The following is a 142,934-nucleotide window of genomic DNA, read 5'->3' as shown; positions in this document are numbered from 1 at the left end:
AAAATAAACATATTTACATTCTCAGATCCAGGAGGGGGGGGGGGAGAGTCTGATTTTTTACAAAGTCTTTAAGGTGTGACCTGTCTCTTGTTTGCGCCTTCTATGCAGCATTTAGCTGCACCTTTGGAATCTGGTTTCAGCCACGTCACGTCAAACGGGAGAAGTCCGGGCCTGGTTGAGGAAGTCAGGAAAAACCTTTGCTGGCAAGAGTTTGCAGTTCAGGAAAAGGGCATCCTATTTATTTACTTCCTCATTTCGACCCACGGGGATGGGTGAGGATGCCTGCAGAGGGGGAAGGAGCTCTCTCTGCACCCCAGTTCCTGTCTTAAAAGCGGCCGACGTGCGATTCGGACATTTTAGGTTGAAACCTGAGGGCATGACGGGATTTGATGGGGGCCTCTCAGTTGTTGAAATGTCTAATATGGAGGTAAACCCCCCCAAAAAAGAAAGAAGATAATTTGATCCGTGATTTCCATGGGGGAGGGTTGTTTTGGAGTGATAAGAGGCATGCTAGGACATTCACGTAACCACATAGTCAAGGCAGAGCTGAGCCGATCCACGACTTTTTTCCAAAACAGGGTGTCTATGGGATGCGGGGGCATAATTTGCTTGCGGTTCTCCGATCAGTCTGTACAGGACAGTCGCTTGCATGCACCACCAGTCTCCCTCCCCATATTTTCAGATTCCGAACCTCCCCAAAAGGTTACAAGCAAAAGGATCGTCTGCGTGAAGGCCCATGTTCTGATCATAATATCAGCTGGAGCTAATATTGTCAAGATGTTATGTGTTTGTCTGTGTGTGTGGGGGGAGAGTTCTATGTATTAAGGAAAATCTGCATGGGAATGTTTTAGTACAGCTCAATATTTAGGGAGGCTTGTTACCAAATTAAAAAAAAAATTCTTATGCTGCACCTGCTAAAAAGGAAACTGACCCTGGATCACTGTGGGGAGTGAGACAATGTGCACAGCCGGCACACACCATGGCAGCCCTTCAGTGCCTAAAGTTTGTGTGCAATGCCATTTGATGAGAGGCAGAGGGCTGTAATTTTGGGGTCCGGAGTCTTAGTAGCCATAATTCCTGATACAAAGCTGTGTTAGCATGGAAGAAGCAGGTTAAGACGGGTCCAGGGGCATGTGAAGGACGGCCAAAATATATCCCCATTTGAGAGTTACAAAATCAGATGGCAAAAACAGGGTGAACTACCTCTAAACTGTAGGAAGTCTGTTTCGAGGGAGGTTCACGCAAAAAGGGGAAATTAAAGTTTGCTTCTATGATTTTGATGACAGAAGCCCAAAGTGGCAGATTAATCGGTGTGGCATACAAGAGTGAGAGCTTGCGTATTCCAAACAAAAAGTATGTGAGATGAGGTTTGTCTTCGGGGAACAGCAATCTATTTGGGAGAGCTGGATTTTAAGGTCACAGCGTTTTAGTGGCAAGGCACTACGGTGGGTCATGCTGGAATGCATTTAGAATGATCTATCAGCCGGAATTTTAAAGACCCAGGCTTAACGTTATCCTTTTTGCTGGTTTCGAGTATCCAAAACGGTGCAGAGTTTTGAATTCTCATATCACTGACAGGCTCAGATGTTTGCCGTGCATGCATCCACGCCGAGCTTTTACATGCGTAGGTGTCAGTGGTGGCTATGTGGGCAGAGTATTATTGTGCGCACATAGCAAATGCACACTGTACTTCCACATCGGGGCCTGCCCAGGATGAGTAACACGCAGAGTTGGTTGACGCCATTTTGTCGAGGCAGAAAACATTTCTTCCATCTCTCCGGACGATACGCAAGCCGGCATGGCACTGAGGCACAGTACCTGGGACACCACTTGGTCTAAATAGGTCCTGCAGCCATGTTGCCCCACATCACACCCAGGTCACTCCCAGATGAACATGGGAACATTTCCACTACAGAGTAAAGTAATTTCCCCGTAGGGTGGTGGGGGCGAAGACTGTACTTTTAAGATGCTGATTGGAAGTTTGATGCGTGCACACTCTGATTGAGGCACTATAATTTCATGTAAAGCTGTTCATAAAATAATTTCACATCTCTGTGCTGGAACGTGCTGTGGGTCCGTCTGTTTTGTGAGTCAGCAGCACTGTGGTGACTGCTGACCCGTTTTCTGGCATCCTCCCAGTGTTTCAAGAAAGAGGGTGGGTCCAGGTGGGGGTTTTGCTCTGCAAGGCTCCTGATGGGTCTCTGGAGATGCGATGGGTTGAACAGGTGTTTAGGAACATTGCTTCAGCAGTAGACCCACCCAGCCCGAATGTGAACTTCGGCTCCGACTCCTCCAGCCTCCATTTTCCAGCCACCGTTTTATGCCTGCGGATGCAAAAAAGTTGGGAATTCTTGGGCTGCAACTTATGAAAGATCTGTTGGGGGATCTGATTTTGGAGAGTAATGAATGTTATCTTTGGCCTCCTATGGCCATGTGAGGGTCACGGAGTCCGTAGTTAGGTTAGGAGGTGGTTTGTGGAAGATGAGTGGTACTTTTGAGAGCAAGGCCCCATACTTGTTGGGATATCGTGCATAAGTCCATCAGGGTATCGGTTATAATCAGGACTCTTCAGGTGGGTCGCTACGTTGGTCTGAAGCAACAGAACCAATTTTGAGTTCAGTGGCACCTTTAAGACCAACAAAACTTAATTATGGGTATAAGCATTTGTGCATTGGATCAGTGCAAGGTATCTGAATAAGTGTGTGTGCACATGAAAGCTTATGCCCAGAATTAAGCTTCATGGGACTTAAAGGTACCCCTGGACTAACAAATAAATAAATAAATAAAATAAACATTGTTCCATCAGAAATCTTGTGAGACCTGGAAGATTAGCCAGTGTTGATTTCCAGAAGAAACCCATCGCAGACCAGAGGCTGCTGGGTCTACCAAAACTTATGCTGGACTACGATTTGTTGGCGTTTTAAATGTTAATGAAGAATCCAGTGGAATATCTGTCAGTTGCCACAAAAAAATAAAAATAAAAAGGAGATTTGTGGCCTCCAGAAGACTGCTGCATGGATTGCAGCATCCTCTTGGAAGGTTATCGGAGGGATAAATGCATGCCTCTCCACAGGCACCAAAGCTTATGATACCTCCCATGTGTAAAGATTTGCAGGTGCCACTAGATCTTGAAAAAATATATAATATATATATTATAAGGGGAAGATGGAATAGGGCAGGGGTAGTCAAACTGCGGCCCTCCAGATGTCCATGGACTCCAATTCCCATGAGCCCCTGCCAGCGAATGCTGGCAGGGGCTCCTGGGAATTGTAGTCCATGGACATCTGGAGGGCCGCAGTTTGACTACCCCTGGAATAGGGGATAGCATTGGTCTGACAACCCGCAAGGTTGTGTGGGGGGAAGTCCTTGGTTGGGGTGAGGGCTGCGCATCTTGCCAGTTTGTGAGCCACTTTACATGGTTTTTAAGGGAACGTCCGGGATCGTAACGTTTGAATGCGACAGACACGTGTCTGGAATGGCGCGTGCGCGGTCACGGCCTGCAGGGGGGCGGTTGACTCTGAGGGGAGGTCGCCTCCGAGTTTGGCGGCCTGTCACCGATAATATGTATAAAGAATATTGGCGGGAAAGTGGCCGTGCTTCGTGCAAGGTCGTGAGCGGGTGTGGTAAGGAACGCGCGTGTCGGCGGCCGTAACGTGCGTGCGCGGCGACCGGTGTCGGAGGCGTTTGTTTTGACAGCCGGGCTTTCCGCCCGCCCTCCCCCTCGCGCGCCAAGCCCCGCCCCCTGGGCCGACGCACACGCCAAACAGCAGCTTCCGCCTCAGCCGGCCGGCGCCACCTCACACTGCAGCAGCGCCAGCGGGCAGCGAGCCCGCCCACACAGCCCAGAGACAGCTCGGCTCCCGCCCTCCTGCGACGCCGGCCAATCGCCGCCCAGCGCCCCCGAAGCCTCCGGAACGCCCCGGCCGCTCCGCGCGCCATCTGATTGGCCGGCGCCCTCCTCGTCGCTTCTCCCGCTCCCCTCCTCCCCTTCCAGTGTTTGTTATGGTCCGGCCTCGTGCCGCCGGCTCAGCTTGTCACGCGGCAGTGCCTCGCGCCGCCCTGTCCCGCCTCTTCTTTTTCTCTTTCTCTCCCCCCCCCCGCCCGGCCGTTTCTCCTCTCGTCACGCTCCGCCCCGCCCCTTGGCGTTGGGGCTTCTGATTGGCTGGAGGGAAGGGGTAAACAGGGAAGCGGCGTGGGCAGGAGGGTGCTCTCTTGCACGCGCCTCCGACATCCGGGTCCCTCTGGGTGGCTCCTGGCCTGTGGCACCACTTGGCTCCCCCAATAAAGGAATTTTTTTTTGCCACCACCAGTGGCTGAAAGCATTTGACCCAGAGCAGTTCCCTTCTCCCCAGCAATGGGTGGCTCTCCTCCAAGGAGACCCTTCTGATTCTTCCCCTTTTTTGTTCTTGCGACTCACCTGCGAGGTAGGCTTGGCTGAGCATGAGTAGAACCTGGGTCTTAGGACAGCATGCCAACCGCTTAGGTTCTCTGCAATCGGTAGGTTTGCCTACTCTGGGTGGGAAAACTCCAGGAAATGGGGGATTGGGCCTGGGGCAACAGGAGGTTGAGAAGCCTAGTTCTGGGTGCAAGATTGACTCTCGCACCCAGAACCAGGCTTACCAGCATCTAATGCCATAGATTTGACCTTCCATGGCATCAATTCTCTCTCTGGGAACTGAGCTCTGTAGTCTGGGGGTGAGCTGTCATTCTGGGGGATCCTCAGGCCCAACGTGAAGGCTGCCATCCTTATAACCCATATATAACATGCAGTTGGTCAGAATTACTATGCATGAGTTAGTTAACACACGCTTCCTGCTGCATTCTTTAGACTAGACTAGAATAAGCTTTTGTCTTTTCTCCCCCTCCCATGGCTTCTGGTAAAAATCTAGCAGGCCTCTGAATCCATGCCAAGAACTGCTGCATGGGTTGGATTTTTGCTTGCTGCAGGGTTGTTCAAAGCCTGGGGGTTCAGCTTGAAATGCAGATGTGGGACTCTCGATGGTGTGGTCCAAGCAGAGAACGGAGTACACCAGGCCTGGATTTGCCCTACTTCTTGTAGGAGCGGAGGTAATTATTGCAACTGGCTGCTTTCACACATGCAGAAGAATAAACTTTTCCCATCAAAACAGCTTTGATGAAATCGTTCAGTTAAAGCCTGGGTTAAAAAAAAAGACTCTGGCCTGGGGCTTAAGTGACATTAAGGAAATGCCAAGAGAGTATCAAGGGAAAGGGGATTTTGAAGGCGGGGGTGCCACCTCTGAGAAGGTCTGTTTTCAGTTTCTGTTGGTCTCATTTCTGCAGTCGGGCCACTCTGAGAACAGCTTTATGTGAAATAAAATAAAGGGAAATGTGCTTCTGAACATATGTGAAGTGCTTCTTAACTGGCAAGCTGGACTGTATGGGAGAAGGCAGTGTTTTGCCACTGTAGACTTTTTTGCATTAGGCCAGGCTTTCTCAGCCCGGGTTTTTGTGAAACCCTGGGTTTTCTTGATGGCCCTGGAAGGGTTTTCCGAATGGGAGGGAGTTAGTTAATTTTTAATATATTTTTAAATTTGTTGAAACATTTATCGGGTGCTATTGACCATATATGGTCATATCAACCCGTTTCCCATCTCCAAAAATGGCCAATGATGGTACCCATGGAGGGGGCGGATGGGGAGGGTCCCCTTGTGGGCATGTCCACAGCTGTGCTTCCGCACCACATTCCATATGATTCCTCCACTTCTGGGGCTTCTCCAAGGCTGAGGAATGTTTCATAGATTTCTCAATGGTTAAAAAAAAAAGTTGAGAAAGGCTGCATTAGACAGTCTTCAAAAATACCCGTTTGTTGTCTTTGGCTGTCCCGATTGTATGCGTCGAAGGAATTTGGTGCTTTGACTTGGATACAGTTCTCGGTGCCCTTCACACACAGCTGGGCAGGAGGTGTTTTCCACCTCCCACATGGGTAGGAATGAGGCAGCTCTGTGGGCATGGGGGATCGTGGGAGTCTTTCCCATGTATTCTTTCGGATACCTCCGCTGCCCTGGCGCCCAGGGAGGCCGAGCCCAGTTCTAAACGGACTTGTATAGATTAAATAAAAAACAGGTTTTTCAGGGAGGCCTGAAATTTCCCTGGAGGCCTGTAACTGCCCGCAGAAGCTTGGTTAGGCAGGTGCTTTCGAAAATCTACTCCCTGCAGCTGATCGGTCCAACGTGTCCTTCGGGAGCAAGCTGGCCCGTGTCCCGAGTGCTGCTCGGAACAGATGGGACTAACCAGGGCTCCTGAGAGCATCTAGGAAGAATCTTGAAGGGTCTGAGACTCTCTTGAGACGAGCGTGGGAACCTTGTTGCCATAGTCCAAGAGGGGGGAGAGGTAAAATGCGGACAAATCCGACGCTGTGGCTGCAGGGGTCCGCAGGTGCAAAAATCGACAGGCATAGCAACAACAAATACTGAGCATTCCCCGTTGACCAAACAAACAACCCACAGCAGATTAGAAGAGGATAGCTGTAGCTACGTATGCAGCAGAATGTGTGTGTGAGAGAGATAGATGGATTGGGCTGGCAGATTTTGTTGCTTCCTCATCCTAAAACAGCCACGTAAGTAGAAAAGTAGCACAGCAGAGAAAGACTCCAGGTTTGGAAATGCCTGAAGATTCAGAGGTGCAGGATAGGTCTGGAAAGGGGGCTTGGTGCTCAGCAATAGCAGCGTCAGCTTGGCCTGCAGATGGCCCCAGGTTCAATCCCCGACATGTGCAGTTAAACAAAAACCCGGCAGTAGGTGCTGCGGAAGACCTCGGCCCCATATCCCATGGAGCTGCTGCCAGTCTGAGAAGACGGTAATTGCCCCGATGCTGTGATTCAGTATGAAACAGCTCCACGTGTCCGTGTATCATGCCGCAGAATCCTCCTTGCAAGGCAGCTGTTTTCGGCAGAAGACCTGATCTCTGTTGATGGGGATCAGTGGTAATTTCGGGAGATAGCCAGACCCCAAATGGCGGGGGGCAGCCCAGAAGGATGCACAAGATCCCCCCCGCCCCATGACCTTGGTCCATTCTTCCTTTAAAGTGCAAGCAGGTTTTATATCGACAGAACCTCCCAAAGAGATATTTGAGTTGTGGGCCGGCCTGTCCTTCTGCGGTAAGAACCTCGCAGTCTCCTTTAGCAGCTGCTTTCGATCCGGCCTTAGCTGGCTTCAGGCGCGGCATGCGGGTTGCAGGTTGGCAGTGTGCTGGATGCCGTTATGGGAACGACGGGGCGTGAAACGGATCTGCCTGTGATCTGCTGTCGGATGAGCCAGCCCAATAACCTGTTGCTTTATTTTATGTTTTATTTGCTCCCGGATAAGAACTGCTCCTCGCCTTCCCGGAATCACCCGAGAGTCAGCCAACCGAGGAGGGAGTTCAGCGTCGCCTCTGATAAGGACTCCCCTGCCCTCTGGGTGGCGGTTTCCCTGGTACCGGTTGCACAGGAGCTGGATTAGTTTGCGGTAGCAACCTAAAACAAAAGCCCAGCAGCACCTTAAGGACAGGCCACATTTAATTCCATAGACACTTTTGAGAGACGGAGCCTCCTTTGGCTCTGCAAACGGTTCATCCCCTCATGTCTTGGAGCTTCGGCCGATCGAACCATGTTGACGGCTCAGAATCAACCCCTTGCGTTTTAGTAACCCTCCTTCCTGACCCAAGAGCCTCAAACCCTAACTACAGTCCCCCACTGGCTTGAGGGCCACAAAGCTGTACACATCTGCTGGATCAGAACATCGGTACTCCATCCAGGTTGTTATTGTCTGCTCTGACTGGCATTGCATCTCCAGGGTCTTAGGCCGGAGGTCTTTCCCATCCCCTGCTGCTTGGTCCTTTTTAACTGGAGATGCTGGGGATTGAACCCGGAGACCTTCTGCATGCCAAGCAGAGCCTCCTCCACAGCCCCTTTCCTTGGCTCTCCAGGGTCTCAGGTAGAGGTCTTTCATATCACCTGCTGCCTCACCCGGGAGAACCTGGGGCCTTCTACATGCAAAATCAAGGCTAGTGTACTGAGCCAGGTTCTCAGACTGAGGTCTTTCTCATCACTTGTTGCCTGGTCCTTTTAACTGGAGATTCCGGGGATTGAACCTGGGACCTTCTGCATGTAAAGCAGGGGCTCTGCCACTGAGGCATGGCCCTCTCAATGAAGCTGCCTTAGATCAGACCATTGGCTTCTCTCAGTTAGCATTACCTTCCCCAGAGTTCCCCAATGGGTGGTCCTGGGCTCCACAGTGCCTGCCAACCCCTTTCTTGATGTATTTAGAAAGTAGGCAGGTCTTTTGCTCATCGAGGCTTCTGATTGGCCTTTGGCGAATTGATTGGCTGTGCAGTTGTTTGTTTCTTTTTAAGGTTGCCTTGGTGACAACTGCTGCCACATCACAAGGGGAGCTCCCCTCTGTGGCCGAAAGCCAGCTGCGGAAGCTGTCTGTGGCTGGACCCCCCCTGCTGCATTCTCAAGATGCCCCTAGGGCAGGGGTAGTCAAACTGCGGCCCTCCAGATGTCCATGGACTACAATTCCCATGAACCCCTGCCAGCATTTGCTGGCAGGGGCTCATAAGAATTGTAGTCCATGGACATCTGGAGGGCCGCAGTTTGACTACCCCTGCCCTAGGCTGAAAAAGCTGGGGGAACCCTGTTCTACTCTGACTAGCAGCCACTCTCCAGGGTCTCATGCACAGGTCTTTCCCGTCAACCCCGACCCAGTCCGTTTAACTGGAAATGCTGGGGATTGAACCTGGGACCTTCTGCAGGCCAAGCTGCAGCCCCACCCCCCGTTTTCGGGTGTGCAATCGCTTGCCAGCCTTTGTGGGTGCAAAAGACCTCAGCAGGTAACCACAACACGTTATACAAATGAGGTCGTGCAGCTAGGCGAGATGGTCCCGATGGTTTTCATCGTGCGGCTCTCTTCCACGCGCATGCCTGCGCACCAAAATAACCACCGATGACTCACGAAGGGAGGGGGGGGAGAAGCACCCGTTTGGAACAAAGTTTGAGCAGAGCAAAACAATGTGTTAGATAAAGTGACCGACCCAAAAGAGGCACACCCAGGACTTCTGCACCTTTCAAGATCGGTACAGAAAAGGAAATGGCGGGGGGGGGGGGGGGCTGTCATGCGAGGCTGAAAAAAATCACCCAGCACAATCTGCCCCCCCCCCTTTTGTAGCTGTGGAAGCTTTCACATCTCTTTCTGTAATCGGTCTGAGTCAGTTCGGCGTTTGAATGAGCCCAGCGCTCTTACAGTGCTCAGAGGCAGGTGTGGCATCTCTGTATGGGATTTCTCACCTTCTCTTCCCCTTGCTTGAGAGCAGTCCCTAATCTGGAGAACTGGGTTTGATTCCCCACTTCTCCTTGGCCTGTCACAGTTCTCCTAGAGCTCTCTCTGCCCAACCTGCCTCTAGGGTGCCTGTTACCGGGAGAGGATGGGTAGGAGATTGTAAGCCCCTTTGGGACACATGAGTCCTGCTGGGTGACCTTGGGCCAGGCACAGTTCTCTCAGAGCTCTCTCAACCCCATCTATTTCACAAGTTCTCTGTTGCGAGGAGAGGAAGTGAAGTAAGCCACTTTGAATCTCCTTTGGATAGTAAGCGGGGTACAAAAACCTAGCTCTTCTTCTGTTCCAGGATATGGGCTAATGGAGTCCTGCTTGCCATGGAAGGGGGCAGAATACTAGACTGGGTAGTGGACAGGGACAAGACAGGTAAGCTGGTTGGAGGAGGAGGCACTTAGATAAAGACCCGACTTCAAATTAGGGTTGGGCGCTTCGGTGACCGAAGCAGCTGGTGTCTCCCGGCGCGTTGACATCCGTGCCTCCCCTCCCGCTCCCCTTCCCTGCGGTGCTTGCTGCACCAAGAGAGACCGGCCGCTTCAGGCACCAAAGCGCTCAACCCTACTTCAAACTGATCTGAATTCAGTAGGATCCACAACGGAATAAACAAAGTAAGTGCAGAATCTGCTCATATCTTCCATGCTGCTATTTATGGGTGATTGGGTTGGTCGTAGCAGTACTGAAAGCACCAAGAAACGGCCGTCTTCTTCCAGGTTTCCTAAAATATATTTGTTATGATTTTTTTTTTTTACTTTTGGAGTGTCCTTTTAGCCGCTTTTGCCTGCTTTGAAGTTTTTGACTTGGAGAAGACAAACAAACAGTGAAACCCACATGCTTTTTTAAAAGACAAATTTGAAGTCAGAAACTTTGGTCACCTTTCCAAATAAAGAGAGAGGATTTCCTGTTCACTGTCCCGGAGCACAGATCAGACCGTACTCTCTTTTTATGGGGCAGTTCGGATGATCAGAGGCACGGAGGATATTTAAAAGGCTCTCACAAATCCCATATGTAAATAATATCCATTAATCTGCTTACGCAAGAAGGGCCCGAGAACTAACAGCTTGCCAACTTCTCTCCAGCGTCAAAAAAACAAAACGCAAAAGAAACCTTTCTCGTGCAGAAAAGAGAAAAAAAAGAAACCAAGCGAGTTCAAAAAAGTGGTTTTAAAAGGAAATGGGCAGCACTCCATTAATCCAGCGATATAAACTGAACTGGGCTTTACTGGAGCATTAGCAATTTTATTTTTTAGCCCAGTTTGGTGCGAACGTGGGTACTCCAATACCGGACAGCAGCTGAAATTAACTGAAGAAGTGAACTATTTTGACGTGACGTCGTGCTAAGGCTTCTGACTGAACATAAGAAAACCCAACCTGGGCTATTGTTGGGATTTTGGTGGCCACTTGAGGTGTGCAGTTTCCCAGTTCTTTAGTGTTGCAGTGGGAGACCAGGGCTGATTCTGTACATACTTTGTTTATTCCATTGTGGATCCTGCTGAATTCAGATCGACTTGAACTCGGGTCTTCCTCGATTCCCCCTCCCCAAAATTGAAACAAAAAGTGTTCTGCACTCGATTGGGGAAACTCAGAGCATGGACGGGAGCCAATTAAGCAGGAGTCTCTTTTCCTGAAGGTGGTGGGGAGACAGCAAAGGAGAGGAAAATAAATCCAAGAGGAAAATGCCCGCCAAGAGAAGTCTGGGCTTCTGGAGCGCAGTCACTTTAAGACAAGACTTGCAACTGGGAACCAGGAAGCCTTTGAACTGACGTCCTGGCCAATCAGGGAAGACTGCCCTGCTACAGTGTTGGAGGCACAGGCAGCAAGTTAATTCACAAAGAGTATCTTATCCAGCAGTTATTGAGGGCATGGCTACAGCAGTCCTCTTAAATTGCTACCTTCTGGGCAATTTTGCAAGAAGAAGCTAAAATGGGGGTGGATGTTCCTAGGCAGATTTCTGCGGGAAATTATGTACAAGATCTGGGAGGATCTGAGAATAGTCGTATACCATGAAAGTTGTACAACATTGGTCCATTTTAGTCCAGGGTTGACCAAACTGTGACTCTCCAGATGTCTGGGATCTACAATTACCACAAGCCCCTACTTGCCCCCTTGCTAAAGGGCATTATTGGCTAAAAGCTACAGGTATTCTATTATTTTGGGAAATTATAACCTCCTGACGTCCCTTTTTAAACAAGGTTTCCATTTCTCTTCGAACATGGGACTTCTTCAGGATTGCGGAGAAATAACCCATATCCCTCCCTCACTAAATTCTGCTGATCTACCAACCCACAGTTTATGATCATCAGGAATGGGCTGTATGATGCGGCTTCTAAACATGGCCCTTGGTGCTAACGGCCATTGGTGAGTACAGCTGCTGGAATTCCAAGTCCTCACTTTTCAGATAGATTGTTCTAGCTGCTTGATGTTCCACCATCTGAACGCCAAAATATAAGGGACTGTTTCTGTCCTAACTGACTGATAGTGGTTGGCTACAACACGAAAAAACAGGTGGTTCGAAGAAGAAGAAGAAGAGTTGGTTCTTATATGCCGCTTTTCCCTACCCAAAGGAGGCTCAAAGTGGCTTACAGTCGCCTTCCCTTTCCTCTCCCCACAACAGACACCCTGTGAGGGAGGGGAGGCTGAGAGAGCCCTGATATTACTGAAGAAGAAGAAGAGTTGGTTCTTATATGCCGCTTTCCCCTACCCGAAGGAGGCTCAAAGCGGCTTACAGTCGCCTTCCCATTCCTCTCCCCACAACAGATACCCTGTGGGGTGGGTGAGGCTGAGAGAGCTCTGATATTCCTGCTCGGTCAGAACAGTTTTATCAGTGCCGTGGCGAGCCCAAGGTCACCCAGCTGGCTGCATGTGGGGGAGCGCAGATTCGAACCTGGCATGCCAGATTAGAAGTCCACACTCCTAACCACTACACCAAACTGGCTAAATATCCTAACAGAAAAAGAGAGAACCTGTCCCAGGCTACCAAAATCAGCTAACAATATATTTATACAATCTCTATTTTAATGATAAATGAAACAACCAGAACAGACTGTAAATTTTGTTCTGTTTTCAAACAAGACCTTTCATCGGTGGTTGTTTCCTCCTGTGGTTTTGAAACTTATCTTAGAAGTTTTCAATTTTTCAACCAACTCCAAGATGTAATCAGAATTCTATGCATATAATACCAGCCTTCAGCTCGCAGGTATGGGAGAGCTTTGTCCAGATACCACTGCATCCAGGTTTGCTGCATGGACATTTTATGTTATAACAGCTGGAAGGCAACAGACAAGTTCAGCTTCACCGTCCCACTCCATGCAGGTTTAAGCTCTACCTGTGGATTTCTGCCTGCTGTGTGGCTTGTTACTGGTCCAGCGTTCTGTCGCAGTGTTTATTGCCTTGCTCTTTCACCGAGGGAAAGGGAGGCCGGAGGAGACACGGAGGCCTCTTGTGGGAGAGCTGAGAGCCCTGCCCGTGACATCACGAAGGGGAGAGTTTATCTACCAGGAACGAAAAGTTCTGTACGATTTCCTGTGCCATGTACGTGTGGCGGAGGGAAGGGGCAGGGTGCAGGCGCTCCCTTGCCAGAGAGCAGCCGTCCGTTTTCTCTGATGTGCATCCCTGGTTGTGGACGGGGACTTCAATTTATTGCATATCAAAGCCCCCTCATTCCGGCTGTGAACGGTCCACGGATCACAGGAAGCCAAACAAAGGCAGCATAGAATATGAAGCCGTCTTTTGGTTTTAGACAATTAAATAACGTTTTGTGTTAAGAGTAGCTTAGAGGTACCAGATGTCCTCTTTGTAGAGAACGTGTCCTCTTGGTTTGTTTGTTTTCTACCACGGCACTCCCATTGACCGGTTCATGGCGGGTAAAAGAATTACAGCTCACAATAACAAAAAAAAAAATCCCCTTCACACCTAAAATCCTAATTTGTGTGTGTTTCTGTCTTCTTTAGGATTCTTTAAAAAAAAAAAACAACTGATGAATAAGTCCTCTGTTCAGGTTGGATGAGAATGTCCTGTGTTCAGGTGCTTGTTGTGGGGAGAGGAAGGGAAGGCGATTGTAAGCCGCTTTGAGACTCCTTCAGGTAGTGGAAAATGGAGTATAAAAAACAGCACTTATTATGAGCAATAGGGTTGTGAGTGTCCTGCATAGTGCAGAGGGTTGGACTAGATGACTCAGGAGGTCCCTTCCAACTCTATGATTCTAAATTCCATATAAATATCCGGAAGAAGTTCCTGACAGTTAGAGCGGTTCCTCAGTGGAACAGGCTTCCTCGGGAGGTGGTGGGTTCTCCGTCTTTGGAGGTTTTTAAACAGAGGCTGGGTAGCCATCTGACAGAGAGGCTGATTCTGTGAAGGTTCAAGGGGGTGGCAGGTGACAGTGGGTGAGCGATTGGGATGTGACTGTGCTGCATAGTGCAAGGGGTTGGACTAGATGACCCAGGGATGCCTTTTAACTCTATAATTCTATTATTTCATTTCCAACATTTTTGACGCCTTTCCACCCACCTGGGGTTCATGAGGCAGCGACTATAGAAAACATCAAAACATTTCAACTGTTAAAAAATATGAAATTCAATTAAACCACCTAGCACTTGAAAAAGGGATTGTAGGGAATATTTCCGGATGCCTCCCCTACCGTCTCTCTCAGTATATTCCTTTACCGAGAGCGAGGGTGGTGTGGTGGTTAAGAGCTGCAGCCTCTAATTGGGAGATCCAGGTCTGTTCCCCCACTCCTCCTCCACGTAACTCCCGATAAAGTTATTCTCCCCAAATTCCCAGATGTCAGCTACTTAGGTGCGATTGTAGAAGTTTGCTTTCTTTTGCATTGGCCAATGCCAGTGATTTGTAGATCTTACTGTTCCTGGACTATATTACTTGGTATTTCGTGCGGGTGGTGGGTGGGGAAGACACATGAATACACATGAAACTGTCTTCTATGGAATCAGGCTATTGGTCCAGCAAGGCCAGTCATGTCTATTCAGACCAACAACAGCTCTTCAGAGTCTCCCACAAAGGTCTTCCACTCCACTTCCTGCCTGGTCCTCTTAAAGTGGAGATGCTGGGGATTGAACCCGGGAACTCCCGCAGAGGCCCTGCCACTGACCCGCATCTCATCCTGACATTGCTACAGGGTTCCACCAAACAATCCTGTGCCCGTGCAGCGCAGGAATCCGAGACTAGGAATTGGGGGGACCAGGGTTTGAATCCCTACTCACATCACGCAGGTTGGCTGGGTAATTTTGGACCCGTCACCTGCTCTCAGCCTAACCTACCTCACAGGGTTGTTGTGAAGACAACATGAAGGAGAAGAGAATAATGTTCGCTACCCTGAGTCCCCACTGGGGGAGGAAGGTGGGGGCATGAATGAAGCAAAAAAATAATATCAGACAGAAAAGCTGCCGGTGTACTAGGACGATTTCTTAGGGTTGGGGTCAGTTGGGTAACCTCCCCCTCACCTTGCCCGCCCAAGCAAACCAACATAGTAGATTCCAGGAACCGGTTTTATCCCTTGTTGATCTGCTGTTTTGTGAAGGCAGCTCTGCTCTGCTGCTTCTGACATTCAAAGCTCATCTCTACAAGCCCAAGGACTTCTCTGTTTGTGTTTAACAGGAACGGAAACACTCTGCCCTGATATAGCTTCCCCCCCTCCCTGTTTTTGTGAAAAAGAATAGAAACCGGAGTTCTCATAACACTCTCTGTGCCTGGTGCTTGTTGACCTGACCTTCCTCCAAGTGACTCAGGGGAGCATAGAGGGGACTCCACAATTTATCCTCACAATTCTCCATGAGCTTCAAGGCAGACAGTGGGATCGGAACCCAGGCCTAGACGCACGTGTGGAGCTGCCTTCTCCTGAATGAGAGCCCTGGTCCTTCGAGGTCAGTCCTGCCTACTCAGACTGGCTGGCAGTGATCTTTCACATCCCCTCCTGCCTGGTCCTTTCAACGGGAGAGGCTGGGGGTTGAACCCGGGACCTTCTGCATGCCAAGCAGGGGTCCTGCCACGGAGCCACGGCCCCTCACAAGTCTGGCACTGGGTGCTCTGCTTGGTGAATAAGCCCATTGTCTAGGACGGGTGAAAAAGATCTTTACAATTCTTTTAAAAAGAGAAATAGCTGGCACAAATAAAGGGAAACTTTCCTGGAATAGCCGTAATTGAGCACTAGAAGATCCCCAGGAAATAACCATCCGTGTGCTTCGCAGGACAGATGACCCTCCGGCGCCACGTTCAGACAGGAAGGTGACCTTGATGGTGGATTCAGTTGTGACCCTGGACTTTTAGAGGGTCCCTTCCCAGTTCTGTTCCCACAATTACCCAGCAAGAAATTCTGTTTCTAAAACCATCCAGTGAGAAATTTCAAAATAATTCACAAATGAACCATCAGACAAACCAATGTAGTGCAGTGGGCAAGTGTGTTCAATTAGTGTGTTGGAGACCTGTGTTCGAATTCTCACGCTGTGAAAACTCAGTGGGTGACTTTGGGCTGGTTGCAGTGTTTCATTCTAACCTACCTTACAGGGTCGTTGATAGCAGGGAAGAGAGGAGAGCGCTGGGGAGAAAGAAGAGGTATAAATGAACTTAATTATTAAAAGAACTCCACATTAGTAAAGGGAATGGATGTTGAGCCCCGGGTTTGCACCTTTGCTCCCGTTTGAAATTGAGGGCTTGTCAGAAAGAACCCTGGTTGAACCTAATGAAAAAAAGTGCAAATCTTGATCAGCAATTCAGATTTTAGGGAAGGAAGGAAGCTTGGTTGGTGCAGCCTGGGGAAATAAGCAGCCTTAGCAAACTCACAAAAGGTCAGCGGGGTTTCTTTATCTACAATTCTGTGTAGACGACTAAAAGATAATTTTAGCATACACTGTCTTGCCAGATTGGGAAACATCCTACACTTCTCTCTTCTCGGCTAAAATTACCCGAACTGCGTCCTCCCATGAATCCAGTTTCAGAATCCTTCTTGATTGTAATTGCCAGTTTCGGCCTCAATTGAGACATCGGTTTCCTTTCACCATAAAAGGCCAAAGCGTCCCGTTGAGGTGCGGCGGACATCTGGTGATCTCAGGCAGTTCCACCTCTGGGGATTTTCCATGCAAGAGATGACCGGAGGTGATTTGCCACGGGGTTGTCATAAGTCAGTTGGAACTTGACGTCACTTCCTGCCAGCATTTCTAGATGGCAGCTTGACCCTCGAACCCAGGCTGTTCCAACTTTTTTACCATTGGGAAATCCCTGAAACAATCATCAGGCTTTGAGAAACCCCAGAAATGGCGCGACTGTGCAGAGTATGGTCGGGCAACATAGCTGTGGACATGCCCACCCAGGGCCCATCCCTTCCCAACCCCTCCAGGACCAACATTGGCCAATTTGGGAGGGGAGGGCGGGTTGACATGAGTATATATGGTCATATCACACAATAAATGTTGAACAAATATATAACAAATATATATATGGAGGTATATATATACCTCTTGTGGCACAGAGTGGTAAGGCAGCAGACATGCAGTCTGAAGCTGTCTGCCCATGAGGCTGGGAGTTCAATCCCAGCAGCCGGCTCAAGGTCGACTCAGCCTTCCATCCTTCCGAGGTCGGCAAAATGAGTACCCAGCTTGCTGGGGGGTAAACGGTAATGACTGGGGAAGGCCCTGGCAAACCACCCCGTATTGAGTCTGCCATGAAAACGCTGGAGGGCGTCACCCCAAGGGTCAGACATGACTCGGGGCTTGCACAGGGGATACCTTTACCTTTATATATATACCTATATATATATACCTATACATACATACATACTTACATCTCCATTCAGGAAGCCCTTCCAGGGCTTTCAAAACCCCCCAGAGTTTTAGCAAAACAGGCAGCAGCAGACCTCCTCTGTTCATCTCTTGCATTGAACTGGATGGCCCAGGTTAGCCTGGTCTTGTTAAATTTCGGGAAGCTAAGCAGGGTCGGCTTGGGTGAGGACTTGGATGGGAGACCGGCAAGGAGGTCCTGAGTTGATGTGCAGAGGCAAGAGAAGGCAGGAGAAAGCAATTCACTTCTGCTCGTCTCTTGCCTCAAAAACCCTCCGGGGTTGCCGTAATTCAGCTGTGACCTGACCCTTCCTACTCCCGTGCCTTTCACAAACAGGCATTAGACTAACTTCACAAGTTTAGGAAAAGCGTGTTTATCGCTTACAGTGGTCCCTTTGCTTAAATCCTGCCCTTTGAATTCTACTGAGGAACCTCACTTGTTTTCCAATGACTCTTGACCCCCTGCTGTTTACATTTTGGGGAGTGACGTCACCAAAGAAAATTCTTTTGCTTCTGGGGCTGATGACATTAAACAGGCGGCGGTAATGGTTTAATAACATGCAGTTGGCCAGGGCCGAGGAGGCCTGACTGTTTTCCAAACACCATGTGAATGAAGCAGACCTATTTGCCCGGACGAGAACAAGCACCCCCTTAATGCGAACCAGCTAGGGTTAGAATGGGAGAGCGGGATGAGTCTCTGGAGGAAGGCGGGGAAGGGAGCCCAGTCGAAACATTTCCCCACTCGGGAGCTGAGAGGGTGCCAGGATGCACCAGTTTATGGCCGAACTGGTGGAATGAGCTCTCGGGTGAGCTGCGGGCCCTGCAAGAGCTTTCCGCGCTCCACAGGGCCTGCAAAACGGAGCTCTTCCGCCAGGTCTTTGGCTGAGGCCGGGGCAGTGAGGAAGATCATCCGGGCTGGTGTTAGCCCGGATGGGTTGTAGCCAACTAGGCTCCTCTCCCTCCCCAATAGTGGGAAAAACCACAGCAAACAAGGCGATAAATAACTCTCTCCCCGTGCCCAAAAGACTTGAGTTCTTTATCGCCTTGTTTACAGTGGTTTTTCTGTATAGTATAATGGTATGTCCTTTTAATGGGGGTTTTAATGTTTTTTTTAAATGAGGACTCTGTGTATGGGAGTGGCGGGAAATAAATCAACTCAATCAATAAATACAGGGAAGAGATTGAACAAACCTAAGATCGCTGCAGGTTGTGAAAAGCCAACAGACCCGGGTTGCCATCTAATGGCAACACAATCCGTCACCAGATAGAAAAACGCAGTCCTTCCCGGAAGGTCCAGGTAATTTAGGGCTGCTTGATCATGCATTCTGGGGCGGGGGTGGTGGCGGGATGTGTGTGTGGGAGGGGAACGAGAAGAGTCCGGTTATGATGCGCTAAAATGGAAGAGGGGGCCTAGGCCACAAGAAGCCAGCCAGGCACGTTTGACTCTTTGGCAGTCGCCTGGATTGGCCGGCTAAGCCCCAGCTTGTGAGAGCAGAGAACATAAGACGTGGCTGGTGCATGGATGGGAAGCCCTGGAGCAAGACTGGGGAGGGTTGTGCAGAGGCAGGCAAGGGCCAGCCACCTCTGCTCGTCTGTCCCCTTGAATAGCCCTGGAGAGGCGGCCCTCTTTCAGTTGCAACTCAGTGACATTTAAGTCCTGGATTTCTTATTTAGCAGGCCGAACAGCCCTGATGGGTCCAGATGGTCTTGGTAGAGTCAGCCCAGGTTAGTACTTGGACAGGGTTGCTACGCAGAGGCAGGCGGTCGTGTCTGCAGTTCTGCCGAGGACCCAGCCCCCATTGCAATTGTCCAGTGCGGCGCGAGATCCCGTCTGCTGGATCCAGTCAGCTTAGTGAAACGGACCAATAGCATGTGCTGGATCTGTCGTGGGGCTTGGGTATCTAAGTTGGGGTTGGTGGTGGGCTTCTTCGGTTCGGTTTTAGAATCATAGAATCATAGAGTTGGAAGGGACCTCCTGGGTCATCTAGTCCAACCCCCTGAACTTTGCAGGACGTTCACATCCCCATTGCTCATCTATTGTAACCTGCCACCCACTGTAATCTGGTTCTTGTGCGATCATGTTGGGGTCACAATAAGGAGCTGAAACTCCCAGTGTCCTGGGCTAGGTTGAATTACAGGATGGTTGGTTGGCAGAGGAAGCCAAGCCCCAACTCTGCGTGTTTCATGGGGAGAAGGTAAAAATTCTGTCATTCGAAGGGGGGCAAAGCACAGCTCTTGAACTGGGAAATCCTAGTTTAGTTTTTCAACATGGTTTCACCAGGCAGCCTCAATCATTGGATTATTTTTCTGTCCTCGTTCCCTGTACATCCTGTTGCACTGGGCCTACCTTATAGGGCTGTTGTAGAACTGCACACCTTAGTGGTGTGACTAACAAATGGCTTGAGAAGCTTACAGTTTAGGTGAGCTTTGACTACTACCTTTATGAATGAGGCTTTTAAAATCCAAGTTGCTCACAATGCTGGGCATAGTTCCCTCATTTTAGCTGTACAACAGCCCTGTGAGGAAGGTTAAGCAGAGATAAAATGACTTGCCCAAGGGTGTCCTGTGAACTTTGTGGCAGAAGAAGGATTTGAACACAGCTCTCCTAAACTTTACATTACACAGGGCTTTTGCGTTGCAGCTGATTTTTACAGCTCCCAGTCTTACCCTGCAAACACGTCATTCTTCCACGGGTATCCTTTGCCCTATGGCAAATATTTAGTCACTTAAAAGATCTAAAATCTCCAGCTCTCAGCCCCTGACTCTAGAGGCCGTTTACGATAGCAAACAGCAACGCAAGCAAATCTGGAAAGAGAGGAAGTCCCAGGAGACAAGGCAGAGGCACTAAAAACTGAAGTCGCTGAAGGGCTGATGCAGCCGTCAGGCCCCGGCGTTGAACCAGTATGTGAAAGTGGGCAGAGGTGTCAGAAAGCTCACAGCAAAGTGTGAAGATCGGAGACAATCGGAGCTGAAGGGAACCTGTGTGGGCCAAAGACTGATACAAGAACACTCTCCTCCTCTCAAAGGGAGAACTGACACCCTGGGAGGCAGGTGGGGCCGAGAGAGCCCTGTTGTTAGTGCTCCGTGAGAACAGCACTATCAGGGCTGTGATGAGCCCAAGGTCGCCCAGCTGGCTGCGCGTGGAAGAGCGGGGATCAAACCCGGCTCTCCAGGTTAGAAGATGCTGTTCTTTACCACCATGCTGGCTGTTGGCGACTCTCCGTTCAACGAATGGCCCCCGGCTTGGTTTTGAGATTTTCGTGATACCTGCTTCACCCCCTTGCTGCCTTGCATCTGTTCCCAAACGGGCCTCTTACAGAAATCTATCCCGAGGCCTTTATTTTGATGGTCTCTGCATCCTCTATGAGGCGCTGATTCCCACTCAAGTGTTTGTTGCCCGAGGGCTGGCTTGCAAAGCGAAAGAAAATAACACCTGAGGCAGAATTTCCTTCCTGCGGTTGGCACGCATCTTTGCTCAGTTCACACACGCTGCCCGACACCCGGAGGCTGAGCAGGATTATCCCAAAGGAGGCGCTGCGGATTACCGCGAGGTGCGCTGCCTCATGACAGCGCTTGGAGCTCACAACGCATCATACGTGTAGGCACACTCGATCTCGGCCCTCCTCGCCCACGTCCAGGCGTTGCTTTTAGAGCAGGGGTAGTCCACCTGTGGTCCTCCAGATGTTCATGGACGACAATTCCCATGAGCCCCCTGCCAGCCTTTGCTGGCAGGGGCTCATGGGAATTGTCGTCCATGAACATCTGGAGGACCACAGGTGGACTACCCCTGTTTTAGAGCATTTTGACTTCACCTCCGATGGCTTGTGAGGCCGGGAAACCGGAAAGGGGCCGAGCAGTGAATGCAAATGCAGGATCTTGCGTCTGGAATAGAGAAATATCACGAACGGCAAAAGGTCACCGGTTTCAGCCCTGAGCCGGTTTCCTGCACACCACTTGAGAATCTAAAAAGAATTTCTTAGAAGTACTCTGTCCTTTCCGCCCCCCCCTTCTCCTGACTTTAGCAAGCTTGTGGTTCTTTGCAAGATTTTCTGTCCACACGTAGAATCTTTCAAAGCCTGCCTTGCTATACTCTCGGCCTGCAACTTCCCCATCGTTTCTCCTCCTTTCAAACTCAAAGGAGTTTGGTTTTGGTTTTACGAAGGACAGGAGGAAGAACGGCGCATGATTCAGGGAGGATCCTGGCTCAGCGGTTAGAAGCTGCTGGATCAGGGCAAGGAGGCTTGTAAGTGTTGGAAGCATAGAATCACAGAATCACAGAATTGGAAGGGGCCATACAGGCCATCTAGTCCAACCCCCTGATCAACGCAGGATCAGCCCAAAGCATCCTAAAGCATCCAAGAAAAGTGTGTATCCAACCTTTGCTTGAAGACCGCCAGTGAGGGGGAGCTCACCACCTCCTTAGGCAGCCTGTTCCACTGCTGAACTACTCTGACTGTGAAACATTTCCCCCCTGATATCTAGCCTATCTAGCACTTTCATCCAGTAACTCTGACAGGGAATTTCTGGCAAGATCCACCAGATCTGCTCACGGCGAGTCTGCTCAATGCATCTCTGCATGATGCTGTTTGCCTGTTTCGGCTGCTATTCATCTTTCATTCTGGAGTCAGTGGTGTAGTCCTGGGCCCCAGAGCAGCCGCCAGCACCTCCCCTGGCACCTGCCAAGTAGGACCAGGTGGCAGTTCTCACGCAGTCGGGCTTTTGAATTGGTCACTGGAGATCTTCTTGGGGGTGCAGATTACAAGAACTTGGTTTTGGCTGACGCGGCCACCCCAGTTTTGGTTGGGATCTCTCCCTTATGCTCCCCTCACCCTATATATAATAAAGTATCTCCTCCTACCTCCATGACACTGCCTCCCGCAGTGGCTGTTTGCGATGGCATCCACCGCCCCGGGTCAGAATTCGATAGCTGCCCCCAGGCTGGAAAAAGATTTGGGTCCCCGGTGAATTCAGTCAATCCGAAGCAGCGTAATAGCCAGTTCTGTGACTCTGCATGAGTTGTGGCTCCGGGATTGCCTTCTTCCTATCAGCTTCTGCCTGTGGTTGGAGCACAGACTCGCACTGAGATGCAGACAGCGGAAGATGGGAAAGACGTTTGCCTGAGACCCTGGAGACCGGGTCCCGTGCAGAATAGACAATACTGTTCTTGACAGGCCAAAGGTCTGATCCAGTGTGAGGCAGCTTCATGCGTTCTAAGTCAGGGGAGGCTGCTTGCCGCATCTCTGCGTGAGTCATTGTTCTGGCCACAGCCCTTTCCAGTCTTGAACAGGCATGCAGAGAAGTAATCAGTTTTGGGGTGCAAAAGCAAACCGCGCCATCCGTTTTCGTTCGGGAAGAGGGCGCGCTGTCAGAAATTGGGGCAACAAATCTCTGACCCCGGAAAACCAGCTGTTTTTCTCGGCTCCGTCTGGCTTCTGGGAATTCAATCCAAACGCTGTATGTTTTCACATTCAGAAAATTGTCCTGGGGGGGATAGAGTTCTCTGCCTCTGCCTGCTGCTGAGGATCCCGGCCTCATGTTTGACCTGTTTATTTGGGCTGGCCTTTGGTGTCCGGGGAGTCGGGATGTGCCGTTCAAGATGCATATTTCTCGCTGCTTGCAATCTGTATTGGATTCGAATGCCTGTTTAAGGCATTCGAATCCAATGCAGAATGCAGAAGATTCTTGGTTTGATGCTCATGGTCTCTGGTGAAAGGATTCAGATAGCAGGAGGTACCTTTTTTCTGCCCGGAGTCCTCGCCGCTCAGAAGAGAATACAATGAGATGAATAGGCTGGCGAGGTATAAGTTGTCTGTTGTATGAACTGAGGAAGGCTTCTAGTAGAATAAGCACTATAAGAACACTGGACTAAAACTAATAAAACACTAGAATAAAAAAAACATGAGTCTCTAAAAACACCTCACAGTTCATTAGAAAAGACAGGCAAGACTTTGACTAATGGACTTTCTAATGAACTCGACCCAGACATAGGAAAAGCACTTCCTAGTTCCAGCCCACCTCCTGGGAAATTACCAGATAGTACAGGAATGTGATGCACTACCCCCCTCCCAAGTAAATAAAATTCCCTGCAACCATTTATACACATCACACTTTTCACAGAGATTCCCGTCTTGCTACAGCCTACCTCTGAAGATGCCAGCCGCAGTTACTGGTGAAACACCAGGAACTAAAACTACCCAATAACAGCCACACGGTCCGGAATACCCACAACCATCTCAATCGATATTTGTCCCTCCAAGGATCTCAGCAAAAAAGTTTTTTTCAGATAATTATACCCCATTATTCTCCCCACCGGGAAGGAAAAGCCACTTGCAACACTTTTGGCCCCTCTGCTTTTATCCTTGCAACAACCCTGTGAGGTTGGCTAGGCCAAGAGAAAGAACATCTCACTTCGGGCGAGCTTCCTCGCTGACTGAAGATCTGAACCCAAGTCTTCCAGAGTCCCCCAGTGCGTCTCGTTTCCAGAAGAAGCTTTACCAGTTGAACTTTATATTTTTCACTTGCCTGTGAAATAGACGTACTTCCAGAAAGCCCTACTAAATCTTAGCCCGTTAATGAGCTGAAATATTTTTGGGTACCCTTTTCTTCTTAGCTGTAAAGCAAATAAATAGTCTAATTTTTCATGCTCAGATTTGTCTTCGTTTGGTTGCATCTTCCCTCGCCTTGGCCAGTGTGTCAAATCATTAGGCCGTCTAGACAGGCCAGGCTGCTCCTAGGACAGGGAGAGGCCTGTTGTTTGCACTGAAGCTGAGTCACAGCATCAGTCTGGGACACAAATGTCTCTTTCTAATTTTGGTCTCCCACCCATGCAAGAGATGGAACTGTGGGTGTACCGGAGGACATGAGAGTAACCTTGAACCAGAGAGTAACTCTGAACCTCCGAGTAACCTTGCCGATTATCTAGAGCAGGGGTAGTCAAATCGTGGCCCTCCAGATGTCCATGGACTACAATTCCCAGTTTGCTGGCAGTGGCTCATGGGAATTGTAGTCCATGGACATCTGGAGGGCCGCAGTTTGACTACCCCTGTTCTAGAGGGTGAGAAATCTCCTGGGGACAAGACCCTGAGCGGGGCCCAGGAGCTAAGGGACAGAGAAAGGTAAAATAGCGTGGGAGCTTGTGGGAGGGGTGGGGCCTGATGGGATAAGGCGGAGTCATGATGCTACCATCCCGGTCCTGTATTCTAGTGGCTCCCGAAATGTCAAGTATGGTGACCCAGACGTCCAAATATACCTCTGAAAGACACCTCTGTCTTTCACATTCTTCTCGCTGTGTTCCATCACCAGTTGGCCATGCTGGCAGGGGCTCATGGGAACTGTAGTCCAGGAACATCCGGGGAGCCACAGTTTGGCCACCCCTGGTCAGTACCAATCCCCTGCCAGACAGACCCAGTGGATCACCTAAAGCCTACCTTGGGTTGTGGGGTTCACATCAATGGGACTCCCGTCTAGCATGTAAACCCAGAGGACAGAAAAACAGATAGCGGTCCTCCACTCAGGACCAGAGGATATTTCATAAACCTGGGCACTGGAATAAAACTTTTAAGGATTCAGCCCCAACGTTTTAAAGTGCAGCGGCTAAGTTTGAGTCCATGAGCAATGCAGAGACCAACAAGGTTTTCAGGATGAGAGGTTCTGAGAAGCAGAGCTCCCTCTGAAACGATTTTAAAACCCAGTCTTAATCCAGAATTTCTGAGTGGGCGGCATCACAGCTCATGAACGTGTATCATGTCTTCTAGACCAGGGGTAGTCAAACTGCGGCCCTCCAGATGTCCATGGACTACAATTCCCAGGAGCCTGGGAATTGTAGTCCATGGACATCTGGAGGGCCGCAGCGAATGCTGTCAGGGGGCTCCTGGGAATTGTAGTCCATGGACATCTGGAGGGCCGCAGTTTGACTACCCCTGTTCTAGACACTGGGAAGAGAAGATGCCCTGATCTGGGCGGCCAATCCAGCCCCATCTCATCAGATCTAGAAAGTTAAGCATGGCAGGGAAGAGTTAGAAGTTGGATGGGAGACCACCAAGAGTTGCTATGCAGAGGCAGCCAATGGCCAACTACCTCTCAACATCTCGGTGGCCCAGGCTAGCCCCACAGAGGCTGGTTAGCCATCTAACGGAGAGGCTGATTCTGTGAAGGCTCAAGGGGTGGTGGGTCACAGTGGAGGAGCAAGAGGGTTGTGAGTGTCCTGCACAGTGCAGGGGGTTGGACTAGATGACCCCTCCCAACTCTAGGATTCTATGACCTCATCAGATCTCAGATGCGAGCCCCGGTTAGTAGCTAAATCGGAGACCACCAAGGGTGTCCAGGGTTGCTATGCAGAGGCGGGCAAAGCCAAGCCACCTCAGTTTGTCCCCTGCCTTTGAAAACCCTCTGAGGTCACTGAGAGTCGGCTGTGACTTGACACCGCCCCCCCCCCCCCAATCGGGCATTGGAACAACTTTTAAGGTGTTTTTTTTCCATTCCAGAATCCAGAGTTCCGAGAAGGGCGGAACGACTGTTTAAATGCAGACTCTGTGGATCTAACATGTGACATGAATCCACCATCGTGGCTTCAAAGGACAATCTGCAGCTTTCGAATTGGGAATTAAAATGTCATTAAACATAGCACAGGCTGCAGTGTCAAGGAACGATCACTAGGTGGACACAAAGACCACGCCATGAACTGGTTCAGCAGTCTTCTCTCTCTCTCTCTCCTCTCTTGTATATTGGGAGTCTGGTCTTCTTATTGCATAGCCAACCTTTGCGAATGGCCAAGTTGGTTGCGTTTGCAAAGGCAGAATAAAGTTGCCGCAGTTATGTACATTCAGTAGGGAATCGGGTGGAGTTTAAGGTTTGCAGGCGTTTTAATGGACCCGCTTGTGGAATGCGATCTGTTTACACATGCAGAGGACTGACTTTCTTTTTAATCGAAATAAGTTGTTTTGAAGACCTGTCTTGAAATGCTCGCATCTTTCCGGGACCTGGTGTGGCTTAGGATTTTGGGAGACCTCGGTCCCAGCTTCAGTGTCTCTGTGAAACTAACTGCATGCCCCTGGGCCGGACACTTTGGCTGATCTCTACCTCACAAGATTGTTGTGGAGGATAAACGGAGAGGGGAGAACCAGGCACGCTGTCCTGAACTTGGAGAAAGGGGTGAAGCATCATCCTAAAGACTTTTACGTGTGTGTTATGTGCCATCAAGGCATTTCCAGCTTCCGGCAGCTCTGTAAATTAATTGCCTTCAAAATGTTCTCTCGCTCACCGTCTTGCTCAAGTACAATGGCAAGGTGGACGGCCGCTGGCACAATTTCATGCTGCCCTTTTTTTAAGGAAGACAAGGTTGTGCAGTATTCGGAACACCATTCTAGTGGTGATATGATAACTATATGATATGATATGAAGAGCCTCTTGTGGCGCAGAGTGGTAAGGCAGCCGTCTGAAAGCTTTGCCCATGAGGCTGGGAGTTCAATCCCAGCAGCCGGCTCAAGGTTGACTCAGCCTTCCCTCCTTCCGAGGTTGGTCAAATGAGTACCCGGCTTGCTGGGGGGTAAACGGTAATGACTGGGGAAGGCACTGGCAAACCACCCCGTATTGAGTCTGCCATGAAAACGCTGGAGGGCATCACCCCAAGGGTCAGACATGACTCGGTGCTTGCACAGGGGATACCTTTACCTTTACCTTTATGATAACTACGTCAAAGGTAGATCGGTAGAAGAGGGGGCCAGCTGGTGTACCGCGGCTTGAGAGACAAGGACGAGGAGCGGTGGGTTCAAATTACGGGGAAAGGAGGCTCCACTTAAATATTAGAAGGCATTTTCTGACGGTGAGGGCTGTTGGTAGGTGGGATCTGCTGCCTCGGAAGGTGGTGGAGTCTCTGTGGGAAGTTTTTAGGAGGAGATTGGACTAGCACCTGTCAGGAATGTGTGTGTTTTTAAGTCCCCCAAGAAGGGGGGGGATGGACTGGATGGCCCTCGGTGGTCTCTTCCAGCTCTGTGTGAGTCTCATTCATACCTCCCCCCTCCCCCCCGAGAACCAGTTTGGTGTAGTGGTTAGGAGCGTGGACTTCCAATCTAGCGAGTTGGGTTTGATTCTGCAGCCAGCTGGATGACCTTTGGGTCGCCATAGCACTGAGAAAGCTGTTCTGACCGAGCAGGAATATCAGGGCTCTCTCAGCCTCACCCACCCCACAGGGCGTCTGTTGTGGGGAGAGGAAAGGGAAGGCGACTGTAAGCCGCTTTGAGCCTCCTTTGGGTAGAGAAAGTGGCATATAAGAACCAACTCTTCTTCTTCTTCAGTAATCTCAGGGCTCTCTCAGCCTCACCCACCCCACAGGGCGTCTGTTGTGGGGAGAGGAAAGGGAAGGCGACTGTAAGCCCCTTTTAGCCTCCTTTGGGTAGAGAAAGTGGCATATAAGAACCAACTCTTCTTCTTCTTCAGTAATCTCAGGGCTCTCTCAGCCTCACCCACCCCACAGGGCGTCTGTTGTGGGGAGAGGAAAGGGAAGGCGACTGTAAGCCGCTTTGAGCCTCCTTTGGGTAGAGAAAGTGGCATATAAGAACCAACTCTTCTTCTTCTTCAGTAATCTCAGGGCTCTCTCAGCCTCACCCACCCCACAGGGCGTCTGTTGTGGGGAGAGGAAAGGGAAGGCGACTGTAAGCCCCTTTTAGCCTCCTTTGGGTAGAGAAAGTGGCATATAAGAACCAACTCTTCTTCTTCTTCAGTAATCTCAGGGCTCTCTCAGCCTCACCCACCCCACAGGGCGTCTGTTGTGGGGAGAGGAAAGGGAAGGCGACTGTAAGCCCCTTTTAGCCTCCTTTGGGTAGAGAAAGTGGCATATAAGAACCAACTCTTCTTCTTCTTCAGTAATCTCAGGGCTCTCTCAGCCTCACCCACCCCACAGGGCGTCTGTTGTGGGGAGAGGAAAGGGAAGGCGACTGTAAGCCGCTTTGAGCCTCCTTTGGGTAGAGAAAGTGGCATATAAGAACCAACTCTTCTCCTTCTTCAGGAATATCAGGGCTCTCTCAGCCTCACCTCCCTCACAGGGTGTCTGTTGTGGGGAGAGGAAAGGGAAGGTGAATGTAAGCCGCTTTGAGACTCCTTCGGGTAGAGAAAAGCGGCATATAAGAATTAACTCTCCTCCTCCTCTTGGCCTTATGTTGCTTCTGGACTCAGAACTCTTTTTCAGCTCTTCCTCATTGGAAGCAAAGGCCTTTTCATTTGCTTTCTCATACCAGAACCAAAAGAGGCTGAAAACTAAGTACCGGCCAACTGTCATTTCCCCCTCACATATCAAAATGAGTTACTACTGATTCATCCCTTGAGGTTTCAGTCGACTAATCGGTGCTATGAGCCGTAATGAATCCGAAAGTCTGGAGGTCGACTCTCGCTTTGACCTCAGGATTTCTGGGCTCCCGTTCTCTCGGCCTCCTTCGCCACATAGGGAGAATTTGTGGCCTGTGATTCAACAAACTTTGACAAATCTCGCTCAGCTTTTGCAAACTTAGGAGTGAGAGTTAGCTGTTTTTTATACTCTGCTTTTTGCTACCTGATGGAGTCTCAAAGCCTTCTCCTTCCTCTCCCTGAAACAGGCACCCTGTGAGGCAGGTGGGGCTTAGAGAGCTCTTATAGAACTGCTCGGTGAGAACAGATCAAACAGGACCGTGGCTAGACTGAGGTCCCCCAGCTGGCTGCTTTAGGATGCTTAGGGCTGATCCTGCGTTGAGCAGGGGGTTGGACTAGATGGCCTGCATGGCCCCTTCCAACTCTATCTGTGATTCTATGACAAGGAGTGGGGAATCAACCCAGCTCTCCAGATTACAGGCCTCTGTTTTTAACTATCACAGCCACAAGCCCAAGTGGCCTCCTCTCCTCCATTTCATCCTCACAACAACCCTGTGAGGTAGGTCAGGCTGAGCGTGCATGACTGGCCCAAGGTCACTTGGCACGAATGAGGATTTGAACTTGGGTCCCCCAGAGACTAGTCCGGCACCCTTGTAGCAAAGAAATCTGGGCTGTCACCGCAGGGGTGTTTTGACACAAGAGTCTTTTCCGAGACAGGTTTTAATTGTGTTTGTTCGCCCTTCAGGTTCGAGACCTGCTCTGTCGACCTTTTCCCTCGACGGTGCCAATTCCGACGCGCTGTGTCATCTCGAGGAGACATTATCAGCTGGCCGGGGACGCAAGGAAGTCCTCCAGGTGCAGGAAGAGCTCCAGAGGGGTCTCCTAGGCAACCACCTGTGGAATCATTAAAAAGACAGAAGGCTCTTGTGCGAGGCGCACCGGTTGCCCAGGCCTCCTGCCCTCCCGGTGCTCCTCCGGAACGGCCCCATCTTGAGAGCTGATGAAGTTTCCAAGTACCTGGTCAGGCCTCCGAGGTCAACAACTGAGTCTTGGAGCCGTGGAGGTGGAGAGTTGGAGGGAATTAGGCGGGACGTCCCAAGAAACGGTCATTGATTTCGACGAAACAAAATTCTCCACACTTCATTTCTGGCAATCGTTGTCCGGAGAGGATCTTTGCCGCGTCCGTCTCACAGCCCCAAGCTTCGTTGCACCATTCTTGCCGAATATTCAGGCTTGTCTCTTTGGAAGATCCGACAACCACAGCTGTCTAGCACACCCCTGCCTTCCAACAGAGAGGAACGTGGTTTACGCAGCCTCTGTTTTGTCCTCACAGCCACCCACCCCTGCGAGGCCTTTTTGCGGATGGAGACTGACAGGTCTGAGGTCACGCAGTGGACGTCATGGCGGGGCGGAGATTTGAACCCAGATCCGCCCTCCTGATTCAACCCGCAGGCCACCAAAGCCCAATCCTGACTTTCGCTTAGGGAAGAGCTTTCCAGTGTCCTGCTACCCTGCGTTTGTAAGAACGTAAGAGAAGCCATGCTGAATCCGACCAGAGGCTCATGTAGTTTGAAACCTGTTCCTTATGTTCGAACTGAATATTTTGGGGCAAGGTTTGGGATTATAGGCGAGGAGGACAGCGGACCCCCGTTCTTCGTCACGTGTTTGGTGACTGGTCGTGTCTGCTCCCTTTGCCTCTGCAAACGTTCCGCACTATGTCACAGTAGCCACATGCTGTAGCTATGACCTGTTGCTATGGTGCCAGGACACCATTGTGACCAAACGCTCAGCTGCAACTTGCTCGAGAGGTGGATACTGAATAAGCGGGATTCAGCCCCATGTCTACGGCTGAGGACCATAATTTCCCGTCATCGGGCCAACAGACTGAAGGTAAGATGACCCCCTCCATCCCCCCTATATGTATTTTTCTAAAAGTTGTTAAAGACAAACAGATGGCCTTTTTGGCCAGCGAATATTGAACCTGAGTCATAAAGCCAGAAGTAGCCAGCTTCTGGGTAATATATGATATTATAAGATATTTTAAGTGTTTAAGGGAAATTGAATTAAATCGCGGTCTGTTTGGGTCCCCAGAAGTGAGGATTTTCCTTGGTTTTAATTCTGACTGAACTAGTTGGAAGCAAGCGTCGAAGGACCTAGATTGATTCTGCTCTCTGGTTTTCTCTGATGGGGACAAAAAACTGGCAAAGGGCTCTTTAACCTTTTCTTCCCCACTGCGATCCATGCCCCTTGCTTATACAGAGCCCTTTCCCCTCCGGGCGTTTTCACGCACTCTGAATAATGCACTTTCGGTTAAAGTTTCGAGGCACTTTAGCGAGCATTTGCCAGCCGAGTCTCCCATCGCATGCAGTAAAATCCAGTTGTGGAGTGCTTCAAGAGAGGGTTGAAAACGTCTTATGTGGCACATGTAAAAGCAGTCAAGTGCAGCAGCTGGGACTTCAGGATGCACTGAGAAGGGCTCTCCTACTCCCTCTCCCCGTGTGGACAGGTGGTCTTCCTTATCTCCCTTCCTGGTCCTGTTCATCTGAAGTGCAGAAGAAGGGATCCCGGACAGAATCGCCGTTGCTGTTTGCATTGGAGTTGGCGGTGTTCATAGACCCCTTGGCCTGCGTCTCCACTTAGAGGGGAGAAAAATAAGAGGGAACTTTTGTGATCTGAGACGGAGTCGGATGCCTCTCGTGGCCTGAGCAGCCAGGGAGGGCCTCCGGTTGCCACTTGTTCTTCAGTTGTGCTCTGACTTGTCTGAAGAAGGCACAGGTCTGAGAGGGACTGGTACCTAGGGAGACTGCAGAATGCTCCCACGAGGGAGAGAGGCTTGGGTTTTTCTCCCCACAATCCTTTGAGGCAGGAAATTGATGGCCGTTTCTATCTCTGGGGGGGGGGGAGAGAGGAGCCCACCCTGAGGCTTTCCCCTGCCTCTGCCTGAGGGTGCAGTAGATTTGGAGAGCTCCCTTAAAGGAGATCCTTTGGTTGCATTTTGTTTTTCTCTTTCTCCCTGAGTGCCTAATTCTCCTGCCATAATGGGCAGCCTGCAGGCGCTCTGCCTTCTGCTGCTGCTTAATTCTTGCCTCTGTTTCTGTTTCCTTTGTTTGAGAGACTCTCTGAACTCCTGTGTCTCTCTGTCCCTCCCAAGGACTCTTTCCCAGTCCCTGGCTGTTCCCCACCATTTGGCCCTGTGACTGCAAGTCAGCTGGTCTGCCTACCTCTGCTCTTCTTTGTTGCCCTCTACCTCTTTCTCAGATGCTACAGGTGGGCTCATGGCAGCCGTGGATCGGCTGCCAGCCTGCGTCTCAAAGGAATCCGTATCTTGGCGACCTGCTTATAAGGTCACCTTCACGAGAACAGGTAGTGCCTCTCCAGTCTCAGCTTCCTAATCAGCCTCCGGAAACAACTAACACCTGGCCTGAGTCACTCATTTGGGGCCAGCGATAGATTCAGTCCCGGGAAAAGGGTTTCTTCCACTACTAGGTAGAAAAAAACATTCAGAGCGTGAAACAGGTTTGCTCGGTGAAATCTTTGGAGATTTTTAAGCAGAGGCTGGACCGCCACCTGATTCTGTGAAGGCTCAAAGGGGTGGCAGGTGACAGTGGGTGAGCGATAGGGTTGTGAGTGTCCTGCACAGTGCAGGGGGTTGGGCTAGATGACCTAGGAGGTCCCTGCCTTCACAGAATCAGCCTCTCCGTCAGATGGCTATCCAGCCTCTGTTTAAAAACCTCCGAAGATGGAGAACCCACCACCTCCTGAGGAAGCCTGTTCCAGTGTCAGGAACTTCTTCCGGAGGTTTAGACTTTAGAATGATAGAATGAGCTCCAGTAAGAACTGAGGGCCCTGCTGGAGTTGCCAGTTTTCTGCAGAGCCTTCAAGACGGAGCTCTTCCGCCAGTTGACTGCATCTCCTTGGCACATGAATCTCAGGGCCTTCAAGTCCCAGAGGGGACCACACCTCTTCCACCAAGACATGTTCTTCTCCGTCAGTACCATTCGACACCAGGTCATGTGCTGCAGACATCTGCAAAGGCCTTGGGATCAACGTTTATCAGGCACGACAGGATGGTCTCTGTCACCATGGCAGCTGCGGCATTTCAGTGGAGAGTCCTATAGCAAGTAACCTCTATGCTTGGTGGCGGGTTTCCACTCCCTGGATCAGTTGAGTTTTCTAACATCCCAAATGTATCAGAATGTCCTCCTCTTCAAGAGTGAACTGAATGTTGGTCTTACCGTGAAGTTTCCTTCTTCTCAAAGAGAAGGAGGATACTCTAGACCCACCCTAGTTGGAGGGTCTCTGTGCGGCCTGTTACCTTCTCTAAAGGTTGACTGCCATTCTTTGTTCTTTCGCCCATCTTAGGTTCAGTAAGGCTTGTTGTCTTACTGTTTCATAGAATCATAGAGTTGGAAGGGACCTCCTGGGACATCTAGTCCAACCCTCGGCACTGTGCAGGACACTCACAACCCTCTCGCTCATCCACTGTCACCTGCCACCCCCTTGAACCTTCACAGAATCAGCCTCTCCATCAGATGGCTATCCAGCCTCTGCTTAAAAATCTCCAAAGATGGAGAACCCACCACCTTCCGAGGAAGCCTGTTCCACTGAGGAACCGCTCTGTCAGGAACTTCTTCCGGATGTTTCGACGGAATTTAGAATCATAGAATCATAGAGTTGGAAGGGACCTCATGGGTCATCTAGTCCAACCCCCTGCACTGTACAGGACCTCTGTTTCAAAATCTGCAAAGATGGAGAACCCACCACCTCCCGAGGAAGCCTGTTCCACTGAGAAACCACAATGGCACACATTGTGGACTGTTATGGCTAGACCATATTAAGGCTATACTCTCCCCCCCCCACACACACACACCACCACCATCAGAGATGGAAAGTACAATCAGTGTCCTGCCACCATGGGTTATGGGAAGAAGAACACAAGCGCCTTGGCGTGTCCTCCACACCCTCGAGAACACGGAACCTTCACCGTAAGTCCCAACGTTCCGTTCTCTCGTGTGGGTGTCGTTAACGGATTGTCGTGTCTGGGACTGGGAAAGGTACCTTTGTTTTATGCTTGCAGGTCAGCTGCTTGGCGCGTTAGCATTTATTTACGGCTCAGCCCAAAACTCAATATTTTTGGAATGCCATCTGGGCTTCTCTGGTAACGTAATAGATCTCGGCTCACCAGATATGTGTGTGATTCTGCAGGGCTGCATGGGTTGGGAGATTGTCGAGGTGATGTGCATTGTCACCCATGTGCCAGACTGTGATGCCAGTACAGAGGCTGATACAGGAGTGGGAAAAAGGGGGGGGATTTGGCAATATTATCTCAGTTTCCGCTTAATGCTCATGTTTCTTGCCTGTGGTTTGGGTGGAAAGCTTGCAGATATATGGGAGGGAACAGCAGCTGAACTGGATTAACAGTCAACTCTGTGGGGGGTGTGTGTGTGATATGTTGTGTCCTGTGCAGACAAGCTCTGTAGCATGTGTGTGTTAAGAGCCTTCAAGTAACTTCTGACTTACAGTAAACCGATGAATTAATATGGGTAGCTGTGATTCAAATGGGTAGCCGGGTTGGTCTGAAGTAGCACAATAAAATCAGAGTCCAGTAGCACCTTTAAGAAAGCTCATGCCCTGAATAAATCTTTGTTGGTCTTAAAGGTGCTACTGGACTCTGATTTTATATGGGTAGCTGTGTTAAGTCTGTGTGTAGCAGGAGGAAAAGAGCAAGAGGGCTGTAGAATCTTACAGACTAACACGATGAGAGCACTGACTCAGGAGAGCTCGTTTCCGGCCACAATTTTTGAAGAACAACAACAAGAGTTGGTTTTTATACCCCGCTTTTTGCTACCCAAAGGAGTCTCAAAGTGGTTTCCAATCGCCTTCCCTTCCTCTCCTCACAACAGACACCTTGTGAGGAGGGCGAGGCTGAGTGACCTCTGGGAGACATTCCTCTGTGAGAACAGCTCCAACAGGACCGTGACTAACCCCCAGCTGGCTGCATGTAGAGGAATGAGGAATCAAACCCGGCTCTCCAGCTTAGGGGCAGTGCATAGGGGAAGAAGTGGTCTCCCTGATATGAAGGTCCAAGGGTGGAAGGGCTTTGCATGTAATAAAGGTAAAGGTAAAGGTAAAAAGTATCCCCTGTGCAAACACCGGGTCATGTCTGACCCTTGGGGTGATGCCCTCCAGCGTTTTCATGGCAGACTCAATACGGGGTGGTTTGCCAGTGCCTTCCCCAGTCATTACCATTTACCCCCCAGCAAGCTGGGTACTCATTTTACCGACCTCGGAAAGATGGAAGGTTGAGTCAACCTTGAGCCGGCTGCTGGGATCGAACTCCCAACCTCATGGGCAGAGCTTTCAGACGGCTGCCTTACCACTCTGCGCCACGAGAGGCTCTTTTTCTATTGTATTCAATGACGGCTCGGTTTCTGGAAGGGGATCTCAGCTGGTCGGAAATCTCAGGTACACAAACACTTCTTGTGCTTCCCACGGAGAGCAGGTAGCAACGGGCCTGGGATGTGCCGTGCTTGTTAGAACATGCCGTCTCCTTGACCACTCAGTCGAAACCTCCCATTCTTTCCCCAGGACATTTTGGCCTTTCGTGAGTGTCGTGACAAACTTCACAGTCAGGGGGTTGGTTTGGCAGCGCCCTCGCTGTCCTTCGAACAAAGGTACATAGAGGTGGCACACCGGTCACCCGACCGGCCAGATATTGTCAGCCGACCTCTGGGGATTGGAGCAGGGTCAGAAACGCCCTGAAGGGGAAGAATGCCTCTGTACCTTCGACGGCTTTTCTGGCTTATTCCCTGATGTTAGCAAGCTCAGGATTACCTGGTTTTCAGGGCAGAGGGCAGAACTAGTGATGAAGCCAGGCTACGGGTTGTCACCGCAAGACCTTGCTGCATATGGATCATAGAATCATAGTGTTGGAAGGGGCCATGCAGGCCATCTAGTCCAACCCCCTGCTCAACGCAGGATTAGCCCTAAGCATCCTAAAGCATCCAAGAAAAGTGTGTATCCAACCTTTGCTTGAAGACTGCCAGTGAGGGGGAGCTCCCCACCTCCTTAGGCAGCCTATTCCACTGCTGAACTACTCTGACTGAAATTTTTTTCCTGATATCTAGCCTATATTGTTGTAGTTTAAACCCATTACTGCGTATCCTCTCCTCTGCAGCCAGCAGAAACAGCATCCTGCCCTCCTCCAAGTGACAACCTTTCAAATACTTAAAGAGGGCTATCATGTCCCTCTCAACCTCCTTTACTCCAGGCTGAACATTCCCAAGTCCCTCAACCTATCTTCATAGGGCTTGGTCCCTTGGCCCCAGATCATCCTCGTCGCTCTCCTCTGTACCCTTTCAATTTTATCTACGTCCTTCTTGAAGTGAGGCCTCCAGAACTGTACACAGTACTCCAGGTGTGGTCTGACCAGTGCCGTATACAATGGGACTATGACATCTTGTGATTTTGATGTGATGCCCCTGTTGATACAGCCCAAAATGCCATTTGCCTTTTTTACCGCTGCATCACACTGCGTCACACTGGAGAATGGCCCTGTTTAAAACTCAGACGGCATTTCAAAATGGAATGGGTAGAAGAAGAACAAGAAGAGTTGGTTCTTACATGCTGCTTTTCTCTACCCAAAGGAGTCTCTAGTTGGCTTACAATCTCCTTCCCTTTGACTCCCCACAATTTACACCCTGTGAGGGAGGGGAGGCTGAGAGAGCCCTGAGATTACTGAAGAAGATGAAGAAGAATTGGTTCTTATCTGCCACTTTTCTCTACCCAAAGGAGTCTCAAAGCGGCTTACAGTCGCCTTCCCTTTCTTCTCCCCGCAACAGACACCCTGTGAGGTGGGTGAGGCTGAGAGAGCCCTGATATTCCTGCTCGGTCAGAACAGCTTTATTAGTGCTGTAGTCCCCGCATAGTTGTGAATTTCCTGTATTCTGTAGGGGGTTGGACTAGATTGTCCTGGAAGTTCCTTACAATTCTATGATTCTGTCTCTTTTAACATCATAAAGTCACTTTCTGGCAGCTGTATTCCCTCTTCTTGCTACAGGTTCTTTTATGGCATATTCTACTTTAGCAGCATTTTGTGGGCTGCAGTGTGTAATTTCATGCTTGGGAGAAGCCGAAAAGTTCTGCTCTGCCATTGGACAATTTAATCTGGATCCAACCCATGTTTGACTATGACTTTGCTTTATTTCTGGTTTCCATGTTAAAAGAGAAATTCGCTGAGCCCAGGATTCCCTGAATACAAGCCAAAGAGAAGAAAGAAACTCTTTGGTGAATTGTTCCCACTGATAGAAAACTTAACAGCCCAAGGTTGTTAAAAACAATCATAATTTGCCTAATCTTGTTTTGTTTTAAAACCTTTGTTTCACAATAAGAGTTAGTTTAATGTTGGTCACAGAGTTCGCGTTAGCATCGAATCTGTCAACGATGGCTGTATCTTTTTTTTTTTAAATTGTTCTAATAAAATGGCCATTTTTAAAACACTTGGCCAGGATTTGACATTTACGTACTATGTGCTCCAATGGTTTGGATGGCATCCAAAAGCGAAACGTGATAAAGGTTTGTGAAAGTCATAAAGCAATCTCTGCTAGGCAGACATTAAAAAACCACTAATAGAAGAGAAGCATAAAGCTCTGCTTGATGCTGTGGAACAGATCTTTGCCCACACTTGCTTGCTGTCATCTGGACAGTATTTTTCTGGGAGAGCACCACGGGACCCTAGGGTGGCCACAGAGAGACAAGCTACAGCAAGGTACATGTGAACATCTTGTGCCTTTAGAACAGGGGTAGTCAAACTGCGGCCCTCCAGATGTCCATGGACTACAATTCCCAGAAGCCCCTGCCAGCATTTGCTGGCAGGGGCTTCTGGGAATTGTAGTCCATGGACATCTGGAGGGCTGCAGTTTGACTACCCCTGCTTTAGAACACGAAGGGTTACCATAAGTCAGCTGCAACCGGATGGCGAACACAGGAAAAAATATCTGTTGATCAAATGTTGATAAGTCACAGCTTGTGAGTTGTTTTGAAGAAGGTGGTTGTACAATTTCTCAGCCCGGTTTAGCATGCACCACAGGTGAGATGCCCGTGGCTAACACCCGTGACGTCCCTGATACACCTGCATATGGAGCATCAGTCTGTAAGATGCTTGTAGGAGCAGTTAATTCGTAGGATTCACAACCCCAGAAATGTAGCAGTGGCCGCAGCTTTAAATGTTTTTAAAAGGAGATCAGATAAATAGAGGGGAGGTTCACCAATGACTTAATGAAACCTCCCTGTTCAGAGGCAGCACATGTAGTTTAGACCCATTCCTGAGGGTCCTCTCCTCTGTTGCAACAGGAACCTTTCCCTGCCCTCCTCCAAGTGATAACCAGTCAAATGTTTCAAGGGAGCAATCATGTCCCCCACCCCCTTTATTTCCTCTTCTCCTGGCTGAACGTTCCCGAGTCCCCCAGCCTTTCCTCAGAGGGTTTAGTCCCCCAGGCGCTGGATCATGATCATCCCTCTCCTTTATACCTTCCCAGTTTTATCTGGATCCACCCCAGGACCGTGGTTCCGAACCAACATGGACGCTGTCCCATTTGAGTCGGGCCCGTGCCTAAGGCTGCTACCGTTTCTGACGGGAGAGGGGAGCTGACACCTTGGGTTCGTTTCATTTCTGAGTTTTCGAGAGGGAACAGGATGGCCGCGCGTTTGTCTTTCAGCGTGTCACGTCTGAAATTTATGGCTTTCTGTTTCACGCTGCAACGAGAGAGCGAGTGGGCGGGAGCAGGAAAAATCGTGTCCCCAGGTGGAAGAGAAGGCTGCGGAATTGCCCGGGCCCCTTCCGTGATTCACCATGTTGGCGTCCTTCTGCACGCTCCTTTCGACTCACGAGAAACCAACGCCATATGTCCAGGCGAGACGGCCCAGTCCTACCAGGATGTTTAAGATTCGGTTCTGCCCACTTGCCTTCTGAAACAGAAGCGCTTTTTTCTTTCGGGGAAGGGAAACACATTTCAGCACAGCTGGCCTGGCTCCTCTGCCCTCCCCTTTCTTGAAGTTGATTGTCAGCCAGCGGTGAACTCGGGTGGCCCTTTGGACAGAGCGCCAGGCAGTGTGGCGTAGAGGTTATGAGTTTCAGAGAGCGCCAGGGTTCAAATCCCCTCTCTGCCACGGGAGTTTGCTGGGCGACCTGGGTGTAGTCTGCACCCGGCTTTTTGCCCACTCCCAGTTTGAATGAATCCCTGCCGTCTACACTGAATTTGATTTCCACTTTGATTTGGGGCACTTTAAATTGTCCCTCTGCAACATGCATGATTGATTCATGGTGACCCTACCTTTCCCCCACTATATCCTGGATTGGATTTAAGCCTCGATATTTGAAAGACCACCATGAGTAAATGTGTAGGTGGCTTCTTTTTGCAAATTAACTTACTGCTCCATGCCTTGGAGCAAAGAAGTCTTCCCTGATTGGCCAGGGCGTCAGTTCAAGGACTTCCTGGTTCCCAGTTGCAAGGCTTGCCTTAAAGTGACTGTGCTCCAGAAGCCCCAACTTCTCTCAGCAGAGATTTGCCTCTTGGATTTATTCTGAGCTTCCCCAATCAAGTGCAGAACACTTTCTTTTTCAATTGCAGGGGAGGGGGGAGAGGAAGACCCAAGTTCCAAAGCAAAGTAAGTGCAGAATCAGCCCTGGAGCAAGTCTATCTCCCTCTACCTTCCAGGGTTGTTGTGACGGACGCGAGGAGAATTATGTAAGCTGCCTTGGCTCCGCATCAGGGCAAGGGCAGGTCACAAATGAAGCAAACAAAAATGTGATAGTCAAGATTTCACGCAGGCCTCTTTTGCACAAAAAGGCCAAAGTCAAAGGTGTCCCTCGGTCCAGAGTGGGGTCATGGTTATGAGTCGCAACCTGTAACCCGGACAAACCAGTTCAGTTCCCCAGTTCAGTTCAGTTGCAGCCAACTGGGTGACCCAGGGCCAGTCACAGTATGCATCAGTGGGATTAACAGAAACTTTCTCCTCAACAAGGTTTTATTTCTGGGTGTAAAGTTTTGTATGCATGCGCACCTCTTATCTGAGGAATGACTTTTCTCAAATCTCAGGCGAACAAGCGGTTAAGAAAGTATCCTCCCCCTCCAAGTTAAAAACAGGTGTGGGAATGTCCTGGCGTGTCAATGCGAGAGACCTGGGGCTGCCCCTGGTAAATAGGGGACAGTTTGTGTGGGGGGAATGCGTGTGAAACAGTTTTCTCTGTGTGTGGGAACACATCAGTAAGGCAGTCAAAGGTATGTCATTAAATCTGATACTTGAAGTAGGTTCAGTGTGATGCAAGTAGAAACAAACTTTTCCCACCACATCTAGTTCTTGGTATTTGTGCAGGGTGGTTTGCCAGGTTGGTCTGTCCGTAGCAGCAGGAAAGGGCAGGAGTCCGGCAGTGCCGTCAAGACCGGCCAACCGTGTTGGCAGGGGAGGGGCTTTCGTGACTCACGGCTCACTCCGTCAGGTGGGTGTTGCATCTGTAGCTCTGACGAGGATCAAGCTTGAGGTCTGAGGCTGGATGGGAAGCCTGCGGTGTAATTGACCAATGCACGGCTAGATCCCGGCTGCTGGATCCAGTCGGTTTAAAGTGAAACGGACCAAAAGCAAGCCCAGGCAGGAAGATCTATTGTGGGGCTTTTGTATATGATAGCATCATAGAATCAAAGAGTTGGAAGGGACCTCCTGGGTCATCTAGTCCATCCCCTGCACTATGCAGGACACTCACAACCCTCTCGCTCATCCACTGTCACCTGCCACCCCCTTGAGCCTTCACAGAATCAGCCTCTCCGTCAGATGGCTCTCCAGCCTCTGTTTAAAATCTTACAAAGATGGAGAACCCACCACCTCCCGAGGAAGCTTTGTTCCACTGAGAAACCACTCTGACTGTCAGGAACTCCTTCCAGAGATTTAGACGGAATTTCTTTAGAATTAATTTCATCCCATTGGTTCTGGTCTGTCCCTCTGGGGCAATAAAGAACAATTCTGCTCCATCCTCTATATGGCAGCCTTTTAAATACTTGAAGATGGTTCTCAGATCCCCTCTCAGTCGCCTCCTCTCCAGGCTAAACAGACCAAGCTCCCCCAACCTTTCCTCATACGTCTTGGTCTCCGAACCCCTCACCAACTTTGTTGCCCTCCTCTGGGCACGCTCCAGTTTGGACATGCTCCCTCTTCAACTTTGGTGCCCAAAACTCTGAACCGCTATGCAAGGTGTCACTAAAGTTTTTAATACTAAAAACTCCGTTTTTGATAGCCATTACATCGGAATTAGCAGCGATGGCAGTGCGTAATGCATTTCTGCACAATACACAAGGACAGAGTGGGGCTCCGGCTAGATCCTTCATTTCAATCGAAGGCAACCTTCTAAAGCAAGAGGTGGTGTTACCTACCTTTTACCCCAGGCCAAAGATGGAGAAGGAGAAAACACGGCATTCTCTAGGGGTGAGAAGAGCATTGAAGATTTTCCTGAAACACACAGTGCAATTTAGAAAGGAACTGTTTGTGGATTTATCACAGCCTTAAAGGTAAAGGTATCCCCTGTGCAAGCACCGAGTCATGTCTGACCCTTGGGGTGACGCCCTCCAGCGTTTTCATGGCAGACTCAATACAGGGTGGTTTGCCATTCCCTTCCCCAGTCATGACCGTTTACCCGCCAGCAAGCTGGGTGCTCAAAGATCTCAGCAGCAGCCATAAGTAGAGTGTTAAGGGAATGTATAAGTGTCAAAGGATGCAACCACCATTAGGAGTGATGGTAGATTCAGTGAGAAGCGCAGCAACTAATACCACTTTAATCAACAGAGCTTCTGTAGGAGAGATTTGTAAGGTGGCCACATGGTCATCTGTTTCAACATTCATTAGGAACTACAAGATAGATTCCTGCAGTGCAGCATAGGCAGTATTTGGAAGGAGAATACCGCAGCAAATAGAAGAAGAAGGAAGAAGGAAGAAGGAAGAAGAAGAAGAAGAGGAGGAGGAGGAGGAGGAGGAGGAGGAGGAGGAGGAGGAGGGGAGGAGGAGGGGAGGAGGAGGAGGAGGAGGAGGAGGAGGAGGAGGAGGCGGCGGCGGCAATTTGTGTTTTTTTGGGGGGGGAGTAACCAATACTGATTGCACTGACTTTTATTGTGTAGTCTGCCTTCAGCCTCAGTGAGAATAGTCGAACTATAAATAATAATGCAAATGAATGGATGAACAAGTAAGGTCAGCGTAGGGAACAGAAACAGAAGAAGAAGAAGAAGAAGAAGAAGAAGAAGAAGAAGAAGAAGACGAGGAGGAGGAGGAGGAGGAGGAGGAGGAGGAGGATGCTGGCAGGGGGCTCCTGGGAATTGTAGTCCATGGACATCTGGAGGGCCGCAGTTTGACTACCCCTGCCCTAGGTGCTCTTCTGATTGAATTTGAGAGCCTGCCGATGGAGGGTGATATTCCACCCAGAGGGGGGCAATTCTGTTGGTGTGTTCCACTTAGAACCTGTGGATGGCATCATAGGTTCCACTCCCAAGATCTTGTAGGCAAGAGCTTTTGGTGACCCTGTAGCAGAGGAGGCAAGGAAGGAATGCAGCCCTTAGCGGAAGTCAGAGCCAAAATAACAATTCCAAAAGCATAGCAAGATCCAGGGCAATGCAGTAGAGGTCCCCAACATGGTGCCCCACAGGCACCAAGGAGCCTGCCAGCACCTTTGCTAGTGCTTGCTAAGAGGTTTTAGAAAGTGGATGGGGTTTTGCCGGTATTCTGATGGACCACTGGAGTTCAGATTTTCTTTGCAGCTTCAGCCCTGGCTCCTGTCTGGTGGAATGAGCTCCCAAGAGAGCTCAGGGCCCTGCCCACACTTCTGAGTTCCACAGGGCCTGTAAGGCAGAACTCCTCTGCCAGGCCTCCCTCCCGCCTGTTCTGCTCTCTCTTCCTCTTTTGACTCCTCCTAACGAGCCTCTTGTGGCGCCGAGTGGTAAGGCAGCCGTCTGAAAGCTTTGCCCATGAGGCTGGGAGTTCAATCCCAGTAGCCGGCTCAAGGTTGACTCAGCCTTCCATCCTTCCGAGGTCGGTAAAATGAGTACCCAGCTTGCTGGTTGGGTAAACGGTAATGACTGGGGAAGGCACTGGCAAACCACCCTGTATTGAGTCTGCCATGAAAACGCTGGAGGGTGTCACCCCAAGGGTCATACATGACTCGGTGCTTGCACAGGGGATACCTTTACCTTTAATATCCAACACCTTGACTGGCTATAAACTGTCATCGATCTTCATAATCTTGGCCAATGCAACTGCGTTTAATCTGTGGTTCTAATATTTGAATTTGTTTTTATATTCTGGAATATATTGGGGTTTTTTGAGCTTTTAGATTCTGCAAACCGCCCCCAGAGGGGTGCTATATAAGTCCCTAAATAAATAATGTTGCTTCATCAGCAGCTGGCAGCATAACACCAGGATCATCACTGAAGGAGTACGTAATTGAATATTTTTAAACGATACGTCCGTGTAAAAATTCCATTCTGGATTCAGCTTGAAAGCATGAAGGGTCATGGTTCTGAGTTATGCCTGACCTCGCTGTCTGGCATTTTGTGTTTGGTCCTGCCTCCTGTGGCAGCCATTTTGTGATTGGCTCCGCCTCTCACGGCAGCCATTTTGTGGCTGTACCCACCACTGCGTCAGGATCTCAAAGGTGCTCACAGACTCAGAAAGGCTGAGGACCAGCAGTGATGTCACAGCATTTGGTGAAGCTTCCCCATCCCTAGGACCCCCCCCCACAAAAAGCTCCCGTGGTCGTCCGTCATTCTGGGAACCCAGCAGATCAGGAACCTATTTTGCGTTCCCTTCCTTCGCTCCTCCCGCTCCACCTGAACTGTCAGTGGGCACAATAGTCTTGTCTCTCTCCCGCTCTGGTTTCTAAAATTGCTTTGCCAAGCAGTGAAAGTCCTAGGGGATTGTTTCAGAGAATGCCCCTCTGCTGCCTTGGTGCGTTCTGAGAAAAAAGGAACTGGTAGTTTATTATTTCTCAGCAAAATTGCTTCCTCAGCGCATTCTGATGTTTCTCGTTTGTATGAGACAAATGAGTACTTTATTCTCTTTGGGATCACTTTGTGTGTGTGTGCGGGGGGGGGGATTTGCTGGTGCCGGTAAAGCAGCCTTTCTCAACTTTTTCCCCATCAAGAAATCCCCTAAAGATTCTTCAGGCTTCGAGAAACCCCAGAAGTGGTGCAATTGTGCAGAATAGGGTTGGGAAGCTGAGCTGTGGACACGCCCACCTGAGGCCCCTCCCCTTCCAGTCCCATCATCGGCCATTTTGGGAGGGAGGGGCAGGTCAACATGCCCATCTATGGTCATATCACCCAATAAATATTTAACAAATTGAAAATGTCTGTTAAAAATTAATTAACCTTTTCAAGCTTTTGACCAGGGAGGAGCCCCTGTAATAAATGTTCAGGTTTCAAGGATCCCCGTAAGTGATGTCAGCTGGTCACTCCTCCCGGCACCCCCCCCCCCGGAAGTGACATAACCCTCCTCACCCTTCACCCTGCTTTCACTCCCCCTCCACCTTTACTACTACTACTACTACTACTACTACTACTACTACTACTACTACTACTACTACTACAGTGGCTTTACCTCACGTAGGCCAAAAAGGGCAGGAGCTGAAAAAGCAACCCGGATCCCCCTATACCATGATTTTTAATACCCACAGTCTACCCAACAAGCCTTCTGTGGACGCAGGCAGTTCCCTAGCTTGTGGCTAAGTCCATTTAGGCAGGAGGGGAGGAAGGAGGAGGAGGAAGAAGAGTTGGTTCTTATATGCCACTTTTCTCTATCAGGAGTCTCAAAACAGCTAACAAGCACCTTCCCTTCCTCTCCCCACCACAGACACCCTGTGAGGCAGAGGTGTCTGAGAGAGCTTCTAACAGGACTGCTTGGTTAGAACAGCACTATCAAGTCTATGACTAGTCCAAGTTCACCCAGCTGGCTGGAAGTCGAGGACGAGTGGGGAATCAAACCCGGCTCTTCTGATTTAGGAGCCGCCAGTCTTAATCACTGCACCAAGCTGGCTCGGGGTTGGGAAAACCCATGGACCCTCTCTGTATCGTCCACAGACCTCTGGTTGGGAATCCTTGATGTAGACAGTATTTATTTAATTGGAAAATGTCTCAGGAGACAAACGGGCTCAGGGAGGCTTGCAGCTGAAGCAATAAAATAAAAAGCAACAAATAAAACCATGTCTTACAGCTGAGACTTGCTAAAACCTAATTGGGACCGCAAAAGTTTGATCTGTTTTTGAAAGAGAGCGTGGAAGAAGGCCAGAAGGAAAAATAGAGGCATCTGGAACATGCTGTATTTTTCCTGCTTTCCCTCCCCACTTAAGGAGACGGTGGTGAAGAGGATGGTACAGTATTCTGTCTTTGTAGAAAAGAAAATTTGTTTTATAGGGGGGAATATCTACTTCTTATTAATTTTTTTTGAGGCCAAGCCTGTATCTTTGATCACTGTCTCCTTATGCTGAGTTTTTATTTCAAGTCGCTTCCTGCCAGACAGTGGGATTATTTAAAGTCCAAAGGTATTTTTTCTCCTGAAAATTAAAAAAAAAAAACATCTAAGGGGAGAAATGACAGGAAGTTATGTAATTTTGCATCGGGATGAGAAAATGACTAATTTTCTCTGTCCCGAAATACTAGAACTTTGGGGCATCTGAACGGATTACTGGGCAGTAGAGGTAAGATTAAAAAGTACATCACCAAATTCAGAACTGACTCGGGGTCATCCGAGATCTCAAGCAGTGGTCTTTCACGTCACATGCTACCCAGTTCTTAACTGGAGACTGAACTGTCTGCATGCAAGGCAGATACTCTACCCATGAGCCAAAGTTCCTGCTCAAGAGCTTAACACACTCATGGAACTGCCTTCTACTGAATCAGACCCTGGGACCTTAAAGGTCAGTATTGTCTACTCAGACTGCCAGCCATTCTCCAGGATCTCAGGCAGAGGTCTCCTAAATCAACCACTGACTGATCCTTTTCAACTGGAGATGCTGGGGATTGAACCAGGAACCTTCTGCATGCCACGCAGAGGTTCTTCTCCTGAGCTAGGGTCTCAGGCTGAGGTCTTTTCCCTCGCTGGCTGCCTGGTCCTTTTAACTGGAGATGCTGGGGATTGAACCTGGGACTGTCTGTATGCCAAGCAGAGCCTGTCCCCCTGAGCCACAGCCTTTGGTCTCATCCAGCAGGGCTCTTCTTAGTTTCCTTGAGGGCTTCTTATGATTACAGGCCTTTTTTCACCATTTCCTGAACTCTCAGAAGTTGCCATGTATTAGAGCAGGGGTAGTCAACCTGTGGTCCTCCAGATGTTCATGGACTACGATTCCCATGAGCCCCTGCCAGCGTTTGCTTCCGAACTAGGCGCTAGGGTCAGCAGGTTCCCCTTGATCACTGGCCAGGGTGGGGGTGGGGGTAGGGTTGCCCGATCCACGTGGTAAAACTGCTGGAAATTTAGAGATGGAGCCTGGGATGGACCAGGATTTCAGTGGGGTACAATGTCATAAGGTCACATGAACACGCAAAGCTGCCTTATACAGAATCCGGCCATCGAGATCGGTATTGTCTACTCAGGCTGGCAGTGACTCTTCAGGGCCTGAGGCAGAGGTCTTCCACATCATCTCCTCCTGTCAGTTCCTTTTGACCAGGGAAGCCAGGGATTGAACCGGGGACCTTCCGCCTGCCAAAGAAATACTCGTCCACCGAGCTGCAGCCCCTCCCAACCACCTCCAAATCGTCCATTTTCTCCAGGGGGACTGATGTCTACAGACTCTGTGGTCTGAAGATGAGCTGTAAGTCCGAGGAGGTCCTCAGTTCTCACCTGGAGGATGGCATCCCTATCAGGAGTGGCAAGATCCCCATGGGCTTGGCTTTGCCTGTCAGGAACTCTTTGCCCTCTTCGCAATTCCATCCTGCCCCATTCTTCTCCATCCAAGTCACCCCTTTGCAACAGGTTACAGTGGATGAGCGATAGGGTAGTGAGTGTCCTGCATAGTGCACGGGGTTGGACTAGATGACCCAGCAGGTCCCTTACGACTCTATCATTCTAAATTCTGTCCAAGCATCCGGAAGAAGTTCCTGACAGTCAGAGCGGTTCCTCAGTGGAACAGGCTTCCTCAGGAGGTGGTGGGTTCTCCATCTTTGGAGATTTTTTAACAGAGGCTGGAGAGCCATCTGATGGAGAGGCCGATTCTGTGAAGGTTCAAAGGGTGGCGGGTGACAGTGGGTGAGCGATAGGGTTGTGAGTGTTCTGCATAGTGCAGGGGTTGGACTAGATGACCCAGGAGGTCCCTTCCAACTCTAGGATTCTAGGATTCTATAATTCTAGGTGAAGAGACGGAGGTTCGAAAGACATTTCCTCAGGTGTCGGGCGGCCTGCTCGCATGGCTCTTCATTCCCAAGCTGAGTGCAGCCCCCCCCCCCCCCCCCCCGCCGAAGCTCTGCGCTGAGTGCATGATGGAGGAGGCTGGCACGTCGAAGGCCACGTTGTGCTGGTACTCGCACAGCACTTGTGCGGGAGACAAATTGTTCTGTCTCCAAGCCTCGGAATCTGTTGCTTCCCTCCCCGCCACAGCGAAGCACACAAACGCTTCACGTAGTTATTAATTAGTTGCCTCTCGGAACGTTAAAAATACCCGAGCAAAACGTTCTCCCCTCTGTTCTAAGCGAGATGATTCACGGCAGGCATTGTACCTTTGCGCCTGGGAGAAGTGCCTTTCAGAGCAGCCCTCCCGCCCTGGGATATGAAGACTCGGAGTTCCATTCCTACTCGTATCTGACAAAGGGAGCTTCGACTCTCAAATGCTCATACCCTGAAGATCTTGTTGGTCTGTAAGGCCCTGCTGGACTTGAATCTGACTCACACAAAGCAGTTGAGGGCTACGTAGCAGCAGTCTTCAATCAGATCAGCCTGCCAGTTTAAGGCAAGGGTCCTCGAACCTGATGAATGTTTTTGGAATTTGAAGCGTGAATATTGGACACTGCCTCAAAATGGCAGCCAGGGGACCTGGGGCCAGTCAAAAGTGCTGGGGCCAGCAACAAAATTGATGCCAAGAATGCTGGAGCCTGTCACAAAATGGATGCCATGGAACCAGGGATGATTCTGCATTTACTTTGTTTTTTCCATTGTGGATCCTGCTGAATACAGATTGATTTGAACTCAGGTCTTTCTGTATCCACCCCCCAACAATTGAAACAGAAAGTGTTTTGCAATGGATTGGGGAAGCTCTGAACAGGGGCAGGGGAGTCGAGCACAGCAGGAGTCTCTTCTCTTGAACGTGGAGGATAGGATTGGAGCCAGCAGAGGGTGCCGAGAGAAGTTAGGGCTTCTGGAGCGCAGTCACTTTTAGACAAGCCTTGCAACTGGGAACCGGGAAGTCTTTGAGCTGAAACCCTGGCCAATCAGGGAAGACTCCTTTGCTACGAGGCACAGAGAAGGTTAATTAGCAAAAAGCAGAAATCTGCACACTTACTGATGGTGATTTTTCAAATATCGAGGGTTATATCTACTTCTGTATATTGCGGGGGAAAGGTAGGGTCACTCTGGATCAATCACTCATGTTGCAGAGGGAATATTTAAAGCGCCCAAAATCAAAATGGAAATTATATTCAGTGTAGACTGCAGGGATTTATTCGGATTGGGGGTGGGTCAAAAGCCCCATGCAGGCTACATCCTGGAGCCTGTCACAAAATGGCTGTCAAATGTGCTGGGGCCAGTGGCAATATGGAAGCTAATAATGCTGGTGCCAATCACAAAATGGCTGCCATGGCTTTGAGAAGCCCCAGAAGTGGTGCAATTGTGCTGAATATGGTTGGGAAGCAGAGCTGTGTCCATGCCCACTTGGGATCCCTCCTCTTCCCACCCCTCCAGTCCCATCATGGGCCATTTGGGGAGAGGAGGGTCAACATGACCAAATGTGGTCTTATCACCTGATAAATATGTAACAAGTAAATATATATAGAGAGCCTCTTGTGGTGCAGAGTGGTAAGGCAGCGACATGCTATCTGAAGCTCTGCCCATGAGACTGGGAGTTCAATCCCAGCAGCCGGCTCAAGGTTGACTCAGCCTTCCATCCTTCCGAGGTCGGTAAAATGAGGACCCAGCTTGCTGCTGGGGGGTAAACGGTCATGACTGGGGAAGGCACTGGCAAACCACCCCGTATTGAGTCTGCCATGAAAACGCTGGAGGGTGTCACCCCAAGGGTCAGACATGACCCGGTGCTTGCACACGGGATACCTTTACCTTTACCTTTAAATATATATATATTAAAGATTAATTAACTCCCTCCTCTTCCAGGGCCATCAAGAAACTCCAGGGCTTCACAAAACCCTGTTTGAGAAAGCTTGGGTTAGTGTGTTGGACCAGGGTCTGGGTGACTCAGAAGCTCGCTTGGCCCGGCACCCGCTCAGCCCGACCCACCTCCATCCCGAGGATTAAGAGGAGAGGAGAGGAGAGGAGGATGACCTCAGCTTCTTGGGGGTCCCCATCAGGGCGGAAGCCGGGATCATAAAGTGAGGGAAGAAAACAAAAGTGAAATTGAGTGAATTCCCACCCCTCAACGGCAAAAGAAAAAAAAGTCCAGAGGCGCCCAGATAGTTCAGCAGTTGGAGTGCTTTGCTTGCAGCAAGCCGGTTTCCATGACAACCGAGCCCTTGATGGAGTCGTAATGCGCTGCACGCATCTTGTTTCCACCTCCTTTATTTCCCATTAATCAGGAACACCGACTTTGCCAGGAAGGCCTCTCTCTGTGAGCGCTCGAGCGGTTTTTGTGGAATTTCATCACCCCGCTTTCGCTTTGTTTTTGCTTTGTGTGTTTTTTCCCCTCCTCCTCCCCCTCCTCCTCCCCGAGGTTGCCGGAGCAGGTTTCAGTGTTTTTGCTCAAGTGTTACGCGGCTTCCCGAACCGAGCTTGGGCTAATTGAGATTCCTTCCCTCCTTTCGCCTTGGCGGTGCTAAAGAGATACTTAAGGATTCCGCAGGCGTTTTCCAAGAAAGCAAAGGATCTCTGAAAGATGTCGGTCGATGACGGGTCTCTCTCGGCATCGCAACTTAATCGGCGCTCACGGGTTTTGTCGCCTAGCAATGGGTCTGCTGTTCCATCGCCTGGGATCCAGCTCCCCAATTCCTGTGTCAGGATTAAAAACGTACACTGGCCCAACAAAGGCACGGTCGTAGCACATGCATGTGTAATAATTTCACCTGCAGATTTAGTCTTGGAAGGCATGGACAACCCATTCACACATAACTCTTGCATGGTGTTGGACAACATGGAGATATCCACCACTACAGAATAGGGCTGCTGGTCCATTGGAGCATGTAGATTGTACCTCCCTCCCTCCCTCCCTTCCTTATTTTATTTGTATACTGCCCCTCTTGGACTCACCGTTTCAGCTTGCTTTCAGATTCTAAAACATTGTGCCATGAAGTCATAGTCAACTCAAGTTATGATAGACACGTAGCGTTTTCAAGGCAAGGACTGAACAGATAGAATGCCCTTGCCTTCCTCTCTGTAGGGAGCATGGGCTTCCCGGGTGGTCTCCCATTCAAGTACTAACCAGGGTCAACCCTGGTCTCCCATTCATGAGCTAACCAGGGCCATTCCTGCTTGGTTTATGACGTATGGCAAGATCGAATTAGCCTTGACCATTCAGGGCAGGACGGGTAATCACTGCCATGTGCGTAAAAGATCCCTCGTATCGGTATGAATCAGTGTGCTAATTTCAATTTCTATCCCTCTGTCCACAATTATTTGACCTACCTCGGCTGATACTATATTCCCATATGATCACTTCGGGGGTTTTCATGTCATTCAATTAAATATCTAAATTCAAAAATTAAAAAAGAGCAAGGGGTTTAAAGTAAGCGGGAGGAATTCATTATGGATCAGCTGATTCCCAGGTAGAACACACGTCCTTAATCGGATTGTACAGACTCATTCTAGATGACTTTGTCAAATTATGTCATGGGATGGAACAAACATGGATCAGAGGTCCATCAAGGGCTGTTAGCCACAAGGTAGAACACTCTGTCTGGGACAGTTTTGGTGCTTGGGGAGCAACTGTGGGGGGTCTTCTGGAATTCTGGCCCCCAGTGGTGGACTTACTGCTTTGTATTCTTGATGATTAATGGGCAGCAGTGGGAGGGCTTCTGGAGTTCAGGCCCTGATGATGGACAACTTGATGGAACCTGGGTTTTTGGCCACAGAGTGTTGGAATTGGATGAGCTACTCGTCTGATCAAATACGGCTTCTTTTGTGTTCTTATGATCCTGCTGGTAGACCTTCTGATGGCACCTGGGTTGGCCACTGTATTGTTGGACTGTTGGGGCCACTGGCCAGATTCAACATGGCTTCTTTTACATTCTTAAGTGTGGGGCAGTGATACTCTGTATTCTTAGTGCTGAGGTGGCAACAGTGGGAGGGCTTATTGAGTTCTGGCCCCACTGGTGGTCCTCCTGATGGCAACTGGGTTGGCCACTGTGTGACACAGGGGGTTAGAGTGAAGGGACCATTGGCCAGATCCAACATGACTTTTCTTTTGATCTTATGCAGGAAGTGGTGGTGGCTACAAGCATAGACAGCTTCAAGAGAAGAATAGTGTCAATGCTGGTTGATTTTCTCCCCATGTTGATGGGTTCATGGGGTGTCTTCATTAGGAGTGCAACTCATAACACATATTTACCACCACCCTATCCAATTCCAGATGCTTGGCAGGATTGCACAAGATGTGGTTTGCTGTGAGTCACATTCAAAGGAAAGTGATTTCACAACCTCTTAACCACAGGGAGAACTCATTCCAGATCCCTGGACGACCTCCTCAAGCAATTGCATGTAGAAGTCAAGAAGAATGAGGGAAGGATTAGAATCTTTTGCATTCCCGTATTTAGATGCCATGCATCTGAAAAGCAGTCCCCCAACATAACTTTGTAGAAGTGGACCAAAACCATTGGAGTATCGGGATTCCAGCATCCAGGTGGGGCCTGGGGATCTCTTAGATTTACAGCTGAGATTTCCAGGAGAATCGACAGGGTCTTCCTTCCCCCCATCTCTCCCTGCAAAGAACACAGAGGCCATTTCTGCACGTGCAAAATGTAGCTGGACAGCCTCTGCATGTTGGTGGTATATTCAGCCCCCTCCACATGATGTCGCCAACATCCCGAGGCTGTCCAATATGTGGCTCGCGATTTCACCCTTCTTCATTTGCAATGTGGTAAACCCAGGAAAGTGGATTTACCACCTTAAAATGCGCGAACCACTAGTGAGCAACCAGGGAAAAGACCATCTTGAGGGGGAAACACGTGATGGTCTCTTGAGCATCGTCCCGCCCTCGCGCCCGCCCTCCCGTCTCCATTTCCTGCTCAGCAGGGAGGCAGATTCCCACCCCTGCAGCAGTTTAACCACTATTAAGATTCTCTCTAGTGATCCTAACCTCCGCCGTTGCTGCCCAAGTGCCTCCTCTTCTCTTGTGTCACACCCCTGTCCCTTCTGCTGCTCTTTCCCCCCCTTCACCCCGCTGGTCTGTCCACCTGCAGCTCAGCCCTTCCCTTCCCCACTTGCCTTGGACTCCCGCCCGCCCTCTCCCTCCCCAAGCACTTCTTAAGCGGGGGCAGTAGCGTGGTGGCAGCTCTGGTAGCTTGGGCAGCGCAGTGACATTTACATTAGAACATAAGGGAGGAAGAAGAGTTGGTTTTTTACCCTGCTTTTCACTACCTGAAGGAATCTCAAAGCGCCTTACAAATCAGCTTCCCTTCCTCTCCCCACAACAGACACTCTGTGAGGGAGGTGGGGCTGAGAGAGCTCTGATAGGACTGCTCTGAGAACAGCTCTACCAGGGCTGTTACAAGCCCAAGGCTATCCAACTGGCTGCATATGGATCAAGAGCATGGAATCAAACCTGGTTTGTCAGATTAGAAGCTGCCACTCTCAACCACTACAGTGGATTATCCAGTCCAACACTCAGTGTCACACGGTGGCCAAAATCCAGGTGTCATCAAGAAGAACACCAGCAGGGCCTGAACTCCCAAAGCCCTCCCACTGTTGCCCCCCAATTATCAAGAATACAAAGCAGCATTGACCCCAGACAGACTGTTCCACCTATAAGATCATAAGAACAACCATGTTGGATCGGGCCAGAGTCCAACACTCTGTGTCTCTCAGTGGCCAAAACTCAGGTGCTATCAGGAGGTCCTTTAGCGAGGCCAGAACTCCAGCAGCCCTCCCACTTTTGCCCCCCAAGCACCAAAAAGACAGAGCATCCCTGCCCCAGAGTGTTCCATCTAGACCAGGGGTAGTCAAACTGTGGCCCTCCAGATGTCCATGGACTACAATTCCCTGAAGCCCCTGCCAGCGAATGCTGGCAGGGGCTTCTAGGAATTGTAGTCCATGGACATCTGGAGGGCCGCAGTTTGACTACCCCTGATCTAGACCAAGGGTAGTCAACCTGTGGTCCTCCAGATGTTCATGGACTACAATTCCCATGAGCCCCTGCCAGCCCCCTCTTGATGCTGCCCGTTCCCGCCGCTGCCACCACTTCTTGTGGCAGTGAATTCCACCTGTTAGCGACTCTTTGGGCGTACTTGCGTATTTTTAAACATCACCCGATAAATGTTTAACAAATTCAAAATATATATTAAAAATGAATTAATTCCCACCCATTCCGGAAACCCTTCCAGGGCTGTCGAGAAACCCTGATATAGATTCAGGCCATCTCAGCTGGGTGGCGGCGGACTCGTCTGCCTCTAGTAAAGACAGCCTAAGCAGGCCAGAACGTGGAATCAGACAGAGGTAAACGGGCAGCCTCCCCAGTGGGTATGCGCTAATATTTGCTGTGGTGCGCTCCTGTTGCTCTCACAGCAGGGATTTTCGAGAGTGACTGTTAGATGCTTATGAGCAGGCCAACAAAAGGATCTGTATTTATTGTTGGGCAGAGGTCAAAATATCTGCCGCCTTGCTTCTATTTACGTTCCAGACCCACTTGGGCACAATTTGACTTCTTTTATTTGGTGGCGTTATCTATCTTGCTTTTTAAATGGTATCTTAAAAAAAAAAGGTATTTGTGTACTAAAAAACCCACAAAGAGACAACACTTAAAGGTACTTGAAATTCTGTTAGGAATTGAGCGTTTGCAGGGAGGAGGAAGATCAGCTGTCAAAAATCCTTCGTGCAAAACATCTGCTCTGGTTGCTACATCGTGTTATGAGTGTATTTGCCAGGCTGTTGGTACTCCGGGATAAAAATATCCATATTCTTCCTGCGGTGGACTTGAAAATCCGGATCTTGTGCCAAAAAAAGGATAGATTCTGCAGCCTGGGCACAAATGGAGCAAATCTGCACATGTGGTGGCCAGAAAGGGGGTTCAAAAGATTCAGGGAAGATGTCTATCGACGGCTATCACACTTAGAATCCAATCTATTATCTGCAATAATAAATGAGAACCTCAGAAGAGTGGTCCATCTAGTCCAGCATCCTGCCTCACACAGTGGTCAACCAACTTCTCTGGAGAGCCCACCACAGGGCAGAGAGGCCGAAGTCTTCATAAGAACATCAGAACGTGCAGGGGGTTGGACTAGATGACCCATGAGGTCCCTTCCAACTCTATTATTCTATGATTCTCGGAGAGCCCTGCTGTATTGTCTACGCAGATTGGCAGCAGCTGTATTTGATCCCAGGCTGTGGTCCTTTACATTAGCGGTCCCCAACTTTTCTTTGGTCAGGGACCGCCTCCGGGGTGAGGGGAGAGCCGACGGCCCGGGCACCGCACAGCAGCTGCGCGCAAATGCGCACACGCAGTTGCCGTGCACGCGCGTTTTCGCCACCAGGGGCATTAACGCACATGTGTGGCAACTGCGCGTGCCCGTTTGCGTCGCCAGCGTGCCGGGCCTGCCTCTTCCCCGAGCTTCTCGCTGTGGAGGGGGGAGGCAGGCGCGGCTGCCGGCGGCCTGGTACCATGGCCTTCGCAGTCCGGGGGTTGATGACCCCCGCTTTACATCACTTAGTACGTGATCCTAGAGATGCCTTACAGTGTCTGCCCTCACTTTCTTAAAAGCATGGCTGGTGTGAGGGGGAAGGTGGTTGTGCCACCACATTGGGGGACCCTGCAGCAGAGAAATAGGTGAGGTACACCTCCCAGCCCCGCTTTGCTCAGTGCAAAAGACCTACCGTGGAGTTGTTTGCTTTGTAAACGAAATGAACTCATTCACCCTATATGCCCCTGGCATCTCGTAGGACCGTTTAGATCCATCCCCCGTTTCTTCCTCAACTAAAAATGACCCTTTCTGAGAGTTTGTCTTCCTGGGTTCCTAGTGGCACGGAAGGCTTTGCCCGGCCCCAGAGTCGTTACGGGAACAGGGTGGGGAAGCGCGCAGATCTGCCCAGCCAAAATAGCAGCCTCATGAGTGGAAGCCAGATGTGAAGCAGGGCTCCGGGGAAAGAGGAGGAGAGCGGGTTGTTGCATTTTTTTTTTTTTTTTTGCGGCTCCACGTGTCTTTAAGCCCCGTGCATTAGCATTTCATCCTCCTAATCCTCAAATTGCAGCACAAGAATTCGGGATGGGTCCCCAGGGTGCAATCCACTTGCAAGCTGTCGAGTGGAAAGGCGGCAGTGCTAATTTGATTGCGGCCTGGCCTCCGCTGTTTGCGTCTGCAGTTGAGCCAACAGTGGGCTGTTCGGCACTTACCCTTTTGGCCTGGAAAGCAGAAGGACGGGCTGTATCAAAAACAGTCTGAAATGATACATGGAATCCTGTTAATTGGGACATTGAGTCCTCGGTAGGAAATAGCCTGAAACCGACCTAGCCTGATTTCTGGCATCTTAGCCCTCCCCTTCTATGAATTCTATGATCCACCCTTCAACTATTTAGCACATCTGTAACCAGTAGCTATATATATAAAAGTGCTGAACCCTGCTGGGCGGAGCGCTTGTCCAAACTTTCACTGTGTGCTTCCTGATTGATCTGGCCCAACTACTGCCTGCCCCCAACAGCCCTGTCCAGGAGTGCTCTGGTGAACCCACCACCATTGAGCTCCTGGCCTCTGCGTGGAGAGCTCTCTGGAGGGCTGGTGAGAGCGGGGGGGGGGGGGAGGGCTTTGCGACCGACTGCAGAGTGCAGGGGGGGGGGGCTGTTTCTTTTTCTCTTTCTTCCCCTCTCTTCGTTTACTTCTCTCCCTCTCTTCATTTCTCTTTCATTGTGTCTCTGTTCTTCTTTCTATCTCTATTTCTTACTTTATTTCCTTCTACCTATATTTCTTCCTATTACTATCTTTTCCCTCTCTCTTTTCTTATCTCTCTTTATCTTTTTCTATCCCCCCCTCTCCCTCTGAATCACTTTCTTTTTACCTCTCTCGCTTTGCCGTTTTCCCCCCTCTCCCATGCTAGTGCCCGTTGTATCAGCTACAACGGGCTTTAATTCTAGCTTGTCTATATTTTGTGTGATCTGTTTCCCTGTGAGCAAGCAGTGTTTTCCCATGGGGGGACTCCCTGTCTCTCCATCTCCCCATGTGACCCCCCAACGTGGCGTGCACACACAAAATTTGTGCTTTAGGGATGGGGGGGGTCCTTGTGGGTGTCTCACAGCTTCTTCCCACCTAGGGCTGGCAAAGTCTGTTCATTACTACTGAGGAAGTGAAGTAGCGTGGCTCTAGGAATTCCTGGAAACACTATGGTTTTACCATAGAGGTGTGAAAAAAATGTTTCCTAGAGCTACCCTATGTCCCTTATAGGTGTCCCCTCAGAAGTGACATCGTGATGGCAGCTACACATTATGAAATAAGTTTCATGGTGCATGTTTTTCCCTTCCTTGTCGGGAATCTTGGCCTTCTGGTTTGTCCTCTCTCTCTCTCTCTCTTTCTCTCTCTCTCTCTCTCTCACACACACACACACAAAGAGAAAGAGAGAAAAAGAAGAGAGAGAGTGAGTTCTGCCCTTCAAGGGCCAAAGCCCCCCTTCTACACATGCATACACTGAGCACATATATCATAGTCCTGTATTGTGCAACAATAGCAGCTTAGACCCTTAAACCCTCCTCCTGACCCTCATCAGCCCTGTTAATGAATCTGGAAAGGACAGAGCAAAGGCCCTCAGAAGTCTGAACTCAGGCATGCCGTCTGCTTGGATAATACTGTTCTCCTGCAGAGCAGCTTCTGTTGTGAGGAGATGAGAAGATGACATATTTTTCCACTTTGGATGCATTTAGCAGGATTGTCAGAGGACGTTGCCCTGCATATCTCTGTGTTCGTCACTGTTCTGAATTAGTCTGCTTCCAACCAGAAAAACTCTTTTGAGCGTGGATAAATTTTGCCCACTAAAAGCAGTGATCAGTTTCTAAGATGTTCAATTCTAAAAACCCCTAAGTAGCAGGTGTTGGAAAAAGCACAAGACTCTGTCTGAGTCTACGGACAGCTGCTAAAAGTCAGAAGAGACGACACTGAGCTAGGTGGAGCCAGGCTCTGACACACAACAAGATGGTTTTGCGTGAGATAATTCGGTTGGAGGATGGAATGTACCCACAGTTTTATTTGGACAAAAGGTCATCAGTGTTGAGACAGGGAAGTGGAATTGTGATGGTACCACATTGTTTCGAATTGGCTGCTCTTTCTGGAAGCCCAGGTTAGTAACAAGCAGGGCAGGTTTGAGATATTTTGTTGCCCCAAGCCGGGGATCACTTCCCTTCTTGGACCCACACTGCCGCCAGAAGCTTGACTTGGACTTGGAGAAATAAGGGGGTGGGGGGGGGGTCTGATGTGCTGATGGTGGTCCACTGACGTCACTTCTAGTTTTAAAAAACCCAGAAGTTAAGTCATGGACTCTCTAGGTTATAAATAATAATAAACCCTATGGTAAAATCATTGAGTTTCGGATGGACGTCTAAGAACGTCTGTCTTGTCACTTCTGGGTCTTACCGGAAATGACCCCAGTGCACTGGAGCTATGATAATGTGCTCTCAATTCCCCCCCCCCCCCCCATTTTCTCCTGCCGGCATTCCTGTTGCCGATGGACAAGATAAAGGTTTAGAATCCTGGAATCCTAGAGTTGGAAGGGACCTCATGGGTCATCTAGTCCAACCCCCTGCACTGTGCAGGACACTCACAACCCTCTCGCTCATCCACTGTCACCTGCCACCCCCTTGAGCCTTCACAGAATCAGCCTCTCCGTCAGATGGCTCTCCAGCCTCTGTTTAAAAATCTCTAAAGATGGAGAACCCACCCCCTCCCGAGGAAGCGCGTTCCACTGAGAAACCGCTCTGACTGCCAGGAACCTCTTCCGGATGTGAGACGGAATTTAGAATCATAGAGTTGGAAGGGACCTCCTAGGTCATCTAGTCCAACCCCCGGCGGAATGCAGGAAATTCTCAACTTGTCAAAAGAGGGAATTCCTTACATCGTCTCGACACCCTCCTTGCTCTGCCCTTCCCGAAGAACCGGCCATAGGGCAAGTAGTCCTCCCGTTTTATTGCCCCTTTCTTTTTAAAGAAAAAAATGAGATTCTGAATTAATCCCCAACTCTCCTGAAACATTTTCACGAAGCGATAATAAAAAAGCTTCTCTCCAGAGGGAGGGGACCTGTGACTGGGAAGGTGTCAGTGATTTATAAAGACTCGGCAAGGCTAATTTCCTCTCCTCTCGGAAGGCTAGACCGCTCCTTCAAACAAAGGGCACTAATTTAAAACAATTATAACTACATGAATTTTTCCGGTGACATATAATTAAGTAGTAGGATTCACTGCCAGGATGGGTTGCCTCTTTAAAATCTGGTAATAGCCTGTCCCAAATGAAATGCAGGTGGTCCTGGGATTTTGAGTAACTGTACTGTTCATCTACCAGAGGACTATGGCTAAAGACCCTTTTATCTGAAGGCCCAGAAAGAAAAGTCATTAGCCACAGCTGCGACTAGAAGCGCATTGTGATGGTCGTTAACGTGCGCTGCACATGTGCTTGTTTCCTTGGCTGCCCCCGCCTCTGCTGCTTGCGTTGCTGCACATGTTTGCATCTGTCTGAGTCACCAGAGAAAATAGCCCTTTTCTTTGTTTGGTTTCTTTTCCTTTGCTTTTTTTGCATTTCCAGTAACCAAATGAACTGAGCGTACATAGCTTGACACGACGAAAGCTAAGGAGCAAAGTTCAAATCCAGTGGCACCTTTAAGACCAACAAAGGTTTATTCAAGGTATAAATATGCTCTCATATGCTTGCACGGTGGTTCAGATTTCATTTCGGGTGCCAGGACCTGGAGAAGTGTTCGTGCAGAGGAAAGCAAAGACCCAGAATTAAATTTTGTTGGTAATGAAAGGGCCACTGGACTCAAACTTCGTTCTGCAGCTTCAGACCAACATGGCGACTTGGCTGAACCTACGAAGAAAGCTAATGATCAAATAGGGTTGCTAAGCTGCAACTAGCAAGCTCCAGGAATGAAGAGGGTGCAGGGTCTAGTGCACTGGCTTCACACTGCTATGCTGATTCCACTTATGCTAGAACCTGGAAGATCTAGCAGGACACTCTAGGATTTTCAAAAAACATGGCAAAACCCATAGAGTTTTTGTTTTTTTTTTAAATCCTAGAGTGTCCATGAAGACACTTCCAGGTTTTACTGGAAGTGGAGTTAACGTTACCTACTGGTGAGCATCCAAATTCTCCCTCACCATTTCCTCCGGGCGGCATTTCAAGGGCCAGCACAGAGACCTGGCAAACTTATATCAGAAGTTGTAGATCACAAATAGACATGGGGAGAGAATGTACATAGAAATTGTTCTGTCATTATCAGGCCCACTGGATGGAATTGCTTAGCGGTAGATTTTCGTTAGGTGAGACTTTATTTTCTTCGTAATAGCTTACAGAATTCATTGCTGCTGGAAGCTGTAACGTCAGTAACTAGCTTAGGTGGTTAACCATGAGAGTCAAGTGGAGCCTCCAAACCTAGAGGCAGTATATCTCTGGCAACTCAACGCCTGTGATAAAAGCCACGGAGTTGCTTAAAACTGATCTACAGAAGTTCTAAATTTTCTTATTCCAATAGGGGAAATGGCATTTGCTGTTTCTTGAATCCTTTTTTGTTACCCCCAAAAGAAAATGCAACATAACATATTTCTTCTCCCATTACTCCATTCAGAGCAATATAGAGTCTCTGGCTCTGGTCAAGGCCTGGTAGATTTCTATGGGGCTGGGGTTCACCAGTTTGCTGGAATGGATAGAGCAGGGGTAGTCAAACTGTGGCCCTCCAGATGTCCATGGACTACAATTCCCAGAAGCCCCTGCCAGCGAATGCTGGCAGGGGGCTTCTGGGAATTGTAGTCCATGGACATCTGGAGGGCCGCAGTTTGACTACCCCTGGGATAGAGCATGTCGCTCTTTGGGGTGTAAAGGGAAGTAGACGGTCCTCGAGGCACGCAGGATCCTGACCGCAAGTGGCCTTCAAGGTGAGCACCAGGACCTGGAACCTGATCTGGTATAAAACATTAGCAAAGCAGGTTAAACTTTCCATAACTTCTTTTGCAATCTTCACTATTTAGGCCTCTTTAGGGGGCAGTCAAACGGACCACGCCACTTCGCGCTGCCGTTGTGACACTTTGGACTATTCCCTCGCGGACAAGGATATTTCTTGCATTCAGAAAACAAGTAAATGCACTGCAGTAAATAGGCCATGGGGAAGCTCAAAAATCTTCCCTCGATGTAGTGCTGTTTTAACTGGGAGGAGATTTTTTTTTTTTAAGGTGCATTTAGAAAGCTGCATTTGCTGCGATCATTAAGGGGTACACTGCGTTATCTTAGAATTCGGCTACCTCATTTTGTTGCATCCGTAGACCGGATTTACTCGAAGCCACGGAAAAATGGAGGAGCTTACTCGGAAGGCCTGGCTTCTAAACGACTGGACAAGTTAGAACAGCGGTAGGTAAACTGTGGCCCTCCAGATGTCCATGGACTACAATTCCCATGAGCCCCTGCCAGCATTCGCTCATGGGAATTGTAGTCCATGGGCATCTGGAGGGCCACAGTTTGCCCACCCGTCAGTTAGAACAAAGGTTGAGTCGAGCGTTGTTCGGCCACCTCCTTTGGCCACCCTGAAATTTTATCAGGAATTGCTCACTTCCTCTCTAACCCGCTTTGACAATCATAAGGGTCTAGAACAGTGGTTCTCAACCTGGGAGTCAGGACCCCTTTGGGGGTCGAACGACCCTTTCCCTGGGGTCGCAGCAGGGTGAGCAGCTTGGCCTGGGGGGAGGCACCCCCACTGTTGCCACCCCTCCTGCTGGACTCAATTTTTGTTCTTCCAAATCATTGGTATTTGTTACTCGGTTCGTACCCCGCCCTTCTCTCCAAGGGGGTCCCAAAGTGGCCGATATCGCTCCTCTTCCATTTCACCCACACAACAGCCTTGCGGGGTAGCTCGTGTTGGAGCATTTTTCTGTCTGGAGTAGCGGAAAAGAAACCCCGGGGAAAAACCAATTTATAGACAATCCCGAACAATGGATCTTCATGCCATCTGTCAGTTTTGGTTTAATTTCTATGAAAGAACACTTGCCTAATTTAAGGCAGGAGGTCACCACAACATGAGGAACTGGATTAAAGGGTCAATTCAGATGGGTAGCCGTGTTGGTCTGAAGTAGCACAATAAAATCAGAGTCCAATCGCACCTTTAAGACCACTGGTCTAGAAGCTTGTTTTAAAAAAACGAAACCAGAATGAGAGTTGAGATTTTCGGGAAACCAGTTCCCGTATCTCACACTCAAGTCTTCATCAGGGGGCCAAAGGAACATGTCCTTAATCCATTTAGTTTGGAAGACTGTGAGAATGAGCTTGCCCAGCACGGCTGAGCACGCAAAAAGGGTCTGGTGAACAGCAATTGCTGATAGCAAGAACCAACACCTCCAGGGCTCAGGTTTTCCCCTCTCACTCCTCGTAACGGTCGCTGCTGTTTCTTTACAGTGCCTGGTGAACAAGCACCGAGTTCCTTTTCGACTTTTGGGATCCGGAGAGGCCCTTTTGAGGCTTGGACCCTGCCTCCACCCCCTTTTTCTCTTGCACAAATCCATGCAAGGCAATGGGAAGCTGACCTTTCAAAAACCACCAACCTCCTGAAACCTGTTCTGCTTGCAAAAGTCGGCCACTTGACTTCCGCGTCCGCGTGAGCGTCATGATTTTGTAGCAGGGGAAATCCACCTCGCCTGGTGGTTTCCTTGTCTTCTCAGCAGCCTTCTTGCTTTTCTCCTCCTCCAGTCCCGCTCAGCTAAGCAAGAGCAAGGATTTGGGCTAGGATTGGTGGGAGGCCGCGTAACCCTCCTCCCACCTGAACTGCGACCGGCACTTTGCCATTCTTCAGAGAGGAGCATGCAAATGACCCCCCCCCTTGGGCGTGGCGTGCCCCTAACCTGCGGCTTTCTCCGTCATCTGGGTTCCAGGCTTTTCACTTTCTTGGTGTTTGTTTCATGAAGAGCTCCGGTCCTCCTACATCTCTCAGAATTAAAAAAAAAAAGCAACCAAGGTAACTTGTTCTACCTGCGTGCCTTTCTTGTTCCCTCTTCCTTTTAAAATAGAAATAAACTTTACGAGCTTGCGGGCATTGATTGCCCTTAAAATCTAAGAAGTCTTACTTTATGTTAAGGCTTTAAAAAAGGAATACCTGCAAACCTCCGAGGAGTTATTTAAAAGGCTCCACTTCTAGAATGTGTTATTTTAAAAAAGAAATTCCTTTCTGCTTCATGATTGGAACGTGCTGAATTCTTTGCGGGTTTCTCTCTCTCGGGTTGCTTCTCAGGTTAAGTGGCATTGCTATAGGGGTGTCTTGCCTTGACACATCTGTGCGTTTTTGCTATGTACACGGCTGAACATGGGTTTAGATTAGCCCCTGCAAATTCTTGAGAGCTGCAGCCCGTTTCGGTTCTGAGAGAAAGCGTTTTTCTTTTATGTGCCGTCAAACATACGGAGGTTTTCGGTTTTTAGAGTGCCTCATCCTTGAACGGTTTTTTGAACTCTTTATTTCATTTTTTCCCCATAATATTCTGTATGGATTGATAAAAGATCATAAGTTCTCTCTGCCACAGAATGGGACATTACGGTGTAGTAAGAAAAGCAGAATTTTTGGAGGTTGAGCAAATGTGAAAAAAAAAGCAGAATGAAGTGAAACATGGTGTAGAGTTACGTTATTTTGCATAACTTTTAAGACCGGCAGAGTGCTCCTAAACTGAGTCAGTGGATTCTCTGTTTAGAATTGCCCTGTAGAAAGGACTCCCATCAGGATCTCAGTGTTTTAGGATATGGGCCAGATCTCTTATTTAAGTTAATAAATAAGTTAAAAAAATGAATCCATTTCCGGCATCGTTTCAGAGAGTCGCTTTGCTGGTCTGCAATTGAACGTCTAGCTTTGAGGCTACTAGTACCTTAAAGACCAACCCGCTGTTTTTGGATATAAGCTTTTGAGAGTCAGAGCTCCCTTCGTCAGATACGAGTCGGACAGGCGATCTCTGAGGCCTCATATCCCCGTTGGAAGGTGGGAGGGACGTGGCAGTGAAAGAACGCAGGAGGGAACAGCGCTGTGCACGTCAACTTCAGCTTGAATAAGCAGAGGAAAGATGAGAGCTGGCGTGGAGGAGTGGTTTGTAAATGGAAGTTCCGTGGGCAGCCTTGGCCACTCACACACTCCCATCCTACCCTACCTCACTGGGTTGTTGTGAGCATAAAATGGAGGCGAGGAGAATGTTGTACACTGCTTTGGGTCCCTCTTGGGGGAAAGATGAGCTATAAATGAAGTAAATGAATGTTTTGGGGCAGAAAGAAGAAACCTTAGCCAGATTCTTTCTACCAGGCTTTCATTGTCCATTTTCTGTATAATCTTCTCTTTAATGAGAATTTTATGCAGCTTAATTTTTGCATGATTCTCTGCTATTACAGCTCCCGGTATTGTGTAATACCAAATATTTACAGTGGTTTGCTTGACCAAGATTCACCACTCAAAAGTGCTTTATTTCCTTGAGAATCTAGACAGGATGCTGGACTGGATGGACCACTGGTCTGATCCAGCCAGTTTGGTGTAGTGGTTAGGAGTGTGGACTTCTAACCTGGCATGCTGGGTTCGATTCTGCGCTCCCCCACATGCAGCCAGCTGGGTGACCTTGGGCTCGCCACGGTGCTGATAAAGCTGTTCTGACCGAGCAGTGATATCAGGGCTCTCTCAGCCTCACCCACCCCACAGGGTGTCTGTTGTGGGGAGAGGAAAGGGAAGGCAGATGTAAGCCGCTTTGAGCCTCCTTTGGGTAGGGAAAAGCGGCATATAAGAACCAACTCTTGTTCTTCTTCTTCTGTTCTCATGAAGGCCTTGGCCTCTCTGCCCTGTTGCTGGCCCTCCAGAGGAACTGGCTGGCCCCTGCGTGAGACAGGAGGCTGGACTGGATGGACCCCTGGTCTGACCCAGCAGGGCTCTCCTGGTGTCCTTAGGAAGGCCTCGGCCTCTCTGCCCTGTTGCTGGCCCTCCAGAGGAACTGGCTGGCCCCTGTGTGAGACAGGAGGCTGGACTGGATGGACCCCTGTCTGACCCAGCAGGGCTCTCCTGATGCTCTTAGGAAGGCCTCGGCCTCTCTGCCCTGTTGCTGGCCCTCCAGAGGAACTGGTTGGCCACTGTGTGAGACAGGAGGCTGGACTGGATGGACCCCTGTCTGACCCAGCAGGGCTCTCCTGGTGTCCTTAGGAAGGCCTCGGCCTCTCTGCCCTGTTGCTGGCCCTCCAGAGGAACTGGTTGGCCACTGTGTGAGACAGGAGGCTGGACTGGAGGGACCCCTGGTCTGACCCAGCAGGGCTCTCCTGATGTCCTTAGGAAGGCCTCGGCCTCTCTGCCCTGTTGCTGGCCCTCCAGAGGAACTGGTTGGCCACTGTGTGAGACAGGATATTGGACTGGATGGACCCCTGGTCTGACCCAGCAGGGCTCTCCTGATGTTCTTAAGAAGGCCTCGGCTTCTCTGCCCTGTTGTTGGCTCTGCAGGGGAACTGGTTAGCCACACTGTGAATCAGGATGCTGGACTGGATGGACCACTGGAGAGAACTGGGGAGGGAGGGGGGGAATATGAAGCAGTAATTGCCCTGGTAAACAAAGGATATATCTACTTGTTTTGTTTTTCAAACAATTTTTTTCAAACCATTTTGCTGTCACAGGTTCCTCCAGACAGAATCCTGGGATTTGTAGTTTGCCAAAGGTGCTGCTGGTGAGAGATTCTAAGCGCCTCTTATAGGCTTTCTCTGCAGAATGACTATTAAACCTATTCGAAGCCCATAGCGCTGTCGGTCCCTAATTCCACATCTTTTAATAAACGTTCACCCGGAGACTGGGATATTTGAACATGGGCTCTTGCAGTTTACCTAATTGTGACTCATAAAAAGGAATTTGTTCTAAGGGGAACAATTACGAAGAGGCGTTCTGGGATGGGCAAGCAAGAATTCTGGTGTTTGCTTTGGTGAAAACTGGAACCGTAGCCAGATTGGAAAGGTTTTTGGAGCTCACCTTGTGGGCTTGGGACTAATAAGTCCATGGAATGTGAACAGACAAGGCTGTCTTCTACGGAATCAGACCCTCGATTCATTAGAGTCGGAATTGTCTGCTCCAGATGGCAGCAGCTCCCCAGACTCCTGGGCAGAGTCCTTCCCCATCACCTGCTGCCTGGGACTGATTCCAGGGACTGAACCCGGGACCTCCTGCAAGCATGGCAGAGGTTTTGCCATTGCGGCCTTCCCTGAACACCGTCAACTCCACAAGCCTCTGTTAAGTTAAAGCTGCATCTATGTATGCTTAAAGGTAAAGGTAAAGGTATCCCCTGTGCAAGCACTGAGTCATGCCTGACCCTTGGGGTGACGCCCTCCAGCGTTCTCACGGCAGACTCAATACGGGGTGGTTTGCCAGTGCCTTCCCCAGTCATTACTGTTTTACCCCTCAGCAAGCTGGGCACTCATTTTACCAACCTCAGAAGGATGGAAGGCTGAGTCAACCTTGAGCCGGTTGCTGGGATCGAACTCCCAGTCTCATGGGCAGAGCTTCAGACTGCTTGTCTGCTGCCTTACCACTCTGTGCCACAAGAGGCTCATTCTATGTATGCTTAGATGAGGACATAAATCTTGCCTCCCACCCCCCGTCTGCCAACCACATCCCCCTTTGCTTTCCCTTTCCAATGCAGGGGTAGTCAAACTGCGGCCCTCCAGATGTCCATGGACTACAATTCCCAGAAGCCCCTGCCAGCATTTGCTGGCAGGGGCTCCTGGGAATTGTAGTCCATGGACATCTGGAGGGCCACAGTTTGACTACCCCTGCAATAGAGCGTTCTGGCCTGGTTCATGAGCCCAGAGACGCCAAGGCCAATTGCAGGCAAACCTGGCCTAGGAGACAACCTTGGACCATTCCTGTGTGGTCATTAACTGCGTTGGGTTGGGCAGGGAAGAGGGTTATACTCCTCCAGGGCGGTCTTTATTGTCCCAACGGTTTTGGGGGCAAAGGGGAACCCAATTTTGATGTCTCCTGCCAAAACTCGTAAAAGAGAGAGGGAGGCACATTTGCTGCCCACGAGGAGACACGATGGCTCTGAGTAGAACAGGGAAACAGGGGCAGGCTCCTCCTACCTGCTTTTAGAAGCTTGTTTTCCCAAGCTGTTTGCAGTTGGAGGTGGCTGGCGAAGTCTCAGGAACCGGATAAATAAATCTAATCAATAAGTCAAAACAAACGGATACAGCCGAGGAGACACAATCCCGCCAAATGAACCTCACACGCCGTGCCTCTGATGAAATGACCTCATTAATTCTAGGGGGTCCCCTGAGGTCCCGGAGTTAGAATTAATGAGATCAGGACCCTCACTCCTAACCAAGGAGCTCCTGACTGCAGCTGGACAGGGGAGGGGAGATGGGGAGATAACTCCAATGAACAGCCATCTTTTAATGTGTTGTGGGTTTTATGGGTTAGGTTGTTTTATTATTTTACTGTAAACCGGCATGAGTCCTTGAGAGCGGCGGTATATAAATTAGAATGAATGAATACAGGGGATACAGCTTTAGAAAAAGACCAATTTTCTCATCTGTACAAACTGCAGAAGAGCTATTGGGGGGGGGGCTGTCATTGCAAAAAGAATCCATTAAACTTGCCTTCTCAGAACATACATGGACTTAGGGTTTTAGTGGAAAGGTCAGGGGTAGTCAAACTGCGGCCCTCCAGATGTCCGTGGGCTACAATTCCCAGAAGCCCCTGCCAGCGAATGCTGGCAGGGGCTCCTGGGAATTGTAGTCCATGGACATCTGGAGGGCCGCAGTTTGACTACCCCTAGGTTGTTCAAAAGAGCCTCTTGTGGCGCAGAGTGGTAAGGCAGCAGTCTGAAAGCTCTGCCCATGAGGCTGGGAGTTCGATCCCAGCAGCCGGCTCAAGGTTGACTCAGCCTTCCATCCTTCCGAGGTCGGTAAAATGAGTACCCAGCTTGCTGCTGGGGGGTAAACGGTAATGACTGGGGAAGGCACTGGCAAACCACCCCGTATTGAGTCTGCCATGAAATCGCTGGAGGGCGTCACCCCAAGGGTCAGACATGACTCGGTGCTTGCACAGGGGATACCTTTACCTTTACCTTTAGGTTGTTCAAACTCCCTTGCTTTATTATTATTTTCCTATTGGGAGTTTTTGGAAGCCATCTTGAATGACGCCCCCCCCCCCCCCCCCCGCGAACCAAAAGCAACAGGGAAATGACATAACCTTTTTGAGGCCTATAACTTTTTGAAAGCATTCAACAGAAGGCTAGTTGTGCCGGTTTTGAAGCCACTGCTGAAAATTTGGCTGCTGCTGTTTCTTCAGCTGTGCCCAGTTTATTCTTTTTTTTTGGTTTTGAAAAATTGATAGGGCCTTTGTAATCTTTTGGTTGCAATAAAACAAAGCTCTTTCCTCCCCCCCATTTGCCATTTCCCGCGCTTTTTGCAGCTTGAGATTGGTGGTTAAGTCTAATTTCTCCTTCCATCCTTAGCTAGTAGTAGGGCTGGTCTGTGTATACTATTCATGCTGTGGTCGCAGGGTACCTATTGGATAGCGCCTGTGACGTCATTAATCACAAGAAACATCTTCTCTCCCTCTTGTTCAGTCTTTACATCGGTCTCTGTACAAAAAAGAGACTGAATCTACCTAGGTCTTTGTTCAGTTTGACTTCCTTGTGCTCGTAGCTAAAACAGAACTATTTGAACTAGTGTGTTTTCGAGGAAGTGAGTACTTGTATAAGTACTTATTGTAACAACAGTAATCCGGCTGAAGTGAGGGGTCACATTGATCGGCATCGGGTTCAGGCATTGCCGAGATCTTCACTGAGGTTGGTCATGAACTCGAATAACCTCTCTGGTATTTTAATTTTTTTTCTTCATTTAAAGCTGCCAACAGAGAGCAGGGACTGGGAGGTTTCAGAGAAACCCATTGTCTGCTGAGTGTTTCGTTCCTCTAAGCTTGGAAGTGCTGATTATTCTCTGAACTTCTCAGTGTGACTCACTGGTCCTCTGAGCCTTCCCGGATCTGTTCAGTTCTTTTTCTCAACCTTCCACTTTCCATTGTCACAGAATGAGGCGTAACTCAGTGGAAGAGTTTCATGGGCAACGTCCGTGGTTTAATCCCCAGGACCTCCCGCTGAAAGGACTAGGTAGTAGTTTCCGCAGGGCCTGCAAGACGGTGCTCTTCCGCCAGGTTTTTGGTTGAGGCCGGGGTCAGCGAATGAGTGCCAACATTCCCCCCCCCCCCAGACCTAGCATCTCCTCCCCACCCTCCCTGCTGCTCTGATCGCAGGGGGTAGGAATAATAAGAATTTCCGCCATGTTGGGATTGTTTTAAAGTCTTTTAATGGGTATTTTAATTTTAATTATTATTAATTAGATTTATTTCCCGCCACGCCCTACGGGGAGTGGCGGGAAATAAATCTAATTAATTAATTAATAATAATAACAACAACAATAATAATAGTAGGTGACGCAAAAGCCTGAGTCCGGGGAGAGCTGCTGCCGGCCTGAGCAGACGATACTGACTTTGATGGGCCAAGGGGTCTGATTCAGCATAAAGCAGCTTCATAATATAAAACTGCGTAGAATGACGGGACTGTAAGGAAAGACCTGGACCGTTTCTGCACCAGGAATCATGCCTGGCACAGTGCTTGTCCGGTTACAACGCTAATTTCCGCTTCCGGACAACAACAGCGCCAGGATTTTGCCTTCCCTTATCGTAGGGCAAATGAGGGTCTGCGTTGTGCCAGGCCTGGGATCGACCTGGACCGGCCCCGACACCGTCTTGAAGTGAAAAGGAGCCCTGCAACCGGACGAGTGCTGTGCCAGGCCAGATTCCTGGTGCGGAAAAGATCCTGCACAGACACGTGTTTCCCCGGGGAAGGCCATGTGTAGAGAGGGAGATGACAAAGGGATAGAGGAGGGATCAGAGGGTAGCTCTCAGGCTGAGACAAAGAACGACTTCCCATTCAAGGAAACACTGATACACCCTTACAATGATGTGGCACCCTCCCCCCCCCAAGTGTCCAGGCCTACTGAGTCATTCCAACAATCACATCCCTGCTGAGGTCTCTTCCCAGGCTCAGGTGACATAGATCTGTTTCCATGGAGAATAATGGCAGCTTTGGTGAGTTGACTCTTGCTTGGGTCCCTCCACTCCCCAAATCCCACCCTCACCCCCCAGATCCCCCAGAGTTTCCCAGCCTGCCTATAACCACCGTCATCAGAAGAGACCCAGCGACTTCTTCTGGGCCAGGAAACGGGCGGCAGCAATGAAATAGAAGCTGACGTTTTGTGAACCACCCTCGATCCAGTGAGAGGGAAACCGAAAGGTAGAGAAAGTCAGAGGGTGAGCCGGAAAGAAGAACCCATACCTCAGGGCCCCTGGGTAGCAGCCTCCGGGGTCCCACCCCCTGTGTCCTTTCAAAGGAGTGATTCATCTTCTGAGAAGCAAATGTCATGTGGGGGGGGGACTTTGAGACAGCCAAGCAGGACTGCCAGCGTCTGTCTTGGGATTCAGAAATAAACTTCTTTTGGAAAGGCATAAAAGCGAGGTAAATATAGAAAGCTTGAGGAAAGGGCAGGCCTTCCTTACGAAATTCACATCTTTGGTTAGAAGCGCCAACCTGCTAGCTTATTTTAAGATTTGCCTGGCAGAATCAGATCAGTTCTCTCTGAGCTCTCTCAGCCCCGACTCCCAGTTGTTGGGAGGGGAAGGGAAGGCGATTGTAAACGGCCCTGGGACCCCGTTGCATAAATGGGGTACAAAAGACCGTCTCTTCTTCTTTTCTAGCATCACAGAATCATAGAGTTGGAAGGGGCCTCCTGGATCATCTAGTCCAACCCGCTGCACTGTGCAGGACACTCACAACCCTATCGTTCATCCACTGTCACCTGCCACCCCCTTGAGCCTTCACAGAATCAGCTTCTCCATCAGATGGCTCTCCAGCCTCTGCTTAAAAATCTCCAAAGATGGAGAACCCACCACCTCCCGAGGAAGCCTGTTCCACTGAGGAACCACTCTAACTGTCAGGAACTTCTTCCGGAGGTTTAGACGGAATTTCTTTTGAATTCATTTCATCCCATTGGTTCTGGCCCATCTACGTCTGCCCCAAATCATTTTATAAATCCCAACTGAAGACATGACTTGAGGCGTGGCCAATGGAGATGGGCATCAAAGTGAGCTAACGACCGGCTGGATTTAGCGGGGAACTGAACGCATGACTGCCTTCCTGAGAACTTCGCTCGGAGGCGACAGGGCACAGGGGAAGAGGAAAAGTTTTGCACAGTCACTGATAACAGAGTCGTCTTTGTTGCCAGCTTGGGAACTTCCCTTGAAGATGCTGCCTGCTTCTTGAAACCAATTATAGTTCGTTGCATAACCTGCTAGCCAGCATGACATGGACGGCTCGTGTGTTGGAAGTAACCGAGCCCACCCAGATGTCAGTCCTCCCCCCCCCCACCTGCAGGCTCTTTAGAACGGAAGAATGACACATCTCTCTTTCCAAACAGCACATTAAGGTCTAAAGCAGGGGTAGTCAAACTGCGGCCCTCCAGATGTCCATGGACCACAATTCCCAGAAGCCCCTGCCAGCATTCGCTGGCAGGGGCTTCTGGGAATTGTGGTCCATGGACATCTGGAGGGCCGCAGTTTGACTACCCCTGGTCTAAAGCCAACTGGGGAGGCTTTTCGGGGAAGGAGAGAGATCACGGGACCAGATATTCTACCTAGAATTAAGCTCTCGCCTCAGGCTATGGAAACTCCCTGCATCCTTTTTTAAAAAATGTGTTCAGTTGTAAACAGCATGTCAGGGAAAACGCCGGACTAGACCTCTTCTCTTGGATAGCCCCCCCTTTTTTTAATGAGAGGGGCACTGGGCAGGGGAGATGGGGAGAGGAGCGGTCATACAATCACCTACTTGCAATTGGAAGTGGTACAGTTCAGGAATGGGTGATGATAAATCACGGAATGGTGCACACCAGTGGGCCAGGCAAACATCACTGGCACATCGCAAACATTTAATCTCCCTTGGAGAAGAGGCTCCTTGGTGCATCTCTGCATGATTGTTGCCTTCCAACCAGCTTCTGCTAGGCTGCTATTCGGATACTGCTATATCTTTGTATCTGGTGAGATTGGACCATTCAGGTAGAGTCGGAACAGGTACACAGCTGAGTTTACCTGCCTTCAGACCAGCCTGCCGGTTGCTCCTCTGTATGAGTTCCTTGCTTTGAGCTAGTCTCGGATGCTCATAATGAAATTGAAGGGCTAGGATCCATTCCTGGTGAGTTTTTTAAAAATCTTAACAGTATAAAAGCCACTTTTTTGAGTGCCCCCATTGAATTGCACCTCCAGTTTTAATTCAGGGGTGGGGTGGGGGGAAATCAGTGCTATTAAATCCTACGGCCATTCACATAGACTCCGTAGAGCAGGGGTAGTCAAACTGCGGCCCTCCAGATGTCCATGGACCACAATTCCCAGAAGCAAATGCTGGCAGGGGCTTCTGGGAATTGTGGTCCATGGACATCTGGAGGGCCGCAGTTTGACTACCCCTGCCGTAGAGACTCTGAGAGAGACGTGATATCTAGCAGGGGAGGGGGGGAGAAAGTAGGACTGTTACCTCGTTAAAGAAACCATTTGCAATTTATTGTGTTTGCATTCATTTTGCGCACACTTGCGCACGGTGATAATAACAGTGTTGAGGACAGAAAGCGGACTCCCTTCGTGTTTTGAGAGAAATGCATTTACAAATAGAAGCTGCAAAGGAATTCCCTCTCCTGTGTGTGTATGAGAGAGAGGAATAGTGTGTTTGTGAGAGAGGAGGAACATGCCCCCTTCTAAAACAACACACAGCCTGAACCCTTGTATCAAAAAATAAATATGCTGACCTGAATAATCTGGGGGACATTTTAAAAACTGGTCCGTCCCCGTGATCTAGCCAGTTCTCACATGACCAGGGAAATACAGTCATCACTTTGGGATCAGGAGGCAAATTTCCTCCAGGCCAGACTGGCCAGAAATGCTTGTTTGGGGAGGGGGGAGCATCATTTGGGCATGGAATTGGGGTCACTGTGGTAGGTCGGTAGTTGATCCTGGAGACCCTTCAGACTCTATGGTCTTCTGATCTTGATCCCTGGGGTCAGGACCCTCAGAGCTGGAAGTCCCCATAGAGTTGCCATATTTAACATTTTATTATACAGAGAAGTTTTGGCGCTAACCTTCTTTAAACATCGTATCTGCGGGACTGCCTCCTCCATGATGTCCCCTGAAGAAAACTTATTTGCTCAGGATCCCCAGCCCCCCCCTCCAAAAAAAATTATTGGTCTCAACTAAGGCCAGGGCCTTTTCAGGACTGACGCTGGCTTGGTGGCGCATTCTGCCCAGTGATATCAGGGCCCTGCAGGACCCCAAAAAGTTCTGCAGGGCCTATAGTGGGGGCCCTGAAATAACACCAGAAATTGCTGGCCTCCCTGCCTAAAACCTACCTACCTTAACTTCAGCTGAGAAACTGCTTTATATACCTCCCCGTTTCCATTCTCAATAAGGCCGCAATGGCAAAGCAGTCCTTTGTATTTTTGAAAATTGTATTTTTGAGAAATTTCAATTGCAACTGGGGACTCCCTGGCATTGTATCCCATTGTGGTCCCTCCTCAGCAGGACCTGCCCTCTTCAGGCCTCCAACCCCCCCCCCACCCAAAAAAAAATATATATATATATCCAGGCATTTCTAAACCCAGAGCTGGCCTCCTTCCCTGTGACCCTGACCTCGATGTCAGTGAGGTCATCCTGCTGGCTCCTCCTCTTCCTAACACATGATTGTGACATCAGCATCCGATAGTGACTAATCCCTGCCTAGGGGTTGAAGGTAGATGGCGTGTCCGGATTGGAACAGTTGAAGAGCGTTGAAGAGAGCCAGCCTTTTTGAGGCTTCGGTTGACCATGGGTGGCGGGCACAACTGGAATCTGAGGGACCGCCTCCCCCAATATAGTCTCTGGAGAACATTGTGTCCTGCCAACACCAATTTGCTGGTAATCCCTGATCCTAAAGATGTTTGCCTGGTCTCAACCAGAGCCGGGGCCTTTTCGACCCTGGCCCCAACGTGGTGGAATGAGTTGCCAACTGAAATCCGGTGGAACTGGCAGACGTTCTTCTGGGCCTGCATAGTGGCACTCTTCCACCAGGCATATGGCTGCAACCACGGCAGACAAGGAATAAATAGGCCTCCCCTTCCTGGCCCCGTAACCCCATATTTTATACCACATTCTGGGTAACTAGAGGAGGATATTTTGGGTGGTGATGGAGAGAAGTGGGACTGGTTTTTAAATTGTTAAACTTTTTTTGTTATTGTGTTTTACTGTCGTAAACAGTTCTTTAAGTTTAAACTGTTTTATTATTGTATCTTACGTTTAAAGCATCCGGAGCCGGCTTGTGGATAGGGGCAGTATAAAAATCTAATAATAAATAAATAAGACCAAACCCACGGCTGCCCCATGCAAAATGTCCGGAAAGAAGTTATGCGCACCTTTAAAAGTGGCACTTCAATATTTCAGGCAAAAGTTCTGCTTAATTATTGTTTTTGTGGGGTTTTAATGGGGATTTGTGATATTGTTACCCGCCACGAGCCGCAAGGGAGTGGCGGGATATAAATCTAATAATAATAATAATAATAAATTAACAGAATGCCTTTTAAAATGAACGTATTGTCTGGCGTATATGCAGCTGACCTTCAGCCCCACGGTGAAGGTCCTTGCACTTTGGTGGCAGCTGCTACCGGAAGCATTTTACTAAAAGAATCTACTCAGCCAGAAGGAAAAACTCTCTTGACCTTTTGTAGAAGTACATGGGCGCCAAGGAAGGGGTTGGTGGATGCCATGGTCTAAATTTTGGAGTCTGTAAATTGGAGATGCAGAAGGATGGAGGAAGATGTGAAGAACAGCTTTGTCCTGAAAGACGCAGATCAGGGGCAGAATCCCACTGTAAAGCTGGCCCTCTTTGTTGTTTGCCATTTCCGCCCATCCACTTCTTCCCGTGGAATGTCTCAGTGCTTTGGCTGTGGACCAGAAATGGCCAGAAGCTGGGATTTTCATCCTAAACCTCCATAAGGGTGCGGTCTCTTGGTTTGCTTTTCTCCCTCCCTTCTGTTTCTTAGCCAGTTAAAAAGACGTCAAGGAATGCCACTCCTTCTGCCCGAGCAGGTTTGCTGGCCTTTGTTTAGAATACAATAAAATTAGCTCCCGCCCCCGCCCTGATTCTGCTGTTCTGGATGTACACGGGGAAAACGCCATCGGTGAAGCGCAGTTCCGGAAAAGGGAAAGCAAAAGAGAGAGCCACAATATGAGGAAAGTTAATGGCATTTGGTTGGCGGAACGTCAATGGTGCTCAAGGTCTCGAAATCACATGGGCGTGGCACTTGTGAGCATGGCCGCCTGTGTGAGGTGGGGTGCTGCCTACATGTTCCCATTCAAGTAGGGTTGCCGTGTCCCCCTTGGCCACCAGTGGAGGTAGGGGGGTGTAGGGTTGCCAGCTTCAAACCGGAAAACTGGAGATTGGCCTTATTTGGCCCTATATCAAGGTATGTGCTGCCTACAGAGGTAGCCGCCTGGGGGCAGGGAGAGTACTTTGGAGACTCACTGGTAAACGTGGGTGGGGCCAGGTGGGACTTTTGTCCTGCAAGGCGTCTCATTGGCCGCTGGAGGCCTGATTGGCAGCAGTTGCCGCCGAATCACAGGGCTCGTCACTGTGTGACTGGATATAAGCTGCGTTAGCCATTTTGTGGCCACCTCTGCCTTACTTGGCAGACATTTTGTGACCGCCGTTTGTGGTTGTGTCAGAATTTTTTTAAAAAATCGGAGAATGGTTCTAGCCAGTGGAAGTCCTTGCCTGCTCCAGGCCCAATGGGGCAGGAGGAAAGGAGGGCAGGCAAGTAGGAAAGGGACAGGTCCATGGAAGCGTCTGCGGCAAACCTGCTCAGCCCCACCCACTTTCTGGCCAAGGAACCAAAGCAGCATTCCTGCAGAGCGTGGGCACCCTTGACATTGTGCTGCCCGTCAGGTGGTTTGGCAGGGGAATCGGCTGTAAGCCAGCCGCCTTTCTAGAGCCAGGAATCCAAAACATGGATGCAAGAGATAGGTCAGAGGAGGAAAAAGGAATGCTTTCCTCTTGGATCCGGCTTTCAGGCCAGCCCGTTTTGTCCTGTTTGCTCGGAGTTTCTGGCAGGAAGCAACCTGTTCTGCGTTGCCCCATCAGCAGTGGGGGAATACCGCGGGGAGAGCAGCGATGACAAGTCAGATGCTTCTGCCTGATGGGAGTGTGGCCACACAAAAGCTCTGTACACACGTACCAGTGATGTGCAAAGCCCCCGGCATACCTGTGTGCCAAGCGGCAAACTCCACAGTTTCCAGGAGCTTAGTTGCTCAAAGAAGAAATCCCAAGGCTCAAATCTTTCTAATATCATCCCCCTTTCATCTGGAAGTGTATTTTCTTCTCCCTGCCATGTTGAGTTCCTCTTCATAGTAACTCCGTGGTGGAGGATATGCACACTGCACTCTCATATGGGCAGGGTTCAGCCTCCTGTGCAGCTTAAACCAGGCTCCCAAACCTTTCCTGGAGCATGCCAGGTGCTTTTAGAAAGCGGGAAGGGCTTGGTGGGCATTTGCCCAGGAATTCATCGGATTAGCTGTGCAAATTCAAAGGCATCCTGTGAAACAGGACTTCTGCCTGAAATGTGGTTAGAGTTACTATTACAGTGATACATACTCCAGCTACTGGACATTTTGTTGTTGGCTGCATCTCCTGCAGTGGCCATTTTGTGATTGTGCCCACTGCCATGTGTCAGAATTCCAAAGGCGCCTACAGGTACCTGTACTAAGAACAAGCATTTTTTTTCCTGTGCAAACTGAGCTATCTTAAACTGGATCCTGCGTTGATCAGAGGGTTGGACTAGATGGCCTGTATGGCCCCTTCCAACTCTATGATTCTATGATTCTATGGATTTCAGCTTAGACGTATATTTTCATATCATGTTCATTGTCTTATTTAAATGAGAGAAGATGGGATTTCTGTGACTTCCAGACTTCCTTCAGATTGCAAGGAAATGGGCTCCTTCCCCATTTCATCCCCTGCCAGGTCTTGAACCAGCAACCTTTCAACCACAGGCTTGTAAGGTGTTGTGTCTTGCATGAGGTCTGGCTTCGGAGCCTTCTTCTGCACACCCAAATCTGTGTATAACATGGGCTTCTCAGAGCAAAGGAGGTGCAGGGACAGTTGGCCTGGGATCTGTGAGAGCTGGGTTTTGTTAGGCAAACTTTAGCTGGTTACTTTCTCTCAGCCTAAACTACCTCACAGGGTCGGTGCAGGGAGAAAATCCAGAAGGGATAAGGAGCTGACAGCCCTCTGGGAGGAACTGGGAAGTGAAAACAGGAACTGGCATGAGCATCACTTCCAGTGCAAAACTAAAAGTGACATCATCACACCAGGGCAGCACTCTAGGATTTGCCAAAAACAGGATAGTTAAACCACAGAGTTGGGGTTGAATCCCAGACAGTCACCCTGGTGGGTTGATGTCATTTCTGGTTGTGTTCCAGAAGTGATGTCATCCATGCCCGCACACTCCTCCATTTCTCCAGGAAGAGAGAAACCATATAGGTGGTCTTGAATCTACCGAAGAAGGATGGGATACAATTGTACTGGATCTATTGATCCAAACCACCACACACATGGCGTTATCATAGCCCCTCCCCCAAGTGAAAAAGGACATCAGAACAGCACTTGAGAGAAGGCAACTTTATTTTTAGACGCAAATGGATGATAAACGCCAATACAATTGTTTCAGGTTTGATTCCAACTTGCTGTGTGCTTTTGTTTGTTTGTGTTTAAGAGACTGAGGGGGAAATCTGGGATTTTAGAAAACTCTCTTCACAAGGCATTGGATATGGAGAAAACGGGATGCCCCATTTGTTGTTGTTATGTGCGAAGTCGTGTCCAACCCATCGTGACCCCATGGACAATGATCCTCCAGGCCTTCCTGTCCTCTACCATTCCCCGGAGTCCATTTAAGTTTGCACCGACTGCTTCAGTGACTCCATCCAGCCACCTCATTCTCTGTCGTCCCCTTCTTCTTTTGCCCTCGATCGCTCCCAGCATTAGGCTCTTCTCCAGGGAGTCCTTCCTTCTCATGAGGTGGCCAAAGTATTTGAGTTTCATCTTCTAAAGATGCCCCATATCCTACCCATAGATCCAGATGCCCGTAAAGATTTCTAGATTGCTGTATGGCCCTCATGAAGAATCACTGCAGAAGACGAGTCAGTTAGTCGTCCGTTTGTGTTGGCAGAGTTTGAATATGCAGAGAGAGTAGAGCAGCAGGTTGCTTAAAGAATAAAAATAGTTTTTATTAAAAACAGAAACAACTATGTTTAGAACAAGGGGAGAGAGAGACCTAACAATCTACCTAGCTGTTGCTTGCGGTCATTTTCCCGTGAACTGTTCTAGAGGCAAGCAGCAGGAAGGGCATTGAAAAACCAGGAAGTCTTTGATTGAGCCAATCAGGACACTGGAGAAGTTAATTTGAAAATCATCAGGAATTTCCTATCTTATCTATACTAAATATACATCTCCAGCAATGCCCCCTGCAGGATGCCTTTGAGATTCAGCTCAATTATGCACGCTGCAGATCTTAGATTTTCCAACAGCTTGAAGCCTCCAAATTGGCCAGGCTTGTGGCATCTCTTGAAAGCCACAGTGTGCAGCTACTGATCTACTTGACATTCTGTCTCTGACTTATATTGCCCTCCATGACTTGGAAGTAAAGGGCTGTCTTCTCCCATAAGTTCCTGTCCAGGTATTAAGTTCAGAGGGGAGAGCCCCCCTGACTGTCCCATGAATCAAAGAAGCTCATTTGGTGGGTACAGGAGAGAGGACCTTTTCAGTGGCAGCCCCACAATTATGGAACAGCCTCCCCAGGGAGGTGCGCCTGGCTTCCCTTCATTGATGTTCTTCAAGAGGTATCTTTAGACATTTTTATTTAGGGCCACATTTGGTTGACCCTTTAGCTGCCCAGAACAGTGATCTTATATTTTGGGGTTTATGTTAAGAACATAAGAGAAGCCATGTTGGATCAGACCAGTGGCCCACACAATCCCAGCATTCTGTGTCACACAGAGGCCAAAACCCATGTGCCCTCAGGAGGTTCACCAGCAGGACGATAAGAACATAAGAGAAACCATGTTGGATCAGACCAGTGGTCCACCCAATCCCAGCATTCTGAGTTGCACAGTAGCCAAAACCCATGTGCCCTCAGGAGGTTCACCAGCAGGACGATAAGAACATAAGAGAAACCATGTTGGATCAGACCAGTGGTCCACCCAATCCCAGCATTCTGAGTCGCACAGTAGCCAAAACCCATGTGCCCTCAGGAGGTCTACTAGCAGGACCTTAATAACCATCCAGTTCAATAGTCCATATCACAGAGTAGCCTAAACCCAGGTGCTTTCAAGAGGTCCACCAGGGGGGCCAGAACTCCAGAAGCCCTCGCACTGTTGTCCCCCAAGCACCAAGAATACAGACCATCTCTGCTCCAGACAGAGTGTTCAATCTGTACCTTGTAGCTCATAGCCACTGATGGACTTCTGCTCAATATGGTTCTCCAGTCCCTTCTTGTAGCTGCCTGGGCGCATAACCACCTCCACTTCCTGCAGCAGTGGATTCCATGTGTTAATTCTTCTTTGGGTGAAGAAGTACTTCCTTTTATCTCTGCTAAGCGTACTGCTCCTTAATTTCGTTGGGCTCTCTGTCCTGACACTGGGTTTTGCTCAGCACATAAGAAACGGAGGACACCACACGCCACAACGTCTGGCTGTGTTGGGGCAGATATTTTTTTTATGCATGTATCTGCCGGTGTTCAGGTTCTCGGCTTCCTCTTTGGCCAAACACGAATTCCTGTGGCAGTCAAGGTGGTTTGTCCCGCCCTAATCCTCAGTAGATAACTGATCTTCTCAGCCAACGCTCGGCAACTTTGCCGCAGTTGTCAGGCCCAGCTGCTTGTGCGAGTTCCAAAAATTGGCCCAGGGAGGGGCAAGCTAGAGGGCATTGGTGGGGCTGTTGGGCGGAGGCGCCTGCCTGGTGCGTCTTCATCTCTGGCCCACGTAGCCGGGGCTTTTGTCCAAAGGCACGGCGCGTCCTCCAAGGCATGTTAATTGCAATTGGGGAGCAGCAGGGCGTGAGCTGTGTGGGCAGGAACAGCAGCACACGGAGGGCTGAAGACATGCAAGGTGGGTCTGCTTGAACCATTCCTCCTCACTCTTCAGGCCTTTCCCCTTAAAAAAGGAAAACAGGGCACAGAGAGTGCCTGGGGAGTGTTTCTCCATAAGCAGCTTGGCATAAACTGGAAGACTGTTAATGGTGAATGCAAGAAATTCCCTCAGTCAGAGGATTTGAAAATCTAGAAAGAGCGTCTTGTAGGTTATCTACCCCAGCTTCTTGGCTCAGTGGTAGAAATCCAAACCTGGGACAAATAGTCTTCAATCTTTCCCTACCCAGAAATCCACCTCTTGCCTCCAGGGGGCAGCGTGGGATCTCCTGAAGTTGCAAGCACATGACTGGAACTTATATCATAGGCCCATGACCGGAAGAGGAGGAGTCTAAGTGGTGACCTTGTCCATGGAGGTGAACCATGCCCTATATGGCTTCGACGGGGTATCTGAAGGACCATTTTCTCCAATATATTCCTGCCTGGGATTGAAGATCCTGTTTGGTTGGGAAACTGAGCCTCTTGTGGTGCAGAGTGGTAAGGCAGCAGACATGCGGTTTGAAAGCTCTGCCCATGAGGCTGGGAGTTCAATCCCAGCAGCCGGCTCGAGGTTGACTCAGCCTTCCATCCTTCCGAGGTGGGTAAAATGAGTACCCAGCTTGCTGGGGGGTAAACGGTAATGACTGGGGAAGGCACTGGCAAACCACCCCGTATTGAGTCTGCCATGAAAACGCTGGAGGGCGTCACCCCAAGGGTCAGAGATGACTCGGTGATTGCACAGGGGATACCTTTACCTTTTACCTTGTTTGGGAAAGGAGAGAGGGCCTTCTTTGTGTAAGCCCCAAGATTATGGAATCACCTCTCTAGAGATCATTTTTGACCTTCAGGAGGTAATTGAAGCCAGTTTTATTTAGGACTATGTTAAGTTTAGTACAAAAACAACAGGAGCACATAAAAATAGTATAAGCAAACAAAACAGGTTTGTGTGGGCAAGCAATAGCAATACACAATGTAATACTATATATATATAGTACTATATATATATATATATATATATATATATATATATATATATATATATATATATATATATATATATATATATATATATATATACACACACACACACACATACACATACACACATACATACATACATACATACATACATATATATACACACTTTTATTTATTGTACATCGAGATCTTGGTAACCCAAGAATTTAGCCATTCAGAGTAGAAAATATCAATTTAGCAATGCTGTGGGCTGAACAGGTTTCCGGTAATATACCAATTTCAGTAAATCTTCAGCAGCAGCATTAACTAAAAAACTGAAAATCATAGATATATATTGACAAACAATATCTAAAGTACACAATACACCAGCATCATGTGGACTAATAGCTTCTTGGGTTGCCGAAATTCAGATGTATAATAAGAATCTATAATATATATAGTATAGGATATTATTTATTGGCATTGATTGTACATTGTTGATTGCCCAGGGATTTCCCGGAGATTGCAGGGATTGAACCTGGGACTTTCTGCATGCCAAGCAGGTGCTCTACCCCTGAGCCATGGGCAGATGGTGTTCTGCCACCCAGCTGGGTGTCCCAATCCGTGGACCACTGAGCCAAGAGAATTCCCACAAGGTGGCTCCTCTAGCCTCTGCTGGAACGGAGAACCCAACACCCCAAAACATGACTCAAGTTGTTGAACCATGCTGCTTCTTGACTTGCAGTGCCCAGGTGAATGAGGAACAGTTGGGTTCACAGAATCACAGAATCATAGAGTGGGAAGGGGCCATGCAGGCCATCTAGTCCAACCCCCTGCTCAACGCAGGATCAGCCCTAAGCATCCTAAAGCATCCAAGAAAAGACACACTTTTCTTGGTGGTATCTAACCTTTGCTTGAAGACTGCCACTGAGGGGGAGCTTACCACCTCCTTAGGCAGCCTATTCAATTCATACAGACACTTGGGGCGGAACAGCAATCCGTGTGGGGACACATGTTTCCAAAACACACCTGCCGGTTAATGGCAAAGTGGAAAGAGGTCATTTGGAGGAGAGAATCATTCAGCTTGAGGGGAGGTGCTGAGTGCTTTCCACTATGGGCTCCGCCTTCCTTCCTCTTTCTTTCCTGTATCGGAGCCAGATTGAGGGTATAGGAAAACATCCTGCCTGGAGCAGACTGAGAGAGAGAATAAGGCAGGGTCCTAACATGGTTCTCCTGGGGCCGTTGTGTCCACTGACGCTTTTCCTGGTGTCCACCAAGTGTCGTATCAAAAGTGCCTCGGGTCAGGTGGACCGTTAGCACAGCAGACCATCTCAAGAGCCAGCTTGGTATAGTGGTTAGGAGTGCGGACTTCTAATCTGGAAAGCCGATTTTGATTTCCCGCTACTCCTCCACATGCAGCCGGCTGGGTGACCTTGGGCCAGTCACAGCACTGATAAAGCTGTTCTGACCGAGCAGGAATATCAGGGCTCTCTCATCCTCACCTGTTGTGGGGAGAGGAAAGGGAAGGCGACTGTAAACCACTTTGAGATTCCTTCTGGTAGAGAAAAGTGGCATATATGAACCAACTCTTCTTCATCTTCAGTAATATCAGGGCTTTCTCAGCCTCACCTGCCCTCAAAGGGTGTCTGTTGTGGGGAGAGGAAAGGGAAGGCGACTGAAAGCCCCTTTGAGCCTCCTTTGGGTAGAGAAAAGCAGCATATAAGAACCAACTCTTTCTTCTTCTTCTTCTTCTCCTTCTCCTTCTCCTTCTCCTTCTCCTTCTCCTTCTCCTTCTCCTTCTCCTTCTCCTTCTCCTTCTCCTTCTCCTTCTCCTTCTTCTCCTTCTCCTTCTCCTCCTTCTCCTTCTCCTTCTTCTCCTTCTCCTTCTCCTCCTTCTCCTTCTTCTTCTTCTTCTTCTTCTTCTTCTTCTTCTTCTTCTTCTTCTTCTTCTTCTTCTTCTTCTTCTTCTTCTTCTTCTTCTGGACATCAGAAGTTTGATTGGCTGTGCAGGTTTTTAGCCACCTTACTTTGGCATCGGCTGCCTCACTGTCTTACTGAAGGCAAGCTGCAGGCAGCCATTTTGTGCTCGGCCTCCTGTGGCAGCCATTTTGTGGCTGCACCCAACCTACTGTGCCAGAATTCCACCGGTACCAGCAGGTTAAAAAATGGTGAGAAGCTTTTACCATATTTCTTCCCACCCCCCAGGTTGTTATTACAAACGTACCTCTGCACCGTCAGGCAAACATAAAGCAGCTCAGGAATCCTTGAAGCACGAATCAGCCTTGCTCAAGGTGCATCGGCTGGTTTTATGAACACGGGCGCATGTTGAGACTGCAGGTCAGCACGCCACCTGTGGCACAGGTGGGTGGGTCCCATTCTTGGCACATGGGCCAAGTAAATACAGGGCAGAGGCATTCTTCAGAGCGCGGAGATATTTGCAAAGCCCGGCTTGAGAAGGAACAAGCCCCAGTCTCATACCTGTTGTTCCTTCAGTTGGGTGTTACTAATGTTTAGAATCCTAGAATCATAGAGTTGGAAGGGGCCATAGAGGCCATCTAGTCCAACCCCCTGCTCAACGCAGGATCAGCCCAGAGCATCCTAAAGCATCCAAGAAAAGTGTGCATCCAACCTTTGCTTGAAGATTGCCAGTGATGTTGAATATCATGTGAAGGAAGGAAGGAAGGAAGGAAGGAAGGAAGGAAGGAAGGAAGGAAGGAAGGAAGGAAGGAAGGAAGGAAGGAAGGAAGGAAGGAAGGAAGGAAGGAAGGATCATAGAATCATAGAGTTGGAAGGGGCCATACAGGCCATCTAGTCCAACCCCCTGCTCAAGGCAGGATCAGCCCAGAGCATCCTAAAGCATCCAAGAAAAGTGTGCATCCAACCTTTGCTTGAAGATTGCCAGTGATGTTGAATATCATGTGAAGGAAGGAAGGAAGGAAGGAAGGAAGGAAGGAAGGAAGGAAGGAAGGAAGGAAGGATCATAGAGTTGGAAGGGGCCATACAGGCCATCTAGTCCAACCCCCTGCTCAAGGCAGGATCAGCCCAAAGCATCCTAAAGCATCCAAGAAAAGTGTGTATCCAACCTTTGCTTGAAGACTGCCAGTGAGGGGGAGCTCACCACCTCCTTAGGCAGCCTATTCCACTGCTGAACTACTCTGACTGTGAAAAGATTTTTCCTGATATCTAGCCTATATCGTTGCACTTGAAGTTTAAACCCATTACTGCGTTTGCTTTACGTGAAGCCGTGGAGTTGCGCTCTGTGATCAATACTAATGGGGAAGGGGAGGGACAATATTGAGACTAATAATGGGGGTGTCAAGAATGCACGGCTGCCCAAGTTTCGCGGTCACAAATTCTTCCCACCCTTTTGTGAGCAACGTGTCTCCAGCCATGCTGCATTGGTGCATCTTTTTTTATAGCCGTCTCTGCTGCATCTGTGGACCTGCCGAGGGCTTAACTTGAGGTCTGAGACAGGATCGTAGCTTGCAATTTTTATTGCACAGTGCGTTGCTGGATACCCTCTGCCGGATCCAGCCAGCTTAAACTGAAATGGACCAATAATGCACGCTGGCAGGATCCATTGTTTGCTTTTGTATATAAGTTGATAGATTTTTTTTTGGGGGGGGGGGGTGATTCAGTGCAGCTCAGTTCTTCGTTGTACCATGCTGGGGTCCTGATATAGAGCTCGTATCACTTCCAGTGTCCATGTCCAGTCCTGAACCCTTAGATTTAACAGCCTCCCGAGTGATGAGGGACTGCTCCCCCACAGTTGGGGATTGCAGGACTAGAGAAAGCCTCTGTTTTATTAGAGTTACAAAGAAGCTGTGAAACAGGCATTTCTGAAGATGCTTTCAGAGGGATACTTCCATTGCCTGTTGGGATTCCCTCTTTTCCTACCGCCTTCTTATGTTTTCCTCCATCCTGTAACTGGAAAAGGGAGCGCTGTTTTTCAAAAGCTATGAATCTCGTCATCTTTTAAGACGCTGCTGGGCTCGTGTCTAGGGTTACTTCGAGAATATTTGGGGGCTTCTCAAAAGAGAAGTGTCTAAAAGTGAGGGAATTAAAAAAAAAAACACATCTTTCCCGGTAATGGGTGATTTTAGTCTTATTGGTTGCCAAATCTGGGTTGGGAAATCCTAGAATCACAGAGTTGGAAGGGACCTCTAGGGTCATCTAGTCCAACGCCCTGCAGAAGGCAGGAAACTCACAACTACCTGCCCATCCACAGTGATTCCAATTCCATGCCCAGATGATGCCCTGTAACAATTCTCTCTTCATGTTGCTACCTTGATTCCCAGCATGTGGGGGAAAGGCAGGCTTAGAAATAATTGAAATAAATCCCAGCGGAATATGTAGGATTATTTCTTTTAAACGGGAGCCGTTTGTTCTCTCTCGCGTTGCCTACGCTCGCCTCAGGTGAGGGGCGAGGTAGAATTTGTTAGCTATTCCCTCATCTTATGGCACAATCCACAGGGAAGGTTCCCTGAAATGAATGGGAGTCAGACCAGAGCAGATTTATCGGGAATCATAGAATCGTAGAACCATAGAGTTGAAAGGGTCCCTATAGACCACCTTGTCCAACCCCCTGCTCAATGTAGGATCAGCCTCAAGCACCCAGGAGAAGGATCTGTCCAGTTGCTGCTTGGAGACGGCCAGTGAGGGGGAGCTCACCACTTCCTCAGGCTGCCAATTCTACTGCTGAACAACTCTGACAGTGAGAATTATTTTCCCAATATCTAGCTGCTATTGTTCTCCATGTTGTTTCAACCCATTCCCGAGGGTCTTTTCCTCTGCTATCAACAGGAACTGCTCCCTGCCTTCCTTCAGATGACAACCTTTCATGTACTTAATGACGATGATGTTAGCCATTCAGTCAGGTCCAACTCTTGGTGATCCTATGGGTCAACTGTGGCCACAATTTTCCATCTTGCGCTGCTTCTTTTAGTAGCGTAATGTTTTGGCCAGTGTCCATTTTGATCGTGTTTAACCACTGCATCCTTGGTCAGTCTGGTTTCCTTTTTCCACTGACCCATCCTAGCATAATTACTTGCTCCATTGAGTTGGATTGCAAAATATGGCCTACCATTGATAGATCAGGCTTCATGCGCTCTAGTCTTTCCTGTGGAACCCAAAGAAACCTTCTCCAGCACCCGAGTTCAAATCGATGATTTTTTTCATCGTCCAACTCAGGGGTAGTCAACCTGTGGTCCTCCAGATGTTCATGGACCACAATTCCCATGAGCCCCTGCCACCGTTTGCTGGCAGGGGCTCGTGGGAATTGTAGTCCATGGACATCTGGAGGACCACAGGTTGACTATCCCTGGTCCAACTTTCACAGGCCTCAATAACAATTGGAAGTATGATACATCGAACTAGTCTACATTTGGTAATTCAAGGACTTAAAGAGAGCAATTTACCTCCTCCTAGCTCAAAGAATGATAAATGTGTCTAAAAATTGTTCCTGAAGACCTTTCTGTGGAGTTCCCTTGAGGAAAAAAATAGCACCAGCCCAATATTTTTGGTTTCCCCCCATGACACATGAAGCCATAAGAGTCTGCTGTAGGGCACCCACATTGATTAGGAAAGGGTTTTGAAGACCCTGCATTTAGAGGATAACCACTGTTTTTGGTGTACGTTAAGGTCACAGGTATAGGCCTGCTTCTCACCAAAGTCAAAACTGTTCAGAAAAAGAAACCGATCCTAAGGCAATACAATCAAAAACAAGAGTCATCTCTCCTTACATTTCCTTTCTTTTCTTAGTCCTTTATTTGCCGGGACTTCTACCAGAACGGCATCCCGGTAAGGTCCGTTTTCAATGGAAGATAACCTTCCTCAAGTTTTCCCTCGGTGGGAAAATTTCCACGAGGCAATTTACACGTTTCTCCCCACACTTTCTACAGCCGTCGGACTTCCCACTGAGGAAAGTTGTTTTCCATTTTTATGTGTGCTGTGCGTTATTTTCTCGTCCGCCCGACCCCCTCCTTTGCAGCGCGGGAGAGAATCATAGAATCATAGAATCATAGAGTTGGAAGGGGCCATAGAGGCCATCTAGTCCAACCCCCTGCTCAACGCAGGATCAGCCCTAAGCATCCTAAAGCAACTTCTCAACCAACTTCTCAACCCCAGACGGTTGCGCTGTGTTTGCATTCGGCTCTTGAGGGACACGGCACTTTCTGTTTGTGGGCATTTTGTTGCTAGGAGTGGCCGAACAGTGACGATGCTCCACGGCTGTTTATGGCGGGCCTCCATTGCACCTCCTTGTTTGCGCGCTTTGCGCCCAGTGTTGTTCTTGAAATGGCAACCAAACAAAAGTTGGATAAATATTATCTCTCCTGCGACCGAGGTTCACTCCTCTGGGCATCTATAAACTTGTACCTTGGTTCCATTGAGTGCCAGAAGTCATTAATCAGATTCAGTAGAGCAATGGCAAGGAGCCATTCTTAAGGCATCTCCTTTGATTGGTCCTGAGGAAAGGGTGCTTCCAAAGTCCCTCCTCCTCCTCCACCAATCACTGGGCTCCTAGAGGCTTCATGAGGCGCCCTTGTTTTTGATCACCGGCTCAGAAGAACCAGACGCACACTCCCCGGTTCCTTCCTGACAAGGAACAATGAGTCAATGTGGTTGTCCTTAAATGACCTCCGTTCAAATCCTCATGTAGCCATCGGCGATCTTGGGCTAGTGCTTTTCTCTCAGCCTAACCAATTTCACAGGGCCTCTGTAAGGCACCCCAAAGACGGGCAAGATTAAAATGTAATACACAAATGATGACAACTGTTCAGGTGCATAAGGGGTGGGCTATACCAGGAGTCCCCAACATGGTGCTCGTGAGCACCACGACACCCATTGACAATTTTCCTGGTGCTTTTAGAAAGTGGATGGAATTTGATGGGGCTTTTGGTCAGCAAGGCTTCTAGTTGGCCTTTGGAGGACTAACTGGCCATGCAGAGTTTTAAAAATGCCGTTGAACAAGCACAGGGCCCTTTCCCTGTCTGACCGAAGGCAAGCAGCGGCAGCCATTTTGTGGCTGGCTCCACCTCCAGCAGCAGCCATTTTGTAGGAGCCACGCTGGGCTGGCATTCCAGCAGTGCCTGGCCTCTGAAAAAGGTCGGAGACCCCGATCGACCCAGACAGCAGATTGAATCCCGCTGTTTCGATCCCGATCGAATATCAATATATTTGGTACTTAGGCTGTACCAAAATAAGCTCTGGCGGGGGAAGTCACGTTGGAATGCTCCTGAGAAGGAATGGGATAGTACCGGTTGTCCGACTTGGATGTGAACTCTGCCACAAAGCTTGCTGGGCTGCTTGGGGCCAGTCAGCTTAATGTACCATAGAAAATGCTGAGCTTAAAAACAGGAGAGAAAAGAATATTGTAAATTGCCTTGCATTACTCTTGAGGAGAGCAAAATAAATTTAAAAATTGCCCTAAACATTTCCAGATGTAAGCACACTCCCCACCATATAAGATTTGGTTGTGGCTTCATTTAAATGGTTGCAATTTGTGTTTTTTTTTGGGGGGGGGGGGGAGTAACCAATACTGATTGCACTGACTTTTATTGTGTAGTCTGCCTTCAGCCTCAGTGAGAAAAGTCGAACTATAAATAATAATGCAAATGAATGGACGAACAAGTAAGGTCAGCGTAGGGAACAGAAACCGAAGGAGAAGAAGAAGGAGAAGAAGAAGGAGAAGAAGAAGAAGAAGAGTTTGTTTTTCTGCCCCACTTTTCACTGCCCCAAGGAGTCTCGAAGCACCTTCCTTTCCTTGCCCCACAACAGACACCCTGTGAGGCAGGTGGGGCTGAGGGAGCTCTGGCAGATCTGCTCATTGGGAACAACTGTAACAGGGCTGTGACTAGCCCAAAGTGCACCTGGAGGAGCGGAGAATCAAACCCGGTTTGCCAGATTTTAGGCCGCCATTCTTCACCACTACCCCGCGCTGAGAGGGTTGGAAGAAAGGAAAGTTCAAAGAAATCTTTTGAGAAAACAGAAACTGTGGCCACGTTCAGGGATTGGTCAGGATCTGCGTGATGGGCCCCCAATTTGAATCTACACAAGAGAAAACGAGGATACAAGCGGTGAGCAGAAGAGCTGAAATTCAGGACAGCTGGAGAGAGAAAGTAAAAAGCTGGAAGGAAATCTTTGCCACAACTTGGTAGGTAGAAGATTAGGAAGGACTGCCAGCTCCGGGTTGAGAAATTTCTGCAGATTTGGGGGTGAAGCTTGGAGAAGCCTGGGGCCCATAAGGCTACAATGCCCTAGGGGGGGGGGGGTCATCTGCGAAAGCAACTGTTTTCTTCAGGAACACTGGTCTTGGTCACCTGGAGATCAGTTGTAATTTCAGCAGATCTTTGGGCCCCACCAAGGGATTGGCAACCTTTGGAGATGTGATTGGCTCATATTCCGTGGGTCACGGAAGGTTATTGGGAAAGGAACTGAGCAAAGTAGAGTTAAAGGAAGCTGCTTTGATTCAGGTTTTGCTGGCTGCATTACCCTCTTTTTTTCTTTGTGTGCAAACTGCTTAGTGTTTTAAAAATCATATGTTGTTAATGCTTTGTGCAGTTTTTTCGTGCATGCTTTGTTATATGATGTTTCCATCTGTACATTGACTAGGGCTGCTGATTTTGGATTGGGAAATTTCTGGAGGTTTTTTTTTGGGGGGGTGGGGTGGAGATGAGGAAGGCAGAGGTTTGGGAGAGGAGAGACCTCAATAGGGCGTGATGCCATAGAGTCCACCTTCCAAAAGCAGCTGTTTTCTCTACAAGCAGAGCTGATCGTGTAGGTCTGGAAATAATTTGAGATTCTGGAAAGTCTCCAGGTCTCACCTGTAGGATGGCAACCTTGCCACTTATTCTCCAAGGACAGTCGTGTGGGATTTTACGCTAAGAGGCCGAAAGCTGCCTCCTCAGCTCAGGTCTGCTCACCTTGCCTCGTCTCTGGGCCTTGTAAGATGATAAACGAAAGGATGGGGCAGCCAAGAGGGAAACTAAAAAAGATTGCCAACTAGCGTCAGTCTTCAAGGCCAAGAGAAGGGAGAACTTGAAAGGAAGCGGTAGAAAGGACTTGAGTGAATTTTCCCTCCCTCACCTGGAATAAGATAGCAGCTCCTCCATGAAAAATTAGCAAATTGGAAGGAAAGGTCAGTCTGTCCCATCTCCCCCCACCCCAATAACGTAATCCCCTAGTGTAGGGAAATGCTAAATTCATGCAGCTCCCCTCCTCGCCCACAGCAGTCTGGTTTGAGTACAACACAAGAAGAGCATTGCCATTTTATGCAGGAAAAGTGACTTTTCTGCTGACTCAAGGTGACGTATCAAAGATGTGCACACCCTCTTTGAAAAAACTTGCCTAAAATAACCTTTATAGGAGGCAAAATATGGAAGTCTTTCTGATCCAGAAAATTATAGATGGAGGTGAATGGGGTGACTTTGTTGGGAGCAATTCACAATCTATAGTTTGTGAGACCTTGGGGTACTTGTGGATTGTAAACTAAACATGAGACCTTGGGGTACTTGTGGATTGTAAACTAAACATGAGCAGGCAGTGTGATGCAGCGGTAAAAAAGGCAAATGCCATTTTGGGCTGTATCAACAGGGGCATCACATCAAAATCACAAGATGTCATAGTCCCATTGTATACGGCACTGGTCAGACCACACCTGGAGTACTGTGTGCAGTTCTGGAGGCCTCACTTCAAGAAGGACGTAGATAAAATTGAAAGGGTACAGAGGAGAGTGACGAAGATGATCTGGGGCCAAGGGACCAAGCCCTATGAAGATAGGTTGAGGGACTTGGGAATGTTCAGCCTGGAGAAAAGGAGGTTGAGAGGGGACATGATAGCCCTCTTTAAGTATTTGAAAGGTTGTCACTTGGAGGAGGGCAGGATGCTGTTTCTGCTGGCTGCAGAGGTGAGGACACGCAGTAATGGGTTTAAACTTCAAGTACAACGATATAGGCTAGATATTAGGAAAAAGTTTTTCACAGTCAGAGTAGTTCAGCAGTGGAATAGGCTGCCTAAGGAGGTGGTGAGCTCCCCCTCACTGGAAGTCTTCAAGCAAAGGTTGGATACACACTTTTCTTGGATGCTTTAGGATGCTTAGGGCTAATCCTGCGTTGAGCAGGGGGTTGGACTAGATGGCCTGTATGGGCCCTTCCAACTCTATGATTCTATGATTCTATGATAGTTGGATTGGAGTCCAGTAGCAATTTAGGTACCAAAAGGAGTCTGTAAATGGGCCACTGGACTTGTGCTGCAGACCAAAACATCAGGGGTAGTCAAACTGCGGCCCTCCAGATGTCCATGGACTACAATTCCAATGAGCCCCTGCCAGCATTTGCTGGCAGGGGCTCATGGTAATTGTAGTCCATGGACATCTGGAGGGCCGCAGTTTGACTATCCCTGAACTATCTTCATGGATGGTCTACAGTAGCTCTGTTCCCAGGTTATGGTGAATAAATATGCAGTGTATGTACAGTGTACCTGGATTTTCCTTTGTACATTGAATATTTCTCACATTAAGTCAACACACGTGCAGCTGGACATGTGATGCAAACTCCACAGTTATCCAGGTACCTGGTCCTGGGTTTCGTGTGTAATGTGAATGCGCATTTTCTCTTCTGTACAAACGGGTGCATGCACGAACAGGCAGGATGTGCATACGTACCCTGTAACATGCAAACAGGGCTAGTTTGTGCTTGTAGCTCGAATTCTGCCTTTTTTTGGATTTAGGGATGGCACGATTTAGGGAAGGCATGATTTTCTTTTAAGTGTCCCTTTGGAAGGGAAAATCATTGGAGAGTTTTGCTCAGGGTAACATGATGTGTGAATTTTGGATGATCCAGGTGGCTCAGTGGGAGAGCATCTGCTTGGCATGCAGAAGGTCCCAGGTTCAATCCCCAGTATCTCCAGTTAAAAGGTCTGGCAAGAGGTGATGGGAAAGACCCTGGGGAGCCACTGCTGGTCCGAGTATAGACAACACAGACTTTGTTGGGACAAGAGTCCGATTCAGTATATAACATGGCCTCATGTGGGAGTTAGGTGAAGGTCCATGGTTCTGTGGTAAAGAATCTGCTTCGTGTGCAGAGACTCCACCCTCACCATCGCGGGGGCTGAGAAAGACTCCAGTTTCACGTTCTGCAGAGGGAGGGTCCATGGCTTTGTGGCAGAGCACCTAGTTTGTCCATAAGAGGTCTCAGGTTCCATCCCCAGCATCTCCACTTAAGGTGTTGAGAAATAAGAACTCTATGAGCCCTAGTTCCTGGGAAGCCAGCCCCACCCTGAACAAACTAGCCAGGGTGGATAAACGATCTGACTCACGTTCATAGTCAATGGGGTCAGAGGGAGGAAGGATCTTGGCTCTCAGAAGGTTCAAACCCTTGCTGGGCCATGAAATTTACTTGGGCGACCTTTGATCAGCCACTCAGTTTAGCGTATCTTACAGGGTTGTTGGGCGGATAACAGAACCGGGTACGCTGTTCTGGGTACCTTGGAGGAAGGGTGACCAAAATGTGGCAGAGGTCGCTGAGGACTTGGATTCATCTTGGCTTCCACCAGGGATTGTGCCTCTTAGGACGAAGCAAAGCAAGGTAAACAGAAGAACAGGCCTCCCTGACTGGTAGCTCAGGGTCTTAGACCACTTTAAAAGTGGATTTTAATGTGGAAGGTACTTCTGTCAGTGGTTGTTAGCCAAGGTATCTAAATAAAACCTCCAAGATAGAGGGAGTCTATCTTTGAATACCATCAGGTTATTAATTAAACTAGTAATCAAGCCGGCTGCACTTCAAATACAGCGGGCACTAGCGGCCGTGCAACCGTCCCTGGGGCGCCTGTGACCGTTCCTGGCCCCCTCCACTGCTGTCACAGGCGCTGGTGGGCGTGTGCGAGGCTGGGAGGCTTCTCCGCCGCGGTCGTGGCGTCCTGTGGTGTGGGCGCGCTGTTGGCTACCTGTATTCCTCGTAGAGAATGAGGAAATGTCGGTGGGCGGCTCGCGGCGGGTCCGAAGGGCGTGTGGCGGCGTGCCCCAGCAGCGGAGGCGGGCTTGGGATGAGGAGAGAGGTTGATGGCTGGTGGCTCCTTGTCGCCGGCGGCCGCCACTGCACCTTGCCGCCACCGCCGGGGCGTGTTGCAGCTGCGGGGTTTTGCCGCGGCCTCTTGGCTCCGGTGGTTGCCGCGGGTCAGTCTGGGAAGGCCTGAGAGAAAAGCTCAGCCTTACACCCCCCACGGAACCTTAGGAGGGCCCTCAGGAAGGGATTTCGGTTTTATTTTATTTATATTATTAAACTTGCATATTGCCACTCCTGGCCAGCCGGCTCGGTGGAATGAGATCCCGGAAGCGCTAAGGGCCCTAATGGAACTCAGTCACTTCCCTGTAATATGGACCCCTTTGTTTTTATGGTGATATTTTTAATTGTATATGTTTTTATGTAATAAGGTTGGCATGCTGGGAGGGGTGGGGCATAAACGGAAAAATAAAAGAAGGAAGGAAGGAAGGAAGGAAGGAAGGAAGGAAGGAAGGAAGGAAGGAAGGAAGGAAGGAAGGAAGGAAGGAAGGAAGGAAGGAAGAGAACCTGTCCAAGTCATTCTGCAAATACCATGCTGCTCCTTCTGATGAAGCTGAGGTTGCTGCTTTTGGTTTTCTCATCTCTGCACACCTATTCTAACCAAGTGCCACAGCAGCAGAGGCATATTTACCCAGCTCAGTTGAATCCGCAGGTGTGGGGAAGGCTGGGCACCACGCCACGGCAAATATCACAGTACCTCTGCCCTCGATAATTGTCGGCAAGCAATGAACAGACTTTTATTCCTTTAAAAAGTTCCCAAATGCCGTGCTTTGATATGGACCTCCAACTGCCAAATTAGGAAACTAGGAAGGCCATGCCTCCGACGGGCAAGGCCAAGGAGGGCGTTAGACGGAGGCTCTGCTCCAGGTGATGTGGTGCCTTTAAGCATCGAAAATTGAAGTGCCTGTAGGCTTGCCATGGGTCATGTTAGCCCCAAGGTGCAGGGTGTCCTAACAGGTCAACAGGGTAATCTTGCTAAACATAGGCCAAGCGGTCACCTCTTTTTAGAAGCCCAGGGTTTAGCCTCTTTGGCATACATACTTAGGACAGAGAACCCTTTAATTGCTTGTAACGAAGCAATCCGGAACATTTCATAGAATCATAGAATCAAAGAGTTGGAAGGGGCCATACAGGCCATCTAGTCCAACCCCCTGCTCAACACAGGATCAGCCCTAAGCATCCTAAAGCAATTTAGAACCTGCGATCTTGGTGATCTCAAGGAATTATCTCCACGGGGTCTGAGAAGTATTAGTGGGGAGAGAGACTGCCTCTTCTTAGGCAGTACCCTCCTTTTAATTGATTATTGAATTTACTATTTCTTTCGTTCTATTTCTTTCTTGCCTCCAGAGAGATTTTGAGATAGTTCAGGTAAGAGCCTCTGGACACTGGTCCCAAACCTGGGTTGCCGTGGTACCCCCTAGGGCAGGGGTAGTCAACCTGCGGTCCTCCAGATGTCCATGGACTACAATTCCCATGAGCCCCTGCCAGCAAACGCTGGCAGGGGCTCATGGGAATTGTAGTCCATGGACATCTGGAGGACCGCAGGTTGACTACCACTCCCCTAGGATGTGTCATGACACCTGCTTCCTCTCCAAATCAAAATCCTCCCCCAGACTGAGGGATCTAACCTACTGAGGGAGTGTCAAAGTTATTGTTAAACTACTGTCCTAGTTGGTGTGTTATTGTTATTGTTATATTGTTATATTGATTTTGAGAGTGTTCTATGTAAATTGTTTTATGTAAAAAGCCTAGAGCCATAGGGAAGGGCGGTATAAAAATCTAAGTAAGTAAGTAAACAAACAAATAAATAAATAAAAGAGCCAATCTTGGCTTTCCTCCAACCCATCTGGAAGAGGAAGTGCTTCAGAAGAGCCCAGGACGCGTTGCCTGTGTGCGTGCAAGGATCACCCATTCGGAATAACTGTTCCCATCACAGAAGGAGGTTTGGGTTGGAGCCGATTAATATTTAGTGGTTGGCCCCAGCTTCCACAGCAGCCATTCTGCAGTTGGCTTCACCCTCTAGCACTGGGGTGGCAAAACTATGGCTCCCTAGTTGCCCATGGACTACAATTCCCGGCACTGGCAGGGGCTCATGGGAATTGTAGTCCAAGGGCATCTGGAGAACCACAGTTTGACTGCTCCTGCTGTAGCACCATGACAGCCATTTTGTGCTGGTGCCAACTGACTGTTCTCACAATTCCAGGAGAGTTGTTGCAGACCTGGGCTCCAACGTGGTCCCCACGGCTCCTGCCAACACCGTACCTCCCACACGCCAAGGGCTTTTGATTGGCTGTGCAGATTAAAACAAGATTGGTCCACAGTGCCGCTGCCGCCACAGAATTTGTTTTATTCTATCTCTCCTTCCTCTTTCCTGCTGTGCTGTTTAAAATACCCTCCTTCCCTGCACTTTGGACTCTCGCTGGGTGAGGAGACAGCTCTGCTTCCCCAGCAGCCATTTTATGGCTTGCTCTGTCTCCTGTGGCAGCCATTTTGTGCTTGGACCCACCGTCCCATGTCAGAATTCCTAAAGTGCATGCAGGCTTCAAAGAACTGGTGACCCAGTTCGGCTTTGTAGACTCAACAAGAATCCATCCCTCTCTTCCCATTCAGCCACCAACCGCTTCAAAGCATACCTGGGACCAGTAAGGAATGGGAGAGGAAGGGGAAGGCAAATGGAAGCTGCTCTGAGCCTCCTTCGGGTAGGGAAAAGCGGCATATAAGAGCCAACTCTTCTTCTTCTTCTTCTTCTTCTTCTTCTTCTTCTTCTTCTTCTTCTTCTTCTTCTTCTTCTTCTTCTAAGATCCATTCTGCTTTTCTCCACACATCATCCTGTGTTGAGAATCTTCAACCTTCTAGAGATCTTTGAAAGGATTAACAAGATTGCGAACAGCAGTGATCCAGTGGCCATGATATTTTGGATTTCCCTTTTGTCCAAGGGTTGGGAACCAATCCAGGATGGGTCCTCTCAAGCAGGAATCAAAAGACCAAATCAATGAATACTTCTTGCTACGAGGAAGTCATTCGTCCCCGTCCTCTCTGGATCTGTACAAGGACTGTACTGTTTGTTTATTTAAAACATTTTTATCTTTCAAGAGACTGTACTAATACACCAATGCCTAATGCGTTCATCAACAATCTGAGTCAGATGTTCCCCATGATATTCTTATTGGCAAGTTGTTAAAATGGGGGTAAGGAACCTATTACTGCTAGGTGGATCGAGAACCAGTTGAAAGATCGTACCCAAAGGGTGCTTGTAAATGGTTTGTCATCTTCTTGGAGAGGAGTGATGAGTGGAGTGCCTCAGGGATATATATGTCCTGGGCTCTGTGCCGTTCAACATATGCAAAAAAGGTTTTGGATGGAGGAATAGAGGGGGTGCTTATTAAATTTGCAGATAATACTAAACTGGGAGAGCAAACACAGAAGAAGACAGAATCGGGATGCAGAATGATCTTGTCAGGCCGGAAAACGATGCTAAAATGAATAAAATGAAATGTAATAGTGAAAAATGTAAAGTTCTGCATTTAGGTAAGAAAAATCAAATGCATCACTTTACGATGGGTGACACTTGTCTTGGAAGTAGTATGTGCGAAAAGGAGATGGGGGTCTTAGTTGACCATACATTGAACATGAGTCAGCAGTGTGACTCGGTAGCTAAAAAGGCAAATGGAATTTGGGCTGTATTAAAAGAAGTATAGTGTCCAGATAAACGAAGTGTTGTTACCATTTTACTCTGCTCTGGTTAGACCTCACTTGTAGTACTGTGTTCAGTTCAGTCCAGAGGAGGGCTACGAAGATGGTGAGGCCAAGATGTATGACGAAAGGTTGGGGGAGTTTGGTCTGTTTAGCCTGGAGAGAAGGCGACTAAGAGGTGATATGAGAACCATCTTCAAATACTTGAAGGGCTGTCCATTAGAGCAGTTCCTCATTGAAGTAGGCTTCCAACTTTGGAAGTTTTTAAGCAGAGGCTAGATAGTCATTTCACAGAAATGTTGATTTTATGAACTTAGGCAGATTGTGAGTGGGTGGGCAGGAAGGGATGTGCCAGGAAGGGTTTGCCTCTTGTGGCCCTTCCTTGCATACCCAGGGAATTGCTAATTGACGCTGTGGGATGGTAGGTGAATTTTCTCCAGGCCAGGCTGAATTCTGGAGATTTTTGGTGGAGGGATCACTCGGGCATGAAATTCGGGTCACTGTGGGTGGGCAGGTAGTTGTGAGTTCCTGCATTCTCCCGGGGGTTGGACTAGATGACCCTGAAGATCCCTTCCAACTCTATGATTCTGTGTGAGCAGTGGTGTGGCCTAGTTTACAGGCAGAACCAGGATGGAGAGAAGCCAACAGAGCTTCAGAAATAATTTCTCAGAGCTGGTTGAATGGGCAGTAAACCAGCAAATGTGGCTCAGAACACATTGATTAGGGCTCCACCTACCTGTTTCATGTGTATGTTGATGAGGTCTTGGTTAGCAGTAACTAACCAAAAAAGGCTCTCACCTGGACAGCGCAGGGTAGCTCGATCTCGTCACACCGCCAAGGAAGTCCAGGGTGGGCTAAGCAGAGGCAGGGAGTCGCAAACGACCTCTGAGCATCTCTTGAAAACCCTCTGGGACTGTTTAACCTTCTATGCCCCCCACAGAAATTGGTCCTCTGCTGGGACCAATAGGTGCATCTGGCCTTGACCCGGGCCAGAGGCCCCTGCCTGGTGGAATGAACTCCTGGATGAGCTGAGGGCCCCGATGGAGCTATTGCCGTTCCACAGGGCCTTTAAGAAGGAGCTCTTCCCCCAGAGCAAAGAGGCTCTTGTGGCACAGAGTGGTAAGGCAGCCGCCTGAAAGCTTTGCCCATGAGGCTGGGAGTTCGATCCCAGCAGCCGGCTCAAGGTCGACTCAGCCTTCCATCCTTCCGAGGTCGGTAAAATGAGGACCCAGCTTGATGGGGGGTAAACGGTAATGACTGGGAAGGGAATGGCAAACCACCCCGTATTGAGTCTGCCATGAAAACACTAGAGGGCGTCACCCCAAGGGTCAGACATGACTCAGTGCTTGCACCGGGGATACCTTTACCTTTACCTTCCCCCAGAAGCCGGCTTGGCTTTGATCACGGGAACCACCTCCTCCTCCTTCTCCTTCTCCTCTTCTTTGTTCCGGAGTGCAAATGCAGGGGACTTGGGAACGGTGACGGGGATCGGCTTTTTCTCTGGGACACCCACCACTTCCTCCAGGATCTTGGTGGGACACGGCCTGGAATGGAACTCGAAGTGCTCCTTCTCCGGCTGCTTCTTGCTCTCACGCTTCTGGATCCGCTTTTCAATCTCCAGGTCAAACCCGATGGGCTTGGTGGGCTCTTTCACCGGGGGCTTCCTGGGCAAGATGGGGCCCCCCTCCAGGATCCTGGGGTTGAGCTCTTGAGCTCTGAACTTGTACTGTTGGAGAGCTGCCAGCTCCTCCTCCGCCAGCTCCGCCGAACTCTTGCAAGTGACCGGTCTCAAGCGGTTCTTGGTTTCCAGGCAGGGCGTTTTGGGGTTGGTCAGCACAACCTTCAGGGGCCTTCTTCCTCCTCCTTCCGGCTTGAGGCTGGGTTGAGAGAGATCCCCCCCCCCCATTCCGGTGCTCCGATAGCCTCTTCCATCATCCCTGGTTACAGATAGCAGCGGGTTGGAGACTTGGTGGGGTGGGGATAGGGGGGTTGGGGGTCCTCTGTGGGTGGTTGTGGAGAGACTATGCTTTATTGATTGTATTGTATTTTAATTGATGCTGTGAGCTACTGTGATATAGCTGGCTAGGTAGGGCAGCATAGAAATTTAATAAATAAATAAGTTGGATGCAATTTGATGCCACTTCCCACCAACAACAATCAGGAAAGATGATTTTGGGTCATAGTGGATAGTTCAGTGTTGGCTCTGGGTGTGGCAGTCAAAAGTACTAACAAGTCCTAGTTGATTTATAGCAAACCCCATCTTGTTTTCTGGGAAAGACAAACCGAGCTGGTTTGCCATTTCCTGCCTCTGTGAAGCAACCCTCATCTTCCTTGGCGGTCTCAACCAGGGCTGATTCTGCACTTACTTTGTTTTTTTCCATTGTGGATCCTGCTGAATTCAGATCGATTTGAACTCGGGTCTTCCTCTATCCCCCCTCCCCAGTTGAAACAGAAAGTCTGCACTTGATTGGAGAAGCTCAGTGTGGGGAGGGGAGCCAAGCGCAGCAGGAACCTCTTTCTTTCCATGAACCGGGAGTGGGAGGGTTGGAGACAGCAGAGGAGGGGGAATAAATCCAAGAGGCAGATCTCTGTTGAGAGAAGTCAGGGCTTCTGGAGTGCAGCCACTTTAAGACAGGGAGGGAAGCCTTGCGGCCGGGAACCAGGAAGTCTTTGAACTGACGCCTTGGCCAATTAAGAATGCTTTGCTACGTGGCACGGAGAAGGAAGTTAATTTGCAAAAAGCAGCGATCAGCACACTTACTGATGGCGATTTTTCAAATACCAAGGCTTATATCCACTTCTGGATATTGCAGGGGAAAGGTAGGGTCACTCCGGATCAATCATGTATATTGCAGAGGGAAAATTTAAAGCGCCAAAAATCAAAATGAAAATCGAATTGAGTGTAGACGGGAGGGATTTATTTGAGCTGGGAGTGAGTAAAAAGCCCTGTGCAGACTGCAGGTTAACAACCAGGGTAAACGTTGTCACCTTCTGAGATTTAACAATATCAGGTTACCCTGGGCCACCCAGGTCAGGGACTACTCTGTGCGTGACAGCAGAGAAACGGGCAAATCGCATGCTAAGGTTTAGTATGGCTTTGAAAATCACACTGCCAGGAGAATGTCTTTCTCTAAATCAGTGGTCCCAATTGGAATATTGTGTACTGGTCTGGAAACCTCGTCTCAAAACTGGTATTGCAGAGTTGGAAAATATGCAAAAATGGTATCCAAAAGGTTGGAACACCTTCCCCTACAAGGCAAGGAAAAATAATTTGATGTGTTTCACCTTAGAAAAAAATGTCATTGCTAAGAGGCGCATCTTAGAGAACTATAGAACTCTGTGTGGCATGGGGAAAGTACATGGAGAGAGCTTGAGGATTTTTCAAAAACTGTATGATAGGCATATCGAACACCTCTGGTTACAAAAGTGGCACCGGAAATGAAGGCCTTGGCCTCTTTGTCCTGTGGCTGGTCCTCCAGAAGAACTGGTTGGCCCCTGGGTGAGGCAGGAGGCTGGACTAGATGGGCCCTCACTGGTCTGACCCAGCAGGGCTCTTCTGAGGGTCTTCTCAGGGGAAGGCCTCGGCCTCTCTGCCTTGTGGCTGGCCCTGCAGAGGAGCTGGCTGGCCCCTGGGTGAGACGGGAGGCTGGACTGGAGGGACCCTCCCTGGCCTGACCCAGCAGGGCTCTTCTGAGGGTCTTCTCAGGGGAAGGCCTCGGCCTCTCTGCCTTGTGGCTGGCCCTGCAGAGGAGCTGGCTGGCCCCTGGGTGAGACGGGAGGCTGGACTGGAGGGACCCTCCCTGTCCTGACCTAGCAGGGCTTTTCTGAGGGTCTTCTCAGGGGAAGGCCTCGGCCTCTCTGCCTTGTGGCTGGCCCTGCAGAGGAACTGGCTGGCCCCTGGGTGAGACGGGAGGCTGGACTAGATGGGACTTAACTGGTCTGACCCAGCAGGGCTCTTCTGGTGTTCTTAGGAAGGCCTCAGCCTCTTTGCCCTGTTGCTGGCCCTCCAGAAGAACTCTGTAAGATGGGATACTGTACAAGATGGACCTCTGAACTGACCCAGCAATGCTCGTCTTATGTTCTTACGCTCCTATCCATAAAGCCCTGCACTGACCGCACAGAATATTTCCACCTTGCATTGAGACAGGATGTATATATTTGCCTGAAATTAAAAGCGGAGAATGTAATTATCTGTTTAAAAAAAACACTCCAGGGGCAATTTTATTCCTGGAAAACGATACTTGCAAAGAAGCTTAAAATGTACTGAAAAAGCACTGTTTTTCATTCCTAAATTAAAAACATCCTCTTCCTTACCGGAACATCAACGGCTGGTCCGAAAGAAGGATTTAGCTGGGTAGCAATCATGAGTGAGACAGCAGAGTTGTGTTGCTAACTCTCATGCCCTTGGGCTGAATCACTGAGGTCATAGGAAGCTTCTGCCATGAGTAACGGGGATCTGAATGCTTGGCCCTCACAGGCATGCATTCCAGTTATCCCTTTCAGAGAATCGGCATGTCGGTCTGCAGCAGAAGATCTAAATTCAAAGTCCTTTCACACCTTACAGTCCTAGAAGAATTTCAGGGCATAAGTTTTCGAGGGCCAAAGCTCTGACATAGGGAGCTTTGACTCTCAGTAACCCCACGCACACATCTTGTTGGTCTCTATGGTGCGACTGGACTTAGATCTACCTATTCCTGTTGTATGGATCCTCCTTGTTGAACCTGTTGACCATAAAGGAGCACCCGGAAATAATTTCTCCGGTTTCGAGGATGCGGTATCACCACTCCGGTTAGCAGGCTGGGTCGAGGAGGACTTGGGAAGGAGGGGGAGAGACAAGAAGGAGCTTAAGGTGGAAGCAAGCCTTCTTGCTCTACCTCCTCCCAGGAATAGAAACCGTGAGAAAACGTAAGTCCTTCCCATCACCTATTGATGTTTTTATCTGGAGATGCCAGGGACTGAACCTGGGACCTTCTGCTCGCCGAGCAAAATGTTCTGCCACGGAGCCATGGTCCCACATGCGTTCCAACAAAGCATTCCGATGTTCTCCCATCCCCACAGTATTGTATTGTATTGTATGTTTGTTTATTCGGTCAATTGACCCATATAAATAATACATCTACACCTCCACAGTGCCCTCACAATGTAGGGAATTCAGGTGACACTCCAGGATAAGGTCACAGTAGCCTCTCTCTGTTACACCTCCAACCCCGTGTTGGGGTTGGGGTTGGGTTTTTTGTTGTTTTAAGGTGGCCCTTCTTCTTTGCATCAATTCTGTGCGTACATTAAGGCCGGGGTAGTCAACCTGTGGTCCTCCAGATGTCCATGGACTACAATTCCCATGAGCCCCTGCCAGTGTTTGCTGGCAGGGGCTCATGGGAATTGTAGTCCATGGACATCTGGAGGACCACAGATTGACTACCCTTGCATTAAGGTCTTTGGCCTGCAGAAAGTCCCAGGTTCGATCTGTGACATCTCCACTTAAAACGAGTTCACACCTGGAGTACTGTGTGCAGTTCTGGAGGCCTCACTTCAAGAAGGACGTTGATAAAATTGAAAGGGTACAGAGGAGAGTGACGAGGATGATCTCGGGCCAAGGGACCAAGCCCTATGAAGATAGGTTGAGGGACTTGGGAATGTTCAGCCTGGAGAAAAGGAGGTTGAGAGGGGACATGATAGCCCTCTTTAAGTATTTGAAAGGTTGTCACTTGGAGGAGGGCAGGATGCTGTTTCTGTTGGCTGCAGAGGAAAGGACACACAGTAATGGGTTTAAACTTCAAGTACAACAATATAGGCTAGAGATCAGGAAAACATTTTCACAGTCAGAGTAGTTCAGCAGTGGAATAGGCTGCCTAAGGAGGTGGTGAGCTCCCCCTCACTGGCAGTCTTCAAGCAGAGGTTGGATACACACTTTTCTTGGATGCTTTAAGATGCTTTGGGCTGATCCTGCGTTGAGCAGGGGGTTGGACTAGATGGCCTGTATGGCCCCTTCCAACTCTATGATTCTATGATTCAAGCGGGGGTGGGGGGTGGGGTGAGAGAGGTTACCTCTCTATCACCCAGCATTGTCAGAAGAATTCACCAACCAGTGGGACAGAGTAGAACAAGATGGAACAAAGGCCTTGGTGGAATGAGAAGTTGAGGGTGGAGTGACTCTTCTGAGCCGGAAGAGCCGCTTAGGATGCTTGCGCCTGATTGTTTGGAACAAGTGGGAACTAGTGGGAACCGAAATCGACCCTCCGGCCTTTTTGATCCTCCCATCAATCGCTTGTCGTTTTGGAGAATGTCCCTTTTCAAACCAGCGACGATTGCTTGGCAAGGGGCTGCAATTCAGCGCTGGGCGTAGGAGACATTTTGCCAGTTCCGTCATGCCTGGAGGTGGGTCTTGCTTCCCAGCCTTGAGAGTCCAGGAGGGTAGGCCCAGGCAGGTGCCAGTCCAGCATCTGATCGGCGTGCCGAAGGTCCCAGGTTCAGTCCCTGACCTCTCCGGTGAAATGGATCCGGTTGGAGGCGGAGTGAAAAACCAGCGGCTCAGATCCTGGAGTGCAGCTGCAAAATAGACAACACAGGCCTTGGTGGACTCATGAGGCAGCCTCATGAGTGTTCGTGTGTGTCTCTATCCCACACGCTCCTCTCCTTCACCCCAAGGAGGACAGCGGTTCCCTATAATCCCATAGCAAGTTGTCATCCTAGGAGTCCTAAATAACTTTGATGCATCCTCAGCCGTCTTTTTCCTTTCTCTTTATTTTAATCTGATCTGCAAGGAGTTAATTTCTCTCCCTTTCTCTCCCCCCCCCCATCATCAATTTAATTCTCTCTGTTCTTTTAATTATTTTTCTCATCACGTGCAGTGAAGGCCTCTCTCTCTCTCTCTTTGTGAAATTTCTTTCCGTTCATCCTCGGCGTTCCACCAATGTTTCAATCATTCTGTTTTTGGGCAGGGGGAAAGAATAATTCTTAACAGCGCTTGCTGGCATTACAGTTTCACAAATCACCCACTTTGCTTCTGTTCTCTCCCCCCCCTCCCCCCGGTTTTTTTTTTTTCCCTTTGTTTTTTTGGCTTTATGGAATTTTACTGTGCTCTGGGCGTTGCCAGGATCTTGCGTTTCTCCAAAGCATTGCATGAGAGCCTGAGGAGCTACTCACTAGAAACATGTGCCTTTCTCCACTGAGTAATTTCCTTCTGGGTATAGCTGGGGGGTGATTCAGAGCCAGATCAGAGCCACGGTTGCAAAGCGGGACCGGACTCTGCTCGGAATTTTCATCAAGACAGGGTCTGGATTCAGGATCCCCCTACCCCCCTGACATTGTGGGACACACAGCAGGGATTTTTTTCGGAAGGAGGAAATAGTTAGCAGCTAGTCATCCCTGTGGTCTGAGATGATTCACGGGGGCCTTCTCCCAGGCACGTGGACGGCTGGATTCGTCAAGCTCCGAGAAGTTACGTTTCCCACCAATCTGATTCTTACCCGGTGAATAATTTCCAGATTCGAGGAGCCCTAGGGTTCATTTTCTTGGAATGAGCGTTGTGAGATTTTCGCCACATGCAGGAGGTATCCCCCCGCCCACCTCTTTTTAAAGACGGGGCTTTTTAAAAAATTGGAATGAAACTTTCAGAATTAAAAAAACAAAACCCCAAACGTTAAATCTCAGACATTAGAGAGAGAAAGACGTTTTGAGAGGCCAAGCAGTAAAGAAGATAACCTTCTGTTACGATAAGGGGGAGGAAGGGGGGTCTTCCCCTGCTCTAGATACAGGCTGGTTTGGAGATGGATCACTGGTGGACCACAAATAGTTTATTTTAAACTAAAGTTTCCAGGTGTGTGTTTTTTGTTATGGCGTTTTCAGTGTTCCTCTCAATCACGGGTGGCCAAACTGTGGCTCTCCAGACGTCCGTGGACTACAATTACCATGAGCCCCTGGCAGGTAATTGTAGTCCATGGACGTCTGGAGAGCCACAGTTTGACCGCCCCTGTTCTAAATCATTGCCATTGTGTTTTTAAATCATTTTCCATCGAGGAGTCCGCCATCTTCTCCTGACCACAGGAGATCCAGTGTGATCCTTTGGCTGGCGCGCGGGATCTGGGAGGCACAGATCTTATTTCAAACCCATTGTGTTTCTTAGCCTCTCTCTTTATAAACCGGGGGCACGTCCTTGTGCTGTGATGGCGGCGGCCGCCAAAGCAACATTAAAAAAAAAAGATCTTCACGGCTATTCGAATCTCTAATAGTCACAAGCTTTGCTGAGTAAAAGCCCTACGGTGCCCTCGTTGGAGATCCCTGTCCTGGGGGCTCGCTGGAACATCTTCCTCCAGCATGATGGCCCTTTCCGACAACGTCACGTGGCACCTGTGGCAAGCAAGTTCAAGGTCCGTCTAGTGTGGGGCACTGGTTCGACCCCTGGCCCTTATAAGCCAAGCCCCGAGTCTTCTCATGTTCTTGACCCCCCCCCCCGCCAGCATCTGTTCCTTAGAGGGGTACTGCCTCTGCAGCTGGAGGCTCGTTGCCTCAGGCCCTGACCGTTAATGGGCAGACCCGAATTCTCCGACTGTGCCTCAGCTTTCCGATTCCAGTTGTTCTCAAGCCAGTCGGTCATGCACAGCGCATGTGTGTGTGTGTGTGTGTGTCAGGGCAGGTGCTGATTCATCTCCAAGCGACGGAAGCCTCTGCCAGAAGTGTGGTGCTGGTCTTGGGGAGAGCGGAGTAGTTGGCAACAGAAGGCAATTTCCTGTGAGCTTTCAATGCAGCCCATTCTGCGATGTGTGAGTAGGTGGTTAGAAAAGAGGCTGTTATGAAACCAGATTCAAGGCAGCTCCTCAAAGGCTGGCGTGGAGAGGAAGGAACTCCAGGGGCTGGCCGGCTGTGTCACGCAGCAGGATCGTCTCTCTCTTGGAGTAAGACTTGCAAAGGATTTAATATTCTCTTCCACACTCTGCTTTTTTGTTGGAGGGTGGGGAGGAAGAGAGAAGAGCATCCAGGCACAGGGAACTGGAAACTGCACATCTAAGGCTTTAGTTGGGTTAGTTGGCTGAATGTGGGTTTATTTTATTTTTTTAGTTTTTTTCCAAAAAGGAAACGCTGCTTGTTCTTCTCGACTCGAAGCTCCAAAACTGCTTGATCACAGTTCGGTTGCTCTGCCCCATCGTGGACTGCCTTAGTCCTACTCTGAGAAAAGCTCTCCGACTGCTTATCTGCGGGAAGACGACAGGGTGTGTGTGGGAGGGGAGGGGGAAGAGAATCGTTTCGGAGAATTATTCTGGATAAATTGTTGACCTACTGATTCAGATAAGAGGAGGAACCCGGAACAGAAGCTTCACCGACATCCCCCCTCCCTTTTCTGCCTGTAACAGAGTCAAAATCCGTCCAGGAGAGTCACCGGCGGAGGAGAGGCAGCTGCCGCATGCACACCCAGCCGGATCTGGTGCCTGAGATGAAATTAACTCCTGTCTGCCCGAGGATTGTCTCTGATTCCAGCGGCTTTTTGAGAGTGGTAAGTCCGAATGCAATTGAATCCCGGAGAACTTAGTTTTTGATTCATATTCAGAAATATATATTTTTGGATAGCTTGCTCAGCGTTTACCCTTGAGGTCCTTCAAGGAAAGATATGGACGCTCCCATTTTAGAGGCAAAGAACTGAGGCCGCATAGGCTGTTCCTGGGTTGCAGCTCTCTGCTCCATTCTGTTTAAGATTGGGGTGGGGGTACCTGGATGGAGGTAAATATTTTAGAGGGGAAGACTTACGAACGTTCGGGAAAAGGAGCCAGCAAAAGATGACTCCCTTATACGAACAATCGCAGTCCTGCTTGTGAAACACGTGCGGGTGCCTCCTTCCAGTGGTCTCCTCTTTGGTTGTGACTTGGATAACTTGGGATCTGATTAGCTCGCTCTCACGAGTATCATAACCCCTTTCTCTGCCCTGGGAAGCTGGACTTGATTTCGCTGCGGGCCTGGGTCTCATCCTCTCCGACTTCGTTTCTATGGATATTCTCGTAAGCGGCGACCGTTTTGACACGCGGCTTTTTGTTCTCCGCGGTGGTCGTTACACGATTACGGCCGAAACGGAATTTCCGTATAGCACCGTTGCTCTCGAACGTTTGCTGGGAAGTCTCTGAATATTCGGGCAGCTGCAAGAATTTTTCAAATCTGCCTTTTTGTGAAGTGAGGCTTGCGGTCGGGAGACGATGCTTGAACCGTTGATACCTGAAAGGGCGGTAGAGCTAGTAGGTGGTGGTCTTGAGAATCTGATGGCATTTAGTAGATGGCATGCAATGATTTCGTTAAGCTTGGTTAGCTGTTTGGTGTGTGCGTTTGATAAGTGTCAGGCTGCGTCAGATTGTGGTGACCCTGTGAATTAAAGGTAAAGGTAAAGGTATCCCCTGTGCAAGCACCGAGTCATGTCTGACCCTTGGGGTGACGCCCTCCAGCGTTTTCATGGCAGACTCAATACGGGGTGGTTTGCCAGTGCCTTCCCCAGTCATGACCGTTTACCCCCCAGCAAGCTGGGTACTCATTTTACCGACCTCGGAAGGATGGAAGGCTGAGTCAACCTTGAGCCGGCTGCTGGGATCGAACTCCCAACCTCATGAGCAAAGCTTTCAGGTGGCTGCCTTACCACTCTGCGCCACAAGAGGCTCTTGTGGCCCTGTGAATTAATCACCTCCAAATCACCTCTTTTTTTCTGTTCGACAGCCAACGTGGAATGGTGAGCAGTACTGAGAGGTGAATGGCTGATGACATGAGATAACATGTGAAAGGGAGGGGAAATGTCCTGGCCGCACCTGATCTCATCAGATCACAGAATCATAGAGTTGGAAGAGGCCACACAGGCCATCTAGTCCAACCCTCTGCTTAACGCAGGATCAGCCCTAAGCATCCTAAATATCCTGGCATGGGAGACCACTGAGGAACACTCTGCAGAGGAAGGCAATGGTAAACCGCCACTGTCTCTTTCTTGCCATGAAAGCCCCTTAGAATCATAGAGATGGAAAGGATATCCAGGGTCATCTAGTCCAACCCCCTGCATAATGCAGGAAACTCAAAACATTCTTCCTGGGAAGGTGGTGGGTTCTCCAGATTTTTAAACAGAGGCTGGATAGCCATCTGACGGAGAGGCTGATTCTGTGAAAGCTCAAGTGGGTGGCAAGTTACAGTGGAGGAGAGAGAGGGTTGGGAGTGTCCTGCACAGTGAAGGGGGTTGGACTAGATGATCCAGGAGGTCCCTTCCAACTCTCTTATTCTGTGATTCTTTGATTCTATCCACAGTCATTCCATACCCAGATGATCTCTTCCCGCCCCCTGCCCTTGCCCTCCCCCCCCCAAAAAAATATCACTGGCCACTCTGGCCTGGAGGAAATTCGCCTCCTGACCCCAAAGTGGCGATCGGCATTTCCCTGGGCATGCAAGGAAGGGCCACAAGAGCCAGGCACCAACATAACCCTTCCTGCCCTCCCACTCACAATCTGGTGGCGTCATCGTAAGCTGGAAGCTAAGCAGGGTTGGAAGACCACCAAGGAAGGTTCTGTAGAGGAAGGCAATGGCCAAACACCTCTGATTCTCACTTGCCTTGAAAGTCTGTTGCCGGGTTGCCGTTCACACATACTTACACACACACGCAAACAGCGAGCGAGAGAGAGAGAGAGTATGTGATGATTAATGTGTCGTGAGAGAGTAAATTTGATGCAAAAAATGTAAATTGGGTATTGATTGCCATTTGCATAAATCAGTTTAACAGAGGGTTAGATGCATGGGAGAACAAGCTCCCCAGTGCAATAATTAAAGGGAGCCTTCAAGTTCAGAGGTCATGCTTTGAAATCCCTTGCTTGGGATCAGCAGTGGGGTCAGAGGGTTAGACCCGATGGTTGAAGAAGAAGAAGAAGAGTTGGTTCTTATATGCCGCTTTTCCCTACCCGAAGGAGGCTCAAAGCGGCTTACAGTCGCCTTCCCTTTCCTCTCCCCACAACAGACACCCTGTGAGGTGGGTGAGGCTGAGAGAGCCCTGATATCACTGCTCGGTCAGAACAGTTTTATCACTGCCGTGGCGAGCCCAAGGTCACCCAGCTGGATGCATGTGGGGGAGTGCAGAATCGAACCCGGCATGCCAGAGTAAAAGTCCGCACTCCTAACCACTACACCAAACTGGTTGGCCTTATGAAGGCATCTGGTGGGTCACTGTGTGTACAAAGACGCTGAAGTAGATGAACGACTGGTACACTGCCTCTGAACATGGAGGTTCCATTCAGTTATTCTGGCTCCTAGGCAGTGATAGACTTATCCTCCATCGACTGAGCCAGTCTGGCATAGTGGTTAAGCGTTTCGAATCCTCCCTGGTGCCATGGAAGTTTTGCCGGGTGACCTTGGGCCAGTCACATGATCCCAAGTTAACCTACCTAAAATTGAAGAGAGGAGGATAATGCTGGTAGCTGAGAAAACTGAGAGGGCTTACAAAGGAATGAAATAAATAAAATTGGTTTGTCGAAACCCGGACCAAACAACCAAGTGCTACCAAGCCATCCGATAACTCTTGAGACATAGTTTCAGATGGACGGTACGCAATTTGAAGCGCGGATCCGGACGTTCACATCCAAGCTTGGAGTGGTGATCCTGCGTAGAGCAGGGGGTTGGACTAGATGGCCTGTATGGCCCCTTCCAACTCTATGATTCTATGATCCTGCGTTGAGCAGGGGGTTGGACTAGATGGCCTGTGTGGCCCCTTCCAACTCTATGATTCTATGATCCTGCGTTGAGCAGGGGGTTGGACTAGATGGCCTGTGTGGCCCCTTCCAACTCTATGATTCTATGATCCTGCGTTGAGCAGGGGGTTGGACTAGATGGCCTGTGTGGCCCCTTCCAACTCTATGATTCTATGATCCTGCGTTGAGCAGGGGGTTGGACTAGATGGCCTGTGTGACCCCTTCCAACTCTATGATTCTATGATCCTGCGTTGAGCAGGGGGTTGGACTAGATGGCCTGTGTGGCCCCTTCCAACTCTATGATTCTATGAGTGGGAATTTATTATTTTTTAAAGGCTGAGAATGAAATGTCACGCATGTGAGAATGTTCACTCTTGCTCTGTTGACCGTATGATTAATACGTCCCGGGTTGTGTGTGTGTGTGTTCATGCTTTTGTGGTTGGCGGTTGTGCAAACATTTGGGTTTGATGCCAGGTGTGGCAACTGGTATCAGAGCGTCTCCGTGTTTGCTTTGAAAAGAAACGCAGGATTCTAGCTCTTAAGGGTGCAAAGATAAGCTGGAAGGTTCAAGTCGTTGTCAGGTGAAATGTCATGTGCCGGGGCAGTGACAGCTGGGCAGGACCTTGAAGTCTCCCATGGCCTGCGGTGCCCTCTGCCCGCTCCACAGGGGGTGACACCCAGGCAAAGCAAAGAAGAAGAAGAAGAATCTAAGGGGGCCAAAGGAAAAGCATCTTTCACGATCGAAAACCACGTAGCACTTAGGGATTATTCAGGATTCTTTTCCTTTTGCGCCATTGGTTTCTTCTTGTCTCTGTTGGGTTGCCAACCGCCTGTAGGGAGGGGGGGGGGAACGGTTCTGTTTTAATAGAGGTTTTTTAATGCGGTGTTATTTGCCAGTTTGACGTCCCGTAACTCTGTTCCTGAAAGGCCCAGTTCTGCAGGCCAAGACTCTATTGAAAGGGAGGGAACCTTTATCTTTGTTTCTCGTTGGCAGCCCCATTGGGGCTTAGCTTCTGCACCAACCTGTTTGGGCACGCTTCCTGCGTTGAGCAGAAATAGCCAAACGGGAACCATCCGCCAGGCCTTAAATTCCGCTTCTCTCGTCGAAGACGTTCCTCGGTATTTTTTAACAACGGCCTCCCCATCTCGTGCAGCCACACGTGGCTTGGCTGACTTGCTCGAGTTGTCTGAAGTGAGTCCTTGATGTCTAAAATAAACTAGCGCTGAGCTCACAAGCCTATCTGAAAGCCCGACGTTCTCATAGAATCATAGGGTGGGAAGGGACCTCCAGGGTCATCTAGTCCAACCCCCTGCAGAACGCAGGAAATTCACAACTACCTGCCCGCCCCCAAAGACCCCAATTCCATGCCCAGATTATGCCCTACCTCAAAGCAGAATCAGCAGCCAGTCTGGCCTGGAAAAGGACCACAAGAGCCAAGCACCGACACAATCTCTTCTGCCCATCCACTTACAAATGTCCAAATTCATCCCAGGAGTCTTGAGAGTGTATACGAGGTTGCTATGGTTTCCTCCTGTCCTCTAGATTATTACATCGTGTGTTCTAGAAGTTCAGGATGGGAGATTCAGTCACTCTAAGAAAGCTTTACCTGGGGTTTCGAATAGGCTTTCTCAAAAAGGGTCACATGAAACCCTGCGGGTTTTTTGATGGCCCTGAAAGGATTTCCCCCAATTGTTGGGAGCTCCTTAATTCTTAATATATTTTCTAAATTTGTTAAATATTTATCAGGTGATATGACCATATAGGGCAGGGGTAGTCAAACTGCGGCCCTCCAGATGTCCATGGACTACAATTCCCAGAAGCCCCCTGCCAGCATTAGCTGGCAGGGGGCTCCTGGGAATTGTAGTCCATGGACATCTGGAGGGCCGCAGTTTGACTACCCCTCCCATATAGGGTCATGTCGACCCGCTCTCCCCTCCCAAAATGGCCCGTGATGGGCCTGGAGGGGGTGGGAAGGGGAGGGGCCCTAGGTGGGCGTGTCCACAGCTATTCTTCCCAACCATATTCTGCGTGATCGCAGAATATTCTGCGGGGTTTCTTGAAGCCCGAAGAATCTTTCAGGGGGGTTTCAGTGGTCAAAAAGCTGGCGTAGAGCCGGGGCCCCCACACCACCCCCTGGCACTTCCCCTGGTGCCCATCAAGTGTTTCGTGAAGGTGAGGAGGGCCATGTAGGTGTTCTGCCCAACAAGCCATGGAGGATTTGATTGGCTGTGCAGACCTTCAGAAGTGTCGCCTTGTCAGGGGTTGCTGCTAGAGCACTGTAGAACTGAAGAGAAACCGGAGCGGCCTTTTTGCCACTTGCTCCTGTTCACATTGCATTGTGAAAGCTGGGCTATTTTTGTATGTAAGCTAGGTCTAAAATACACGCTTGATGGATCCAAAACAGCATCCAAGGGGCTTCCCTGAGGCCTTGACAGCCTCCTCAGCACTCAGTTTTCTCCCAGTGCGACTGGCCTGGTCGAATTCCTCCTCCTTTCTCTTCCCTCCCTCATCTTGGCTGCAGTGTCAAAAGTTCTGTGAATAAAGCTGGTGTGAACGCGTGGGTACAGTGGTATTTTAGGAGCTAGTAAAGGTTGGTGTAGTGGTTAAGAGCGTGGCGTAATTGTTAAAAGCGGTGGCCTCTAGTGTGGAGAGCTGGGTTTGATTCCCCCCGCTCCTCCACATGCAGCCAGCTGAGTGACCTTGGGCGTGTCACAGTTCTGTCAGAGCTCTCTCATCGCCACCTACCTCGCCGGGTGTCTTTTGGGGGGAGAAGGAGGGAAAGCAGTTTGTAAGCCACTTTGAGGCTCCTTCAGGTAGTGAAAAGTGGAGTATAAGAACTAACTTCTCTTCCAGCACTGTTTTGTATGTAAGGATGCATCTTTTCAGCTGGGAGAATTGGACATCGAGAAGAGAGTCAAACTACACTTTTAATTTATTGTTTTATTATTTAGAAAATTCATACATCCCCTTCCTGCCCTTGCAAGGCCTGCCCAAGCAGCTAGCAATTCAAAACAGGCATGATGAAAATCATATTTTAAAACTGCTCAAATCAAAACCCCTCCCAAATTAAATCAAGACGGGTAGTCATTGCTTATCTGCATGAGTAGAATAAATAAGTAGAATAAATAAATAAAAGGAGAGGAGAGGAGAGGAGAGGAGAGGAGAGGAGAGGAGAGGAGAGGAGAGGAGAGGAGAGGAGAGGAGAGGAGAGGAGAGGACCACAGGTTGACTACCCCTGCTTTAAGGTACTTCTGGACTCCTCTTCTCTTCACTTCTACAAACGCTGGCAGGGGCTCATGGGAATTGTAGTCCGTGAACATCTGGAGGACCACAGGTTGACTACCCCTGCCTTAATGGCTTAACAATGTAGCAGGTTAGGAGCTTTCAAGAGTCACTGCTCCCTTCTTCGGATACCTCGTTAAAATAATTTAAAAACAGAGCGAAAGAACCGAGTGAAAATACACAGAAAACCCGGGTCGAAATGCCCACAAAACTTAAGAACATTGAGCAGGAAGGAGGGATCACTGAGGGAAGGCCGAATGGAACAAAAAGAAAATTTTTCACCTGCTGGGGAAAGACGGCAGCAAAAGGAATGAGCGATAGGGTGGTGAGTGTCCTGCACAGTGCAGGGGGATTGGACTAGATGACCCAGGAGGTCCCTTCCATCTCTATGATTCTAAATTCCGTCTAAACCTCTGGAGGAAGTTCCTGACAGTTAGAGCGGTTTCTCAGTGGAACAGGCTCAGTGGAGAGTCAGTTTGGTGTAGTGGTTAGGAGTGCGGACTTCTAATCTGGCATGCCGGGTTCGATTCTGCGCTCCCCCACATGCAGCCAGCTGGGTGACTTTGGGCTCGCCACGGCACTGATAAAACTGTTCTGACCGAGCAGTGATAACAGGGCTCTCTTAGCCTCACCCACCCCACAGGGTGTCTGTTGTGGGGAGAGGAATGGGAAGGCGACTGTAAGCCGCTTTGAGCCTCCTTCGGGTAGGGAAAAGAGGCATATAAGAAACAACTCTTCTTCTTCTTCATAGTGCAGGAGGTTGGACTAGATCCGACTCTATCATTCTATGATTCTAAATTCCGTCTAAACCTCCGGAAGAGGTTCCTGACAGTTAGAGCGGTTCCTCAGTGGAACAGGCTTCCTCGGGAGGTGGTGGGTTCTCCATCTTTGGAAGCTTTTAAACAGAGGCTGAATAGTCCTCTGACGGAGAGGCTGATTCTGTGAAGGCTCAAGGGGGTGGCAGGTGACAGTGGGTGAGCGAGAGGGTTGTGAGTGTCCTGTATAGTGCAGGGGGGTGGACTAGATGACCCATGCGGTCCCTTCCAACTCTGTGATTCTATTTTTGTTATAATGTTGGGAGGCAGGGGAAGACGCAACCGCGAGACTGCCTTTCTGTTTTCATCTGATAAATTCCTCTAGGCCTTGGAAGACGAAAACAAAGGTGCCCAGCAGCTTCCCAGCGAGTGGCTCCCCCAGAAGGCGTGGGCGTCAAGGCCGTGGAGAAAGTGGTTTGTTGTGGTTTTCATGTGGGTGGTTCAGGCCCAAGAAAAGGAAAGGGTGGAGGGAAACATGCCCGTTGAATCCAGCCAATAAAGGAATGTGGTTAGACGCAGGGCTAGGCTGTTTTGTTTGTTTTTGCGCTGTTACATCCTTGCAATATTAGCCGCACAGCTTCTCCAGAAACCCTGTTCCAGGGAAAGCTAATTGAGATGTTCCTGCCAATGCCCCTTCTCTTGCAAAAAATCTGATTTTTTCCGTATTTCAAGGTGGGAGCTCTGAACGGCCTGCCGCCCCCCTCCCTCCCCTTCTGTGAGTACGTGTGTGATTTATAACTGTCAGACAGAAATGGTGGATCAGATTTCTCCAGACTTACGCCAGCGGAACTGCTAATTGCCGAGAAAGCCAAGAGCCGACCACATGAAAGGCGAGAGACATCTCCGGCTTTAGCTAATCGTTGCCAATCCACCTGCGTTGCAGGGGGTGAGATAACTTCCCTCTCCTTTTTTATTTTATTGCCGCAAAAAAAAAAAATTGCAGCCTCGATAAACTGGCTGCCTGCAATTAGAATTCTGTCTTTACGGACTTTGGAACACCAAACAGCGGCTTAAGCGGAAGGATTATGTGGGGAGCGGCTCATGCCAAAAGGCTGGGCACGAACGAGATCTCCTTTCCCTCTGCGTGTTTCCGGGAGAGCAAAATAGTTTTGTTTCTCCAGAAACAGAGATGAATTAAACGTTTGTTTTGGAAAAAGGGAACGTGCCCCAATATTGTATGAGTGGGTCACCCAATATCTGAGAGCTGAACACATCTGTGGAGAGCACAAACACTATACGGATGTTTGCATTTCAGCCTTGGAAGGGGCTGCCTAAGGAGGTAGTGATTACCCCTCAGTAGGGGTCTTGAAAGAACCTCTTGTGGCACAGAGTGGTAAGGCAGCCGTCTGAAAGCTTTGCCCATGAGGCTGGGAGTTCGATCCCAGCAGCCGGCTCAAGGTTGACTCAGCCTTCCATCCTTCCGGGGTTGGCAAAATGTACCCAGCTTGCTGGGGGGTAAACGGTAATGACTGGGAAAGACACTGGCAAACCACCCCATACTGAGTCTGCCATGAAAATGCTAGAGGGCATCACACCAAGGGTCAGACATGACTTAGTGCTTGCACAGGGGATACCTTTACCTTTTAGGGGTCTTCAAGCAGCGGCTGGAGAGATCCTTCTCCTAGATGCTTGAGGCTGATCCTGCACTGAGCAGGGGGTGGGACTAGATGGCCTGCATGGCCCCTTCCCACTCTAGGATTCTAGGAGTCTAGTTCAGCAGTGGAAGGGGCTGCCTAAGGAGGTGGGGAGCTCCCCCTCACTGGCTGTCTTCAAGCAGCGGCTGGACAGATCCTTCTCCTGGATGCTTCAGGCTGATCCTGCACTGAGCAGGGGGTGGGACTAGATGGCCTGCATGGCCCCTTCCCACTCTAGGATTCTAGGAGTCTAGTTCAGCAGTGGAAGGGGCTGCCTAAGGAGGTGGGGAGCTCCCCCTCACTGGTGGTCTTCAAGCAGCGGCTGGAGAGATCCTTCTCCTAGATGCTTGAGGCTGATCCTGCACTGAGCAGGGGGTGGGACTAGATGGCCTGCATGGCCCCTTCCCACTCTAGGATTCTAGGAGTCTAGTTCAGCAGTGGAAGGGGCTGCCTAAGGAGGTGGGGAGCTCCCCCTCACTGGCTGTCTTCAAGCAGCGGCTGGACAGATCCTTCTCCTGGATGCTTCAGGCTGATCCTGCACTGAGCAGGGGGTGGGACTAGATGGCCTGCATGGCCCCTTCCCACTCTAGGATTCTAGGAGTCTAGTTCAGCAGTGGAAGGGGCTGCCTAAGGAGGTGGGGAGCTCCCCCTCACTGGCCGTCTTCAAGCAGCGGCTGGACAGATCCTTCTCCTGGATGCTGGAGGCTGACCCTGCACTGAGCAGGGGGTGGGACAAGATGGCCTGCATGGCCCCTTCCCACTCTAGGATTCTAGGAGTCTAGTTCAGCAGTGGAAGGAGCTGCCTAAGGAGGTGGGGAGCTCCCCCTCACTGGCTGTCTTCAAGCAGCGGCTGGACAGATCCTTCTCCTGGATGCTTGAGGCTGATCCTGCATTTATTGAGTAGGGGGTGGGACTAGATGGCCTGCCTGGCCCCTTCCCACTCTAGGATTGTAGGAGTCTAGTTCAGCAGTGGGATGCTTTTGGCTGATCCTGCATTGAGCAGGGGGTTGGACGAGCTGGCCTGCAGGATTCCTTTCAGCTCTATGGTTCTATACTACCATGCTATGAGACTTAGGATGTTCAAACAAACTTTTGAATAGAACATGAGAAGAGATCGGGATGCAAAGCGTGGGACCCAAAGCTCAAGTTTTTACTGATTAGTTAAGTGATCTAAAGGGGGGATCTTAGAGGCCATCCACTTTAGACTGCTTTCCCACATGGTTGGTTAAGGTGCTGTAAGTCCACTGGAGCCATCATTTGCAACTGGATTTAGGATCCCCAAGGTGCCTCATGAAAGCTCCTCCCCTGCCTCAGATGTTGTTAGTCTTTCGGGTGCTGCTGGGCTCTTTGTTACTGCTGCAGACGAAGACAGCTGGGAATCCCCTTCTTCAGCTGTCAAGAAACCCCAGGGTTTCATGAAAACCTGGGCCAGGGAGACGGCCACGGACTAAAGAGGCCCAGGTTCGAATCCCTCTGAGCTGTGAGGTTGGCTGCGTGATTTCTTTTTTGAGCCAGTTGCTCCGTCTGCATCTCACCCAGCTCACGAGGTTGTTGTGACAAGGAGAGGGGGAAACGTGGGCACCGCCCAGGGATCCTCAGAGGAAGGGCGGGACAGAACTCTTAATTTCCAAAATATCTCCCTTTCAGAGCCAAATCAAACCACCGATATTTTTTTTCCCCTTCTTGGTGGACTTGCTACCACAGGCTTCTCTCGAATCAGACGACCTGTTTTGTTGCCAAAACATTCTGCCGGGCAGGAATGCGTCATTTGCTGGGAAATATCTTTTGGTTTATGTGGATTCACCAGAACACAAAAAAAAGGGGGGGGGGAATTCCAGGGCAGGCAAATGCATTCTGTTTTCTCGTGTTTGTACTGGACTTTTGGCAACAAGGCAGGCCGGCTGGCAGGGTTGGTTTCCAAACTCTTTCCCCCTCCCCTTTCTGTTGGCGAAGGGAGCAGGTTGCAGCTCACCTGAGACCAGACTCATGGCCTTGACCAGGGCGTCCTGTTTCCTCTCGGACAGGAAGTTCCATAGCAGGGCTGACCCCCTAAACGCAACGCTGCAGGACTCAGGCTTGATTTCAGCGCAGAGCTGGTGGTTGCGTAAAGTGCATGCCCGCAGGACTTTGAATTTGCATGGCGGCTTGCCTGAGCCAGGACGCCGAACATGCAAAGCAGCTAAACAGTTGCGGCCCGGTTTCCTTGAGATGTCGCTTGCATGCAAACACCAGGAAGTCAGTGCTGGTTCCAGGTTTTGGAAAGCCCCGGGCCTGCTTCCTCATATTCCCTCATGCCTCCCTTTCCTTCCATCTACAATCTGCCCACCTGACTGTGCATCCCCGTCCCGTAGAATCATAGAGTTGGAAAGGTCCTCCAGGGTCATCTAGTCCAACCCCCTGCGGAATGCAGGACTCCCATGCACAGAACTCCCCATCATCCACATAACGTTCATACTCTTTGCTGGACAACACACTGGTTCTTGGCAGTGCCGTTGCTGTGTACCACCCACATGCGCTTCCCCCTCCGTGCTGGGAAGCTGGAAACATGAATGGAGATAGCTGGGGATTGGAGCTCTGGGATTCTCACAGGCCTCCCATCAGGGTCCATCGCCTACTTTGGCCCCTCCACAGCTGCTTGCTGTGTTCCTTCCTGAAATCTAAGCAAAATGAATTTCAGGATCCCTCCTGTGGCAAAACATGCTGGGGTTGGTGAGGGAAGAAGCCTGAACATTAGATAAGTGAAATTTCTCCAGTAGGGTAGCCAGCTCCGGTTTGGGAAACAGGTGGAAATTGGGTCTGGAATCGGTTGTAATTGTTGTATCTGGAGAGCCGTTATAATTCCTGGAGAGCACCCACCCTCTCCTGGAGGTTGGCAACTCCACTGGCAGGGTATGCATCCCTTGATATATCCCACTAGCCTGGAATTTTGAACTTTTCTTTGAGATTTCGAGGATCTGCACACAGGCCACATTTAATTATTTACTGCATTTATTCGGTTTCCGTTGGTTGAAAGCGTGTGACAGGTTACTCAGCAAGCCTCATGGTCGAGCAGGGATTCGAACCTGGGTCTCCCGCATCCCGGTCAGAGACTCTAACCACCCCATCACTCTGGTGTCGTGGCGGGATCCTGCCGGCCCGGATTCCCCTGTCCCCTTTGCCCCGTAGCTTGATTGAGTGACGCTGGGCCAGTCACCTCTTCCTGCCCTGCGTCACAGCACATAGATTAGTGCGGGTAAAATGCGAAAGGGGTAATCAGATGTCAGATCTGACATGTACACTAACCTGATTTCCTGGGAAGAGAGGTGGGATAAAAAATGTGTTTGCGCTAGGTCTCGGGAGAACAACAACAAAAAAGTAATTGTCAAGAAGAAGAAGAAGAAGAAGAAGAGTTGGTTCTTATATGCCGCTTTTCCCTACCCGAAGGAGGCTCAAAGCGGCTTACAGTCGCCTTCCCATTCCTCTCCCCACAACAGACACCCTGTGGGGTGGGTGAGGCTGAGAGAGCCCTGATATCACTGCCCGGTCAGAACAGTTTTATCAGTGCTGTGACTAGCCCAAGGTCACCCAGCTGGCTGCATGTGGGGGAGCGCAGAATCGAACCCGGCATGGCAGATTAGAAGTCCACACTCCTAACCACTACACCAAACTGGCTCTCAAGACAGGTTGTCTGTTTTATTCCGAAAATATTTTAGATGTTTGTCTGGATATCCGTTTTATCATCTTTTTATATTGGGTACTACAAAACCGCAAAGTTTTTAAGAGAAAAAGAAGAGCATCTCTCCCCTGCTTCTTGCTATGCAAAGGAGTCTCAAAGCAGCTTCCAATCGCCTTCCCTTCCTCTCCCCACAACAGAGGCAGGTGGGGCTGGAAGAGCTCTGAGAGAACTGGGCATGGCCCAGTGTCCTTCAGCAGGCCTCATATGTCTCAGATGGGCTTGCACCTGCCTTCCCTTTCTCCTCACAACGGATACCGTGTGAGGTAGGTGAGGTTGAGAGAACTGTGACTGGCCCAAGGGCACCTAGCAGACCTCGTGCGTCTAAAATCGACACACAACTGCCTTCCTTTCCTCTCCCCACAACAGCCACCCTGTGAGGTAGTTGGGACTCAGAGAGCTCTGAGAGAGCTGCGACTGGTCCAAGGTCACCCAGCTGGCTGCATGTGGAGGAGTGGGGAATCAAACTCAGTTCTCCAGAGGGCATCTCTCTCAGCCTGACTTGCCTTGATAGATCAAGATGGTCTATATCTGTCGAAAAGAGCAGGCATCCAGGAGCACCTTAAAGACCAACAACATTTGTGGCAAGGGATGAGCTTTCGTGGGCCACAGGTATCCGAAGAAGCGAGCAGTGACTCCAAAAAGGTCCTCCCTTGCCCCAAATTGTTAGTCTTCAAGGTGCTCCTGGACTCTTTCCCTTTTCTACAAAGGAGAGAACAGCGTACGTTGGGGAGAAATGCAGAATAGAAATAAAGTACACGATGTGCTGTTTTCCATAAAGGGTGGCCTCATCTTTTCTCAGGGTGGAATTTTTTTTTTTAATCACACACCCGCTTTGGCTGCCACCTCTCTGCATTTTCGCTGAGGTAATACTCCGGAGCAACACCGGTTGTCATGATAGCTGTGACATTAGTGCGTTCGCACACACACACGCACACACAAAGACCACTATTTAAGGAAAGAAAGCCATTAATAGAAGCAATCCCTGCACATGGTTTCTGCCCTCCCCCCAAACCTGCCACTTAGCTAATTGTTTATTCTGCATTCTTCTTAATTGGGTCGCTCCTTCAAGAAGAGAGATGCTCGCTTCACGGGTAACGCCACGGCAATGTGTCTCCTCTGCTGTTTTCGGGGCGGCGGCGAGGTGTAAATACGTAGGAAGTGAAGACAACAAGAGCGCCTGTGAGATGCTGGGTTCGGGAGAAGGAATGTCCAGGTTTTCTTGCTGCCAACTTATATTTTTCTCCTCGCCTCTCTTTTATCGTCACAGCAACCCTCTGGGGTAGGTTAGGCTGAGAAGGACACCCAGTGAATTTCCATGGCAGACCTGATGTGATGAATCATGCACAAACAAGGCACAGCTAAATCTGTAGATTGGAGTGCACCTTAGAAGACCATCTGAGGAAGGGACTCCCAAAAGCTTATACCTCCAGAATCTTAGAATCATAGAATGATAGAGTTGGAAGGGATCTCCTGGGTCATCTAGTCCAACCCCCTGCACTGTGCAGGACACTCACAACCCTCTCACTCCTCCATTGTCACCTGCCACCCCCTTGAACCTTCCCAGAATCAGCCTCTCTGTCAGATGGCTCTCCAGCCTCTGTTTAAAAATCTCCAAAGAGGGAGAACCCACCACCTCCCGAGGAAGCCTGTTCCACTGAGGAACCACTCTGACTGTCAGGAACTTCTTCCGGAGGTTGAGTTGGAATTTCTTTTGTTGGTCTTTAGGTCTTGTTGATCTTTAGGTGTTATTGGACTAATCCCCTGGTTCTGCCACATATCACAGCCTTTCTCAGCCTTTTTATCCTGAAACGTTCTTCAGGCTTCAAGAAACCCCAGAAGTCGTGCTATGGTGCCAAATTTGGGAAGCAGAACTTTGGACATGCCCACCCAGGGCCCATCACTGGCCATCTGGGGGGGTGGAGGGTAGGGTTGTGCGCAGCGGCGTACAAATAGGCCGAGGACAACACAGCCAGCCCCAGCCTGGAACGGCCAATTCACACAACCTAGTGGAGGGGCAGGTTGACATGGCCATATATTGTCATATCACCCAATAAATGCTTAGCAAATATTTAAAATTAATTAACTCCCACTCATTTGTGAAACCCTTCCAAGGGCTGTCATAAAAGCCCAGGGTTTCAGGAAAGGTTGGCTGAGAAAGGCTGTCCTCTGAAACCAGCAGAGTACACAAATTCCTTGTTGTGTTTGAGGCCTATCCGAAACATTTGGTTTAAGCCCTTTCTGTTGTTTTGAGTCCCCTTTTCTCCCCGAGACTCAAGGTGGGCTGTGCTGTTTGAGTCGATGCAATCAATAAAAAGAAACCACAAATGAAAGAGTAAGAGGAGAATGACAACAACCTGACACGAAATACACAGTATTGGAACATCTGCAGATTGCAGGCAGCTAAAAGAAAAGTCCTGTTATCCTTACAATACAATAGCACTGTGTCCGAAGAAGTGAGCTGAGATTATTGAAAGGACCTATTGAAGTCAATGGTAGAACAGCATTTGAATCCAGGGGCAGCTTTAAGACCCACAAAAGCTTAATTCTGGGTTTAAGCTTTTATGTGCATGCACACCTAGAGTAAGATCACGGAATCATAGAGTTGGGAGGAATGCCACTGGATTTTTTATTTTCTTTCAGGGACCAACTAACAGAGCTACCCATTTGCATGCTTTCAAGATCTACCAGAAGTTTTAATCAGGGTAAATTTTAAATGATGATGATAATAAATTTTATTTACACCAGCTTGGTGTCATGGTTAAGAGCGGCCACTTCTTATCTGGTGAGCCGGGTTTGATTGACTCCCTGCTTCTCTACATGTAGCCGGCTGGGTAACCACGGGCTAGTCACAGTCCTGTTAGTATCAGTTCTCACAGAGAAGTAACATCAGGTCTCTCTCAGCCTTACCTACCTCACTATGGGGAGAGTTGGCAACCTTGCGTTTTGTAGAGCACCTTCCAAGGAAAAAACGTAAACCCCGGTGGTTGATCGGATATTTTTCAAGAACTCAACTCCCAGGTCCCTCCAAAGCCCAAGGGCAGAGAACAAAAACATGGTAGTCCCTCCCTCAGCAGATCCAGAGGCAGGTTTCGATAAGGTACTGATGTTAATTGATCAACACAAGTCCAATTGAACAGTATTTTCAAGAGCAACAGGAGAAGAACACTCTCATAGAATCATAGAGTTGGAAGGGGCCATACAGGCCATCTAGTCCAAGCCCCTGCTCAATGCAGGATCATCAAGAACAGGGGTAGTCAACCTGTGGTCCTCCAGATGTCCATGGACTACAATTCCCATGAGCCCCTGCCAGCATTTGCTGGCAGGGGCTCATGGGGATTGTAGTCCATGGACATCTGGAGGGCCACAGGTTGACTACCCCTGATCTAGAACAGCCATCTAGAACTTTCTCATATTTTCTGCCATTGAGAATGCACTAACACAATCTTCAAGCTTCGAAAAACCCCGGAAGTGGTGCAATTGTGCGGAACATTGTTGGGAAGCAGAGCTGTGTACGCACCCACCCAGGGTCCTTCCTCTTCCCACCCACCCCCCAGGCCCATCATGCGCATATATGGTCGCATCATGCGATAATCGTTGAACAAATTTATAAAATATACCCCAAAAATGTATTCGCTCCTATCCATTTGGGAAACCCTGGTTGAGAAAGCCGGCTCCGGAAAGCCTTTTTTCATCCATGCCAACCTTCCCTCGATGCCGCAGCCGTTAAACGGGCACCAAAGGCTGGGTTAGGAAGCGAGTCGAAGGCACTGCCAGTCCGCCCTCCTTTGGGGAGCAGCCAGTTTCGAAAGCGGGAACTGGACTGGAAATATCGAAGGATTACATTATGCTCCAAGCCGAACGGGAAAGAATGTGCAACAGGGGTGCGGGAGCAAGCGATTATGCGAGTGGGCGGTTAATTAGGCTGGCCCGGGGAAGAGAAGCTGAAACGCGGCTGGATCGTTGGGCGTGCTTGGATTTAGAGTTCATTGTGGCGCGCCCCTGAGGGATGTAGAATCATAGAATCATAGAGTTGGAAGGGGCCACACAGGCCATCTCCGGGAAATGGTAGAGGACAGGAAGGCCTGGAGGATCATTGTCCATGGGGTCGCGATGGGTCGGACACGACTTCGCACCTAACAACATGCAGGCCATCTAGTCCAACCCCCTGCTCAACGCAGGATCAGCCCTAACCATCCTAGGGGAAACCCGGAAGACGTTGGGAGCATGTTGACTGAGTAAATAGGGATCTTGGGCTCAGGTTTGGCCCCTCTGGGGTGGGAGATTCCTGAAGATGCGTGGGTGGAGTCTAGGGAGGCCATGGGTGGAGGAAGGGAGGGACTTCACTAGGCCATGTGATAGAATTCACCCTATCACACGCCCTTCAAGGTTGGTTGATGGATGGATTGAGTTCACCCTCCAAAGCTGATATCCAGAACTGCTGTTTCCGCCTTGAATCTGGAGGAATCTGGAGAGGAATTGTAATTCTGGGAGATCTTCAGGCTCCACATGGAGGTTGTTAACCTTCACTGGAGCATCGAAAGTTCCTAGATTTTCCGGAGGAAGAACACTGGCCATCTGTTTACTCAAGAATTACGGTCCGGGGACTAGATGTACGCCGGACTCCCCTAATTCAAGGTTCCTAACAATTTTGTTGTTATGTATTTTCATATTTCACTTCATGCTCTTTAGCTGGAAAGACTCCTGGCAAGGTGAGGAAAGCCATCCTTGGGACGATCACCTGCAGGTCCAATCCTGGCTTCACAAATGAATCGGACCTAGAATAAACTGTGGTTGTTGCATTGCATCTGAACCGAGCCACAATTGACAGACTCGAGAGAGTCACATAGCGTTTCAGATGGAATAGCTAGATAAAATATTTTCATCAGCCTTTTATTGTGAAACTATGTTCTGGGATGTGCATGTTAGCTTTTGCTTTAGTTGTTTTAAATGATTTGGTTTTAGAAGAAGAGTCATTTTTCATGCCCTGCTTTTCACTACCCAAAGGCAGTAACAAAACAGCTTGCAATCGCCCCTTCCTCTCCCCACAACAGACCCCCTGTGCAATAGCTGAGGCTGAGAGAGCTCTGACAGAACTGTTCTGTGAGAACAGCGGTCACAGGACTGTGGTTGACCCAAGGTCACCCAGCTGGCTGCATGTGGAGGAGCAGGGAATCCAGATTCGAGGCTGCAGCTGGCTTTTAGTTGTGATCTGTTTTTAGGACTCGTTTTTGGTTACGTATGTGTGTACTGCAGTTTTGTCGAACCATGGAAGCTAAGCAGGGCTGGCTCTGGTTAGTCCTTGGATGGGAAACCAGTGAGGTAAACCAGGGTTGCTACGCAGAGGTGGGCAACGGCAAACCACCTCTGAATGCCTCTTGCCTTGACCTGGACGACCCAAGTTAGCCCGAACTCGTCAGATCTCGGGAGCTAAGCTGGATGAGCCCTGGTTGACTCTTGGACGGGAGACCCCCCCACACCAAGGGAATCCAGGGAAGCTACACAGAGGCAAAGCATCTCTGAACATCTCTTGCCTTCAACACCATCCGTCAACTACAGCTTGGTGACCCTTTCCACCATAGCAACCCTAAGGGCAGGGGTAGTCAACCTGTGGTCCTCCAGATGTTCATGGACTACAATTCCCAGGAGCCCCTGCCAGCAAATGCTGGCAGGGGCTCCTGGGAATTGTAGTCCATGAACATCTGGAGGACCACAGGTTGACTACCCCTGCCTAAGGGGATTGGCTTGTATTCTGTGGCAGTAGCTATAGTATTAAATATACAGTGTTAGGTTTCTTTTGGGGGGGGGGAGGTTACCACTAGGGTTGTGCGCGGCGGCCGAATCGGCCGTTCCAGGCCGCCGTAGTCCGCGCTACACCGCAGGGAGCCGATTCGGACACCCCCACGCACAACCCTAGATGACACCAACGCAACCCTCAGGAGTTTAGGGAACTTCCAGCCCTGGGACCTGATTGTTGATGATTCATTAGATGTTGTTTTGTTATTTAATTTGCAGAGTCAAGGTTACAGCCCTGCCAGCGTGACCTTCCCTTTGCCGTCCACAATCGGTGTATTGTTTTAGAATTATTGCGGCAACATCCTGTTGGGCTGCATTATGAAGTTATGCGCAGTGCATATCGCCTCCTTTTTCTTTCTTTTCTTTTCTTTTTTTTCCACGCAGCAATAAAAGACGGAACTTTTGAACCTTGAGCCGGGCACGTACAACAGTCGGCCGGAAGTTCTCGGAGGCGGAACTTTTTATAGGATAGCTCATTAACTTCACAGCAAATAGATTTGTTGGTTTCTTTCATTTTCATACGGCCGCATTTGTCGGGCGTTTTATTAGTTTGCGGTGGGGCACGGGTAGCTGCAGGTCATGAGCCACGTGCATGCAGGCAGGGCAGCTTGTTTGTCCTCTGTGTCTTGTACACTGAGGTATACTGCTTTTGAGCATAGAGGCTCCGCTGTGCTCAGGTGGGAAATAGCGGCTGGGGCATCCCCCCCCTTCTAAATCTCTTCTGTATCATTTTATAGCTTTCCAAGAATTGTATCTCCAATGGGGACGATGTCTGGCCCTCTATTCCAGGGGTAGTCAACCTGCAGTCCTCCAGATGTCCATGGACTACAATTCCCATGAGCCCCTGCCAGCATTGCTGGCAGGGGCTCATGGGAATTGTAGTCCATGGACATCTGGAGGACCACTGGTTGACTTACCCCTGCTCTATCCCATAAATTAAACCAGCCTCAGGGTTTCTTTATTTGACTTCCCTTGTCGCTGGAGCCTCGGGATTTAAAACAAAACGAAACAGGCCGCTCCCTTCATTCCAAATACACAATGTTTGCTTCAGACCAGGAAAGGAAACATTTCGCGGACACGGTGTTCTTTCTGATCTTACCTTACTTGTAGAGGCAGGTGTTTTTATAACAGAAGAATGGGAAAGTACTGCAGGTTATGCAACACAATCGAAAAATAGTGCAGGAGCGGATTTCACTCGTAGCTGTTAAAGAGCCACGCGCCTAAACCTTGTTTATTTTAAATGCTTTCACGCCTCTTTTAGAACATGGGGCGAGTCCTGTCGGATCAGACAGGACCCACTGGGGGGCACTGCCAGCAGCAGCTGCTCAGTGCCACGCCAAGGGGCAGCCCCAGCCATGGCGGCCACTGGAGAGCACCAAAGGTAAGCCAGCAGCAAACTGGCAGGGCAGCCCCCGAGGCAGCAGCCGGGGAGGAGGACAAGGAAGAGCTGCGGCCCGGTACCAACTGATCTACGGACCGGAACCGGTCTCCGGACCAGGGGTTGGTGACCACTGATTTAAATGATTTGTATGTTGCTTTTTCCTCCTGAGCAATGGGGACTCAGGACTGCGGCCCAGCATCCATTGCCTCACAGAGAGTCAGGCCCTCCCAGCTGCATCCCCCAGCAGTTGGTACTCTGAGAAACACTGCCTCTGAATATGGAGGTTTGCTTTGGGGACTGCAAGCCGAAGCTGCTCATAGCCGGCTACAAATGAATAAATGGGTAAGTGGTGATATAACTACGTCAAAGGTAGATTGGTAGAAGAGAGGGCCAACTGGTGTACTGCGGCTTGAGAGACAAGGACAAGGAGCAATGGGTTCAAATTATGGTGAAGGAGGCTCCACTTAAATATTAGAAGGCATTTTCTGACGGTGAGGGCTGTTGGTAGGTGGGATCTGCTGCCTCGGAAGGTGGGGGAGTCTTCTTCGCAGGAAGTTTTTAGGAGGAGATTGGATGAGCACCTGTCAGGATTTGGAATGTGATTTTTAAGTCCCCAAGAAGGTGGGGGTCTGGACTGGAGGGCCCTTGGTCATCTCTTTCAGCTCCGTCTGATTCTGAATCTGCATGAGATTTGACGCCTGAGTGTTTGATCCCTTAACTGAAAAAAGTTGGATCACGTTGACCAGGCAAACTGGGCGGAAACAAAAAAGCTTCTCCCTTCCCACCTTTCCTACAGTTCCGTCACAAACTTTGATTCTCGTCCAATCTCAGAAGCTAAGTAGGGCTATTGCATTCAGCTAATCCGAAAAGAAGAAATACTCTAAAAGTACCTTACTGGGTTTTTTTTTCAGGTATTATTTAAGCCGATTATAAATCATAGGATCTGATCAGTACCGATACAGCTGAGCCCAAATAAAAGCCGAAGTATTGGGGGCTTTTATTCAGGGATATGCAGCTATGACGATCAGCCGGGGCAACGGGAGCTGAGAACTTGGCACAGCCTTGATTGGGGTTCCCACTGCCCCAGCAGATCCTCCTAGGTGACCTCCACACCATATGCCGATCCCGGGGACTGCTTCTCCTGTGCCACGGTTCAAACAGGGCTGTGGGAAAAGCCAAGGCAGGCCCAAGGTCGGGCTGGCTCTTTAAAAAACATCTTTCCCCCCACTTCTCAGTCTATGACTTGGGAAATTTCCAGATTTTTTAGAAATATGGACTTTTTTTAGTCCAAATTTACCCGAAGCCTGAAGGGTGGGTGGGAAATGTTTGGTTTGCACACTTCTAAAGTCAAGTAGGGTCAGCTCTGTGGGGTTGCCATGGGTCAGCTGCAACATGACAGCACTCTCCCCCACCACAGTTCCATGCTTCATCTGTTATTGGACCTTAGTGCAGTATTTGATGGTCAACTCAGTTTGCAATTTACTTGTGGAAGCCTTTCTCCACTTTTGAGAACATTCTTCAGGCTTTGAGAAACCTTGGAAGTGGTGCAATCGTGCAGAATATGGTTGGGAAGCAGAGCTGTGGACATGCCCACCCAGGGCCCCTCCCCTCCCCACCCCCTCCAGGCCCTTCATTGGCCATTGGGGGGGGGCACGCATATCACCCAATAAATTATCAACAAATTAAAAAATATATTGAAAATTAATTCACTCCCACCCATTTAGGAAAGTCTTCCAGGGCCTTCACGAAACCCTGGTTGAGAAAGCTTGATGTATGGTCTGCAGTGTATGATTTTGGGTCATTGTCCCCTCCGTTCCGAAAGGAAGGATGGAATGTAAGAATAGAGGTCGGGTGGAAATGGCAAAACAGAATTTTCTCCACTTTGTCTTGGTTGCTCTTCTTGTTCCGATCTGCCAAAAGACCTACTTCATAAAGGACTGATTATTTTTTTCTCTCAGGAGCTGGTACCTGAGGATTTTTTTAAACTTCCTTGACTCTCCTTCAGGGTTCTCTGATCCAGCAGGGCTGTTCTTATGTTCTTATCATCACTTTTTGTATGATGATGCAGAGTTAAGCATATTAACAGTTACATTCCCAAAAGGGATCGAAAATGGTTTAGGACCAAAGTGGAATAATTTGTAAGGGATTGCTTGGCTCTCCTAATGAAATCTGAGCTAAATTTCTCCCAATGGGCTCAGCTTTGAAAGGCAAGCTTGCCTGGATTGCTTCCTTACAAAACAATATCAAAAGATGGCCGTGCCAAGGGATTGGATGCACTTTTTTGGGCATGTGGTTCAGCTTAGTTGAAGGGAAGGGCAATTCACAGGACCAGGCAGCAGGTGATATGAAAGAGACAGTGGAGAGCGGCTGCCAGCCTGAGTAGACAATACTGACATCAGTGGACTGAGGGTCTGACTCGGTATAAGGCAGCTTCGTGGATTTTTACATGGTCACCTTCTGTGTACGGCCACGATAGAGGAAGAACTGTTGCTTTTTATATTCCGCTTTTCACTACCCGAAGGAGTCTCGAAGTGACTTACAATCGCCTTCCCTTTCCCCTCCCCACAAGAGACATCCTAGGAGGTAGGTGAGGCTGAGAGAGCTCTGAGAGAACTGGGACTTGGTCAAGGTCGCCCAGCTGGCTGCATATGAAGATGGTGAGGGGGAATCGAACCCACTTCCAGAGTCCACTGCCTCATTCAAACCCAGCAGCACCTAGAGATCAACAATGTTTTGTCTGGGAGGGATCACCACTTCAGAATTCCCTTCTATTTTACTTTTCTTGCCTCGGGTAAACATTTTACCAGGGCTTGGAACAATTTCAAATGCCTGCAAAACCTGTTGGTCCAGAATTGCTCCCTCCCTCCCTCTGCGCCAAATTCTTAAATAATTGTCTGTCTCCAACTGCCTTTGCTCCACGAGAGGCCCCAAGACGTCGACCTGAACCCCACAATAGACAGGAAGTCGTGCTGAACCTGAGGTCCCTAATGTGTCTGAGCTTTTCGAATTCTGAGGCCATGTCATGGGTTCAGTACAAAATGGCCACCACAAAATGGCCGCCACTGGAGACGGAGCCAGCCACAAAATGGCTGCCGCAGCTTCCTTTCAGTCACTCGGTGAAGATCCTTGTGGCCAGTCAAATAAATCTCTTTTGGCCCCGGCAACCCCTTTGCCGGCCGAAACCCCAGTCCAGCCGTGACATAAAAACATCATCTCATTTGCCTGATTCAGACAGACAATCCTAAGCGCTCCGGTTATTTCCTGGCTTCGTCCCACAGCCTGTTTATGTTTTTGCGAGAGAGGGATCATGGCGTTTGGGAGGGAAATACGTCTGGGGAGCCGCTAAACCACGGTTGGTTGTAATGCTGAGTACGGGTAGTAATGCTGAGATAGTGTCTGCAAGGAAAATAACCAGACAGCCTAGCACGAAGAAAAAAGGAGGAAGAGAAAATCAAAATATTTTTAGCAAGTCAGAAAGCTGTTTAAAATGATGAAAGCAGCAGAGGAAATGCTGCATCCTTCCTCCTGCACGATTTGTGGTTTTGTCTGCATAAATGCAGACCCACCAACAAAAAACACCCACCAGTAAAACCAGCCTCTTGCCCGAAAGGTCAGCCCTGCAGCCGTCTGGAGGCTGCCCTGATTCGCCCACCTGCAGGAGTGAGATGTCTTTGGGCAGGAGCCACCTTTCCGATTTGTGCATGTTTTGGGTCCGGTTTGATTTATTACCTACCCTGCCCCTGAAGTCTCTAAGCGGATTCCAGAAATATTTAACAGGATGGTTTTCAAACTGCCAGCCCTTATTGATTGGCTTGGGAGAGGGCTGTGGGTCAGTGGCAGAGGCTCTGCTGAGCATGCCGATGGTCCCAGGTACAATCCCCGGCATTTCCTGTTAAAACATCCCAGTCAGCCTTTTTCAACTGGCTTCTGGGTACCAGAAAGTGATGCCAGCTGGCCACACCCCCTGCCACGTCCCCCCAGAGGCTAGCAAAGGTTGAAATACTGGGATGCCCACCTACCCCCTTAGAGGCCCATCATTGGCCACTTTGGGAGGGGCGGGTCAAGCTGCCCAAATAAGGCCAGATTGATTGATTATTTATTTATTTATTTATTTATTTATTTATTTATTTATTTGTTTATTTATTTATTTTAAAAACTTTATTTTCTTTTCACTAGGATAGGCCTTCTCTGTACTGTATGGTACCTCGGTACCACCTCCCGAGGAAGCCTGTTCTACTGAGAAACCGCTCTAACTGTCAGGAACTTCTTCCGGAGGTTGAGACAGAATTTAGAATCATAGAGTTGGAAGGGTCCTGCTGGGTCATCTAGTCCAACCCCCTGCACTGTGCAGGACACTCACAACCCTATTGCTCATCCACTGTCACCTGCCACCCCCTTGAACCTTCCCAGAATCATCCTCTCCGTCAGAGGGCTCTCCAGCCTCTGTTTATAAATGTCTAAAGATGGAGAACCCGCCACCTCCCGAGGAAGCCTGTTCCACTGAGGAACCGCTCTAACTGCCAGGAACTTCTTCCGGAGGTTTAGCCAAAAATTCTTTTGAACTAATTTCCTCCCATTGGTTCTGGTCCCACACTCTGGGCTGTACTGGAAGGTTAAAATGTTTCCCTGCTGTTTTCTAAAGGTTGCGGCTTCATACTTAGGTCCATTTATTCTTTGTCGAAGGGACAGTGTTGGGGGGGTGGGCGTTGAGAGAGGACTGTGGCCCAGTAGAAGAGCCTCCGCTTTGTAAGCAGAAGGACGCAACTTCATTTCCCGGCATCTCCAGTTACAAAGGACCAGGCAGAGTAGATGATGCAAGAGACCTCAGCCTGAGACCTCGGAAAGCCAGGGCTCGTCAGAGTGACCTTGAGGGACTCAGGGTCTGATTACCTATAAGGTGGCATCACCTCCGTTCTGTACACAAGTTGCGAGTGTGAAGTTAGCCACCCTCGAACGCACCTCCTAATTGCGTGCTTTGTTAAAAAGATCTGTTTGGGTAATTGCTTTTGCAACCTGCGTGATGGGACACACCCCACCCACCCCAGAGCAAACCCGGGCCTTGGTCCAAAAGATAAATCACATACATTTGTCAGCTCCAACACACACACACACACACACACACGTTTTGTGTCTCCTGGCAGTTTCTACATACAAATGTTGCAAAGCAGTCACTGGAGAAAAAGAAATGCTCATTCCGGCGAGGTCCCGAATTTGCGGTTGCGTTGCCTTGAGCCATCATTGTAACTCCCGATTTATTTATACATATATAATATTTTCGCAATTTCAATTTATTATTATGAACGTATTAATGCGGGGCCCAGAATTCGGGAAAGGCCAAAACCTGTGGACCACAGAAGGTTCACAGCCTTTCCTGAGCCAGGCTGGGGGTCCAGTTGCGGATGACAAAGGCCCACTGTGCCTCTAACTGCTACACAGGCAGACATTCACCAGGTTTAGTTGCCCCAGTCAGGAGCAACCGCGACCGTGGGTAAACCTCACCTGATGAATATTTGTGTACGTGGGCCGGGGTGTGTAGGGGGATTGATTTGTGCAATGAAAGGAACCAGCGGCATTCCTGGGACAAGTGAAAGATTTGCTAGACAGGAGAGCCTCAGAGGAGAGAGGGAAATCTCTTGCCTTGTGGGCATGGCGGGGTGGGAATGGCACAGGAGGGGCTAACATTCAAGGAGGATATTCCGAGGAGGTTTATACATTATGCAGAGGCCCAATGTCTCGTCCCCTCCTGGAATGTTCTATTTCAGACTGCAGTAAGCGAGTGCCTATTTAAATCTGCTTATTTTTTTTAAACAACGCAGCAAATTCCCTGCCTGTAGAAAGCCAGCACTCTAGCCCAGCTCTCCTGATGCACTACTTTTCTAAGCGGAAGGAGTGAGCATTGTATATGAAAATCAAGACACCGAACAGTTCACCCACAAACTGGAGTAGGCCATCTCTGGGAAAAGCTTAACGTCTTTATACCGCCAGATGCATAACCCGGCTTTTACGGGGAGGACGAGGTGCAATTGCACGAGATCTAGACTCACAAAGAGCGGTGCAGCATGTGTTTGGGAGGAAGTGCTGCAACTGTGGTTCTTGAGCCGTCGCACGCAAGGCCTTCCCGCTGCCGACTCACTTTTGGCCAAGGAGTGGAGTCTGCTCATGTGACGCCATTTCCTGTTGGTGAGCCGGACAAGGAGGATGACTCTGGCCATACTTGGACTTCCAGGGCCAAGCTGCCGCTCTTCCGCAAAAACCATTGTAGGCGGAAGATAAGAGAAGCTCTCCCTGACCAGGAATGTCGGCACATTCTTTGCCGATATCCTTCCTGCCCTGGAATAATGAGACCGTGGAAGGAGGTGGACGTACACGCTTCTGCAACATGGCACGATTTTGCTTTCATAGAATCATAGAATCCTAGAGTTGGAAGGGGCCATACAGGCCATCTAGTCCAACCCCCTGCTCAACGCAGGATCAGCCCTAAGCATTCTAGAATCATAGAATCATGGAAGGGGCCATACAGGCCATCTAGTCCAACCCCCTGCTCTACGCAGGATCAGCCCTACACACTGGATAATTCTCCTTGAATCAGCTTTTATTTTAGCAATCATTGACAAGTGGATCTTGCCATTCTACACACCCTTTCAGGAGTGGCCTTAGCGAATTCCATCTGCACCCTCTGTCCCCCTCCAGGTAGTATTATTGAGAGAGTTTTAGGACTGGGATGAGTTTTTGCCACAGCATCTTTGTCCCTACGGGGTTTGATTGTATTTTGTATTTGTTCTGTTTTTATGTATGTTTTAAGGCGTTTTATTGGGGGTTTTATCCAGATGTTGTAACTCGCCTCAAGCCTTTGGGGAGAGGCGGGCAATAAATTGGAATGAATGAATGAATGAATGAATGAATGAATGAATGAATGAATGAATGAAATCCATTTGCAAAGTTCACAGAAAGTGGATCAAAAGCGTTATCAGTCTGTATGTGCAAATGCCCGTGATATTATATCCTCCCCATAACAAAATCGAGTCCAATGGCACCTTTAAGGCCAACAAAGTTTCATTCAAGGTGTGAGCTTTCGTGTGCATGCATACTTCCTCGGACCAATTTATCTCCCCATGTTAGCTTTTCAAGTGTGACACTCGGGGCTGGCTATGCGTGATGTGCGAACGCATGTCCCAGTGGGAAAGTAGTAGGGGTGCAGGCAGATTCCAACAAATCAGGTCTTAAAACCTTGCGCACGATCAGCCCGGTGGTATCTCGCCACTTGGGATTGCGCTCTGAAACCACCTAGCCGAGTTACCTGTGCAGGACTTAACTTTGCCATATTGGCAGGGCCCAGTCTAAACCAGATGGGTGAAACCCCCTTGCAGGATTCGGGTTATATTTCAGTTTCTCCTCGCTCTTCAGCTGGCTGCTCCCGCCATCTGCCGTCCCGATTGCTTCCCATTTTTCGGACGCTGTGGGAGAGGAAGGAGCAGCCGGCCTTCTTGAGTCAAGCCGTCTGTCTCATGACTCAGGCGTCCGTTCCTGGAAGCGACTGTCATGCCCTTCGGTCCCCTGCTTCCCCTTTGCACGGCTGCATTTCTTGTGCGCCACCCTGATCATGGGCAAACCTTGCCCCTCCGCGGAGGAGAGTGGTCACCAAGCTTCTGGCAACAGGACGTTCTTCTCAGTTAACGTTTATTCTGGCATAGAATCATAGAGTAGGATGGGGCCATAAAGGCCATCTAGTCCAACCCCCTGCTCAATGCAGGATCAGCCGAAAGTAGGAAAGCAGGAAGTGTACGGGTTCTTGGGGAACATCGACATGACAACATGCTTGTTTCACACAGGACTCACAATTCCAGATAGGGAATTCCAGAACTCACTCATGTTGTTTTCCTCTCTTCCATTTTTTCTTCACACCGACCCTGCAAGGTAGATTAGTCCGAGGGGTTGTGACCGACCCAAGATCACCCAGTGAGCTTCTGTGGCACAAGTAGGGATTCAAACCCAGGTCTCCCAAATACTTGCTTGACATTCTTAACCAAAATGCCACACTGAATTGTAATCCCGGGAGAACTCCAGGCCCTGTGTGGAAATTGGCAACTTGCATTCCAGGGCTTTCCCTTTTATTCCAGAGAGGGGGGGGGGATTTTAGAGCATTTGGAAATAGAGGGAGGGGCAGAGAGCTGAGTTCTGCTTTCAAAATGTCCTGGGGCACCCCCTTCCTCCCAAAGCTCTTTAAAGATTTTCCTTATTCCTGCCAAGCGGTGCTGTAGCATTATGGTGCCTCTTGCTGGGGAATGGGGAACTGGAGTGGGGTGTTGCAGAATAACTTTGTGCTTCATTATTAATTAACTAAATTTCTATACCGCCTTTCCAAGACTGGCTGCAGGTGATGTTCATACCTAGATTATAAATAAAAGCAACGATTTGAACGACAAATAAAGCATTAATAAAAGCCAATAATTAAAAACCTATTCATAATCCGATTAACAAGCATCGGTTGTCTTTTCCTCTAGAAAACGGGTCACTGCCGGTGGGTCTTCCCAGGGTGGGTGTCTCTACAGGGAGTGGCTTTTTTTTGTGAGAGGAGCCCATAGATCAGGGGTAGTCAAACTGTGGCCCTCCAGATGTCCATGGACTACAATTCCCAGGAGCCCTTGCCAGCATTCGCTGGCAGGGGCTCCTGGGAATTGTAGTCCATGGACATCTGGAGGGCCGCAGTTTGACTACCCCTGCCATAGATGATTTGTAGTCATTACTGATTGGCTTTATTTCTACTCTGCTTGTCTCAGAAGCATCTCCCAGAATTCCCCTCTCCCTTTTATCCTCAGAACACCCCTGTGAGGTAGGCTACAGTGAGAGCGTGAGACTGGCACAAGGGTGCCCAGTAAGCTTCCATGGCAGAGTGTGTGTGTGTGGAGGGGAGGATTTGAACCTGGATCTCCCGGGTCCCAGTTCAACATTTTGCATAAAGCACAGAGATCACATATCGGTTAACAAGTTTATAATCGGCTTTGCTTCTTTGGCCTTTGTGAATATATATAGCCTTCTCGAGAGGCATGCGGATACATGGAAGTATCTCATACTGAATCAAACCCTCATAGAATCAAAGAGCTGGAAGGGACCTCCTGGGTCATCTAGTCCAACCCCCCACACTATGCAGGACACTCCCAACCCTATTGCCCCTGGTGCTCTTGGGAATTGTTCAAATGAACATTTCACTGTTATTCGCTCATGGCTATGAAGATGTGGACCCTCTTCTCATCCGACACTTTCCGATAATTTGCTCCACGCTTAGTGGCTTTTTCATTTACACTCTCATCTCTGCGCACTCCTGTTGCTTTTATTTGGGACTCAGTTGGATTTAATTGCTGCTGTTTTCCTTTTATTATCATATTTATTACAGGGATTATTTACCTTTTATTGCAGTCTGTAATTTTTAAAAAAACTGCTTACCCCTCTTGACTTCCTGTGCCGTCATTTTTATGGTTAATGGCTTCTGTTTATTCATATTGTTAACGGTTCTGGTCAGCCATGTTTTATCGAGGCTGGAGGATGGTTGCTCTGGTTATTTAAAATCTTTGAAATGGTCTGAGATCGGGATAGTGATTAAAACATTGGTCTAGCCCAGGCTTTCTCAACCAGGGTTTCGTGAAGCCCCGGGGTTCTTGACAGCCCTGGAAGGGTTTCCCAAACGGGTGTGAGTTAATTAATGTTTAATATATTTTTTAAATTTGTTAAACATTTATTGGGTTATATATGACCATCTTCCTTCCTTCCTTCCTACTCTCCTGTGTGTCCCATCTCCTTCCTTCCTTCCTTCCTTCCTTCCTTCCTTCTTCCTTCCTTCCTTCCTTCCTTCCTTCCTTCCTTCCTTCCTTCCTTCCTTCCTTCCTTCCTTCCTTCCTTCCTTCCTTCCTTCCTTTCGATTTTAAAGGCGCCACAGGACACAATGCTTCTGAAACACATTGCAATTGCCAAATATTTCCATTTTCTGCCCGATTTCCGTCCTATCCCAGAGAGCGGCAGGACACTGGACCCTGAAGAGCATGGGGTGTTGGGTGGGACCCCAGAGGCTTGTACTGTCATCTTAACCCACCATCCAAAGCAGCCACGTACAAGGAGAGGTCAAAAGGCCCAGTCTCTTGGCAAAAGGCGTGTGCATCAAATAAGTTGAAGAATAAAAACGAAAGCAGAAGTAAAAGCCCAAATACTCGATGATCCACCCAGGGTGGATGGGAGCATTCCCTGCTGTCGATAAACGGCAAACCAGGCCTAATTTGAGCGGTGCCCATGAACCTGTAAGGGAAAGCCCTTGCCGTGTCTAACCTCCAAGCATCCCTGATTGACGGTGTCTCATCATCAACCCACTTAGCAGCTTCTCCGTGAAGTCTCCTTTGAAGTTTTTTTTCTTTTTTTGACCAGAGAACTGCAGCTTTCTAGATCAGGGGTAGTCAAACTGTGGCCCTCCAGATGTCCATGGACTACAATTCCCATTCGCTGGCAGGGGGCTCCTGGGAATTGTAGTTCATGGACATCTGGAGGGCCGCAGTTTGACTACCCCTGATATACAATATACCTGCCAGTGGGGCTCCTGGGAATTGTAGTCCATGGACATCTGGAGGGCCGCAGTTTGACTACCCCTGTTCTAGATCATGTACAGACGTATTATTCAAGGGATTGATCTGTCTTGTATGGCAAAATCTAGCAGGAAATGTGATTCAGGTTCTGGATTCAATTACATGCAGCAAGGGTTCGCTTCGGATTTATGATGGTGTCCTTGCAGGGTTGTGGTGCCTGGGCCTGAATATAAGAGCCCTGCTGGACTAGACCAGTGAGGGTCCATCTAGTCCAGCCTCTTGTCTCACACAGGGACCAACCAGTTCCTCTGGAGGGCCAGCAACAGGGCAAAGAGGCTGAGGCCTTCCTTAGGACACCAGAAGAGCCCTGCTGGGTCAGAGCAGTGGTCCATCTAGTCTAGTCTCCTGCCTCACACGGAGGCCAACCAGTTCCTCTGGAGGGTCAGCCACAGGGCAGAGAGGGCGAGGCTTTCCCCTGATGCTGGCTTCCAGAACTTGGATCCAGAGGTTGATACCGCTGAACTGAATAGTTCCCACGCTATTTCCTTACAATCTCAACGGATTCATTGACACTCTTTCACCTGCCCATTGGTTTGAATGAAGACTTGGGGGTTTTCTCTTTATGTGTTACTTTATCTTGACAGGTGTTAAGTGTTCCACCCTAACTGATGAACCGTCCTTTTATTTTCTTGAATTATTTTGGTGGTCGAAAGCCCCATCAAGTTGCAGCTGATGTACAGCGACCCCATAGGGCAGGGGTGGCCAAACTGTGGCTCTCCAGCATGCTGACAGGGGCTCATGGGAACTGTAGTCTATGGACACCTGGAGAGCCACAGTTTGGCCTCTTGTGCCCTAGGGTTTCCAAGGCAAGAGATGAACGTGGTGGCCTGCCACTGGCCCAACCTGGGGCTTCCTTGGGGGTCTCCCATCCAAGTATTAAGCAGGGCTGCCCCTGCTTAGCTTCTGAGATTGGACGAGATCATATTAGGCTGGGCCGTCCACGTCCGGGATTCATTTCCCCTGATGGCTTCCCACCTCCCACGGTCTCTTTTTGCCCTAAATCTCTCCTCTCCTAATCCTCTCCTAACTCTACATAAAATGCACGCTGAGGATCAACTCATTGCACCTCGAAAAGCGAGCAGGCAAAAAGCGGGGCTGAAGCGTTGTTAATCATTGTGGCGACCCAAAGGGCTGGTTTAATTTTCCCCTGCAATGAACTGACACGGACGCCGCTCCAAAAGCGTTTCTCGTTTCCTAATTGGAGAGAAATTTGATTATCGCATCCCCTTTTCATCCTCCTCCTCTGACTTGCTTCTCGACACAGCCAGGAAGTGGGCCAAAGGGTTTCAGGGCAAATAGTCGTCTCCTCTTGTTCGTGATGGGACATCCCAAATGAGTTTATTGCGTCCCATTGGGCTGGCTAATTCCTTTCCCAGAGGCGTCTTTCACACCTAAGGCATTACTTGCAGTGCTTGAAATTGGGGGGGGGGGGGATCATTTAAAAAATTATTTCCCTTGGAAGCACAGAAGATTTATGTGGTATCCCCAATGCTGGGGAAAATGCTGTTCAAACAAAAGGCAAAGGCGGTCTGACTCCGATGGTAACAAGAGAAAGAAATTTTATGTACAAAAGTAGAAGCACGTTCTACATGACAAATTCAAAGTCATAGCTTGTAGTCATGGCAACACCACTTCCACCTGTATGCACCAGCCACTGGTTTTGGTGAAAGGGTGCAGATGACGCAGGCCACTGAGTACAAGAAGTGGGAAGGCTTATGATTCAGTGAAGATGGGGCAACGCTAGTTGGAGGGATGTTAAGATATCAGAGGGGTCTCTGGGCACTGGAGAAAGCAGTGAGGGTAATGGATAACTTACTCCCCAATTCCACTGGCTGAAATTTCACCTGGCATCATCCACATACTTGTGTGCATGAGAGCCATCTTGGTGCGGGGGTTAGGAGCACTGACTTCTAATCTGGTAAGCCGGGTTTGATTGCCCACTCCTCCTCCACATGCAGCCAGCTGGGTGACCTTGGGCTTGCCATAGCAGTGATAAAGCTGTTCTGACCGAGCAGTAATCTCAGGGCTCTCTCAGCCTCACCTCCCTCACAGGGTGTCTGTTGTGGGGAGAGGAAAGGGAAGGCAAATGGAAGCCGCTTTGAGACTCCTTTGGGTAGAGAAAAGCGGCATAGAAGAACCAACATTTCTTCTTCTTCAGTAATATTAGAGCTCTCTCAGCCTCACCTCCCTCACAGGGTATCTGTTGTGGGGAGAGGAAAGGGAAGGTGACTGTAAGCCACTTGGAGACTCCTCCTGGTAGAGAAAAGTGACCTATAAGAACCAACTCTTCTTCTTCTGCATGAGATCTAGAAACCTGTCATTTTGTTGGTTTAATTCTCAGGGAACTGTACAGAAGCGGCCACTACTGTACTCTTCATGCCTCAGGCATCGCAACAAGCCCAGTCGTCCCCTGGGGAGGCCGGTCTCCATACAGGAGGGTGCCATGCCTACCCGCCGTGCCCGGACTGCTGATCGGCAGCGACACAAGCGGTCCAATTAGCAGCCCCCCGTCCATCCGCTCCCTGGCTCTCTCTCCCCCAGAACATCAGAGCTCACAACTGCCGAACCTTTCAGGGCTCGGGGGCTAATTACCCGCCTCTCAGAAAGAAAGACCAGTCCCCCCATCTCTGCTGTCAGCCCTCAGCGCCATTGATCGGAAATGCCTTTCTCGGGTTTTGTACATCTGTAAAGGTCTATGGGCTTCATTGAGCATCAAAGCCCCGCAACAGCAGAGCGGGACAGATCCAATGTGCCGGCAATTCATTCTGCTGGCAAAGACTTGGGAGGGGGGGGGGTCACCAAAGATCCCTTTTGTTTGCTCCAGTCCTCTCGGAGAGACCTGCGGGGGTCCATTGAGCTTAGCTGGTTTTTAATGGGCCTTCTCAGCCGGCCCTGCCAAAGCGTGCTGCAGGCCTGGCTCAAAGCTGGCTTCTCTGTTTTCTGCCTCCTCCTGCGAGCAAGGAGTCGTACCTCTGGATAGGAGGGCTGAGAGGTGTAAACTGACCTACTTTGGTTGAAGCGTCGAAATGTTCTAGAGTTGCGGGGGGGGGCTCACTTGCGTAATCACGGGTGGGGTGAGCAGCAACGAAAGAAAACCATTCCTGGTTTGATCAGAGTTAGCCACGTGGATCCATGCCGTAGTTACATCTAGACTGGACTACTGCAGCATGCTCTGCTTGGGGCTACCCTTGAAGAGTGTTCAGAAAACACACTTAGTGTAGAATGATGTGGTTAGACTGCTGGTCAAGGCAAGACACTAGAAAAATATACCCGATACTACTGGCTACCGGTCCACTCCCGAACCCAAATTCTGTTCCATCCACCATATGGCAGCCTTTTAAATACTTGAAGATGGTTATCAGATCCCCTCTCAGTCGTCTCCTCTCCAGGCTAAACAGACCAAGCTCCCCCAACTTTCCTTCTACGTCTTGTCTCCAATCAGAGTAGCTTGTTTGGCGCATACACGATAGACTAGAGGTCCTTTTTCCATTGCAGCCCCACAATTATGGGACACCCTCCCCAGGGAGGGATGCTGAAGATCTCCAGGAGGCGATTGAAGAGGACCCTTTGGGATGGCTCAGACTTTATTATCAGCGGTCCTTAATTGGACTTTTCAAATTGTGACTTCTGTGGGTTTCACAATGGCCTTCATCGCGCACGATAGATAACCTGCCTTGAGTTGCACGAGGGAGTAAAGCAGTCAGTGGATATTTTAAAGAAGCAAGAAAGGCCTTCAGCATTCTTGGAGGGCTCATTCAGGAGGGTGAGTGACCTGTTCACGTGGACAGTTTATGCCCAAGCGTATTTGCAGGGGCTGCCTACAGGAGGGGGGATGTGTGTGTTTAAGATAACCCCCTTTTTGTGTTTCAAATATCTGTGTCACTGGTCCATACAGAACATCTCAGACCTCCTGATGATACCTGAGTTTAGGCTACTGTGTGACACAGAGTGTTGGACTGGCTTCTCTTATGCTTTAGGATGCTGATCCTGCGTTGAGCAGGGGGTTGGACTAGATGGCCTGCATGGCCCCTTCCAACTCTATGATTCCATGATTTTATGCTCTCAGTAGGGTTCATTGCCATGCAGTTTTCTTTTCCAAAGCAGCCAGTCTCCTCCTCCCCTCCAAGAAGTGGAATCAGTGTCCTCAATACATGACTAATAAAGAAGGGGATGTGTGTAGGTTGCAGTCAGTTGTACTGCCAGATCCCCAGCCCCCACCTGGAGGTTGGGAACCCTAGATGCCTGAACCTGGACTCCGCTCTTTAAAAACTCTGATGTTCCACTGGGTCCCCCGGCCAGCGCCCTGTTGCTCCGCTTTGCTGTGAATCACCCCTTCCCCGAAAACTGCCCCACCCACCCGAGGATCACCGAGATGCGAGTTTCCCAGGAGGTGAAGCACATTTTCCATGCTTCCCTTTCTGAACAGGAAACTGGCCTTCCAACTCGCACGAACAAGAGGAAGCGTTCTAGGAAAGCCCAGAACATCTTTCGGTCTGGTTTTATGAGTGCTCCCTGGCAAACTGATCTTCCCTCTCCGTGCCTCGACCTCGAAAGCAGGAAGAACTGACACCACCACTCCCACCACCCCGGGCAAAATGGACACATGGTGTGTTAGTTGATCTCCAGATGATTGGAATCATTTCGCCAGGAGAAAAGGGAAGGGGCTGTGGCTCAGGGATAGAGCCTCTGCTCGGCATGCAGTAGGTCCCAGGTTCAATCCCCGGCATCTCCAGTGAAAAGGACCAAGCAGGAGGAGATGGAAAAGACCTCAGCCTGAGACCCTGGAAAGTTGTGGGAAAAGGCTGTGTTTCTCAATGGTAGCGCCTCTGCTTGGCACACAGAAGGTCTCAATCCTCAGCATCTCCAGTTAAAAAGGACCAGGTTGTCGGTGATGGGGAAGTAGGTAATGCCGGGAGGTCCTCTGACAATTTGAGTAGGCAATGCTAACTTTGATGGACTGAGGGTCTGATTAAGATCAAGGCAGCTTCATTGGTTCTCATGAAGCTGCCTTATATTAGGGGTCACACCGTCAGTCAAGGGCAATACAGGCTGTTCATGCATTGCATAGTTCAAGCAGACTCCTGGCTATGCTGAAGGACCTTTGACCAAGAGGTGGGGCTGTGGCCCAGTGGCTGAGTATCTGCTTAGCATGCAGGAAGTCCCAGGTTCAATCCCTGGCATCTCCAGTTTAAAGGACCAGGGGATACGAAATGCTTCCACTTGAGACCCTGAAGAACTGCTCACTACCTGAGAAGGCCAAGAGACCTTCAGGGACTGATAAGGCTGCTTCATATGACAGTTGCTATGACTGGCGAGCATCTACTCGGCATGCAGAAGGTCCCAGGTTCAAAACCTGGCAGTGCCAGTGAAAAGGACCAGCGTTTGATCCTGTGAAAGACCCGCATCTGCGACTTTGGACAGCTGCAGCTTGCCCCTGAAGACAGTCCTGATCTTGAGGGACTGTCTGGTTCAGCAGAAGCTAACTACTTGTAACAGTTCCACTCAGGTCAGGGGCCATGGCTCAGTGGTAGAGTATCTGTCTGGCATGCAGAAGGTCCCCGGTTCAAGCCCCATCATCACCAGTCAAAAAGGATGAAGCAGCAGGGGATGGGAGAGACCTCGGCCTGAGACCCTGGAGAGACACCGTCAGCCTGAGTAGACAATACAGAGTCTGATGTAGTCTGAGGCAGAGTCATGGGACCTGACTGCTCCTGGACTTTGCACCTCGCCCTTAGACGCATAGCCCACCCACCCCACCCACCCCACCCCCGGCTTGGTCATTTTCCCAGTTGCCTCTTCCACAGTTCCAAGAAATTGCACATCTCATAAGAGTGTGCCTTTAACAGCTGGTACAAAAATAATGAACTGGGAGGGGTGGGTCCCAGTGAAGAAACAAATATAGAACAATACAGACACACTGGGAAACCGACATGGCAATAAAATATCCAAATTGGACTTGTATAGAATCGTCTCTCTTCAGTATTTCTTTTATTCTTATGTCATACAATAGCTAAACTTAGCTTGTGGCGCTTCCGATGCGCCACAAGCTATCAAGAGATCCCTTAATAAGTTGAAGTTGGTCCTTAAATATAAAAACCGTCCCTTGAAAAAACTGTAAGGCGAAACGCGTCGGGACTTGTGTGAAATCAGAATAAAAGAAATACTGAAGAGAGACGACTCTATATAAGTCCCATTTGGATATTTTATTGCCATATTGGTTTCCCAGGGCGTCTGTGTTTTTCCACCGCTGGTGGCTTTACTGCATATTTTGCACCCTTTGCAGACTGGCAGCCCCAAAAGAACTCTTGCAAGGGGGAGGGACGCACGATTGCATCATTGTATTTAATTTCTTCTTTCGAAGTGGCACTGCAGTCGGGGAAATTTCCGCTTGCCTCTCCCTCACGTCTTAGCAAACATGTCCAAGGAAGAAGAAGAAGAGTTGGTTCTTATATGCCGCTTTTCCCTACCTGAAGGAGTCTCAAAGCGGCTTACAGTCGCCTTCCCTTTCCTCTCCCCACAACAGACACCCTGTGGGGTGGGTGAGGCTGAGAGAGCGCTGATATCACTGCCCGGTCAGAACAGTTTTATCAGTGCTGTGGCGAGCCCAAGGTCACCCAGCTGGCTGCATGTGGGGGAGTGCAGAATCGAACCTGGCATGCCAGATTAGAAGTCCGCACTCCTAACCAGGACTTGACCCGCAGGTGTGGTCAAGCCCCAAAAAGGGGCGTGCCAAGCGTCGATCACCCCAGCGGCCTGCCAAGTCCCTCCAAGAGGTCCAGGGCAGGATCTTTGGGAGGAAGCCGGTGAGAAAAGCCCTCGGAGTGATTGTGGGACGGGTTTGCTGCCCATAATTACGGAGGCTGAGGAACACGGCGAGCTTTCGAGCGCATCCTGCCGACAATAAGGGCAGATGATGCGGAATTTGGACTTTGTATTCCTGCTTTCCCTCCAGGGGAGTCAAAGTTCGATGTGCAGAGTCTCTCGTTGTTGCCAGAGAGCAGATTTTCCATTCCTGGTGGTCCCGCCGAGGCCGGAGCGACCGGTTTGTCGTTCCTAGAGTT

The 142,934-nt window shown here is 49.4% G+C and overlaps 1 protein-coding gene across 1 annotated transcript; it reads left to right on the top strand.

Moving 5' to 3' along the window:
* Positions 1–30,205: 30,205 nt before the first annotated feature.
* Positions 30,206–114,376, top strand: LOC143838646 (uncharacterized). Its single transcript, XM_077340347.1, has 3 exons — positions 30,206–30,339; positions 105,289–105,428; positions 113,051–114,376. Exons 1-3 carry the CDS (start codon positions 30,288–30,290, stop codon positions 113,222–113,224), a joined length of 366 nt encoding a protein of 121 aa, XP_077196462.1. The 5' UTR covers positions 30,206–30,287; the 3' UTR covers positions 113,225–114,376.
* Positions 114,377–142,934: the final 28,558 nt, after the last annotated feature.

This window comes from Paroedura picta, chromosome 5 (genome assembly GCF_049243985.1).
Source record: "Paroedura picta isolate Pp20150507F chromosome 5, Ppicta_v3.0, whole genome shotgun sequence".
Lineage (NCBI taxonomy): Eukaryota > Metazoa > Chordata > Lepidosauria > Squamata > Gekkonidae > Paroedura > Paroedura picta.
This window is presented reverse-complemented; position numbering and strand designations above follow the sequence as displayed.

Excerpts from the sequence above, each read along its gene's own strand:
- LOC143838646 (XM_077340347.1), top strand. The coding sequence starts at position 30,288 with ATGTCTACGGCTGAGGACCATAATTTCCCGTCATCGGGCCAACAGACT. Across the intron at positions 30,340-105,288 it reads ATCGGGCCAACAGACTGAAG|AGTCAAAATCCGTCCAGGAG; the intron begins GTAAGATGACCC and ends TGCCTGTAACAG. Across the intron at positions 105,429-113,050 it reads CCAGCGGCTTTTTGAGAGTG|GCCTTGGAAGACGAAAACAA; the intron begins GTAAGTCCGAAT and ends AAATTCCTCTAG.